This window comes from Crinia signifera, chromosome 3 (genome assembly GCF_055691185.1).
Source record: "Crinia signifera chromosome 3, ASM5569118v1, whole genome shotgun sequence".
Classification (NCBI taxonomy): domain Eukaryota; kingdom Metazoa; phylum Chordata; class Amphibia; order Anura; family Myobatrachidae; genus Crinia; species Crinia signifera.
In genome coordinates this window covers 233537357-233681535 of record NC_139219.1, presented here as the reverse complement: position 1 = coordinate 233681535, position 144179 = coordinate 233537357, and the positions used below count along the sequence as shown (strand labels likewise).

General features: G+C 42.9%; 3 protein-coding genes across 8 annotated transcripts; 1 reads left to right on the top strand and 2 right to left on the bottom strand.

The window, feature by feature from the left end:
- Window positions 1-28647: 28647 nt before the first annotated feature.
- Window positions 28648-31717, bottom strand: LOC146064320 (uncharacterized). Its single transcript, XM_083177659.1, has 2 exons — window positions 29319-31717; window positions 28648-29119 (listed from the first exon to the last, which is right to left on the bottom strand). Exons 1-2 carry the CDS (start codon window positions 29953-29955, stop codon window positions 28836-28838), a joined length of 921 nt encoding a protein of 306 aa, XP_083033785.1. The 5' UTR covers window positions 29956-31717; the 3' UTR covers window positions 28648-28835.
- Window positions 31221-141526, top strand: ATP11B (ATPase phospholipid transporting 11B (putative)). Of its 6 annotated transcripts, none has more exons than XM_083177656.1 (31): window positions 31221-31636; window positions 67519-67632; window positions 74613-74702; window positions 75237-75317; window positions 78079-78186; window positions 79039-79167; window positions 81643-81746; window positions 82294-82341; window positions 83402-83466; window positions 85449-85530; window positions 88527-88677; window positions 90237-90434; window positions 95601-95759; window positions 98122-98297; window positions 99079-99147; window positions 99366-99439; window positions 99517-99620; window positions 100212-100393; window positions 104596-104799; window positions 105738-105891; window positions 106288-106390; window positions 106495-106640; window positions 107305-107364; window positions 108150-108277; window positions 111726-111864; window positions 116731-116796; window positions 121374-121477; window positions 122396-122561; window positions 123604-123689; window positions 133851-133984; window positions 139657-141526. In XM_083177656.1, the coding sequence occupies exons 1-30, from the start codon at window positions 31586-31588 to the stop codon at window positions 133951-133953; spliced, it is 3444 nt and encodes a 1147-aa protein (XP_083033782.1). In that variant the 5' UTR covers window positions 31221-31585; the 3' UTR covers window positions 133954-133984; window positions 139657-141526. The 6 variants fall into 6 exon arrangements, with proteins under 6 accessions (XP_083033782.1, XP_083033783.1, XP_083033780.1 ...); XM_083177657.1 differs by lacking the exon at window positions 139657-141526 and adding an exon at window positions 127589-127711 and having other exon boundaries at window positions 133851-133988; XM_083177654.1 differs by lacking the exon at window positions 123604-123689 and having other exon boundaries at window positions 139657-141525.
- LOC146064317 (uncharacterized) lies at window positions 42536-45585 on the bottom strand. The gene is made up of 2 exons (XM_083177652.1): window positions 44969-45585; window positions 42536-44555 (listed from the first exon to the last, which is right to left on the bottom strand). Exons 1-2 carry the CDS (start codon window positions 45519-45521, stop codon window positions 43945-43947), a joined length of 1164 nt encoding a protein of 387 aa, XP_083033778.1. The 5' UTR covers window positions 45522-45585; the 3' UTR covers window positions 42536-43944.
- Window positions 141527-144179: the final 2653 nt, after the last annotated feature.

The following is a 144179-nucleotide window of genomic DNA, read 5'->3' as shown; positions in this document are numbered from 1 at the left end:
TGACATTTTGAGTATCTGCCTAAGGTTTGGAGCACTGAGGGTAAATTGAGTGCAGGCCCCTTTAATGCTTACAGCAGGGGCGGGATCAACCCAGCAGGATGATTGACAGCTTTGAAGAAAAGGTAGCTGTATTGGCTAACAGAGTGTGGGGTCAAGAGGTGAAGCAGGAAGAAGCATGTGGAAGAGAGAGAAAGAGAGAGCAGCAGCAGCATGGTGTCTGAGCTGAATGGAACTGAGGTGTGAAGAGAGTGACACAGAGAGAGTTCTAAATCTCCCCAGCTAATCTGCCAGCCGTCCCTGCTAGCAATAAAAGTGCAGGCTACTGAGTGGGACACAGTGGAAATAACTGCTAACAGCAGCAGCAGCAAGGTGCAAAGACACACAGAGCCCCATGTGCTCAGAGGAGACCCTGCAGAGCAAGACAGCATGCAGAGTGGAGGACACTGTAACAGCCTGTACCAGCAACATCCAATAAAGCGTGAGTCTGACTAGAACACCCCTGTGTAAAAGTGTGCTCCCCACTAGATCCAAGTTTGCACCACTCACCCCAACTCCAGTATTAACAGAGGAAAGAATCCACAGAGAACTCAGGCAAAAGATAGCTCCTGGCTATAGAAGTGTGTCCCTGTCAGACCCCCCAGCAGAGTATAACAGGACTGCCCTAAAAAGACTGTAACCTTTATAAAAGGATCTCTCAGTAGACTGTGATTGCAGAGACTTCATTTAACCCCTTCATGCTGGAAGCTGCTTTGAATGTGGGATTCAGCATTAACCAAGCCTTGTCTAAGGATTTGAGAACACCTAAATGAGTTGGCCTTGGACTGTTTTCAGTTAGCAAACCTATTGCAAGACTCTCAGCCACTGACCCCCAAATAAAGACTGTGCTTTACTGCTGACTGAGCCAACCTGAAGAGACTGTTACACATCATTTGATCTGCAGGATCATTACAAGGAATAGTGACTATTGAGTTGTATCTGGGTACCCAGTAGTAGGATGATATAGCAGAGTCTAGTTAATGTATACAGCTATTGCACATAATAGTAAGTGTATTGTGAAGAGAAGTTTGCATATATTGCAGGTAAACAGATTGTGTTACAAGAATTGAATTGTTCATCGGATTGGATATATTGTACTCTTCCACTAAAGATGTGTACAGAAGTGTGCAGTGCTTTGTTTGCTTGGTACCATAATTGCCGTTATTACTGAAGGTGATCATTTATACCCTCACCCAAGAGTCACAAAATAAACCGTTATAATTGTACCAACTTGTCCATTCATTGTGAGCAGAAAGACTCCTGACCGAATTGGAAAAGAAGAACTGAAGTAACCTCACAGTGTGAACTCCACCCACTTCAGGTAAACCCGGGCCACCACTGGCCTTGGGGGTGTCACATTTGGCGTCACGAACAGGATCGGACATGGAAGTGCATAAAGGCAACCCCACTGCAGATGACAAAGCCTTTAGGGAATTGTCTGTAACATTGGATGGACTCCTCAAAATGACTGCAGAGATGAGGAAGACCCTAGCCAACCAGAGAATAGAACAGACTGTATACAGAAACTGGGAATGGCGTTCAGTACGCAGAGTGAAGCACCAATCCAGATGGGACGTTACCCAGGAGATGGGAAGATGGGGGACTAATCAGTTTCATGCTCGAGGGAGGCCAATATGTTGGCAATGTAGACAAAGTGGTCATATTGAGAGGCATTGTCAACAGTCCTCAGGAAGACCATCACGAGGAGGACCACCCTGGGAAGGACGACCCAGAAATGCAGGCCCATCTGCAGTATTCCAGAGCCAAATGAGAGTGTCTGGGGTACATAATGCTGTGGCTGGTGAGCGAACCAACCCAAGAAGGATCTCTGGTCGTGTCGTGTGGTTCAGTGTACCACGTGGGTACGGGTTCATCAAGAGAACAGACACCAGACAAAGCGTGTATGTACATTTTACTGCCATTCAGAAAACCAACCGAAACTGGTTTCGGAGCCTGAGAAGTGGCGAAATGGTGGAATTTGAGTTGGCAAATGGAAAGAAAGGTATCAAGGCTGTACACGTGATCAGTCTAAATGGGGCTCAGGTGCAAGGCAACAGGCATGCTGCAGAGGGCAGCCAGCATTGGCGCTGTCCACCTTTCAGAGAGCATTCACGCTACTGCCAGCAAGATTACCATTACAGTAAAAGTAGAGAGGAACCAAGTGAAGTTCTGCTGGTTGAGGAAAGACCCCGGGGAGGTAACAAGATGCAACCGAAGCTGCAGGATGTAGTCAGATGGCAATTTCCCCCAGAACCAAGAGAACGGGAGGGCAGAAAAAGGATAGAGCACACTGGTTCCAGCACAGCCAACCCCAGACCAACAGATTCCAGTGCAACTCACCGAGAAAGAGCCATTGAAGCTGTGGGGCAACTAGTTGTGGCAGAGAGATCTAGAGCCTTGGAAACCAATAGCAAAGAGTCAGATGTATCAATGTCTGAGTGTAAGGCCCCGGAACAAACCCCTAGTGCAGCTAAGGAGAAGGTGACATGGCTCTTCCCAGAATTGCATGGGCCCGACGTTGAGTACCACACGATAAGCAAGGAGGAGGTCACCTTGTGGTTACAGCAGGCATCAAGAAAGAAAGAAAAAAGATCCAAAAGGAATTTCTACCAGCCAGAAGCACAAGGAATGTCTTGCCCGCCAGTTATGGGGATTGATGGTTCCCGTTGCCATTAGCTGTTGATGCGTGAGGACACGCACATGAAAAAGCGTGGGCGAATGTAGCACCCCAGTGGGTTGCTAATCACTATAAACTGACATTTTGAGTATCTGCCTAAGGTTTGGAGCACTGAGGGTAAATTGAGTGCAGGCCCCTTTAATGCTTACAGCAGGGGCGGGATCAACCCAGCAGGATGATTGACAGCTTTGAAGAAAAGGTAGCTGTATTGGCTAACAGAGTGTGGGGTCAAGAGGTGAAGCAGGAAGAAGCATGTGGAAGAGAGAGAAAGAGAGAGCAGCAGCAGCATGGTGTCTGAGCTGAATGGAACTGAGGTGTGAAGAGAGTGACACAGAGAGAGTTTTAAATCTCCCCAGCTAATCTGCCAGCCGTCCCTGCTAGCAATAAAAGTGCAGGCTACTGAGTGGGACACAGTGGAAATAACTGCTAACAGCAGCAGCAGCAAGGTGCAAAGACACACAGAGCCCCATGTGCTCAGAGGAGACCCTGCAGAGCAAGACAGCATGCAGAGTGGAGGACACTGTAACAGCCTGTACCAGCAACATCCAATAAAGCGTGAGTCTGACTAGAACACCCCTGTGTAAAAGTGTGCTCCCCACTAGATCCAAGTTTGCACCACTCACCCCAACTCCAGTATTAACAGAGGAAAGAATCCACAGAGAACTCAGGCAAAAGATAGCTCCTGGCTATAGAAGTGTGTCCCTGTCAGGCCCCCCAGCAGAGTATAACAGGACTGCCCTAAAAAGACTGTAACCTTTATAAAAGGATCTCTCAGTAGACTGTGATTGCAGAGACTTCATTTAACCCCTTCATGCTGGAAGCTGCTTTGAATGTGGGATTCAGCATTAACCAAGCCTTGTCTAAGGATTTGAGAACACCTAAATGAGTTGGCCTTGGACTGTTTTCAGTTAGCAAACCTATTGCAAGACTCTCAGCCACTGACCCCCAAATAAAGACTGTGCTTTACTGCTGACTGAGCCAACCTGAAGAGACTGTTACACATCATTTGATCTGCAGGATCATTACAAGGAATAGTGACTATTGAGTTGTATCTGGGTACCCAGTAGTAGGATGATATAGCAGAGTCTAGTTAATGTATACAGCTATTGCACATAATAGTAAGTGTATTGTGAAGAGAAGTTTGCATATATTGCAGGTAAACAGATTGTGTTACAAGAATTGAATTGTTCATCGGATTGGATATATTGTACTCTTCCACTAAAGATGTGTACAGAAGTGTGCAGTGCTTTGTTTGCTTGGTACCATAATTGCCGTTATTACTGAAGGTGATCATTTATACCCTCACCCAAGAGTCACAAAATAAACCGTTATAATTGTACCAACTTGTCCATTCATTGTGAGCAGAAAGACTCCTGACCGAATTGGAAAAGAAGAACTGAAGTAACCTCACAGTGTGAACTCCACCCACTTCAGGTAAACCCGGGCCACCACTGGCCTTGGGGGTGTCACATATATATCTCGCATATTCATGATTTAGGGTCTTGATGATTCTATTCAGTGTTTTTTTTTTAGTTGTTAGATGGAGAGGAGCAGAGAGCTGGCAGCCAGGGCTCTGCTACCTCCCTGACGCTGGCTCCGCCCACCACTCACAGTGAGCTCCGTGGCTGTGTCAGGAGCTCTTCCCGACAGGCAGCCAGCTTGGTCATGGTGACATATTGCCGGCCTGACAGCGATGCTTAACACTGGTGCATTGACAGGGTGACCACAAATAATAGAATACTATCAATTGATTTATACCAGCCTAAAGGGATTATTTTCTATTGTAATGTGTTAAAAAAAATTACCCTATGACTGGAAAGATCTGTTTATTACTGGAACTTGTACAGAGGCATGGTTTGAGCATTGCATCTTCTCAAGCAAGATATGTCAGATCGCCAACTGACCTGGGCTATGGCCTGGGGGGATGGACGCTGGGTCTGCTGAGCGCAAGGTCATAGGTTCGAGTACAGACCAGTGTCTATCCTGTTATTTTTTTTTATTCTTCTTTCTTTACATATATAAATATATATCTCGCATATTCATGATTTAGGGTCTTGATGATTCTATTCAGTGTTTTTTTTTTAGTTGTTAGATGGAGAGGAGCAGAGAGCTGGCAGCCAGGGCTCTGCTACCTCCCTGACGCTGGCTCCGCCCACCACTCACAGTGAGCTCCGTGGCTGTGTCAGGAGCTCTTCCCGACAGGCAGCCAGCTTGGTCATGGTGACATATTGCCTGCCTGACAGCGATGCTTAACACTGGTGCATTGACAGGGTGACCACAAATAATAGAATACTATCAATTGATTTATACCAGCCTAAAGGGATTATTTTCTATTGTAATGTGTTAAAAAAAATTACCCTATGACTGGAAAGATCTGTTTATCACTGGAACCATAGGCGAATCTAGAATTATGGTAATGGGTGGTCCCAAATCTAGACATAACAGCAGGGGGACCTTTGCGCGGCGTAGCCGCATGGCAAAAGGGGGCGTGGCCTCATTGGAAGGAGGCGTGGCATCACAAAAAGGGGTGTGGTATTACACTTTAGACCATACACAGTAATGCCCATTACACATTTTAGCAAACTCCGTAATACCCATTACACATAAAGCCACACGCCGTAATTCCAATTACACATAAGGCCACACACCATAATGCCCATTACACATTGTGGAACACATCATGATGCCCATTACATACTATATAACAAACCGTAATGCCCATTACATATTTTCCACATAAGTGCTGCTTACCTACGTGCTCATTGTGAGGGGGTTCTTGCTTGATGGCACTATAGTACCCATTGCACATGATGCCGCACACCATAGTACCCATTACACATGATGCCGCACACCATAGTACCCATTACACATGATGCCGTGCACCATAGTACCCATTACACATGATGCTGCACACATAATGTCCCTTACACATGATGCTGCACACATAATGCCCCTTACACATGATGCTGCACACCGTAATGCCCCTTACACATAAAGCCACACATTATGCGTAATGCCCACACATACCGCCACTTGTAGCGTCCCTTAAGCCATGCCCCCAAAAGTGCCACTTACTGTAAATTTTTATATGAGCCTTTGCTGCTGCTGCAGGGAGAGATGGAGAGCGGTGCAGCTGCTTCTATGGGGAGAGGAGCAGAGAGCAGCGCAGAGCACGCTCCCACTCCCCTCCTGGTGTCCCCTCTAGCCGAGTGGACATTTGAAATATTGTGCGCGCTGTTGTTGTGCGTGACGTCGGGGGAGCACGCCGGGCGCCGGCACCACATGACTAAAGGGGGGGGGGGTGGGCTGAGGTGAAAGCGGGGAGAAGAATTGGAGAGGAAGCTGCAGTTATTGACAGCTGGGCAGAGAGCAGGGGGCGGCCCGGCTGTATATGGTCCCAGGATCATGCAGGGACATTCCCAGGCTGGAATATGGTCCCAGGATCATGCAGGGACATTCCCAGGCTGACCCCTTATACACCAGCCTAGTCCCTGCATTTTCTAGTGTGAGGGGGAGAGACAACCACTCCCCTCTCCCTACCTCCCTTTAACCAACCAGCTATATCTTTGGAACCAACTGACCCATTTACATGAGACCAGTATCATATTGAAGAACTTTTGAGTTGGCTTCAAATGATTTTGGTCCCGTGAAACTGGGATGTTTGGTTCCAGAGAAATCTGCCCTCAAAGAACATAAACAGTCATGAAATTACATTTAAGAAATGAAAAAAAAAAAAAAAAACGGTTTAACCTCAATATCCCTGGAACCAATTAACCCATATGGATCCAGCCTGGTATCAGATGAAGGCCCAGCGATTTGGGTTCGACTGAGATCAACCTCGAGCTTCAGTGATGCCGAAGGGGGAACTGGCAGCCATTGAACTGGGTGGGGGTCGGAATTAGCGGGTCCCAAGTTAAACTATAGGGAAAACGTTCCAGGTTTGCCTGGCAGTATCTCCGGTTCCCAGAGGGCTAGAGACACGCGGCTGGGCTCGTTGGAAAGCCCCATCCCTCAGCTACAAAATGGGCTAATGGGTGGTCCTGTGCACCCCCGGACCACCCCCTAGATTCGCCTATGACTGGAACTTGTACAGAGGCATGGTTTGAGCATTGCATCTTCTCAAGCAAGATATGTCAGATCACCAACTGACCCGGGCTATGGCCTGGGGGGATGGACGCTGAGCGCAAGGTCATAGGTTTGAGTACAGACCAGTGTCTATCCTGTTATTTTTTTTTATTCTTCTTTCTTTACATATATAAATATATATCTCGCATATTCATGATTTAGGGTCTTGATGATTCTATTCAGTGTTTTTTTTTTAGTTGTTAGATGGAGAGGAGCAGAGAGCTGGCAGCCAGGGCTCTGCTACCTCCCTGACGCTGGCTCCGCCCACCACTCACAGTGAGCTCCGTGGCTGTGTCAGGAGCTCTTCCCGACAGGCAGCCAGCTTGGTCATGGTGACATATTGCCGGCCTGACAGCGATGCTTAACACTGGTGCATTGACAGGGTGACCACAAATAATAGAATACTATCAATTGATTTATACCAGCCTAAAGGGATTATTTTCTATTGTAATGTGTTAAAAAAAATTACCCTATGACTGGAAAGATCTGTTTATCACTGGAACTTGTACAGAGGCATGGTTTGAGCATTGCATCTTCTCAAGCAAGATATGTCAGATCACCAACTGACCCGGGCTATGGCCTGGGGGGATGGACGCTGAGCGCAAGGTCATAGGTTTGAGTACAGACCAGTGTCTATCCTGTTATTTTTTTTTATTCTTCTTTCTTTACATATATAAATATATATCTCGCATATTCATGATTTAGGGTCTTGATGATTCTATTCAGTGGTTTTTTTTTAGTTGTTAGATGGAGAGGAGCAGAGAGCTGGCAGCCAGGGCTCTGCTACCTCCCTGACGCTGGCTCCGCCCACCACTCACAGTGAGCTCCGTGGCTGTGTCAGGAGCTCTTCCCGACAGGCAGCCAGCTTGGTCATGGTGACATATTGCCTGCCTGACAGCGATGCTTAACACTGGTGCATTGACAGGGTGACCACAAATAATAGAATACTATCAATTGATTTATACCAGCCTAAAGGGATTATTTTCTATTGTAATGTGTTAAAAAAAATTACCCTATGACTGGAAAGATCTGTTTATCGCTGGAACTTGTACAAAGGCATGGTTTGAGCATTGCATCTTCTCAAGCAAGATATGTCAGATCACCAACTGACCTGGGCTATGGCCTGGGGGGATGGACGCTGGGTCTGCAGAGTGCAAGGTCATAGGTTTGAGTACAGACCAGTGTCTATCCTTGTTTTTTTTTTTCTTTTTCTTAACATATATAAATATATATCTCGCAATTTCATGATTAAAGGCCCCCATACATAGAGCCGACAGGACAAGTCGGACCCAATTCTCCTCCGAGCCGCCCGGCAGCTCCCTGGGAGTATCACATACGATTAGGACTTTGATGTGTCATTTTTTACATGTGATAAATCGCATGCGATTTATCACATGTAAAAAAAATGGGGCGGGGTGGCTGGGGAGGAAGCAGTGGGGCAGCAGCGTTACCAGATCAGTCGGGGCGGGCGGCGGTGACCATCAGTCTCCACTGTCCAGCGCTGTAGCGGGCGGGCAGCGGCGGCTATTACATCTTTAAAATAATGTGTCAAATGACTCTCCGGCTTTTGATTGGCTGAGATAGAGCACTCTCAGCCAATCAGCGGCCGCGGAGGGAGGCCACTGATTGGCTGAGCGTGCTCTATCTCAGCCAATCATTAGCCGGGCAGTCATTTGACATGTTATTTTAAAGTTGTAATTGCCGCCGCTGCCCGCCCGCTACATCGCTGGACAGTGGAGACTGATCTGGTAACGCTGCTGCCCCACTGCTTCCTCCCCAGCCGCCCACCCCCACTGCTCCTCACCGCTACGGCGCTGACTGTCACCGCCGCCCGCCCCGACTGATCTGACATCGTATGTCCCGCCGGTGCGACCCCTGGGGCCGGGTCCGATACGCACGGGACCACGCATCGGACCCGACCCCATGTCATGAAGAACCGATTTGGTCCGATTTTTCGGGCCGATTGATCGCAATCGGCTGAAATCGGTCCAAATTGGATCGATGTTTGCCCACCTTTAGTGTGTTGATGATTCTATTCAGTTTTTTTTTAGTTGAGCCCAGAGGAACACTCCTGGGCTAATTCTGAGCTGTGAGTAAAGCAGCAAAGAACATGTAAAGCTGGATACACACTGAACTATGTTGTGCTCGAACAACATACATATTAAGGGGCAATATAAGGAAGCCCCCTCTTTACCCCAAGGTTGGTGACCAAGACAAGAGGGCACCCACTTAAACTAGAGGAGAGGAGGTTTCCTACCATTATAAGGAAGGGGTTCTTTATGCTGAGGACAGTGAAGGTGCGGAACTCACTGTCAGGTGATGATGGCAGATACATTAAATATATTTAGGATCAGATTGGACAAGTACTTGATGGATAATAACATTCAGGGCTACAATCAGCAAGTTATGGTCTTGTGGTTGGATCAGCGGCTTAAATAAGGCCATATCCTACAAGCTAGTTATGCTGAAGACAGAACCAAAATGTACAATTCTGGGGGAAGTCACATCTAGGATTTAGCCCATTGAGTCTAGTTAAAGAGGTTGAACTTGATGGACACACATTTTTATTCGAACTTATCTACTATGTTACCACTGTACATGCTCCATGATAAAGGCATGATGTATTGGTACATCTATTATTTTACATCATGCCATTGTCTGCTGTGTTGTCCCTCTTGACGGGCAGAACATTAGAACAGACACGGTTTTATATTTTATGCATTGTTAATTCGATCTGGCCATCTACGTGGAATCTGCTGAAAATGTCACTCCAAGTGAGTGAGATTTGTAATATGTACAGAGATTTAGGTTTGATAGCAATGTGTACAAACGTAAATCCAAATTGCACTGTCAAAATAAAGCTGTCCAGCATGTGCTGGCTACATACAAACACAGTGTTAGCAGCCGCCATCCCGGATCCTCTCCTGTGGCTAACAGGTCCGGGACGGGTGGCGAGTGCAGTGCGCCGGGGGAGCGGCGGGGTCGTTGCAGAGCAACGCCCCGAGCTTCCGCCCTTTCACTTCCTCCTGCCGGGCGTCGGGGCGTTGCTCGGCAACGTTCCCGAACTTCCGCCCGGCAAGCGTTCCACGATGCGGCTGACGTCAGCGTCGGCAAAATTGAATAAATAGCCGGCATCTGCTGGGAACAGACGCCGGTTATAGCTCCTAGGACCCTGCATTGCTTTGTCCAAGAAGTGTTCCTGGTTCCTGATTCCCTTGACGTTGCTCCAGAGTTCCTGTCCCTGCTGCAGCTAAGTTCAAGTGGCTTGTTCTTCCTGCACACATCTTGCCTACTGTTATCCAGTACCATCTTGGGTATCTGCACTGTGGAGCTAGTCCCTTGCAGTGCAGGGAAGTTGGGAGAGAGATCGTGTTGTTTTTTGGTACCATCGGCTGAGCATTGTTGCTGTTATAATTTATCTTTCACCTTCATGCAGCAGGGGCCACTGCAGTCAAGACGTATGGGATAGTGTAGGTGTTCTGGAGGAGTAGCACTTTAAGTAAAACTTTCACGATACAGGCTCCTCCCTACTCTATCCCCCCCAGGACTCCAGTCTTAGAAAAAGTGCCGGAGGAGTAGGTCTCCTCGGACCTGTCTCCTGAGGGGGATTAGGTTTTTGTGGTGATATTCATTTATTTTTTGTCACTGAAGCTGAGGACAGGCAGACTCTACTGGACGGAGCCTGCCTGCTACGTGGATGCCTGGAGGGGTCTGGTTGACACTGCACGCAGTGTCCCTCCAGTACCCGACCACCGGGGCATCAGTTCCGGGGACCCGCCGCAGCTGCGTGCGGCTGGCGTTACGGGTCCACGGTCAGCGCCACACTCCAGGTCGGCGGCCGTACGTTAAAGGTGGCGGGGACCGGAGTAGCGCACCGGTTCATAGGAGAGCTGTTAGCCGCTGTATGCAGCGCGCTGGGGGAGCCTTCCGGTTGTGAGTATGAGCCGGCTTCTGTACAGGAGCCGCGCTATCTCTTAGTTAAAATTGCCGCGTTTGCTCCGTCTTCGCGCCGTAGCGGGGGGGCGGAGCTAGCGGTGACGTCAGACGCGAGCCTCAGTGTTAACTGGGCTGCCTGCAGAAGTTCTCCCTCTCACTCTCTCAGCTTGTCAGCGGTGGTGGCAGTGCCCGGACCCGGTTTTCTGCACCCCTGTTATTGCGCTCCTTCCCAGGACATCAGAGGCTGGTCTGTAAGTCAGCGGAGGGGATCACTCGCATACACACACATAATTGTTAGGGAAGAGGCTTCTCCCTTTCTTTCCCTTATCCCAGGGTTTGGTCTGTTAGGCTGGGTTCCTGGGTTTATTGGGGCTGTGTGTGTGTTTGTGGAGTGAGTATTGTTTGTCTCTGTGTTTGCTATTTTCTTTTGGAATGGCAGGAAGGTCGGCAGCCTCTAAGGCTGCTCAGAAGGTGTATACTTGCAAGAAGTGCAAGGAACACTTTACACAGCACATTAAGGGTGTTGCCTTGTGTAAGGTTTGTTATTCAGTTACAGCAGCCTGATAGGGCAGAGTCTTCTAGGGCTCAGCCAGCAGGTGATTTATTTCAATCTGTTTTGGCAGATTTAGCTGCTGAGTTATCTGCATCCCGTAAGGAAAGGGAGAGTTTGCAGTCTCAGATCAGCAAATTGTCTTCTTCAGAGCCGGCTTGGGCCAGGACTCTTATTCAGTCGGTAGACTCGTTAAGTCATGCTGTTGCTGGTCCTTCACAGCAGCAGGGTTTTCCAATGCCCCTTAAAAGAACCCTTGCGGCTGTTTATCAGTCAGAGGATTCTGATGAAGAGCAGTTGGAAGAAGGAGAGTTCCCTGTGGATCTGGACCCTGAGCCTCCTCTTCAGGAGTCGGGGGAGGATTCTCAGGGGGTGGAAGGCCTTATCAGGGCCGTAAAATCTATGCTTAACATTACGGAGGTGGAGGCTCTGGCTCAAACCTCTATTTTTGGTCGTACCACAAAGCAGGTGGTTAATTTTCCAGACTCAGCTGAACTAGATAGGCCGTTACTGGATATTTGGAAATCCCCATACAAGAAATTTCAATTGTCTAGGCGTATTAAATCTATGTACCCTTTTTCCGATTCTTCATGGGAGAACCCTCCGCCTGCTGATGTTTCTCTTTCTCGTCTCTCAAAGCGCACTACGCTACCAGTGCCAGGTGCCGTGACTTTGAAGGAAGCTCCGGATCGCCGTTTAGAGACTACGGTAAAATCCATTTACTCTATTTCGGGAGCACTTCTCAGACCAGCTTTGGCCTCGGCTTGGGTCAGCAAGGCTATGGAAAGTTGGGCCGGTGAGTTAGTTGAAGGAATTCAGTCCAACAGGCCCAGGTCGGAGCTTCTCCCTTTAGCGGAGTTTCTAAAGGATGCGTCCGCGTATTTAGGTGGGGCAGCCGCGGATATTACAGAGTTAGGGGCGAAAGTTTCTGCCCAGGCTGTTTTAGCCAGACGGTCTATCTGGTTGCGCTCATGGCATGCGGAGGCTGAAATAAAGAAGGCGGTGGAGGCATTACCCTTCACAGGGGACATGCTCTTTGGTCCTGAGCTGGATAGGCTTATCGCTCAGGCCACCGGTGGGAAGTCTGCTTTCCTTCCCTCTTCCGCTCCTCCGCCTAAACGGGTTTTTTCTGCTCCGTCCTTTCGGGCCTTTCGGGGTTCGTCCAGTTCAAGAAGAAGAGGCCGTGGGGGTTTCTCGTCCTTTCGAGGACATAGAGGTAGAGGAGGCAGGACTGCTTCCGCCTCCAATCCCGCTGTCGCCCGCCGAGCAGACCCCAAGCCCGACAAGCCTGTGGCATGACGGGCTCCCCGCCCATTTGGGGGATCCCACGGTGGGCGCAAGATTGTCTCTTTTTCTGCAAGCCTGGAAAACTCATTGCAGAGACAGTTGGGTGCTCCAGATTGTGGCTCTCGGCTACAAGTTGGAGTTTGTTTCCCACCCGCCAGAAAAATTCTTTACAATAGGGCTTCCTTTGTCTCCAGAGTCGCGGGAAGCTCTGACAGACTCTATTCAAAAGCTTCTGGTACAGGGGGTAGTGGTTCCGGTTCCCAAGGAACAGGAAGGGACGGGTTACTACTCCAGTGTGTTTGTAGTCCCGAAACCAGACGGTTCGGTTCGGCCGATCCTGAACCTAAAACATTTAAACAACTACGTCCAGTACCACAAGTTCAAAATGAAGTCCATTCATTCAGTAATAGCAAATTTGGAAAAGGGGGAATATCTTCTTTCTCTAGACATCAAGGATGCCTATTTACACATTCCCATTTGGGAACCACATCAGAGGTTTCTTCGTTTTGCAATTCGAAAGCTACATTTCCAGTTCAGGGCCCTTCCGTTCGGTCTGTCGTCCGCGCCAAGGGTATTCACCAAAGTTATGGCCTGCATGACATCAGTCCTTCGGACTCAGGGAGTGACGATAATTCCATATTTGGACGATCTTCTCTTGAAAGCTCCTTCTCCGGAGAAGCTGGAGAGGGATGCTTTGTTGACATGCCAATTCCTAGTTCAGAATGGATGGATTCTAAACTTCAAAAAGTCTCAACTACTACCGAAACAGAGACTTTTGTTCCTGGGTCTCATCTTTGACACCAGTTTGGAGAGAGTGTTTCTGCCAAGGGAGAAGGCGTTAACTCTTCAGAGGAGGGTCAGACAAGTTCTGCTCCCTCGCAGGGTATCTGTGCATCTGTGCACCAGACTACTGGGTCTGATGGTAGCTTCTTTCGAGGCTCTTCCCTATGGCAGATTCCACTCAAGAGCTTTTCAGTGGAGCATGTTGTCCCAATGGTCCGGGTCCCATCTACATCTGCACAGGACCATTGTTCTAAGCCAGGAGGCGCGAAGATCTCTCCACTGGTGGCTCATCATGGACAATTTGCTACAGGGACGCAGTTTCAGAACCTACACGTGGACTGTGGTCACGACAGACGCCAGCCTGCGGGGCTGGGGGGCCGTGACGCAGGGTCACACTTTCCAGGGTCGTTGGTCCGCCCAGGAGTCGAGTCTTTCGATCAATGTGCTGGAATTGAGAGCAATCAGGTGGGCCTTGTTTCAGGCTCACGACCTGCTTGTAGGAAAGATGGTGAGGATCCAGTCCGACTGTCACAGCCTCCCGGACCGCGGTGGTCACTTACCGGATCCGGGGGCGTGGGTGGTGCGGGCGCCCTCTCCGGGCTCAGCGGTGGCTGCGGCAGATCTGGGGCTGCGTGCGGGGCTGTCCGGGTCAGGGCACCGGAGTCCCAGCTCTCAGCAATGGTTTCCCGGCGGTGCCGAGGGAAACAGGAAGCAGGGCTCTGTCGGGCAGGCGGGTGCGCGCTCACTAGGGGCGCGCGCGCCGCTCTCATGCACTTTTAAAGGTACAGGCAGGAAATTAGGGGTTTTGCCTGCAGGGATAAAAGGAAGTCCCTGACAGGTAAACCCCGCCAGAGTATAGGCTCACACCTACTCCAGCGTTACTGTGCTTAAGTGCTTGTCTCCATTACTACTGTTATTGATCCGGCTTGTTACTGACGATTCTCCCGCTTAACCCCTTGTACTCCACTTGTGACATCTCCGTGTATGACCCCAGCTTGCTCTCGACTATCCCTCCGTCTCATCCCAGTGTACCGCAACCAGTGTATGACCCGGCTTGTCTTGGACCTCCTTTGCCTCTCCCCTGGGCTCCTAACTGACCGCATAGATACCGACCCGGCTAGACGACCGCTTCTCCATATCACCTACTCCCGGCCTTCAGCTCATAAAGGGAAACCTAATCAGAGGACCGCGACCGACGTGTCGAGTGCCGCAGAAGCCCAAATCCCAATTGGAGGGGTCACTGGCAGAAAACCCTCGGCACGGTTAGACTCCGCACCTCTGCATTAGGTCTAGCCAATTCCCGAGCTGAATAGGCGGGTAGTTCAGTAAAACTTGTGACACCGACAATGCGACGGCTGTCGCATACATAAACCGTCAGGGCGGAACCAGGAGTCGAGCAGCAATGAAGGAGGTTCGTCCCATTCTGGAATGGGCAGAGCTCTATGCACTCGATTTTTCAGCAATTTTCATTCCGGGGGTGGAAAATTGGGAAGCGGATTTCCTCAGCCGCCAGGTTTTCCATCCCGGGGAGTGGGCCCTCAACAAGGAGGTCTTCAGCATGATAACCAGGAGGTGGGGAACTCCTCAGATAGACCTCATGGCCTCCAAATTGAATCACCAACTTCCAGTGTACTGTGCCAGGTCTCTTGACCCTGCTGCAGTGGCGGTGGATGCTTTGGCAGTGCCGTGGGACTACGACCTCATCTATTTGTTCCCCCCGTTTCCCTTGATTCCAAGGGTACTCAAACGAGTGAAGCAGGAAGCCGCCACGGTCATTCTAGTGGCCCTGGATTGGCCAAGGAGATCGTGGTATTCAGTCCTTCAGAGCTTACTGATAGACAGGCCTTGGCGACTGCCTCTGAGGTCCGATCTGTTACAACAGGGTCCGTTCGTCTACCCAGACTTAGCTCGTCTTCGTTTGACGGCTTGGCTGTTGAGGCAGAGTTGCTCAAAAGAAGAGGTATGCCACAGTCGGTAATTCCTACAATGATCAGAGCAAGGAAGGAGGTTACTTCTTCTCATTATTATCGGATTTGGAGGGCATACGTGAGGTGGTGTGAATCTAGAGGTGCACCAAAGGCCGTATTTAATTTGGCCAGGTTCTTGGAATTCCTGCAGACAGGTTTGTCGGCTGGGTTGCGGTTGGCTTCTTTAAAAGTTCAGGTCGCGGCTCTCTCTGTTTTCTTTCACCGCCGTTTGGCCCTGATTCCGGAGGTTCAAACTTTTTTGAAGGGAGTGTTGCGTATCCAACCACCGTTTTCAGCTCCTACAGAGCCTTGGGATTTGTCCATTGTTTTGTCGTTTCTTAAATCTGACGTGTTTGAGCCGTTACAGTCTACAGATTTGAAATTTCTGACCTGGAAGACAGTCATGCTTTTGGCTTTGGCTTCGGCTCGTCGCGTTTCAGAGTTGGGGGCTTTGTCGTGCAAGCCACCTTTCCTGATTTTTCACAATGATAGGGCAGAGTTGCGTACTTCTAAAGGTTTTCTGCCTAAGGTGGTATCGTCTTTTCATGTAAATGAACCCATAGTGGTTCCAGTTCTCTCAGGGGAGGATTGTCTACTGGATGTAGTTCGGGCTCTGAGAATTTATGTTTCTCGTACGAAGTTTGTGCGAAAATCAGATTGTCTTTTTGTTTTGTACGATGCGGTCAAAAGGGGGTGGCCTGCATCGAAACAGACCTTGGCCAGGTGGATTTGTCTCACAATCCGTGAGGCATATCGTCATTGTAATCAGACGCTGCCGGGTACTGTCTCGGCTCATTCTACTAGGTCAGTGAGTACCTCTTGGGCTGTGGCCAGAGGGGTTCCTTTGACTTAGATTTGTAGAGCAGCCACCTGGGCCGGTGTGAACACTTTTGCACGTTTTTACAGATTTGACACTTTTGCTAGTACAGCAATGTCATTTGTGAAAGCGGTTTTGCAGGAGTCCCAGCGCTCTCCCGCCCGGGAGTAGTGCTTGGGTATTATCCCATACGTCTTGACTGCAGTGGCCCCTGCTGCATGAAGGTGAAATAAGGAATTTGGTACTCACCGATAATTCCCTTTCACCGAATCAGCAGGGGCCACTGCACGCCCTCCCGGGGCTAGTCCTCCTGCCATCCTGTTTTGGAGTCATTTTGATATTTTGGTTGGTTGAATGAGTTATAAGTGTTGGTTAAGTGGTGTCTAACTTAACCTTGGGCTTTTTCGGTTTTCTTTGTCCTTGCCGGAGGCTCCGGTCGCTCATCTCCTCTCGGACACAGTTTTTCTAAGACTGGAGTCCTGGGGGGGATAGAGTAGGGAGGAGCCTGTATCGTGAAAGTTTTACTTAAAGTGCTACTCCTCCAGAACACCTACACTATCCCATACGTCTTGACTGCAGTGGCCCCTGCTGATTCGGTGAAAGGGAATTATCGGTGAGTACCAAATTCCTTATTTATTCCATCATTTGTGCATTGTTGCCATTGTCGTTTATTATATACCATCAGTTGGGCATTGTTGCTGTTAACAATTACCTTATTACCATCTTCTCTGAATAGCAGCATTTACCATCATTTACGTTGTTATTACCACCGTGCATTATTGCATACTGTGTCCCATTTGAGGGGTTTTCTGGCCTACTTATTTTGGGAGTAGTTAGTCCTCCTATTGCCTTCTGGCCGTCTCCGTGGTTGTCCTTTCTCAAGACCTGGTGGCATCGGGGTTGGAGCTTACCTAACCAGCTCCTTCGAATGTGGCTGTTATAGGCGAAGCCTAGTTCTCGCACTGACCCACGGATTACGGTTCAGAGGCAACAGAGTTAGGGGGCAGGCTGGTGGATCTCCCTCTGGGTCTAACACACAGCAAATATTTACCCTGCATGCAAAAGCAATAAATGGATTTCCCCCCTAATATTGCAAGATGGCTTGTTCTAGATGTAAAATGACTTGCTATATTTTTCTGTGCTCCTGACGTCGGGATGTTTTGTTGCTAATCACACTCCTTCCAACATCCCCTAAGATTGGGTGTTTCAAAAAGGGCATTGCTTCACTCTAATGTTTCAAAATGTGTTTCCATATAAGAGATCTATCTGTATATATTTATCCTGCTTTAATGTTCTGCATTTTATAACAAGAACAGTGGCTTTATTCTAAAGGGCCCCCCTACACTAAGCCGATTTGGTCCGTTTCTGCCGGATTGGGCCATGAAATCAGACCAAAACGGCTGTGTGTGTCATGTCGTTGATTCCGATGCACAGTCCTGTGCACATTGGACACGGACCCTGTGGTTGCACTGGTGGGACATCAGATGTCTCGCAATCGGACCCATCAGTGGCACCCGCAATGTGTCGGGGGCGATCCTAGGTGTGTGCCAGCGGTAAAGTACCTAGCGTGGTCCGTCCGAGCAGCTTGTAGTGGCATTTTGCCTGGCGGTGGGGCGGGATGCGGCTGCTGAATATTTTAAGATGATTAGCAGAGAGAATTCTCTCAGCCAATCAGATGGGAGGCAGCTGATTGGCTGAGAGAATTCAAGTGAAGATGGGGAATGAACAGAAAGAATGGTTTTGCTGCACTTTTTTGAAGTGAATAAAATTCTAGATTTTAATAAACAACACACTTATATAAAATTTATTTACATGAATATAAGAAAAAAAGGTGCATATATAAAATTAATTTGTTACAAATGGTACTTTGAGTTTTCGCATACTGTGGGGCAGTAATTATAGCAGTATAGTCACCCGTCACTGGTTTTAAGGATTGAGTCCAATCTGTTATGGGACCAAAATGTTCAGGTTCTTTAACTGGATAGATTTTTCTCTCTTAGCACTTAGAGATTGTAAGGAGTCCTTTGCGGAAGTTAACGGCAAGGTGGCTTTCCTTTAGTGAGACGGCAGTAGGCTGTATGATGTCAGCAAGCTGAATATGCCTATCTCCTCCGATGCCAATGTTCCATAGGTATACTCCAATTTTTCAACAAATAAAGTGCAAGTGCGAGACTTAGCTGCAGGTCCTAGGACAGGTGACGTGGTGACCAAAAGGCAGTGGCTGCTTGCATCCTTAAACCAACGCGTTTCGCTGTGGTGTACACAGCTTTTTCAAGGTGTCTCACTTTGAAGATGGGGAATGGCTGGCTATGCGGACTAATTAGGATGCTAATTTGGACTGGAAACAAAGGGTGATATTTAATAGGATGAGAGATTCAGAAAGTGAGAGATTTGGTAAGAAATCTCCAGGTTTTTTTAAAGCGGCAATCATTTACACTTCTGCGAATGTCTGGCTTGGTGGATCAGAGAAGTCCAGTACCTTGAATTTCCCATTTCTAACCAGGGGACCAGCGAGTCAGCATATATTAACATGTTCAACTTCCCCAATTCCCTGATGGATCGCTGTTTGTATTTGAAGAACAAGGAATTGGGCCCGTGAATGCATATCTCGCTTTAGTCTCAGCCCTGGTAGAATTTTTTTTTGGCATGGGGTGTGAACATAAGGACGTCTATGAAGCCACAAATCCATAGCCTCTGATTGGTTCTTTTGGTCACACCCTCTTTCTGCTGCCATTCTGAATTTCAACACTCCTTTAGGGCTCATAAACATGATCATTGAAATAAGTTAAAAGCATAGTCCAAGCTCGGTTATGGGTCTTTGGTGTAATTAAGCATTAGAAGCACTTTTGTTAGAGCATGGCCAGGCTTCCCTGCAGCGCAGTGAGTAATACACTTAAATGATTGTTACTATATTATTTATATTATTAATAGCTCGTGTCTTACACAGCAGTAAACTCTCTGCAGGCCACGCTTGATACAAAGTGAATGCTTGGCAGTAAATGTGGATATACAATATCATTTGTTTATATTATTTTAAAAAATTATTTTACTATCGGCTGCAATATATGTTTTATATGCTTTAAGGCAGTGATTCTCAACCTCGGTCCTCAAGTACCCCCAACAGTGCACGTTTCCAGGTCACCCGGTAGGTGCACTCATTATTCACTGACACATTTAAAAAAACCACAGGTGGAGCTAATTATTTCACCTGTGATTCTGTGTGGAGATCTGGAAAACCTGCACTGTTGGGGGTCCTTGAGGACCGAGGTTGAGAACCAATGCTTTAAGAATATGAATTCATATCTTAAAAGTAATGTCTGTAATGTCTCCAGTTTATAGGCAGATAAGGATACAACTTAAACATAAATTGATAAACATAATGTCACATTAAATTTATTTTCAAGTTGTTCTTCACACAAATGAAACCTGTTCTTCTGGCTGATTGTTAGGGATTACTTGGCACAGTGTTTGGCTTTCTATGTACTGTATTGGGGCATTAACAACTGAATTTGCTTGGTGTTAATTTAGACAATTTTTGGTACTTGTGTAGTTTCACGGCACCCGATATATCGGATGCGATATCGGCCGATATATCGATGCGATCCAAAGCGATTTTTTTACCTGTTCATAACCCCACTATCCACTTAGCATGGAGTTGAGTTTATATAGTGTGGTGAGTGCAGTAATCCGCTTCCCCTCGCTGCGCTCGCCACACTATATAAAATCAACTCCATGAGTAAGGATAGTAGGGTTATGAACAGGTAAAAAATCGCATAGGATTGCATCAATATATCGGCTGATATTGCATCCGATATATCGGCCGATATTGCATCTGATATATCGGGCACCGTGAAACTATAAAAGTACCCAATTTTCAATCTAAAAAAATATGTTAGAAATAGTGTGTACATACATCGCCATGCAACAAGGTTGTAACTTAAGTATGCGGTACTGATAATCATATGACAAGTGAAGACATTGTGCAATGCTAGTTTTTAAGCTTGTTATGAGCAGGTGTAGTTGGAATACAGGGCCCGATTCACACCTGCTGACACGGCTGTGAATTCTTAGCATGTGCGTATTTTCCTATACTGCGAATGCTCCACGTTTGCACCAAATCTTTGTAACGAATGCCTTTGCAAACATGCACGCATGGCAGCCAATGAGAAATGTTGTGGATGGGTGTGGCTTCACAGTTCTGCAGAAGGGGGCGTGAGGGTGGGCGTGTAGTGGCTTGTGGCGGCACACATGCAAGTGGCGGTTTCTCACACATACACATTCATGTGCTCCTGCTTTAACACAAACCCTTTGCTCACCCCCACTGCACGGCTATAGTCCCCACGACACTGCGAATGGATGTTTTGAAAAACATCCATTCGCAGACATACGTGCGGGCCGGATATCATTCAATGGTCGCCGACCATCGATTGATTTCTGTGTTGCTCGCAAATCTAAGTCAGTCTCTACTTTGATCTGAAATGTCCTACTCAGAGAACTGGGTGAGCAGATGAAATCCAGTGATGTAAGCCGCCCTCCCCAGAAGCACATCCCTGGGCGCACTCAGCATTTTTGCCAGTACGCGAATGCCCCCCACCTGCAGGCACCACAAGACTAAAAGTGAGTCTCCTAAGGCGCCTGCATATAAGTCCTGCTCAGAGCTTCAACATCGTGCGAACACATGGGGAACGTTCGAATATAAGAATGAGGGGACAGTGTGCAACAATGGTACACTGAGCAAAGCACACCTCATCTATGTGTGCTCAAAAAAACCTGTATATTAGGGATAACCAGGCTTCTGTGTGAAAGGTTGATTATGGTAGGAACACTGCGCTTACCTATGTTTTATCAGTATGAGGCCTGGCGCTGCTCAGCCTTAGGGTGTCCCGGGCCCTTTTGGTTCAATGTTAATTTGCTGGGTGGGCGAAATCGCTGCCAGTGGGTGCACCAACTGGACACAACTGGGTCGACATTCGGGTAAAAAACCTGTGAAAACCCCCATGTCAACCTTTTGACTGTGGACCTAGACCATGTCGACCTAATGCTTGTGTTGACCTAATGACCTGTCGACCTAGACCCATGTCGACCTAATAGTGTCGACCCAATGCTTGTCGACCGACTTCTTGTAGACAAAATGATCCATACCCGGTAGGACAAAGCTCTTACCCCCTTTCACACAGCACATTTAACCCTGGAATTTACTGGGTCGACCCCCTTCACACAGAATTTTGCTGGATGGATGAAAGCACTGCCAGTGGGTGCACCAAGTACGTCTTTCTGTGTCCCTTTTGTGAGTAACTCTGATTCGCTATGCTTGCCATGCTTTGGGCACGGTGCCTCACTATGCTCGGCACACTATTTTATTCTCGCACCACGCCCTGGTGGATGTTAGGGCATTAAATACCGCCTGTCGGCACACGTCGGCTCAAAAAAAAAAAAACAGTCAAAAACCCCATGTCGACTTATTGACTGTCGACCTCCTAGACCATGACAAAGTAAAGCCATGTCGACCTAGACCTACGTCTACCTTTGTAAAGAGAAGTTACCAATATATCCCCTTAGCGCTGGTTGTGAATAAGGTTCTTTGCCTCTTATTGGTTGCCCAAAAGAAAAACAGAGAAAAAAGCACAATAGTGTATTACAGTTTCAAATGTAAAATAGCTTATTTAATATATGGTGATCTTTCTGACTCGTACCCTTTTGATATGTCTACTAACTTGAAGACATTAACGTTTCATAGGGGAGCGTCACGTCACTGATACGTCAGATGTGTATCTTGCCCATAGAAGAAAAAATACTGGATTGTGCAATACAGCTTTTTATTGTAAAAACATGGACATAAAATGAAACAAATAGCAAGGTGGACTCTCACCAGGTCGTGTGGTCCACACACAAAGATGTAGACTACAGCACAGATGTTAAATGTGGAGGGTCCCAGGCGTCCCTGATTGTCTCCCAGGTTCCAGTACCACCAAGCCGTTACCTCCAACCGCCAACGCGTTTAGAAACAAATCGGTTTCTTTATCAAGGCATATGGAGTCCATTACACAATACCTGTATTTATACCCCCATCAAACATTACCTATTGCCAGACATGGATTTTCTACCAGCTAGACATCCTATACTATCAGTAAGGAAGTGCACATGTTCCGTTTCACATCTTTTCCTGGACCCGCGGTAAAAAGCCGTTACTTCCGGGTTTCCGGCTAAGCTGAGACCGGAAGTTGCGTTTGCGTTCCATCTCGCGCCCTTCCGGTTCCGCAAAGCGTTCCATTTGCCGGGATCTTTTATCGGAAATATCAATTCCATCCTTTGAGTTATGTCAATGAGGTTAATTGCGTACCAAGTTCCGCTCCGCCATTTTGGAGATGGAATGTGAAAGTTAATTTCTCATTTAAGGTGTATTTTGTGGAAAAACAATATAAAACGATATAAAAGGGGAGGTATTAGTGTACAATTCATGAAATATATAAGATAAATAAAAATCCATTGAAAATGTTAAAAACATTAAGAAAGATAAAATCCCAATAACCAACTAGAATTGTTATAAAGTGCAGAAAGTGGAGTCTTATATTAAAAAATATAAGGTGCAAAAGACTAAAAAGAGGATTAATTACATGAACCATTTGAGCTCCAAATCTTTGTTCAAGCCATCTGGCAATGCTGAGCTGATGTCCCCTCCTCTCCTATTTAGTTCCACTTTTTTCAATATATAGAAATTTTTTATACAGGTTACATCACAGTTATGGACTAGTTTAAAATGGGAAGAAAGTGCATGTGCATCTAAGCCTTTTTTAATATTGCGGACATGCTCACCAATTCTTACTTTAAAAGCTCTACTAGTACGTCCTATATAGAATTTGGTACATGTACACTCTGACAGAATGGCATGTTAAAAACTCTTTGATTGTGTGTTTTTTCCATTAATGATTAGTTCAGTGATTTTGGAGCCGAAGGTATTTTTTACATTCTTACAACCAATACAGGCTCCGCATCTGTAGAAACTCACTGAACTAATGGTGGATTTTTTAGGGGAAATAGGATGAAGGCTTTTCACCAGTTTTGTTTTTATAATAGGCGCTCTTCTAAAAACACACTTTGGATTGGCAGGAATCTCTGCCTATGATGGGGTCTTTTTTTAGTATGTCCCAATGTTTACCGATTATTTTCTTTACTTCTTTATGTTGTGATGAGAAGTCGGTAGTAAAGGACCATTTGAAGTTGTCATTTCTTTTCCGCTGGTCATCTTTCTACGTCTACCTTTCCCCATGTCGACCTAATAGTGTTGACACAATGCTTGTCGACCATCACATTGTAGACCAAATGACCGTATCCTGTTCTACCTGGGGGTTTTCTGTCTGAAAGTGGTAATTGGTGACTAAAGATTGCCATATTTCCATTGAACCCAATTGTGGTAAATATACCATCTGTGTCATAGGTCACACCCCTGCTGCAGCACACAGTGGGGGAAATTTACTAAGATGTGTATTCTACTTCACATGCGATGTTGCTATGGGCAACCAATCGGATCCTGTCTACTATCTTCTAGAAGGTGTTACATAAATAAGAAGTAGAATACACATCTTAGTAAATTTCCCCCAGTAGGTGAGTTGGATGGTCAAATAATTTCTATTATTTGTCAATACGTACCCATCTTTTTAGCATATACAATATATTAAAAGCTATGTTTTAAAATTCACACATTACCATTTGTCAAAGTGTGCCCCAAAAACCTTGTTGTTCACCCTTCTCTCTTGTCACACAGTGACCTCCACCTTTTCAGTTGCAACGCTGAACCCCCCCCCTTTTTTTGGGAGCACCACCAACCACAGACCACCTCAGGATTTGCCAATGGTGGTAATTATGTTGGTCTAATCTATTAATTTTGGTACGTGAATACCAACCCATTTTCATTTTCCAGTGCCACTCCCGACCCATATTGTACCTAAAGGGATGTTCTAACATCCGCAGCCCAGCTCCGCCCCCCCTTTGCCTACATAATCATTGCATATGCTCTAACATATGCGATAATTATGGCAAAGGACAGCTCTTGCGTTAAGAGCTGTCCTTTGTGGTGGGAGACAGCGGGTCCCACCGGCTCCCCCCTCCCTCCCTTACCCGGCGCTGCTGCGCCAGGCTCTCCTCCTCACTGCACCTGGAAAAGGATAACAGTGCAGGGAGGAGGAGGTCACAGGTCCGGGCAACACAGCTCTGTGCTGCCCGAACACAGGTGAGAGGGGGTCAATGCGGGCGTCAGTGCAGGGTGGCGGTGGGTCAGTGTGGGGCGGGTCATGGTAGAAGCCCATAGGCTTCTATGGGGCATCGCCAGATTTTTCCCAAAATGCAGTAAAAACCCTGATAACGGGGGTTTTACCGCATTTTTAGTTTAGAGAATCTCCCCCATTGTACGCTCTTGACAAAGCAATGCACTGCGGCCCATACTTAAGTAAAAAAAAAAATCATAACTTCTTGTTGTGTCTCTCCACCTGCTATCAGGTATCCAGCAATTACCATGCTTACAACCATGACTGTATTGGGCTGCAGTCCGAAAGAGAATGTTTCCCAGCAGCCTCTGATTTTGTGTAATTTACAATACAAGCAATAGAGCAGCAATCTCTACTAGCCTCACAAGAATCTCGAGTCACCAGCAAACCCCTGCTCAAAGGCTCCTAGAATGGTCGGGTCCAGTGGTGGTTTTTACCTATGGGCTGCAGCCCCTCCAGGTAAAATCAGTAGTAGTGAAGCCAGATACAGTCATTAATACCCCTTTCACACAACAAATGCAGAGACAAACCCGGAATTACATTCCCGGGACAAGCAGGGACAACCCGGGTCGGTACCTTTCATGCCAAACCCATGTTGACCCTGCATTTCTATCAGAATATCATTGAAAATGGCCTTTTTTAGGCCCACATTACATTATTGATTATTACTAATTAAGACACAAAACATTTATAGTGTTTTAGCCTTTTTTTACTTGTGTAAAACAAATGAAAAGGCATATAAAAGTATAAAACTTTGCCTAATTCTAGGTACAAAAGTACAACATAAATATAATGGCACATTAGTACTAGAGATGTGCGGCGGCCACTTTTTCGGGTTTTGGATCTGGATCTCCCTTCGTGTTTTGGATCTGGATTGGTTTTGGCAAAACCACCCTTGTGGGTTTTGGTTTTGGATCTGGATTTTTATGAAAAAATGCTAAAAATGGCTAAAATAACAGAATTTGGGCCTGTTTTTGCCCCTAAAGTATTATTGACCTCAATAACATTAGTTTCCACTCATTTCTAGTCAATTTTGATCACTTCACAGCTTACAAAATTGTTTTCATTTACTGTAGTTGGGCCAAAAGGGTATACCGAGGTAGCTGGATGACTAAGCTAAGCGACAGCAGCCGGCATCACATACATGTGGACCTTACACTTCCAACCTGGCAGAGCGGCACTGCAGGGGCAGACAGGGTGGCAGTTTAATAAACTATCCCAAAAAAAGAGAAATGCTCCAAAGAGCAAATACAAAGAGGTATCGGCCTTGTCATGACTGGTGGTAGAAGCTTCAGCACTTCTATCAGGTTGCTGATCTCCCACTATTTCCTCCTCCATCATCCTCCAAAAATGTGTTTTTATTTTATTTATTACTTTTATTATTTTTCTTACTTTACACTGGACACAGCCTCTGGACACAGCTCTTGTACACTGGACACAGCCGTCACACTGGACACAGCCCCTGGACAATGGACACAGCCGTCACACTGGACACAGCCCCTGGACACAGCTCCTGTACACTGGACATAGCCTTCACACTGGACACTGCCCCTGGACACTGGACACAGCCCGTCACCCTGGACACAGCCCTGGACAGTGGACACAGCCTCTGGACACCACCCCGGGACACAGCTCCTGTACACTGGACACAGCCGTCACACTGGACACTGCACCTGGACACAGCCCCTGGACACAGCTCCTGTACACAGCTCCTGTATACTGGACACAACCCCTGTACACTGGACACAACCCCTGTACACAGCCCCTGTACACTGGACACAGCCCCTGTCACACTGGACACTGGATATATGTAGTCACACTGGACAATGGATATATGTCGTCACACTGGACACAGGATATATGTCGTCACACTGGACACAGGATATATGTCGTCACACTGGACACAGGATATATGTCGTCACACTGGACACAGGATATATGTCGTCACACTGGACACAGGATATATGTCGTCACACTGGACACTGGATATATGTCGTCACAGTGGACACAGGATATATGTCGTCACACTGGACAATGGATATATGTCACGCTGGACACAGGATATATGTCGTCACACTGGACACAGGATATATGTCGTCACACTGGACACAGGATATGTCGTCAGTCGTCACACAGGACAGGACACAGGATATATGTTGTGAGTGACTCGTGACACTGGACAATGGATAAGATATAGGCCGTCACACTGGACACAGCCCCTTGTATTACTGCAGCCCCTGTACACAGTGTACTACTCAGCAGCACTGCAGCCCCTGCGTGTGAGCACTGCAGCACTGAGTTAGTTAAATAAAAAAACAACACAGGGTTCAGGGCTAAATAAATCACAACACAGGGCTTAGGGCTAAATAAATCACAATAGGGCACAGGCCACAGGACAGCCCCTGGACAGTGGACACTGCAGCCCCTGCGTGTGAGCACTGCAGCACCTAGTTAGTTAAATCACACTACAGGGCTCAGGCCTATAAACAGTCACTGACTCTCAAGTCTACAACACAGGGCAGTGAGGGCACAGGGCAGGTCACGGAGCACAGCACAGGGCAGTGAGGGCACAGGGCAGGTCACGGAGCACAGGGCAGTGAGGGCACAGGGCAGGTCACGGAGCACAGCACAGGGCAGTGAGGGCACAGGGCAGGTCACGGAGCACAGCACAGGGCAGTGAGGGCACAGGGCAGGTCACGGAGCACAGCACGGAGCACATGGCACGGAGCACAGCACAGGGCAGGTCACGGAGCACATGGCACAGAGCACAGCACGGAGCACACGGAGCTTCCCAACCACCCTCTTCCCTCTCCAAGATTGGAGTGAAGATGGCGGGGCGCGCGTGCATCTTTTATAAGATCCCGCTCCCGCGAGAATCCGACAGCGCGATGATGACGTTCGGCCTCGTTATTGGTCCGGAATTCAGGCGGGAACTCCCGAGCCGGCTCGGATCCCCGATATTCGGATCTGTCGGATCTCGGGGATCCGGACCCGCTCATCTCTAATTAGTACACATATTTATTTGCAGTTTATATAGCGCAGCAGATTCCGTTGCGTTTCACAATAGTAGACAGTGATAAAACAAACTGAGGAACAGACAGACTTGGGGGTTAGAGGACCCTGCTGCAAGCTTACAATCTATAGGGATATAGGAGGGAAACACAAGGACAGGCATCAGTAATAGCATAGCAGTTCCACCAAGTTACAAGTCCAGAAGGGAAGCTATATAATACATAAGTGCCTCAGAGGGTTATGTGTGTAGAACTTAAATATGATAGGCTTGCCTGAAGAGGTGAGTTTTCAGGGAATGCTTGAAAGTTTGGAGGCTAGCGGAGAGTCTTATTGTGCGTGGAAGGGCATTCCATAGGATGGGAGCAGCCCGATGAAAGTTCTGTAATAGTGAATGGGAGCTAGTGATCCATTCAGAAGAGAGACGCAAATCTTCTGCAGAGCGGAGTGGTCGAGATGGGAGATATTTTGTGAGAAGTAGAGATATATGCTGGTGCAGTATGGTTAATAGCTTTATATGCTAGTAGAAGTGTTTTATATTGAATACGAGGGACTGGCAGAGTGGATCAGCAGACGATGAGCGTCTTGCAAGGAAGATCAGCCTCGCAGCAGCGTTTAAAATGTAGTGGGGAGAGTCTGTTCTTGGGAAGACCAGTTAGGAGACTATTGCAATAATCAATGCGGGATAAAATTAGGGCATGGATAAGAGATTTGGTAGTGTCTTGTGTGAGATAGGGTCGTATTTTGGATATGTTTTTTAGATGCATGTGGCATGATTTGGAGACAGATTGAATGTGGGGAACAAAGGACAGGTCAGAGTCGAGGGTGACCCCTAAGCAAGAAGCTTGTGGCATAGGGTTGATTGTCGAGTTGTCAACAGTGATGGACATATCAGGATGGTAACTGTTCTTAATTGGCGGGAATATAAGTAATTCTGTTTTGGAAATATTGAGTTTGAGTTATATCACATATCAAACATCCCCCCACCCCCACCCCCCATTACACATATCAAACATCCCCCCACCCCCGCCCCCATTACACATATCAAACATCCCCCCATTACACATATCAAACATCCCCCCACCCCCCATTATACATATCAAACATCCCCCCACCCATGCCCCCAACCCCTAAACATGAACATTTTGACCTTCTAAAACAGGCCATTATTTTTGTAAACTTTAGTGAAAAGTGCAAGGCAAACACCGACCACTGTAAACAACTAACCTGCTAAATGCACAGGCATATAAAGTGCAGCATATAAATAAAAAAATAACACCCTAAAAACCCAACCCCCCCCCCCCGCCCCCTAAAAACAGCCATAAAATTAAAAACTGCCTATTGCAATTGCCTGTATACAGGGTATTCAGGTGAGGGTGGTGGCGGGTTAGGAGGGTCTGGAATACGGGGGGTAGCTATGCTCAGGGGCAGTAGGGCCTTGGTTAGCTGGGTGCGTGTTGTTACCCACAAAGCGAAGCAGGATGTGTTCCAGGAACTGGAATTGATGGTCTTGGTAGCCCATTATCTGCGCTATGAAGGTCTGCTGCAGCTCTCTTTCTTCCTCTATGAAACGGAGTTGCTGGGCATCCTCCTGTCGCTGCATGTTGTTGTCCATATCGCGCAGTTCTTCACAGAGCACCCTGGTCATTTCCCATGCTGCGAGCTGGGGAACTGTAAAAGAGTAAAAGAAGGAGAAAAAGGCATAAGAAAAAGCAGTGGTGTGATCGTATGTGTCTGTGGGCTCCTCCCATCTACACTTGATACACTCTGCGACACCAAACTTTGCGGCGGATGGTTATGGTGGCGTAAAGTGCAGCATTATGGTGTATTGGAATGCAAGTGCTTAGGACATTAAAGCAAGGATACTCACTATTGGTGCGCATCACAGGGAGAGCTTTCTGGGGTGTCGCTTTGGGTGTTGCGGGCACATCACTCTCATGGATGGTGTCAGCATCTACACTGGTGCCGGATATGCTGTCATCTGCGTGGTTAATGGAGGAGTTTAAATCGGGTTCATCTGTGAGTAGGATCGGTGATGTTGGGCCAGATTGGGTTCTGTCCATCGACTGATTGACGTCATCATCAACCACTGTTGAGAGAGTGGCCAAGCTTAAGGATGACAGGCTGATGGGGTCACTCAGCGCAGTGTTTCCGAAACATTCTGTACACAGCTCATAAAAGATCCAATCTTTCATTGCAGCCCCGCTCTTATTCCGATTGCGGTCATGTATGCGGTTGAATTGTTTCTTCAGCCCCTTCAGCTTGTTCACCACTTGCTGCTGGCTGCGGACGAAGCCCCGAGAAGCCAGGACCTTGGCAATGTTGTGGTATATCTGGGCATCCTTCACAGTGCCTGTAATCTGGCGCCGGATCTCCTCTTCCCCTCTAATGCTTAATAGCTCCCTCACCTCATCGTTTGTCCAAGACATGGCAGCCACACTTGCAGGGGTTAAAACCCACTTTTGCCAACTTGCAGGGGTTAAAACGCACTTTTGCCCACAGCACATGCACTCTGTATCTCCCTGCACGCTGTATGCTGCCTCTGGGCGTGTCTGTGAGCGTCCAGCACAACAGGAAGTTGCCCTGCTAGCAAATCAGCGTTAGCTGACATCAGCAGAGGCAACACGGGAAGGAGGGACATGTCCCCGCACCTTTCACACCAGGCAGTAGTCCGGGAAGGACCCGGGAGCAAACCTGCTACCTAGCAGGGTTGGATTCCCAGCAAATTAGCCCGGTATTTTGTCCCGGGAACCTTTCACACCAGCGCTAGTACCGGGTTGTTCCCGGACTTAACCCGGGAATTTAGGCTGGTGTGAAAGGGGTATAAGACTGCACTGGCCTCACTGTGACTGGCAGTGACTTCCTATTGGAAGTCCGACCTGCCAGTCACCAAGGTAGTCCCATTGGGAGGTGGTCACTCTCTCTGGGCTGCCTCTCAGGTCCCGATGCCTGTCATCTGTAATATACAGGCACTGGCACCGTGATTCCCCTTTTAAGGGCTGTTGCTGAAGCAGGCCATAGAATCTGGCCGCATGCGCAGTACAGAGGTTTGTACTGTGCATGAGCCAGACCCGGTGCCTGTCATCATAGTACAGGCGTTGGGAACGCAGCGCCTGAGGCGAGGACCAGGAGGAGCAGCGACGGCGGCTGCAGCAGGGGGGTGCCTGCATTGTGGCCAGCGGCAGCCCCTCTCCTGCCAAAAGGTACAAGCTGCCACTGATGGGGTCCTAGGGCAACTACCCAGTAAGCAGGGCTTAAAGTGAGGGGGAACGGGGTGGAACTGAGTTCCACCACCTCAAATGGTGAGGTTGAACATTTTAACCTCCACATTGGCTCTGCACAGTAATTCTCACAGCAAAGCATTCTAGTCTGCAGGGGGATGCCAAATAACCTACCTCTGGCCCTGTCTCTAACCAATGGGGGGAGGAGAGGGGATGTAATTAGGTGGCATAGATAAATGAGTTCCCCCACCTCTGCATGACCACTTTATGCCCTGCCAGTAAGCCCATGTTTTACAACGGCCCTGATCCATCCCATGTGCTGAAGGTGACTGGCTACCAGTGTCTTTCCCCCTGTCATCCACCAATCACAGCAGCAGCAGACGAATAATTATAATAAAAAAAAAAAACAGGGAAAAAAAACCCAGTGGAAAACAATGAGGAAACATCGGGGGAGAAGCCTAGCGATGTTGAAGAAGCTTTGGATCCTCACCATTGCAGAATTGAAAATTGACCATCGGAATCATTTGACCGATGATTCCGATGAAACATCGAATGATTCCCACCCCTAGGAAGCAGCATTGCGCTACACCCAGCTAGTGTAGAAACATTTCTCTATTCACCGCGCCCTCCATGCCCCAGCAGCCAGCTATCAGCGAGCGCTCTCCCTGTGACTGTACCAGCTGCACCACGTCATCTACTCTAGTGTCGTCACCGAGATTGGGCGTAATCCGATCCTGCCCTGGTTCTCAAGCCGGGCGCGCTCCCGCTGTCTGTGCTGCTGGCGGGGGCGCGCATCACGAAGGGACCTGACACGGCCGGGGCCGGACTCACAGCGGGGGAGTCACCGCCAAACCGTCTCCTTCCCAGTGCGGCGGCCATGCCAGCGTAGGGAGAGAGCAGCCGCCGCCGCCCGGCTATGGATTCCTGGAGGGACTGCTTCCTGGTCCGCTGGGTCTGGCAGCAGCTGGTACGTAGCTCTTGTCATCATCTGCTCACCGCAGCACACCGACTGATCCTGGGCAGCATGGCAGGAAACACCGGGGACCTCTTTAGGCCTCAATCTCAGTTTGTTGAGAACTTTTCCCTCCCCTGTTTGTCCTTTATTCGCCTGCCCAATTGGCTGCTGGGCGGCGGGGGGGATGCTGCACGGTGTGCTACCTGACAGGGGAGAAAGATTTTGTGGAGTTGCACAACTTTGTGTAACAATGTGATATCTGCATGTTGTGATCCACATTGAGACTGTGATGTGCCCACATCATTTACAGTGCAGGGTATTAAACATATGATATAAGCAGTCAGCAGCAGAATGTAGCAGTTCCTATGAGACACCCCGAATATCTGCTGTTCCTGTCACTGCTTACACACATTGGGCTGTTGATTGGAAATGCTGTCCCCTCTTTTCTTTATATTTTCATATATTCATGCATATACTGTACACTCATATAATTGGCATATGCGTCTAATAATTATTTGACCACTTGTATAATTGGGTTATGTTTAAAACTATTATGAGGGTTTATAAAACAAAACTTACCATGTTTACTTTTTCTGTGTATGCCCTACCATCGATGTATGCTTTTTATATCATGGTTTTTAAGGATATACCAGACAGGTGTGATTTTGTGTGTTTTATTCGATGGTTTGATTATTTTTATTGTTTAATCACGGTTTCCAATTGTAAAGTGCAACGGAATATGATGTAATATAATTAAAGCAGAGGTGGATCTACGATTGGTGAAGCAGGTTCACTACACCAGGGCTCCTGAGGACTAAGGGGCCCACTGCTGCTCCTGTCACCCACTACCATGTTGCATATTTGTGAATTTAGGTTGGGGTGAATGAGGGGGCCCCTAATTATATTTTTGCACCTGGGCCCACAGCAAACAAAATCCGACACTGGTTTGGAGGGTTATATTTTTACACTTTGCCGGCTTTAAATTAGGTGATAAAATAGAGAGTGCTAAAGTACCAGCCAATCCTCTCCAAACTCTCATGTTACAGGCTGTGTTTGAAAATTGATAGGTAGGAGCTGATTGGTTGGTTGTTTATCACTCTCCATTTTTTTCACTTTTCAAGGCTTAGTACATCTTGCACTAAATTTGGTACTCCCGGCACCCTTCTGGTCCAGATAAAGTGTATCCATGCTGGGTACTCGCTGGCCCGGTATATTTATGGTCTACCCTAGTGTGTATCAGCTATATGTCTGTTAACAATGTTGTTCATAGACTTATTGCATCAGCTGTGTAGCACAGCTGATGGTTGATAAATCTGAAGAAATATTGTCACATTACACTCACTGCACAAGCTGATAATGATTGACAGCATGTCTGGCTGCGGTGTCAGTCACGTTTGATCTGGCAGTGTGTATGCAGAACACACTGATTGGACAGTATGCAGGCTATACAGTATCTTTGTGTGTGTGCAGCCTTAAATAGTTCTTCAGTCAATTTGATTTAACCATCTGTGTTGAGCCATGGCTAGACTGAAAACCTGGACTGTTGAGGTGCTTTGAGGACCATGCTTGGAAATCTCTGAATTATCTTGTATGCATAGGCTTATGTTTTGTTATTTGAATGCCATTATCTGTATAATGACATCTATGCTTTGTCTGATTTTGCCTGTTTCCTATTATGCAGTAGCTCCATAACAAGGGAGCAAAGTGTAATGTCACCTGATACTTCCTGCCCTTGGAGAATGTAAATTTGTACATTAATTGCATAATTCTGTTTTCCTGTGGGGTTTTTGTTTGTTTGTTTTAATTGTATATGGATTCCTCTTTTAAGCATTTTGCTTCCTTTTAAAGCCGTGTACACACGGCAGCGGTATGGGCTGATATCGCTGGCAGTATGGTTGCTGTTGACCATATTGCCAGTGATGGGAGTGTGCCCCGGTGATAAATCGCCGGGTGCGTGCTCCAGTTTTCAGCCCCGTTATAATCGCTGGTCGCAGGAGCTTGCAGCTGATTACCTCTGCGGCTCCGTCGGCAGAGGTTTCTTTTAATCAGCGACCATCTCTTGTCGCCGTTGAAAAGGAGACATTGAGCGATATATCGCCCCGTGTGTACACACCTTTAGACTCCATACTCTGCAGCATATAATATTCCCATACCTGACCACACAGTAACTTTTATTGATGTTATTGTTTTATTCATAATTATTATTATTTTTATTACCCGTTATTTATATAGCGCACACATATTCTGCAGTGCTTTACAGAGATTATCCCTGCCCCAGTGGAGCTTACAGTCTATATTCCCTACCACATGTACACGCACACACAAACATTCTAGGGTTAATTTTTGTTGGAAGCCAATTAGCCTACCAGTATATTTTTGGATTGTGGGAGGAAACCGGAGTACCCTGAGGAAACCCACGCAAGTACGGGGAGAATATACAAACTCTGCACAGTTAGAGCCGTGGTGGGGATCGAACCCATGACCTCAGTGCTATAATGTAATGTTTTAAGATTCCCTTGCACATATTAATAACCTATTGGATACGGCATACAGAGCATGTATTACTTGACATGAGAGAGATGAGAAAAGGTCTCTAAATAAATGTTGGTTAGGTAAAATTTGTACTAGAACCCCCCCCCCCCCCCCCCCCTTTCCCCAGGCTGCACCATTCAGTTAGAACTTCCCTGTAGGTCTGTCTGCAGATACATTGTATTCTGATGACCTCTTTAACCCTTTGAGTAAAACAACTAAAAATGCCAGTGTCGATTACATTTGTTATATAAATTCAAATAAAAATGTTGTAAAAAAATAATAATTTATATTTCCTATCTATGAACATTAAAGGTCATTATGATGAATAAAATGTTGCCATTTTTCACACCTATTTTGACATTCACTTGGCAGGATTATGGTCCAGTCAGAATGTAGCCATGCCTTGCCGACGATGCGTTTTCAATCCACCAACATAACGTATAGAATAATCTTTATATTCAGCGAGTTGCGTAGAAGTGGGCATATACTGTGAATCTAGATTTTGGACCTGGTTTGGCAAGTCATCCATCATCTTTGGAATGGATTAAAATTTACCTTTACAGTATCTGTAATCTTTAACCATATTTTTGGGTTGGATTCCAGTAGAAAACTACTAGTTGGAATGGGGTTGTGGCTGTGAGTTCCCTTATGTTCCGTTTAAATCGCCAGGAAATTCCCATAAAGTAGCTTGTAATAAATCCAAGGCACTGTAGCTACAGGTGACACCTGACATTAGTGACGTCACTTCCAATTCTCCTTTATTTTTGCTTATGGCTCTGTCTGTTTCTTTTCAGAGCATTGCTGGAAATTGATGGTGCATTTTAGTTTCAGGTAGAAAATATAATTCCCAGGTCAAGCATTTGGACTGAATTTGCTGAGTCAACCCAGGATCTTTTCTGTGTAAAAGGGTAAATCCTGGTTGGAAATCCTGGGACTTTGACCTGGTTTTTCGCTAGGGTTGAAATGATCAGAATTGTGTCCCAGGGAGATGAAATGACCATCTCCAAATGGTTGACCACCTGGGACAGGTAAACAACCTGTACTTCAAATGTTGGTTAAAAGCTGGGGTTTCACCAAATTTGTGTGTAAAAGTTATTATTAGTGTGCTTGCTTAACGGATTTATCTGCAAGTAAGCGTGTTTCAATGTAAGATTTTATCTTTACTGAAACGATTAAACATATTATTTATCAGACTTTATGCTCCCTCTGTCATACACATGACTGTAGATAAAGGCTCATTCCTATAGGCTTTTATGCACTGTAATGACAATAGGATTATGACTAAGTGCCTATGGTGTAGTAGGGTAGGAGCCAAAAGAGCAAGAGGATATGACTGCAGAAAACACAGGTTATTCTTGCAGCTTGGGAGGGAGGGGGGACGCAGTAATTGCTGAAATTGTAGAGCAGCAGTGAAAGATCCTCTCTGAAAACTGGAGATGTTTAGTGGTAATCCGTTTGCAGATCCCATAATATAACCTCTTAAATGAAAATTTTAAACACATTTGTATTTGGCCAAACTTATTTCTTGTCTTGTCCTACTGGGTAGCTTTGACTGTTATAGTACTGAACAGATGCATAATGTGTACAACACTTGCAGTAGAGATTCCATACCAGTGTGCTAGGACACATGTTATGATAACAAAATGAGAGTGCATTAATAATGGGTACAACTAAAGAATATCTCTGAGATGTTGGCAAAGGAGCCACAAAAAGTGAAATGTATTGTGCATTGTTACATCATATTCAGTTACATATAGATGTAGCCAACTCCGGATTTTGCTCTAGTCCTAATAGACTCAAATGACAGGTAAATGAGAGAACTGCAGTGTCTTCACCACCCCCTCTGTATGGAGGATGATATAGAAGAGAATTGAGGGGTCAGATTTAGACTTGATCCCTTTGAGTGCCAAAGGAAATTTGTCAGAATACAGCAGGTGTGACAGTTGCCAAGCAAACCTTTTTATTAACCCTTTGAGTGCCAACGTTGCTGTAAGTTTTATTTATATAGCGCACTTTCTCCAACAGGACTCAAGGCGCTTTGTGTGAGATCCTCAAAAGATCCGTTAAAAATTCCAGTGCCGCTCACAGTGAGTGTTCTTTTTTGGGGCACAATATTGAACTAGACTCCAATTACTTGATGTATTTATTTATACTAAAAGAACAGTCGCTGTGAGCGATGCTGCCTTTTATAGCCGATATTTTGAGCATTGCTCACAGTAACGTTGGCTTTCAGAGGGTTAATATATATTAATGTCAAACAGGGGAAAATATGTCCACTTCAGTGCTGTTAAAACTAAAATATCACAGTACCTCCCTGTTTCAGTAGAGAAATACCTAGGTGTGACTCAATTATTCCACACAGTACATTCTCACAAGGCGAGTGTGCAAACCTGTTTCACGTATATTTCTGCAGTGTGACATTTATCCCAGTCACACCACCAAATATGGCCACCTGCTCAAAAATGGTGAAAGAGGGCATGGTGAATTACTTTTACTCTTTACAAGGTTTATTTATGGTTTAATTATCACACAATTTATTACATTGTTTTATCATTGGTGTCCTGAAAAAATCTAGTGGCACCTGTGACATCATTAGTGTCGCCAAATACATATAAAGGTTGGTAATCGTGGTCACACACTACACTGTGCTGTTTGCGACTGCACATAAGTGACATTTGATGAGGACCATATTTGTAAGTGATCCTATGGAGAAATTGACATTGGTGGTGGTCTTTTCAATTTATGCTGCAATATCCAGAGATAGAATAATAACAAAATGTCTGCTCCCTCAGGAGTGGCATGCATCGTAAGGTGCAAGCAATCATGAGTGAATATGGTATTGACTTTCAAACTTGCTGTTGATGTATGTATAGTAAATGCAAAATGTATGTCTCAAAGTGAAGATGTTCCAGGATTCATGTGACTCTAAAGGTCCATACACATTGGGCGATTGTGCCCAGCGTGTATGGACAGCAATGATGGGGAAAATCACTGGACTGAAGACTGCTCAGTGCTTACACACTGAGCGATGTTTGCCTGTTTTAGCGATTTTTCCAGGGTGTGGACGACTTTCCATAGCAGGACGCTATGGAAAGCTGTCCACTCTGCCGCTCATCTGCTGGTAATATTAGCAGATGAGCGGCCAGGCCGGCGATGATGCAGGAGCGTGCATCGCTGCCCCGTACACACTGGGCAGCTTTTAAACTGAAAGCAGCTTAAAAGACAAAACTGCGCTGCTTTCATCTCAGTCACCCATTGTGTTTGAGCCTTTAGGGATTTGGTTGACTTGTCTGTAAACTATCACTGTCATGATCATTCTAGCACCCTGCCCCTAATCAGTGAGGAGGGCATATTTTTATTTTCAACTTCAAAATTTTGTATGAAATGTATCACTACAGTAGCTGTAACGATACATTATTTTTAAAATGTTGCCCAATAAAATATGCCCACCTTTACTGATTGGGGTGGAGTGTGTTCACATGTTTATTTATTTGCAGTTACTTATATAGCGCAGCATATTCCATTGCGCTCTACAGTTGGAAACAACCGTGATAAAACCAACTGGGTAGAAACAAACGGTACTTGTTTCCTAGCACGGCCACAATCGTTGGGATCGTGTACCTTTAAGTTAAGGTACACGATCCCAACGATGGACCCGATTTCCTTTGAAATCAGGTCCATTTAGCCGGCAAAGGTAAAAAATCGGGGGCATCGCGTCGGTCGGGACCATTAACATTGGTCCCGACGCGATGCCCCCGATTTTGCCATAGGCTTCAATGTTAAAATATTTTTTAACATTAAAATCGTGAGCATCGCGTCGGTCTTGTGCCATTATAATGGCACAAGATGAGATGGACTTGATTAAGTCCATCTCACATTGAAAAAAATGTGAAATGGGACAATATGACCCATTTCACATTATATATGGCCCTGTCGCCACCCCACGATAGACGCCAACCCGAAGCGTGGCGAGCGGCGGCGGTGCGCGTCCTCCGACCTTTTCATTCCCCTACTATCCATGTCGGCGTGGAGTTGAGAATATATAGTGTGGCAAGCGCAGCGAGCCCGAAGCGTGGCGAGCGGACAAGTATACCTGTGAAGTGATACGCGTCCCCTCGCGGGGCTCGCCATGCTTCGGGCTCAACTCCACGCCGGCGTGGATAGTAGGGGAATGAAAAGGTCGGAGGACGCGCACCGCCGCCCCTCGCGGGCTCGCTGCGCTCGCCACGCTTCGGGTTGGCGTCTATCGTGGGGTGGGGGGGTCTAGGGAATATTTTACATTGAATCCAATGTAAAATCGGGTCCCAGGGACCCTATTCACATTTGATTCAATCAAAAAATCGGGTCAGTCGCATCCACCCCGATGTAAATCGGTGTGGCCGTGCTAGGAAACAAGTACCAAACAAACAGACATAGAGGTAGGTGCTGGCCCTGCTCACAAGCTTACAATCTACATGTTGCATTTGCCACACCTGCAATGGTTTTTCCCATTGAGAGAGTTTGCTTTTGTGATCAACTGTGAATCGGGCCCTATAATGGGTGCAATGCTGTACTGCCCTGATAACCTGCTTTATAGAAGCTTGCACGGGGCTGATGTTTGAATCTGCACCTGTATACATTCCATTTGCCCTGTAGCCATAGTTGATATTCACATTTGTGTGTTAAAGATTGAGTTGTCAAAACTGTAAAAATGGGCGTTTTAGCTCTATACAGGTTTTGACTGGTATATCTTGTTGCATGAACACTTATCGGCCTACGTTCGGATTAGGGACAAATTATTTGTGGAAGGCAATATATCGTCCTATGATAACTTGATATTTACAGTGTTTCCCCGATAATTAGACCTACCCCGATAATAAGCCCTACCCCAGATTTTGAACGCTGGTCCAAAATAAGCCCTCCCCCGAAATTAAGCCCTATCAATTTCCCCATGTAATTTTATGTACCGGTATTTGATAAGTGTAGCCCCCGCTCGACCCCCGCTGACCCCCGCTGACCTCCGCTGCCCTCCTCTCGCTCACCTGCAACACCGCAGCTCCCATTCCCAGGGATGCATTGCGGTAGGCGCGGCGTGACGTCACGCCGCGCACATCGCGCCGCGCACATCACGCGGCTGCTGCTCACCACACAGCGCCGGCACAATACCGTTACAGTACGGTAATAATGCATTTAGAGAGATCCCCTTACACAACAGGTACGGTACGTACGTTACATTATGGATGACTGGGATGGCATTTTTTTAAAGGCGCAGTGGGGCATTTTTTTAAAGGCGCAGTTGGGCATGTAACATGTAAAATAAGCCCTCCCCCGAAAATAAGACCTATGGTCTTTTTTGAGGAAAAAAAAAAAAATAAGACAGTGTCTTATCGGGGAAACACGGTATATAGCAAATTATAAGACTTGTTAGTAGTTCTAAGCCATGGCTGATGTTTTTTTGTTTTAGCAATTTTAGCTAAATTATCTTAAACCCCCCCCCCCCCATACATATGTGATTTGGGCCCAATTTCACCTGATTTTGAAAGATCAGGCCAAGAAATTGTGTGCAATTGTTGCAAATCGCATGTCCCATGGGGATCAGCGTCGGAAGGGCTGCACATAAGAAGATTAGTCACATGTGTCGCTGTCAGCAGCACATCGCGAGTAATTTTTAGCACCTGCAATGTATCTCACACACTGCAGAGAGGGGAAACTCCAGCAGTGAGGTGCCCTGATTCCCTGGCGGGCAGGAGATAAAAAAAAACAACAAAAAAAAACAAAGAATGGGTCTACAACAATTAGGTCGACGAGCATTGGGTCGACACCACTTGGTCGACATGGATCTAGGTCACCATGACATTAGGTCAACACAAGCATTATGTCGACATGGACTAGGTCGACAGTCAAAATGTCGACATGGGGTTTTCCACTGTTTTTTGAGCTGACATGTGTCGACAGGCGGTATTTCATGCCCTACCATCCACTAGGGCATGGTGGGAGAATAAAATAGTGTGCCCGAAGCATTGCGAGCAAAGCGAGGGGATGCGGTGCACTTCAAACTGTGTCCATGTTGACATTCGGGTGAAAAACCCCATGTCGACCTAATGATTGCGTTGACCTAGACCCATGTTGACCTTGCTGCATGTCGCCCTAGTGGTGTCGACCTAGATGTTGTAGACCAAACGATCCACACCCAAAGAATGGGTGGCCGCGGATTCAATCAGCGGCTGCCCATTGTTTTGATTTAAAAAAAATGGAATTCTTTCCCCCTGCCTGCAGCTTCCCTGGAGTTTTGTAAACATTAAGTGCCAAATCATAAATGAGCCCTCCCGGAGAGCTGCCGCAGAAGCTCAGGGAAATTGGGTCTGCCTTTACTCTGTCCCCATCACTGGTAGTTGATGGTGTCTGTGTCTGGTGGTTTTGCAATCCTTAAGTATAAAGGTTGGCTTATACATTTGTCGTAGAATGCAGACTTTCTGATGCTGGAAAAATAGCGTGATATTTTAAAATGCCCTCACTTGTGAGATGTGCAGGCTTTTCTTCTGTCACATACAGTAATAGCAATTTCACAGTGAGAAAGCTGCATGTAAAATTGCTACTGTGAAAACAGCATTCTCATTTGTTAATTTTACAGTTTTGAATGGATGGAAAATTGTAGTCAAGAAACACAACTGAAACTAATCAGCATTTAGGTAGTTACAAGTAAGATATGGGCCATACACACTGGGATGCATGGTCCCGCACGTTGCTATCGCCTGGCTAAATCAGGGTTGCCGACCCTCCCAGAATTTGCGGAAGTCTCCCGAATATCGGGTCCTTCATCCCGGCCCCCGGAAGGGTGGGCAACCCTCCCGGAATCAGGGGGACCCCCACTGAGCCCCCCGATCGCGGCATTTACATCCCGCAATCCGCGGGTCTCAGGGGAGGGGGCGGAGCTAAAACGGCACAATCGTGTCGTTTTAGCCCCGCCCCCTCCATGGATAACAGTTTCGGCTACTTATCGTAATGGGGGCGGGGCTTAATGACGTCACAGTTAAGCCCCGCCCCAAAACGCGTAATGCAAGATTCCTCTCTGGGCTTCTCCCGGAGAGGATTTTTTTAAAGTCGGCAACCCTGGGCTAAATTTATACTGCATGCAGTATAAATCTAGTCATCGACAGTTTTCTCTCAATAGAAAACACTGACCATGGCCGATCGCTCAGCACACATCGCTGGTGCTGTGTGCTAAGCAATCTATTCTGAGCAATACTGGATTGCTCAACTCGCCCCTAATGGTGGGAGTTCTGGGAAACGGGGGCAGGTGGCTAAGGGAAAAACCAGACAATGTAAGAGCATGATGCACTATTAAAGGGGGGAACATGAGGAAATAAGATTTGGGGGTAACGATAATGGATTCGGTATGAAATCCTGACGGTCAAAATCCTGACTGTCATATTTCCGACAACCATATAATATATGTGTGTGTGTGTGTGTCAAAAGCTGTGTACACACGGGGGCGATTTCAGCATGTATCGCTGGCAATATGGTCGCTGAGCAAACACAAGTTATACCCCTTTCAGACAGAAAAAAAGACCCGGGAATTTCCCTGCTCTTGCCGTGTCGACCCGGGTTTTTCTTCTGTCTGAAAGGGTCAACATGGATCTAAAGTTCTGGGACTTCGACCCAGGTATTTACCTGGGTTTTTCCTGGGTCTGTATTCCAAAAACCCGGGTCGTCGGCTGTCTGAAAGGAAACGATCCGGGTTTTTGGGACTATTACACATTGTTAGGCACTGATTGGCTCTCCTGGTGGGGTGCTGGCTGATTGGTTGTGAGGATAGGCTTCTCTGATTGGCTGGAAGGGCATGGCCTCTGAGGTCATTAGGGAGCTGAAAAAAGGTTAGCATAGCCCACTGGTAGAAGCAAGAGGTGAGAGCTGCTGGCAGTGAGAGGGGAGGAGGATATCGGCAAACAGATGACTGGGACAGTCAAAGATGCCACAGTGTACTCAAACATTGCAAATATACTGACAGCCATGTGAGGTAACCTGTACCTTCCAGTATATAAAAACAATAAAACTTGTTTACAACATATCCTTGTGTCATGCCATGGTTAATGCAATGCAGTGAGCAGTCACCACCCACTTTTGATGACCTCATCTCTGTGTGCCTTTAAAACTGTCCTATTCTTATGACACACCGAGTTTTGCAGGAAAAATCCGGCTTCTGTGTGAAAGGGGTCGACACGGGAAATACCCGGATTTTTGCTCCTGTGTGAAAGGGCCTTGCTGTCTAGTTCTACCCGGGTTTTTGTATCCGGGAAATACCTGGGTTTTTGGAATTTTTCTGTCTGAAAGGGGTATAATTCATATTTTGTTGGTCTGTATGTTGACATAGGGAGACATAAAACCTGTATGATACCCCTTTCACACAGAAAAATCCCAAAAACCCAGGTATTTCCCGGATACAAAAACCCGGGTACAACTAGACAGCAAGGGGCTGACCCCCTTTCACACAGGAGCAAAAACCCGGGTATTTCCCGTGTCGACCCCTTTCACACAGAAGCCGGATTTTTCCTGCAAAACTCTGTGTGTCATAAGAAAAGGACAGTTTTAAAGGCACACAGAGATGAGATCATGAAAAGTGGGTGGTGACTGCTCACTGCATTGCATTAAACATGGCTGACAAGTTGCAGAACACCCTCTCTATTAACCTAAATACTATGACACAGTAGAAGTACAAGGACACATTGGTTGTATGTTTGAAAGAACTTGTTTTATTTTTCACAAAACATGTTTTATGCAGTTCACTTTAAATATAAAATGTTTTCAAATATAAATCTTTAGTGGTCATAAATACCCTTTCAACACTGAAACAACATTGAACTATTGCAACACGAGGTAGAATATGTATTTAGCATAGGTCTACTATCAGTGGTGGGTGAATAGGTTGTGCTGCCATCCAAGCTGATATTGTATAGGGGAGACACACACCTAGTCTGACTGTCCAGCAGCCACACCTTTTCATCCGGCACTGTATATATAGATAAACACTTGTATTTGCAATTTTTGGTACCTGTAGGGCACAGGTCTTCAACCTGTGGCCCTTCAGATGTTGTGGAACTACATGTCCCCGCATGCCCTGAGTTTTTTTGCCATCCTACTATAGGAAAAAATGTGGCAATGTATGGTGGGACATGTAGTTTCACAACATCTGGAGGGCCACAGGTTGAAGACCTGTGCTGTAGGGCAATTCGAAACACTCTGGCTCCTGCCGGGCAGTGAAAACCCGCACGGCCAGGAATCTGTGCCACACACAGCAGTTTACAATGATGGGATCCGGCTGAAACCAGGCGGCCTGGGTGAATGGTCACATCTGTGCCCATTATTAACTACGGTGTGTGGCACGGCTTCCTGGCCGTGCGGGGTTTCGCCATCCGACAGGAGTCGGAGTGTGTGAAATAGCCCTTAGTACACCCCAAAAAAATATAAATATATAAATATAAGCCCCAAACAGGGAATTTTTTTATTGCCTTAAAGATAAAGAAGAAGGCATACTGTGTACACATTATAGATTATGTTCAGTCACATATCTAGAGTATACTCTATTTGTACACATTTAAATAAAAAAAAAGTTTGAGAACTTTGATTCAGCTCCAAACTGAAGAACCAAATGAGCTTTTTTGAGGCTCATAAACTAAAGAACCATAATACTCTACTGTGTACATCAAAATGGAACACAGCATTTAACGGGCCTTGTAAGTGCCACTTTTTAAGCAAGAAAAATTGAACGAGCCCAGAAAAAAGATAAAAAGAACAACCATCTAGCAACATTACTACAAATGCCTGTAGGCAGTGCTGATTACAGTGCTAACAGGAGTGTTATGATTACTGGCATTCACTGAATCATCAGCATAATTTTTCACATTGCCATATTGCCTACTATATCCTGTGCCATTGACAGTATCATGCACTGTCTCCTGTGGACTGGTATTGGCATGTGGCCTACTTGGCTGTGTGGCATGTGAAAAATTATTGCCCATGTTTTCAGTATAACTACGCCCTTGGCCCTGCACAGTAGTTTGGCTTGAATTTGAAGGCATAAATGTATGGCCTCTGTGTGGTGGATTACAATAATCACCCTCAGCGTACGGACTACACAGCTTGTAAGGCTGCGGATTCTGTAATGTAGACACCATATTGGTAAGGAAGGTCATCTGTGCATCTCGATTTTCACGCGCTATGCGTTCGTGCAGACCCACCAACTGTGTGAGAAAGGAATCTTGCAACTGTCTCTCGTTGTCAAAGAAGCGCTGCAGTCGGGCATCCTCTTGAGTTTGAAATTCAAGATCGGACTCTCGGAGATGATCTACCAGGATTCTTGACATTGAGCGCGTAGCAAGCTCCATCTTTGACGGTTTTTTCTTCCTTGCAGGTACATCAAATACTAAAAATAAAGGAAAAATCATTACAATCCAATAGCGGCATGCCAGTGTATATATAGAGATATATATATATATATATATATATATATATATATATATATATATATATATATATATATATATATATATATATATATATATATAGAGAGAGAGAGAGAGAGAGAGCGAGAGAGACTACTACTACTGGTTCCCACAATACCCCTCTCCAGGGCACACCACACGTGTGCTGTAGTAGTGGGTGCGGGGTTGTTACCTGTGTTACAGTGGGACTACAGGTCCCAGCAAGCCTGCAACACATGCTGATACTTGGGAGAACCACAGGTACCAGCATGTGGGGCATTAAAGGCCTGCTGATACCTATAGCCCCCTGTACATCTATTAAAATAGATACACAAAAAATACTTGAAAAACTTACTGTTACGACGCAACGTTGGGGTCTCAGTCTGTGCAGGAGTGGGTGTCCCAGATGGAGTAATGGTGCTGGCTCCACTGTCCTCAACCTCAGCCTCTAATGGATCAATTGTGTCCTCCATGGCAGCAATAGGATCAGGGATGCTGTTGTCTATGCTGTCTTCCAACTCCATTATAGGTGGGCAAGATGGGCTGCATTCTGGAGTTATGCTCCGTGATGAAGCTGCACTGGATGATGATATGGCAACAGGGTTCACCAGGGCAGAATTGCCAAAGACCTCGTTACATTGGTCGAAGTAAACCCATTCCATCCTCCCAGCACCACTTTTCCTCCTGTTGTTGTCACAAACTTTGTTGTAGTACCTGCGCAGAGCTTTTAGTTTGTTGACCACCTGCTGCTGGGTACGCACAATGCCCCTTGAAGTGAGGACCTTGGCAATATTGGTGTAGACTACAGCGTCCTTCACTGTGCCAGTAATCTGTTTTCGGATTTCTTCCTCCCCTCTGACACTGAGCAGCTCACGGATCTCCTCATCTTTCCAGTGTGCCATGGCCATTTACTGCTGCGCTGCACGCCTCTGCCACGTGCGCTCAGCCAATCAGGGAACCTGTAAAGATCAGCCAATCAGCATGATTTTTCAATAGTCGGGAGAAAAACACGGGTCGGACCCTTTCACACAGCCGCAAACACGTGTCTGACACGGGAAAAACCCAGGTAAATACCTGGGTCGAAGTCCCGGAACTTTAGACCCGTGTTGACCCTTTCAGACAGAAGAAAAACCCGTGTCGACACGGCAAGAGCAGGGAAATTACCGGGTCTTTTTTTCTGTCTGAAAGGGGTATGAGTGTACCGCGTTGATGCGCATGGCACACTATTTTATTCTCCCTCCACACCCCAGTGGATGGTAGGGCATGAAATTCTGCCTGTCGGCACATGTCGCTGCGACATGGACAGTCAAACATAGTGCCGCGTCCCATCGCATGGCTCGCCACTATTATATTCCCCCTCCATGTCCACTGGGATGGTAAAGTATGAACAAGTTAAATGTCGGTATTTTGACCGACGGTCAATGGTTGTCGGTATTTTGACCGTCAGGATTTTGATTGTAGCTAAATTGACTGCATTCCACATTACTAAAGCTTCTAAATATAAAACCTTAATGTTGCCCATAGCAACCAATCAGATTTTGGGTACTTGTGTATTTTGGCGGCGCCCATCGCATCGCATACCATAACACATACGATGGTATGCGATGCGACGCGATATCGTACGATAGTGCACGATGGCATACAATTTTGAAATTGTATGCCATTGTACATGCCATACGATGCGATGCGATGCTATTAAACATTGTATAAGCACCCTAATGGGTGCTTATACAATGTTAAATGCACCCCCACGCCACCCCCCACTATAAACGTGAACCTGAAGCGTGGCGAGCGCAGCGGTACGCGTCCTACGACCTTTTCATACCCCCACTATCCACGTCGGTGTGGAGTTGAGAATAGAATAGTGTGGCGAGCGCAGCGAGCCACCGAGCCCGAAGCGTGGCGAGCGGACGCGGATACCTTCACAGGTAAACGCGTCCCCTCGCGGGCTTCACAGGTGTCCGCGTCGCCACGGACACCTGTGAAGCCCGCGAGGGGACGCGTATAACTGTGAAGGTATCCGCGTCCCCTCGCGGGGCTCGCCACGCTTCGGGCTCGGTGGCTCGCTGCGCTCGCCACACTATTCTATTCTCAACTCCATGCCGACGTGGATAGTGGGGGTATGAAAAGGTCGTAGGACGCGTAGCGCTGCGCTCGCCACGCTTCGGGTTCACGTTTATAGTGGGGGGTGGCGTGGGGGTGCATTTAACATTGTAAGCACCCATTTGGGTGCTCAAAAGCACCCTTTAGGGTGCTTATACGATTTTTGGTCGTATAGAAGGTGAAAATCGCGTCGCATCGCATGCCATCGGGTGCATGGCATGCGATGCGATCTGTTCGTCGTACGACGGACATCGGGGGCGCCGCCAAAATACACAAGTATCAGATTTTGTTTGTCATTTTTAGAATGCAAATGAGAATGATAGACATCTGGTTGCTATTGGCAACATCACCTCTTTTAATTTAATAAATTTACAGAATGGAAGAGATCAGATTGGTAAAATATTGACTTGAATGTCATGAGCTTAAAGACCGTATTATAGCCAAATAATTCACTTAATTATCACAGAGATGATGTCTACCATGGAAATAGCAGAGGGAACCGAACAGGTAACAGGGATTGTAGGGGAGGATTTTCTAGATGCAGAAACACTAACATAGTGGTTCATGTAGTAAGTACATTGGGAGATAACTGGAACAAATAATTTGTTAAAAGGAGAGCAAACCCTTTTTAGTGCTTTTTCCAGATAAAATATGGAATAGTACTTATTTTATTCAATATACAGTATGAACCTATTCTGTGGAGAAATTGTCTATCTCTGCAGTGGCACCTTTTGGGTTTTCTTAGTAACACTGCTGCCATAGCTTCTTACTAAGTAATTAAGAGCTGAGGTTTGCGTCGCTTGTCTAATAACACGTCGCACCATCTGTCCTACTTCCACTTCCAGATGTTCTGATGCATGCCTTCTAAATAACATATTTTTTTTCTCCTAAAGTTGAGATCTCACAACACTATGCTGACTTAACAGCCTGGCAGAGATCATCGGATGGGTGAATACATGTTGTGCTAAGACATAGGGCCAGATGTATCCAGCTTCAAAAAGTGATACAGTGGAGAGTGATAAACAACCAGCCAATCAGCTGCTTCCTGTCACTTTTCAAAACCAACCTGTAACATGGCAGGCAGGAGCTGATTGACTGGCTGGTTATCACTCCGCTTTATCACTTTTTGAAGCTTGATACATCTGGCCCTTAAGTAATTTTTTTGGGCTAGCTCCCCCCCCCCCCCCCCCCCCCCCCAAAAAAAAAAAATCTTTAGCTGTAATAAGGGGGACCTAGAGGATGATTTGGTTAAGCGTTACATTTTTTGTTTTCATCGTCAGTCATTGCTAATTTTTGCCTCTGCTGTTCTAGCACACAGTTAGGGGGGGAAGGGGTGGAACCTGTAATTGAGAGAGGATAGTTGTATAAAAGCTTCTAAAGAAGGTTGGAGGCAGATGCTAAGGTCCATACACGCTGGGCATAGTCATGCCAATCATCGCTGCGGGGGAAGCCGCTCAGTGCATACACACTGAGCAACTTTCCCCCTGCCCGATGCTGACGGAGGATGGCTTTGCATAGTGCAGAGCTATGCAAGGCCGTCCTGAAAGCCGCTCATCTGTTGGTATAACCAGCAGATGAACGGCTTTCCCGGCGATGATGCGAGCGCGCAGCAGCGCTCATCGCTGGGCCATACACACTGTGCGGCTTTGAGCTGAAAGCCGCTCAAACTGGGTGTTTTGAGCGACTTTCAGCTCAGTCGCCCAGTGTGTATGGGCCTTTAGAAAAAGGGCTGTAGTTGTTGTGAGATCTAGTTAATTTAAGTTGATGAGATGAGTACTCCCCTCTTTGAGTGAACATCCACCATCACACACATAAAGGCCCCCCATACACCTGAAAAACATTGCACCCAATCATACAATCTCCAATGGATTGTATGCAGATTGTGTGCACACAATCGTGCAATGCACAATCCCACGGGTTGGAGGATTGGTCCTCTGATCAGGCGTGCTGCACATCTGATCACTTGGGATTGGGAGCAGATTGCATGTGCTTTTAACCCCTTCACGACATTTGACGTATATATACGTCATGGTCGGGAAGTACTTCCCGACACATGACGTATATATACGTCATGACTTCTAACTGTCACTGCGTCTAGAGACGCAGTGACAGTTAGGTGATGTCTGCTACATCCCCCCTCGCCGCCCAGGGGGGGCAGGGGTGCCCCCCCCCGGTCGGCGATCGCTGTGATTGGCTGTTCAAATCTGAACAGCCATTCACAGCGTTTCCTGTGTTACCGGCGGCTAAGCCGCTCGGTAACACAGGGATTCACTGGTGGTCGGTGCTGTCAAGTACAGCACCGATCACCACCGATGTGCAGCCCCCCCTCGACCCCGCCGGGCACTCACCCGGCAGCAGCAGCAGCTCCCCCGGAGCGTCTGGAGCGCACGCAGCGCTGCCCTCCTCCCCCCTCCCCCCCGCAGCAGCAGCAGCAGCATCAAGCTGCAGAAAAAGTAAAAAAATGTACAGTATGCACTGAAAAAATATATTTTTATATATATATATATATATATATATATATATATATATATATATATATATATATATATACATATATATATATGTATATATATATGTGTGTGTGTGTATATATATATATATATATATATATATATATATATATATATATATATGTGTATATATATATATATATATATATATATATATATATATATATATATGTGTGTATATATATATATATATATGTGTGTGTGTATATACCCCACCGATCGCCAGCCCCCCCCCTCCCACCCGGCAGCCCCCCTCCCTCCCACCCACCCGGCTGCCGCAGCACCAGCACCCCTCCCACCCCCCCCGCCAGCCGCAGCGCCAGCCCCCCTCCCAAAGCTGGTGACTAAAATGGGGTCACTTGTGGGGGGGTTCCACTGTATTGGTGCTTCGGGGGTCTTGCTAATGCGACATAGCACCCACCATTCATTCCACCACCAAAAATCACTCCTTCCCTTCTGAGTCCTGCCATGCACCCAACTGGTATTTTTTGGTCACACGTGAGGCATTGCCGTACTCGGGAGAAATTGGGGCACAGATTTTGGGGTGCTTTGTCTCCTTCATTCCTTGTGAAAATAAAAAATTTTGAGCCAGAACTGCATTTTTCTGTAAAAAATTACATTTTTTTACACAAAAATGCAGATCTGGCTCAAAATTTTTCATTTTCACAAGGAATGAAGGAGACAAAGCACCCCAAAATCTGTGCCCCAATTTCTCCCGAGTACGGCAATGCCTCATGTGTGACCAAAAAATACCAGTTGGGTGCATGGCAGGACTCAGAAGGGAAGGAGTGATTTTTGGATTTTGCAGCACAGATTCTGGTTGAATGACCCCCGAAACACCCATACAGTGGAACCCCCCCACAAGTGACCCCATTTTGCAAACTACACCCTTCAGGGAATTCATCAAGGGGTATAGTGTACATTTCAAACCCCCCGGGGTTTCACCAATTTTGATACAACTGAGCTGTTAAAATGAAAAATTAATTTTTTTCATTTTCACTGCCCAGTTGTACCACAATTGGTGAAACCCCTGGGGGTTTGAAATGTACACTATACCCCTAGATGAATTCCCTGAAGGGTGTAGTTTGCAAAATGGGGTCACTTGTGGGGGGGTACCTAACTTTTAGCATCTTATGGTGCCTAGAAACCTACATGGTGCCTAAAAAATAATCTCATAAAAAGGAGGCTCCAAAATCAAGTAGGTGCTCCTTCTATTATGAAGCCTGTGGTTTGGTCACCGTGCACACTAGGGCCACATATAGGATATTTATGAAAACCAAAGAATTGGGGGAATCAATTTTTAGTCACATTTCTCTAGTAAAATCTACTGTGTTCCTTAGAAAAATGTATTAAAATTGCAAATCTGCAAAAAAAATGAAATTTTGAAATTTCACCTACACTTTCTTTTAATTCCTGCGAAACACCTAAAGGGTTAACAAACTTCCAAAATGCTGTTTTGAATACTGTGAGGGGTGCAGTTTTTGAAATGGCATCATTTATGGGGGTGTCTCACATACAAGTCACTCAAAGTCACATCATAACTGACCTGGTCCCTAAAAAAATCAGAGTTTGAAATTTTCTTGAAAATTTGAGAATTTGCTATTCATATTTTAAGCCTCCTAGTGTCCAAAAAAATGAAAATGAGGTTGAAATAATGATGGCAACATAAAGTAGACATATGGTCTATGTTAGTTATTCACTATTTTGAGTGGTAAGATTATTTGTCTCACAAGCAGAAAATTTAACATTTTGCAAATCGCAAAATTTTCCATTTTTTTACGACATTTTGTTATTTTTCACAAAAAAACACAGACTGTATCGACCCAAATTTACCACTAACTTGAAGTACAATGTGTCACGAGAAAACAATCTCAAAATCACTGGGATAAGTAAAAGCAAAAAAAAGTTATCCCCACTTAAGTGATACATGCCAGATTTGAAAAAAAGGGCTCTGTCAGGAAGGCAAAAACTGGCTCTGTCATGAAGGGGTTAAGCAATCTGTTATTTAGATGGCTCATAACTCAGTTTCAGTTTAAAGTCGGCAAGTGTGTATGGGCCACCGATGCCCGACTAGCGATGATGCTAGTGAGGTGGGCAGTCGGCTGGTTTTACCAGCACATCATCGCTAGGTGTGTACGGCCACCAGGCAGAAAGATGAGAGGCTTTCAGCCCGGCTGTCCGCCCCACTCCCTCCCCTGCTCCCCCGTTCGGCGCCTGCATACTCACCATTTCTGCCCGGCATCCGCCCTCTGCCTCTGTCCCTGCTGATCTGCCCAGCAGCCGCATCACAGGGATCCTTGCTCCACCGAACCCCTCCAGCCCGGCTTGCCACACCCCTCCAGCCCGGCTCAACATGCCCCCTGCCCTGCTCCATACGGAGCATTACACTGGCCACCAATGTTATACTGTTTAGGCTAGTAATATATGCATTGCTGGCACAGGCCAGCAATGTATATATTACTGGTACCACTGGCCACCAGTAAATATCTATTAGCCAGTGAATATACCCCTGGCGCCGTGCATGGAGTCCCTGGCGCCCTGCATGGAGCCTTTGGCAGAGAGCAAAAAAACCCTAGCAATGAGCATGTAGGTAAGTGGCACTTATGTGGCATATTGTGCAATGGGCATTACCGTGTGTGGCATAATGTATAATGGGTATTACGTTGTGCATAATCCCCTGTCCTACAAAGTCATGCACGCATTGTTCAATTTTTATTAGGTGTTGGATTGTTGTGGGGGCATAATTTTAATAAGGGTGCTATTATGTGGATCCTATTTGCCCATCCTGCGAACACTCACCCATCCCTGGCCATATTGCTGCCACTGCTGCCTCACGTGGATGCTGCATTCCGGAGATCTCTGTGACCAAGCTTTTAATCTGCCGTGCCTGGACCTCACTGCCGGCAGCCTCCTGCTCTGTTGCTCTGTGCATATCCATTTACTGCAGACCAAGCCGCATCCTTACGCCCGGAGACAGCTCAGCCCAGCCACACATCACTGTGGTAAAGGAATGGCCGTGGCCATCTTGCCCTGTAAGGGATTGTTTTATCAGGTGCCATTATCCACCCCCTGCGTGTATAAGCCTGGGGCTGCCTATCATATTTCTAAAAAAAAAAATAGGATGGGGTAGGGTGAGAGGGGTAGATTAGATTTTTTTTTTGCCATAGTTTACCTAACATAGTAATGTCCATATTCTATAGTTAACTCTGTTTTAGCTAAGGGACATTAATTTACCTCCTTTCTATAGTCTGCAGTAGTTAGTGGGGTAGAGGTAGTTTATCTTATGGGATCCAAGTACGCCTAAGTTGGGGGTGGGATGTACAGGGTGGGGGGTTGTGTGGTAGGTTTTTTTTTTTTTTTTTATATTATTATTATTATTGGATAGACATCATTTTTTTTCTTATTGCTGTTCTATGATTTGATGTGCTGCTATTCCACCTGACGTTAACGCAGGCTGTTTTTGTACACTTTAATGTGCAAATGATCCTCGACTAGATACCTCTATATACTTTTAACCTTTCCAAACTGAATGGCGCCTTCAGGTGGATGGACTAATAGCATCCTGATTTAGAGGTTTTCTGTGTATCTAATTGCAATATATGTCTTTGTTGTATAATAATAATGTGAGTTGTTGTATAACGTTGGGTGGCTGCATTTCACTTATAACATGCCTATCTATAATTTGTTTTTGCAAAAACTTAATAAAAATTACAATTTAAAAAAAGGGTGCTGTTATGTGGCCCACATTATTCTTTTCATAGGTGTGTGGGATAGGCCATAAATGTTAAGCTTGCAGGGGGAGCTGAACACCCTAACACCCACCCTGGCTGTGACATATGGGGCGGGGGGGGGGTGAGTTCCACCACCTATCCAGGACCAATTTAAGCACTGCTACCCACCAATACAAGCCGTAACGTAAGCAATGTATGTGTTATCTCCCTCACTGCCCCCCAATGTATATTTTTTTATGCCGGTTACATATACATTGCTGGCACAGGTGAATGGATTTCTCCCTACGTGCATGGCTACAAATGAAATCGTAGCCGTGCACATGGGCAGGATTTTTCCAGTCGGGGCAGTGTGGGGAGAGTGTTTACCTGATTGCTGGGCTCTGACTATATGCAGTCCAGCAATCCATTGTAATCAGGCCCCAAGAACAGAAATGCACTGAATAAAATGGCCGCTGCTCCCACCCTTGGGATTCAAACCCCGCCCATTATGTAAATAGTCATAATGAAAGATTTTCAGCAAAGTCGTTTGCCTCCTAAAAATCTCTTGCTCTTTGGAAAAATAGCTCATTGTGTACGCACTACTTTGCCAAAATCTGTAAAATATATGTTTCACCAAAGTCTTTTAAAATGAAAATCTTCTTGTGTGTATGGGCCTTAAGGTCCATACACACTGGGCGACCCAGCGATAATGTGGGAGCGCGCAGCAGCGCTCATCGCCGGGCCGTACACACTGGGCAGCATTGAGCTGAAAGCTGCTCAAACCTGCTGTTTTGAGCGACTTTCAGCTCAGTCGCCCAGCGGGCCTTTAAGGGAGAACAGAATCTTTTGGTACTTATGGTGTGTACAGTGATTTGCCATGAATCAAAGATATTTACTTCAGAAATTGCAATCACAAGTAAAATAGCATTGTATAAGATTGATATCATCCTAACCACATTTTTTTCCTTTAATCCAAAAGAATAGACAGGTTATGTGCACTAAAGCCTGGACATATTGGAAAAAAAAAACAGTTTTTTTTCTTCTTTCATATGTCATTTAGTTTTGATCCCGGTGATTGTAATTTAGTTGTTTTATTTATTATTTTTTTGGTTGTGTTTTTTTTTTACAATGACGAATGAATATCAAATTGTAGTCTAATATAGCTGTGGGAACCTTGGGGTGCTAAATTTCAGTTCCACATCTTGAATGGGGTTATTTTGGCTATTTCCCTTACTACGGGTTGTACAGGTATGCAAAACAAATCTTACATTGATGTGTTCTGTTTCCTCCGAGTTGTGTTGTGCGAAGATCATTTTTCCTTTGTGATATGGTTCACAAGGATCTTGTATTCAAACACTGCTTTGGTATTCTGGACAAAGAATTGCTATTTTAGCTTCAATTTCCCTAGTTCTGTTTTGTAACACAAAAATATGATCAGTGCCACGTGGCTGTTATCACACTGCCCTCTTGGCATTTCCAGATTCTATCATGAATGTCCTAGCAGCCGAACTTGGCTGGCATTTTCATTATTAAGGGAGTTCCATATATAAACATCTGTGTATATTACATTTTTTTTTTTTTTTTAACAAAAGATGATCAGACTATATCTGAAACTAATTAATTCTGTATGGAAACAGCGTGTTCTGACAGCACTTCTGCCTCTCGCCGGTAGTACAATTGGGCAGTAGCCAGGACTGGAAATGGCAAATGTGAGCAATTAAACAAAATGACAAATGAGTCACCATATTTATGGCAGCCTATGTTTTTGAGACCTCTTATAATTGAATTTTGTAGTTGGGACCAGACAGCATGTTTAAGTTCATGGTCTGCTCAATGTAGATGGTCCCTAAATATTTTTAAACTTAAATTACCCAATGTGTTCTAAAAACTAATTAGTTAATTATTTATTTTCATCAAATATATTTGATTTTTAGGGGTCATGTTTGTTGTTGAGTAGAGCTTACACAAAGCATTTATCCTAGTTAGGCATTAGAAGGAAACTGACAGTGCACAGTGAATACCTGTGTGTTTTGTTTTTTTACCTTTTTAATATAGAAAAATAGAATTTAGCGACAGGTAAGAACCTCTTGGCCCATTTGTCCGCCCTTCTTATTTGAAAATTTGGCAACTTCAAGCCTATTCGGTCTTTGTAAGCATATACTTATGCCTATCCCAAGCATGTTTAAATTACTGTCTTCGCCTCTACCACCTCTGATTGGAGGCTATTCTTATTCTCTACCCTTTCTATGAAGTAATTATTTTCCAAAAATTTCCTCTGAACATCCCTCCCTCCAGTTTCAGTGCTTGTTCTTATTTTATAATATTTCTCTTCCTTTTAAGAATGTCTCCCTCCTGTACCTTGTTAGACAATTTCAAATACAGTACACCAATAGTTTATCATGTACTCCCTTCTTTCCATTTCTGTGCTTCAAACTATACATGTTAAGATCTATTAGTCTTTCTGGATACGTTTTGTGATGCAGGTCATGCACGATTTTAGTTACCCTACTTTGTACACTCTCCAATGTATCCATATGCCTCCAGAACATGGAACAGGTATTCTAGAGGAGGCTGAACCAATGACCTATATAGTGCCATTATCACTTCTTTCTGATGCTGATTCCTCTCCATATGTAACCAAGCATCTGACTTGCCTTCCCCTTTGCTTTGTTACATTGCTTTTTTTGCCTTTAATACCCCTGTTACACCAGATGAATGACCCGGGATATTGGCGGTCCAGTCCGGGGTGGGGTGCAGTGTAAATGGGCTGAAAAAAAAAAAAACGGGGGTACTGTTCCCCGGGAATCTGACCCGGCAAATGTTCAGGGTCGGACACAGGGCTTATCCGGGGCTTGGGGCGGTGTAAATGGTCATTATCCAGGTAATTTGGTGGGGAGAAGGCCGCAAAGAGACTGGTGCTTCTGCGGCTCTGGCAGAGGATGTCATCTGCCGGAGACCCACACAGGGCGCATGGAGCATCGCAGCAGCAGCGTTACCAGGCTGTTTGTAGTCTGTACCCTACACTACAACAACAGTCTGTGCTGGAAGCACTCTCCCCAGTGTGTTTACAGCCTCATCTGCAGCAACACATGCTGGCTGTCACGCAGTGTGTCCCACATCATCACCCTCAGCCTGACTATTTGGCAGACCCCAAACCTGACCTGCACCATCATGTCCACTACAACCAACTGGTCTGATAAGGAGGTTCGTGAGCTCCTGCAAATCAGTTAAGCTTTTTCTTTTTGGCCGAACTAGCGGCTAAAGCGATGACATCGGTGATAGTGGAACATCTATGCCAATTGGATACTGATGCCCAAGAAAAGGAGGATGCTCGCATGGACAAATATTTGGAAGCTGAGAGGCAGACTCAGCAGGCATTTATGTCTCAATTGATGGCTATGCAAGAGAGACAAATGTCCTTTTTAGAACGTACATTTTCCGGTGCTTTCACACAGCCTGCACCGCTTCTCCACCAACCCCCTAACTACCCACCAAACCCATATGATCATTACAATAGAGGGGTCATCTTTAATCCAGGTACGTCTACTAACACTCAACCAAACCAACAGCCACCAGAATACAGAGGGCCCAATTTTAACTGTGGCACTAGTGCTGCTAGTAGTACAGTTAGCAACCCGCAAATCCTAGAGTCCCCAGAATTTTCCATGTACCGGAATTTGAGCTAAGGTTTTATCTTTTTAGTCTTAAAATATTGTTTAAAATATTGTTTCTTATTTGAAAAATCTTTCAAAAGGTTGCACTCTTATTCTTTTTAAAGGTTGCACTTTATTTCTTAATATTTGTGTGATTCCCTATAGGAGCAGTCACCATTTTATACAGTACCATTTTATAATGTGTCCTACGATGTTAAACTTTTTGGGCACAAAGTTTTACAATTGTTCTCTTTTCCCAGTTGGACTCTTCTACACATCTTTGTCTTTCATTATGAATAAAATCTATATAAAAAGATGTCAAATGTATGTACAGTTTTATGCATATTTTCAGCTTAATAAAGCAAACAACTGGAAGATTAATAACTGCTTTTTATTTTAAATCATTGAGGGAAGGTTTGCTGCAATGGTGGCCCTGATTCTTTCTGCGCTGTAATCATGGTCACCATCATAATCTGCTGCTTCAGGATTGCCCCCAGTGTCCTGCACATTCCACTCTGGAAGAAAGTGGTCCTTTTGTATTTCACAAATGTTATGTAGAATACAGCAGGTTGCTACTATGTGGGGCATCAATTGTAGGTCCACATCGTTCCTCTTCATCAGGCAGCGCCAACGTCCTTTTAAACGGCCAAAGGCGCTTTCCACTGCCATACGAGCAGATGTTAGGGTGTAGGTGATCTTTTCCGTGGACAACATTGTGTGTGTGTATCCCTTCATGAGCCAATGTAGTAGAGGGTATGCAGCATCCCCAATGATGTGTGTCGGGATCTCCATCTCATCTGTGAAAACTGATTTCTATAAAAAAAATAGAGATTGTCACTATTAATACAAAGGAGCCTTAAATGTATATTTAGGATAAGCAATATATTACGTCTAAACCACAGTAGAATAATTGCTTTGCCAAAAATACAGGTGATGGTAATCAGGCAGGCAAGTATGGTCCATCAGAGAAAAATAAATGTGTACAATATATTTGTACCTGTCTAGGGAACAGCCATCCCCCACGCTTGTCCTCAGCAATCTCATACAGCTGAGAGTTAGCAAACACTCTAGCAACATGTGCACGCCCAGGCCAGCCAATAAAGACATCTGTAAAACTAAAGGAAATAAAAGAAATATATATATTTTTAATTGTTATGGCTAAAATAATACATTTACAAAGGTTCCTAATAAGCAAACAGTAAATACCAGTATTACCAGTATTGGTGGTCTACAACAGCCTGAAGTATAACAGAATGCCACCCCTTCCTGTTTATAGTAGTCACGGGGAGCAATGATGGGGATATGGGTCCCATCTATAGCACCTGCACACTGCGGGTAACCACACCTCAGGAAGCCTTGGATGGTGTCATCAAGGAGCTGTCCTTCCTGCAAACAGATGAACCGCTGGTACAGGGTATCCACAAAGGCCTGTGTCACCTGGTAAATGATCTTGCAGACTGTGCCAATCCCAACTCCAAATAAACAGTAGAGTGTGCGGTACTCTCCAGGGGTAGCATACCACCAAACAGCAATGGCTAATCTCCGCATTGGGGTGATGGGCTGACGATAGTGGGTGGTCTGCATCGTCAGGACTGGTCCAAGTAGATCCAATATGTAATAGAAGGTAGTATGTGACATCCTGAAGTGGGCCATCCACTGCTCCTCCTTAAAAGATTCCATGGTCTGCATGAAAGCATCTCCGTGGCACCGGTCTCTGACCCAGATCCTGCGATCCCACATGGTCGTCAGCCCTTTAAAATGGAGTTAAGGCTAGATGATATCAGCACTCTCCTCCTGCACAAATATTGGCGTCGAGATCTAGACCTCTCAGCCCTCTCCTCCTCCAAGTCTGAAGCAGGTAGCACAGTGTAAGAAGCTGCTTCAAACTCTCTATTGCTGAAAAGTACAGCAGAAAGTGAATGCAGCGTCTGCAATGCTGGGAGCAGACCTCACCTCCTCCCTTTTCCCTTTCTTGTGACCTCCTCTCAAACAGCCCAAAATGGCCATTTTTAATGACACCAGCAAGGAAAGACAGGGCTGATCCAGATCAGTGTAGAAGGGCATTACACGGGAATAACCCGGATTGAAGTGCAGTGTAAATGGGGTCTGAGGCAGGGCATGCCCTGGCAATTTCCCGTGATCAATTTCCCAGGTCCTACCCGGAATTCTGGTGTAAAAGTGGGATCAGTCACTGGTAACATTTCCCGCTGTAGAATGCACTCAGTTTACTACAACTGTTTGTTTTCTATCCTGCATCCAGGTTCTTATCCATTCCACTGTTTTACACTCCAATCCCATAGCAGTCTATTGTGTGACAGTGTGAAATACCTTACTAATGTGTAGATATGCTACATCTATGGCTCCTCTGAACTATTATTTTAAATGATAAAAAAGAAATACTAGAGGGACAAAGTGGTTCTTATCTGCTGTCAAATTCTATATTTTTGTTTGTTTGCCAGACCCTGTAATACCATAATGTGTCCACACATCCCACTCAAAAATGGCGTGCAAAACTTTGCATTTGCCACTCCAAAAGTCTCCCATATGTCACCCAACGGAGCTCTCATACCTTCTCACATATCCCCTAGACCACTGCAAATACTTCTGAAACTCTAGCAAACCTTTGTAAAAATACTTCCCTGGAAATGGCAAAGGAAGGCAGAACACATTGTGCAGAATATGCTGCACCCCCTCCTACTGTATGTGCTGTGCGACCTGTCCACAGTTCTTATAATCTGCTTTCTAACAAAGAAGAACTTCGTACGGAGCTGGACTAGAGTTGACGTTTCAAAGTTTAAATCTAAATGTGGTCTCTGGCTGCTTTTCAGGTACACCATGGCTACTAAACTTATGTCATAATCTTTCTGACTTTTTTTTTTTTTTTTGGCTTATATTCCTTAAGCTCTCAGCCAGTGTAAAGGCAGATGTAGTTTCCTGGCTCCATGTATCCTGAGTGTGTTATGGACCGGTCATAGATACCCATTTGCTACACCAGGGAATGTAAATAAGCTGTTATTCCAAAAAAAAAGTGCAGCCTCTGTGTGTTATTGCAGCAGCCTCTGACCTGTGCATGCACATGTATAATAATATTTAAGAAAATAACTATGTATTACATCTTTAGTATTACGTTCCTGCCATTTGTCATTATCCATTTATATTATAATAACCACAGGGCAGCTGCTGCTTCTCTGTAGATGCACTCCTTGCATAAGTTCCAAATGTATGTTGGTTCTTTTATCATTATAATATAGTACATTAGTGTTCATTCTAGAACCCACCATCTTTTAAAACCCATGCAGTTCCTCTTCCCTGCCTGGGGTGTCTGTGTCTGCTATAGTGCTTCTAGCACAGTGTGGTCTGTATATCAGCACTTATATGCAAACCAGACCTGTGCTAGAAACACCACCGCAGACAGCGACACCCCAGGCAGGGAACTGAACTGCATGGGTTTTAAAAGATGGCGGGAGCTAGAATGAACACTAGTAAATACATTGTTTGGCCTAAAAACACTATTTCACAAAACATGGGTAGGTAGTTGCGGATTTGAAGAAGGAAATGTAATTTTGAGGTATTATTCTTATGTGTCAAATGCCTATTTCCCTATGGATTGCTAGCTTGAAAGTGGATCCATCGTAACTTCTCTGTTACTACCCTGGCTTATGGTGTTACGGTTTTGTTTCTAAATTTAAAGGGCAATGGAATACACTGGTATTATATAAGTAATTTCTAATTTTTCCCAATGGCTTCCAACTTGGCTCCAGAGAGATTAATATGAAATTCACTAGTTAGTTTTGGATCAGAAGCTATTCATACGTGAACTCTGATACCCTACCACTTTTTTCTATGAAGCCATTATGGTGGGTGCACCATATACTCTGCACCCACTGCAGCCATAAATGATGCTAAAATATTAAAATCTTACTTACAGTAAGATGATTACATTTGTTCTTGTGCAGAGCTTGACCTCAAATTTCTCCTTTTACAGCTATTACCACTCGAAACTGTTTAAATAACGTAACCCTAGATTTCTTCCTGTTAGTAGATGTGTACACAATGTACTGTAAGGTTACTTCATGTTTTCATAAAAGGAAATTGTAGCACAATTGCACAGTTTGAAATTGCCTCATTGTGAGCAGGGTCACTTTTAAAGCTGCACGGGGAGTAGCGTTGAGAAATGAGTGTCTTTTGTTGACTTACTACTGGTCGCCCCAAGATGCTGGGGGGGCACTGAGACGCTCAGTGAAGTAGCCTACCAAATTCTTCTTTAAAGTTTGTGTTTTATTAGTTTCACAGCAAAAAGCTAAATATGTTAGGCTGTGACTTTAACTGCAATGAATTAGTTTTGCTTACGTACAGATGAAGCACAGACGAACTTGACATGAGGAACAGCTGTGGCCTCTCACATCAATGCCCTTGTTACACATATTCAGACTCCCATGTGAGGTGCTTCCAGGTGTGGAGAGGAGGTAAATACCAAAGAGAGGAATTCAGCAGGGCATTGACGCAATGGCCCGTTGTGCACATATTGCTCATTCTCAGTAGTGCCAATATTGCAAGCCCTTGCACCCCATAAACACCTGTAATGCTGATAGGAATGTTGTCCCTTTCCAGGATGGTACATCGAGTCCATCTATTAGCTATCCCCCCCCTAAGAGACATCTGACAAACCTACCGTAATGTCTGCCTAGCCTGCTCATATAGAGGACCTAAAATAATGTGTCCACATCTTTACTTCCTTCTGCCAGGTAAAATTCAATTATTAATGCAGAGTTTCTAGTACAATGTTGATATGTTGGCCTAATTTTCCTCTCATCCACATCTACTTTACCCATTAAGCGCTTATCCCAATCTGTTTCCCGATGTGGTATGGCAATTCCATTCCCACGTGAAAGCTCACCAAGCCTGAGCCAACAAGCTTCTGTGCAGCTGTATTCTCAACAGGGTTGCAGTGTGCCCAAACTGTTCTTTTGACCACGCTTACACTAACCCTTGAACCCTCATCCTGACTGTCTTAGAGCAATAGGTTTTAAATGCACAATTTGTGTCTCAGCAATAGGGAAAACAAATCAAAAATGTATTTAAAAAAAATAACTAACATGTTATTATGGTGTACAATATCAGCATCCCAGGAAAAAAACCTGAAATGACCACAAGAATGAACTGCATAGCAAGTGTCTTACAGGTAGATCTAGTGTTCACGCTAGGCTGTTTTAGCATGGCTCTGCGCCCTGCCCAACTTTTAAAGGAGTAACCCGGCTAGAACAGCCTGCTTCCTGTCTGCGCCATTGCGCATGTGGAAGCCCAGCGCCGCCGTAGATGCCCGTGCTTCCCCGGCAATGACTTGCGGCGGTCGGGCCCGCCCCATTTGGTGATGTAACCGGTCAGGCCCACCCCCTTTGACGTCAGCGGCCCAAACCCACCCACAATGGTGAAGTCGGCGGGCCCGGTCTGCCCCCTTTTATGCTGCCACGTGCAGCACACCCTGCCAGGGTTTAAATGCTGGGGCATGGCTCCCGGAATTTTGGCCCGGGACCCATTCAAGCACTACACCCGTGTTGTTCCCGAAGCCATCCCGGGAATAAAGTCTGGTGTGAATGTGGTATTAGTATCTACTGTATTTTCGTTTTCCCTTTTGTACTTACATTTTGGCTCTTCAGTCAAGGAATATTAAATGGAAAGCGTTTGGGGTGGTCACGTGTAACTACTACAAGTGTACTTACTAACTACCCTCCCTTATATACTTCAGCACTTAATCTTTCCTATACACCTCTGCCCATAACTACTATACATGTGTTACCACACTGGTTGGATTGCTAGCAAAACTCCAGTCCGTGTTATGCATTACCTTATGCAGGCAGCCTTATAACACAATGGGCAAGATGTACTAAGCCTTGAAAGAGAGTGATAAACCAGCAACCAATCAGCTCAATTTTTCAAACACAGCCTGTAACATGAGAGTTTGGAGATGGTTGGCTGGTACTTTATCGCTCTCTATTTTATCACTTTTCAAGTTTAGCACATCTGGCCCCATGTCTGCAAGCAGAAAATGCAAGAAGTAGAAGGCAAATTTTAGTGGGTGGACTGAGTGTTTGTCTGTCTGCACCATATATCCACAGTCCCTTGTCCTACACACTTTGCACCTCTGACCCTGTTTTTGTGTCACCCAGTACTGTGTACATCCGATGTAATATTAACTTAAACTATGATAAGTCACATTTACCACAGTGACCTATAATAAACATGTACTTGTCATTGCTAATATTTTGTATTGCTCGGCTGATTACTTAGTGTATTGTGATACCCAAAATGTGATTCTCTGTCTCATTGTGTAAGGGTCCTAAACAATGTGCATATACACTGAGAGTTTTCTGCCCATGAACGTTGTGATGGAAATTGCTGGCTGTCAGTGCAAACACACTTTGCAATTTTTTTTTTATTTTTTTTCAGCTGGCCCAGCAAGGAACCACTTTCCATAGTAGAAAAAAGTATTCACTAGCCCTGTAATAAAGGGCAACCGATGTCGGTGTCTGTCTTTCAGTTTAATTTTTGTAGAGTCAGTGCCCTTCTTTCCAGCTCCACCCATTTTGCTGAATTTGCAAAAATGTGGGTAGTACCCAGTTCATATTCCAGAATGGGGCAGAGGTCGGGCATAGGCAAAATCCTAGGGCATTTAGTATGTTTAGGGGCATGCAGCAGAGGGAATGGGGCAGTGGTGGGCAGTAACAAAAATGGCCATCTTCATTGGAGGATAGCTGCTGTGCATGCCCAGGCACTGCAGCTCCTCCCATGGGTCTTTGGAGTCCAGCAGAAAGAGCTTGTACTGACTGGCTCCCTGCAGGCTTCAATATCTGCCGAGTCCAGGTCAGGTGAGTGCATAGTTACCTACCCTCCTGCATTTTGCAGGAGACTCCCTGAAATAGCAGCAATCTCCCTCTCTCCCTCATCAGTCTATCAATCTCCCTCATTTCACCTAGCCCACATTACACTTACATTTTTTTGGGAAAAAAGGAATGAGAGACAGATACATTTACATTAAATCATCAGCACCATTTCCCAGCACATTACCAAGTATAGTAGCTCTTACTAACTGCTTTGGGGCTCATCTACATTTGGATATTAGTCATTTTAAAAGATTCCTCTCAGATGTAGCAGTACACACCCGCGCTTCTAGGTGCCACATTCGCAATCTTTTTTCAAAATATCTCCATATATGGAAGTAGACACGCCCTTTGGGTGGAGAATGACACGCCCCCTAAATGGGGCACTGTGCAAAATTCTACTACCAACTATAATCTCACTGAAACTGTTTTTGAAAAGTAGGCAAGTATTGGGTGAGTGCTGTGCAGGGGAGCATTTGGCTGTATTAAAGTGTGGCATATGTGTAAGTGGCATTACTGTGTGACGTGTATAAGGACATTACTAATGTGCGCAATAATGTGTAAGGGGATTTACTGCATGGCATTATGTGTCAAAGGGCATGACCAATGTGTGGTATAATGTGTAAGGAGCATTAATGTGTGGCATTATATGTACATATAAGGTATGTATTATATGTACGTACTTATATGCAATATAAGGTGCACTACTGTGTAGCGTAACGTGTAAAAGGCTTTCTGTGCGGTGTAATGTGAATAAGGTCGGAAAGGTAAGTGCACAGTCAATAAAGCGTTCCCAATCACACCATGTGAAAAAAACGCAATAAAACAATACTGTTGCTTTAAGGAGAGTCTCAGCTCTCAAGTCGACGTATATATATCTGTGAACAGAACCTTGGCTTTATGCAGCCCATAAAGCAAGCATATTACCAAGGAAAAATACACCACAATTTAGTGCAGATGGTTTTGCAATTAGAGCAATTTCTAAGTTTTGAAAAGCACTCACAAGCAAACTGTATAATATAGCATTCAAAGGTGTCCCTCTGGCAAATCAGCAACTCCTCATTCCATAGTGTGGTACATAAAAAAAATCAAGAGAGAGCAGCGATAGTGCAGATCATTAGAACAAAACACCTTTTAATCTAAAATACACTCACATATAGAAGACAAGTAAAAACTTAAGTGGTATCCCAAAGGCAAAACTGGAACTTTATGCCGCCGATCCGTCCCTGGAGATGATGTGTATATTTCACTGACCCTCCGGAAAGGTCAGGCTCCGGAGACAGGGGGGAACATCCAGCCAGTCCAGCTCGGGGTCCACAAGTCCTAGTTAGCGCCAAACGCGCTTCGGTATGAACCTTTTTCAATGGCGTACCTAGAGTTTGTCCACAGGCGTATATTTATGTGCCTGATAATTGCGTCCATAAGCGGCACCTGCCGCTGCTCGCACATGCGCAATGCGATTTCCAAGATGGCGGTACGTTCCAAATACCCTGAAGTTCCAGGTTTTTGTGTTCCACCAATCCAAAAGTGCTTAATATAGCACACAGAGCAATCACTCCCTAATCGACTACTGATCTCAGTATAGTTATATCCACCTGTAATGTGGAAAACCTGTTTCTTTTTGTATTTTTTTATTTTTATTTTTTTTAGTTCTTATTATTACAGCAGAAAGATATGTGTAGCATTTGCTATAGAATACTATTCCTCTCCAGCAATCATTGTAGATACAGCGTACAGTGACACAGTACAATCATCGGGATCGATTCAATTTTCGGCACTGTGAATAGCCTCAGGAGGGAACTCCTGGAGCTATTCTAATCAGCGCACTGCGTAGTTGAAGGATGCCGGTACTTGCAGGTGTTAAGTTGTGGGTATTGTCATTTTGTGATTTAAGTGCCTCCCGCAATGCTTTTTTCTCCATTCTAGGTCACAAAACAGCATTGGCGCCCTAGTGTTGTTGGATTTCTGCTCACACCCTAAGAAGGTTGTGAGAAGAAATCCACTAGTCCGAATTAACAGAGTGCTAATTAGAATAGTTCTGGAAGCTCCCTCATGGCTTTATTTACAGAGCACTTTGGGAAAGATGTATCGCGCTTCAAAAAGTGAGTGATGAACAACCAATCAGCTCCTTAGTGCCATTTTTAAAAGACAGTGTTTGCAATGACAGTTATGGGACAATCAGCTGACTGTTTGGCACTCTCTATTTGATCACTTTTTGAAGCTTGATACATCTGGCTCTAAATTGAATCAACCACATTCAGACGGAAGATCCATGTCTAGCTGTTTAGGGTTCTCTCTATATCTACACACTAGTGACAAATTAGTGGAAAGGTTTACCTTAACAACTGTCTGTACTCGCCATGTTTCAGGCAAGGTGCCTTGCTCCCCTGCATTTGGTACAGGTTACTATTCCCAGTTGCGGGCCGCATGGATGGTAAATGATGAATAAGTAAAATAATTGTTAGCCTTTTGCATGTAGTCTATTTGGGGGATGCAGTTAAAATCCTGGCGGTCGGGATCCCGGCGTTCAGAATCCCGACGCCGGAATCCCGACCGCCGAAATGCAGACACATTCTCCCTCCTGGGGTGTTCACGACACCCCTGGAGGGAGAATAAATTAGTGTGCGAGTGTCCGAGGCACCGGGCCCGCTGTGTGGCGAGCGCAGCGAGCCCGCAAGGGGGGGCGATCCACGTCCCCCCTTGTCGGCATTTCGGCTGTCGGGATTCTGAACGCCGGGATCCCGACCGCCGGGATTCAATACTGAATCCCTATTTGGGGGTCGACCTATTGACTGTCTAGCTTTGTACTGTTGATCTATCAACCAGATTCTGGGCTTACACATCACAGTAGGTGTTTGTTTTTACTGTGCAAATTGATGTCTGCATATTTTCTTGAGCAGACGGAGAGCAGACTTTCCTTTTCATTACCATAGTGGTTGGGAATTGTTGAACTGTTATGGTCCATACACACTGGGCGACTATGCCCAGCGTGTATGGACAGCAATGATGGCGTTCATCGCTTGGGGGGAAAGCCGCTCAGTGCATACACACTGAGCGGCTTTCCCCCTGCCCGGCGCCGATGGAGGGGAGAGGGATGGCTTTGCATAGTGAAGAGCTATGCAAAGCTATCCTCAAAGCCCCTCATCTGCTGGTATTACCAGCAGATGAGTGGCTTTCCCAGCGATGATGCAGGAGCGAGCAGCAGCACTCACCGTTCATCGCTGGGGCACTGAATTTTCCAGTTTTAAATGATATGGCAGAAATGGCACAATTTTATTGGTCCCGGTGTGAATGTTGTTTTTAAGCATTTATTTGGGGGGATTCCACTGAAGTTTTTTGAAATAAGAGAAGAAAATAATTCAGAAGAGCTGGGCTATTCCCATGGTGGGGTTTTGGAATTCAATTGCAGAAACTAAAGTTGGGACATGGTGTATGAATTTGTGTGAGTATTTGCGAGACCCCCTCCCCCGTAGTGTATTCTTAATGTGTGACACTTGAATTATAACTGGATAGGTTTTATTGCACCCTTAGCAGGCCTACAGTATATACGAGCAGGAGAGTTTCATTATTTGTGGGCCTCATAGATACATATATAGAAGTAGAATGGGAGTGCAACAGGATTGGACCTTAACCAGCATAATTATCCATTAACATCAAGAATTGCATCAAGAATTACATCAAGAAAGCATTGAGACTGGGGCATATGAGACACCATGTATTGTCTGTATGTTCACCTACATTAATGTCTGCATATATTTTAGTAATGCATGATGTAAAATGGTGTAATGCAATTAAAAGTGATGTTTGCAAAGTGCTGCTGAAACTAAAACGTGGGAATCTTGTAACCACCAGCATCGCAAGTCTTCCCTCACATTCCGCTGCTTAGGTGACCACCGGAAAATGGGGGATACGGTATTTCTCCGTGTTAGCAGCTGCACATCTTTGGTCATTAACTTGTCCCTTTACAGTTACTGCTGGCATTACTTCTAAATTAATTAATTTATTACTAAATGTATTTAACAGTGTTTTATGTTCTCTTTCTACTTTAAAGATAGACCAACCGAATCATAGTGAAACGCGGACGGTTTATGTGGCAAACAGATTCCCTCAACATGGCCATTATGTTCCTCAAAAGTTTGCAGACAACAGAATAATCTCATCTAAGGTAAGGATGGCATTTATGTTGAAGGGTGGCCGTGTATATAATACCTCGTTTTCCAAATAATGTAGACTTAAACTAGAGAAAAGAACATTTCTGTTGATCCGTGTGTTCTGCTTGCATATAGAAGCATGGACTAGATAGCGTTCGTATTTGTAGAGATTGTCCGGTAATCCCTAAGCTTTAGATAGATGAGCGATGAGTCATCAGTGCGTAACTGCTCAATCCTCTATGTTAATCATTTTATTTTTAAGTCTACTTATCGCAGAAGAACGGCCTATATGCTTCTATGCAAAGGTTACCCTTTGTTCCAGAAATTCTCAAAGTAAGGGGATCGTTCATATTTTAGTTGACCAACAAGTAAAAAGTATGAGCTCCTTTTTTGTGTTTTGTAGAGGTGATGGTACTAGATCTTTTTTGTTTTCACTATATGCTAGACAATAATTCCTTAAGTATTTCAAGGACCGCTTTAGTATTTTATGTGACAGAACTTAAAACGGGCGTGCATAAGTGGTACAAGAATTTAGCAGAATGGTAAGGACCCCCCTTAAATTGTGTTGCTATGTTACTGGTCCCAAAGAACTAGCTAGATGATTATAATGATGCGGAAAGCATCTCTTGCATAATGTGACGGTCTGATGGACATGTTTAACCCTTTGAGTGCCAACATTGCTGTAAGCAATCCTCAAAATATCCGCTAAAAATGCCAGCATCGCTCACAACGACTGTTCTTTTAGTATAAATAAATACAAATCAAGTCAATTCATTGAAGTTTAGTTAAATATTGCACCCAAAACATCAATAAAACGGTCGCTGTGAGCGGCGTCAGCATTTTAACGGATATTTGGAGGATCTCTCTCAGCAACGTTGGCACTTAAATGGTTAAGCCCATCAGGTATTTAACCAAGCAAACATTTGCCCATTTTGAAAGTTGACTCCTGACTGCTATATAGGTAAGCACACATACCACAAGCACGCAGGCAACATCCATTGTGAGCTGAGAGCATAAAGTGGTTTCATTTAACCACCGGCAATGTAACTAGGTAACCTTTTGGGGCAGCCATGTAGCATTGTTATAATAAGAAATCTATAAATGAAGTACAAATGAGACATGAATTGTGAGTAAGTGAAAGCTGGACAAGTGTAAGTATAGGCTCTGTTACCTGTAATCTACCACAGTGATGGCACTCTCCCTGAATGTACGTAAGGGTTCCTTACTGTATAATTGCTCACAGGGTCCCTGGCTGATGGATGGAGTGTAGGAATGGTAGCGATATTGTGTACTTCACAGGTTTCCAAACTCTGTCAAGGATCCCTAACAATAAATATATTCAAGCACAGATCAGTGCTTATCCGTGGATATCCTTACAACCTGGACTGTTAGGGTAACTTCAGGACCAAGTTTGGGAATCACTGGTGTATGTATGGCAAGCAGTGAAACCTGGTGTTTCTATTTTCTGTATGAGGATGTAAGTTCCTATGCAATCCATTAGCATGTCTGTGAGCTGGGGTTAATTACTGTGGACTAATTGATCTGCCAGGCCTATTCAGTTAGAGCCCACATTCAGCCAGCAGGCTGCACTTAACAAAGATTTGTGTTCAAGCTAGAGGGAGACTAGAACACAAATCCGCATTAAGTGTCCTTGGTGCTTGTGCCGCGAGCAAGTTAACCCATAGCTCTGGGTACTTATCTCAGGTTGTATGTATAGATAATTTACTGCCCGAGTCTGCCGCTCTTTTACCTGCATACATAAATTACTGCTGCTAGTTGGCTCTGGCCCTTAGAATGTAAACCTGGAGTACAGCATTGGCCGGCAGAGAGATATAAAACAATAAAATATAAAAAATAAAAAATGCATTATTAAGCGTACAATTCATAAAACATATGCTGCTGACCAGTATCTGTTAAATTCAACTAATTCCCTATGCTCAAGAAGCAAATCCAGTCCTGGTTAGCTGGTGTGGCAATAATACTTTTCAGCAACCACGTGTCCATTCACCGATGACCATACATTATTAGTAAGCATGCAAAGCAGGAATTTAGTTACCGGTAGGTGCAAAAACTGTCCTTAGCAATTTTGTTTTTGTGGATCAAAGTAGACAGACCCAACTTTAAATTAGCACAATGCAAGGGTTAGTGCAATCTTAGTAAGCCAGAATTATTATTATTATAATTTTATTTATAAGGTGCCACAAGTGTTTCGCAGCGCCGTACAAAGGAACAGTACAGGGAGACAATACTTGGCATAACATTGAATAAATAACAGAAATAGAGTCCAAATAAAGAGCGCCACAGTTCAATACACATTACAGCTTAAATATAAGTAGTATGGATCCATAACAACGGAGTATAAGTATAACCATTAATTCTGGCTTACTAAGATTGCACTAACCCTTGCATTAAGACTGCTAATTTAAAGTTGGGTCTGTCTACTTTGATCCACAAAATCGGAATTGCTAAGGACAGTTTTTGCACCTACCGGTAACTAAATTCCTGCTTTGCATGCTTACTAATAATGTATGGTCATCGGTGACTGGACACGTGGTTGCTGAAAAGTATTATTGCCACACCAGCTAACCAGGACTGGATTTGCTTCTTAAGCGTAGGGAATTAGTTACATTTAACAGATACTGGTCAGCAGCATATGTTTTATGAATTGTATGCTTAATAACGCATTTTTTATTTGTTATGTTTTATTGTTTTATATATCTCTGCTGGCCGGTGGATTCTTTCTGTGCGTTTATGCAAATAAATAAATGAATTATTGATTTTAGAGAAGGGAGTAAATTTGTAAAGTTTTTGGTTGGTCCAAAAGCGCTGTTGAGGTGAGTTGAGTATCCCTTATAAACAGCAACAGGATGGATCTACACCAAGTTTTATTGCGCTCAGTTTATTCTATTTCTGTTGTACAGTATCACTTAGCAACACAGGCAATATTAGTAACTCGTTTATAATAAATGTGTATGCCACTTGAAAAGGCTGGCGTATACTGTTGTTTGCGTCTTAAGGATGCCACACACTTGTGGTGTTTGTGCCTGATCAGGGTCACTTCAGGCCAGTGTGACTTCCGATGTAAACAATGTCTACCCGGTGGCTGAATGCGTACTTCCATCGTTACGACTTAGCTGTGTAATTTCCGGTTGACCTGGCTTCCAGTCACCATCACTTCAGCCCTCGGCCACTTAAGCAGAAGGACATTGTATATTTCATGGACATAACGAATATGATGGGGATAAGTACATTGTTGAGGAGCATGACACGTTTTTTCAAAGATTTGCTTGTGTAAAATATTGATGCTATTATGTTCTTTCACTAAAAAGTATGATGAAACAGTGTGCTGGTTTCCTTCGGAGCTCCTGTGAGATGCTTTTTTTGGAACGGGTATGGTAATATTTGATTTCATTGCTTGGATTATGGTGATTGGGAAGTGTGTGCATGTTTCCTTTTGGCTATCTATCTATCGCCAAAAAGAGACATGCACACACTTCCCAATCAGCGTAATCCAAGTGTCCAGCACTAAAATTAAATGTGTGTGTGTGAGAAGAAATTGGACTTTATATAGTAGATAATTTTTCATACAAATCCTATGACACAAAGCAGCAAAGAAAACATGATTTTGCTTAAGCGATGTAGAAAAATGAAGAATTTCTGATTACATGGCTATTTTTACAATTTTGCTGCTGGTTTGACTGAAGCTCTAGGAAACAATAATATTGATTTCATTCCACAACTTCCTATTTCAGTCATTAGAAATGTCTACAGTTCTTTGTTGCTAGCTAATTAAACAGCTACAATAGATATGTGCTTTCTTAAAATGGTCTTGGGCTTCTGTTGGAAAAATCTGCATAAAGCTATTTAAAAAAAATCATAAATATTTAAAAAAATGAATCTACCTTCATATTAGTTACCTGGTGGTTATTAGATGATAAAAATACTTTTCCATATACATGTTTTTGTTATATTTTGAATGATTATATATTTGTTTATTAAATAAAATGTATTAACTTCAATTTATATATTGGCTGCAAATTAATTTGTGTTCTACCTAGGAAACACAGATGGTTCCTTTTTGATCTTTAACAAGTGATCATTATGTAGAGGTACCAAGTAGTCGTCGCAGGCCATGAATGATCTGGATCATACTCCTTGGCACAACCTATTCTTATTGAGGCCTATAAGGTGTTAAGAGCCACGCTTGCAGTTGCATGTGCACCAATCTTCAGTGTCCATTTTGAGATGGCTAACGGGGTAGCTGAGTGTGGGCCTGATTCAGACCTGAGGAAAGTGGGGGGAGAGGGGGTAGAGTTACCGCCTCGTGTGGGGGGCGCAGGAGATATGGGGTGCTCCGCCAAGCTGCAGTGTGGGTAGGGGGTAGTCAACCTCCTATATAATACAAAGAAGAAAAAGGGGGGTACACTGCGCTGAAATATTGGAATATAGTAAACAATAAAATATAATAAACAATGTGTGCCAATCGAATGTAAAAATATTGGTATTTATTTTTAAAAAAAAACATAAATAAAAACATGGGGTGTGACATAAAATAGAATTATGAATTTACCAGATGGAATAAGTGGGGGGGTGTTAAGAAATAGTCCAGTAGATACGGTACCGTATTTTTGTAGCCACTAGTAGGTGTATCCGTTCCTATATTGTCTCCTTGTGAGTAGTTAGGATGTATAGTGAACAAATGTCCAGAGTCACCCGCGGTAGGAGTAGGTGTGGAGTGTTAAACTCCTCTTTAGAATGGATGTCCTCCGTTCGGGTCTTTGTCCTGGATGGGTCCTTTGTAGGGTTCCCAATGGGTATCCGTGATGTTATAGGATATTTTCAAACAGGAGACTGGTCCGGATCAAGGCAATAAAAAGTGGCAAGGGTCCAAAACTGGATAGGGCACCCACTTGGTTCACCAACGCGTTTCGCCAAGAATTGGCTTTATCAAGGTGTGATTCAGACCTGATTGTTAATCTGGGAAGAAGCAGTGGGCTGGGAGGAGAAAGTAGTCTCCCAGTCAAAAAAAAAACGTTGCTTGCTAAAATGCGAGAGAATTGCAAATGAATCTCTAGTCACTTGCAAATCATGTCACAATTCCCAGAACATCAAACCGTTTTTACTGTCTGTGGGCAAGTCTGTCCCTTCCACACATGCAGATGACGCATACACACAGTTGTTCGATAATCGTCAGAATTGGGATTCGTTGATTTGGGTTTGACTCTGAATCAGGACCTGTGTCTTAATAGATTGCATTGTCCATTGACTTATATGTCCTCTCCTTCATGAGGAAATAGCATAGCAGTTGGTGGGTAACCTTGTTATCTAGGGAGTTTTTTCCACCTACTATTTTGCATGTTTTCTGTTCAATATGAATTTGATAAGCTATATCTCTATACTTATCTCTGTATACCTATTGCGAGTAGTGTTAACGGTAACATTATTTTTATATGATATATATACACAAATATTTTATTTTAGATAGTTTGTGGCGAGCATAGAACCCGGAAGTAGCACTGGCGCCGTGAAACTACACAAGTACCTTTTTACTCAAGCTAGCTGCTAACTCCACAGTCTGGCATTGCAGATAGAATAGATGGCACTAACATAAAAAGCACAAATGTAGATATAGGTGGTAGTATACGTCCCTTGCTTAGATGGAATGTTGACAAGGGGTCCAGCAATATATGGGGCAAAGAAAAAATAAATTGTGACACACATTGTATGTATAAATAAATAAAGCTAGTTGGCCCATGCTAATATTTTGCATGCAAATAAAATATGATTAATTTTATAGCGAGGTTGGTTGTAGTAGGATGAAAGAAGAACCGGTTCATCTGTAGCCTTTTTGAGTTGCAGAGCAAAACTGATCATCTTATCCGTGCCATATCGACGCATCTAGGGAAAGAACACTGGGGCAAAAAGGTCAAATTTTAACGTTGTTTATTAAATAAACAATTCAACATGCAATTCTAAGTTAAAAGTAGAATTTAATCTTTAAAATGCTACCTCAATTATCGATTTTTGGTTAAGTATGAAAAATATATATAACTACATGCAATTTCTCTGCATACTCTTGTAACTTTATACAAGGATAAAAAGGCCATTATACACTTAGGCGGCTTCTCGGCGGGAGAAGTCACATAAGATTTTCATTAGCAGGGTTGCATGCGATCCTTTCGCATATGATATCCATTAACCGCTGCTGGAGGCTGTCTGATCCGACAGATCCTTCGCGCAGCAGGTCCGACCTCAGACTCTGATCCGATGCACATGGGATCGCGGATCAGATCAGATGTGAAAACCCTGCTGTTTGCCCATTTTTCACCTGATTTCTCGGCCCGATCTGTCAGAATCTGTTGAAAAATGCCAAATCAGACAAGTGCATGGCCAGCTTTAACTTGCAATGTAGGCAAAAACAAGTTTATTAGTAGTTAACAGTCAGTTTTCAGTCAGCACTCTCAATTATCCCCAGTAAACATACAAGTACAAGACTTGTTTCGGCTCATGTGGAGCAGCACAATGGTTAGGCTCAAAGAGGAAATTTAAACTTAAACAGTGGACTTCAAAAACATTAGCTTACGAGAAGCGAGTTGGACATACAATAAATACAAATAACAGTAGATTAGCTCACATTAGAGTAAAACAAGTCTATAGCTCCCAGTCTGGAGCATACATAAATAAATGGAACCTGTACCAGAAGAGATGGAAAAAAGTCACCATGGGTTTGTAAGCTGCATCCTGATTACACTCTGCATGGCTCACTGGCTTAATGGGTACATAGGTCCTTTTATGTACATACACTACCCTTGCTGTAGGAATATGTATCTGAAGATTAATTTGCCCGTTTCCTGTGTTAATTTGTGTTTATATCCAAATGTTTAGGTTGAACAGACTATATTTCTCCCTCTGATCTTGTTTGATCTGTTATACACATGTCCATATTTCTATTGTCAATGTATAAAACTGTATCATGGATATTTTCTCTTTGCAGTACACCGTGTTAAATTTTGTTCCAAAAAACTTGTTTGAACAGTTCCGAAGAATTGCCAATTTCTATTTTCTCATCATATTTCTTGTTCAGGTATGTTATTTCTTCATCTTATACTGAGGAGTGTTCTTTATATTCACAGAATTATTCAGCATTGACATTTTATATAAGTTTGAGTTTTAGATCTGAGACCTCATCCCCCCCCTGTTTTAATTATTCTGACTGCAATTGCTTATACTATACAGACATCTTCCATTTTAATGTAAGTGTTCACATTTTGGGGTATTTGACAGAACAGGCAGTCATAGTGAAAATATTTATCAAATGGAAGAATCAAATGTTTTCGAGAAATAAAATACATTATTTTGATCCAGTAATGTCCGAAAGTCTTATTCAGCAGTGTTGGCTACCTGCAGGCTGAATATTTTAGTTTTGTCTTATTGCCATGGTCATGCAGGTGTTCTAGCCAGTTCAAATAAACACAGAATGGAAGCTGGTTTTTCTTGTGTTTTTTTTTCTTCTATTTTTATAAACTATATTGGTTTTGCTTATCTTAATGTTTTGAGCGAAAAAATGTGAGCAAGTCATCCTGTGTCTTTAACCCATGCATTGTTTGTATTGTTTCAGCTTATGATTGATACTCCAACAAGTCCAGTAACAAGCGGACTTCCGTTATTTTTTGTTATTACTGTAACAGCTATTAAACAGGTAAATCTATTTGTATCTGCAAATGTATGTTTCACAGTGTATCTTCTAAGTTCTTTAGAATTCTCACAAAATTGGTTTTACGTATGTTATTGTAAAGGAGTTTATAAATAGCAAGACTGGCTGTATTAAACATAAATAAGAAAGATGGACTGGAAGCTGGACAATATATAATAACATATAAACAGTAGAGCATGAGAAGAATAAAAGCAAAACTAACCCTTCCCTTAGAGGTTGCTATAGCTGTTTGTTTCACCTTTGCTATTACATGAAAACAATAAAAAAACATCATAGTTTAGCTATTTGGATTGGTCTAGCCGCAAAGGTATAAATCACAAATTGTGTACCCCTTTAGTGTGCATCAATAATTCATTAACACTTTGGGGCATGCTTCTACTGAACACTGAATAATGCAAGGTTTCTAGAGGAGAAAGTATGGCTCTGCGGTGCACTATATACAAATAAAATCTAACTTTTATTAGAAATTATGATAAAAAGTTGCTAAATATAAAAACAAACAAGAATGTGAAATAGATAATACAGTGTTATTTTTATTTAAAAAAAAAAAAAAAACACGTGGTGGGATCCCAGTGTGTTTATATAGGGATATCATTTTATTTCATCCATTGCATATGGACACCCTGAGACTTTGTCAGTGCATATACCAAACTACAACATGTGGATATAGAAGTTGATCTAATGTTACTAGTTAGAATTGTATCCAAATAGATTTATACTATATTACACCAATCTACAGTATGCCTGGATTAAAAGGCTGCCTGGTCCAAAAGTTATTAGGATAGTATCCTGTATTTACTTATATGGCTAGTACTGCCTTTAAAATAAATGTATAGCCTATACAGTCATAGAACAATCCATATGTTTATTGCAATAAATACCATTGTACTAAGCCCTATACCCTGTAGTGGGCAGGGACGAGGTGCACAGAACGTATTACAAAACAGATCAATCAAAATAAAGAAGGTCACAGAACACTGACTGGAAGCACCTGCACAAGGACAGCAAGCCAGCATGCACTTCGCAGTGAAGCTTCATTGGGGCCAACCCACCAGGGCGCCTGGAAGCTTTTTAAGTATACATCACTGTCCTCTCACCCAATCACCATCGTTCCAAGGAGAGAACGGAGTCCGCTCGCTTTTCACAGTATACATTTACCGAAGCATGTCTACGGGAGTCTGCCAACCGGGGCTTGCCTAATCAAATGCCAATCATCATGTACGCTGGTTAATTTAAATCATTATACAACGGGTACAGGGCAAAGTAAATGGATTCATAAAATTAAAATACTGTTTGTTAATTATAATATGCTTCCCGCAAGAGGGGGAAACAATATATAGGTGAAAGAAAATTGGCAGATCTTCCCATATATAAAATAACTACAGTGTATCTTAATGTTCTGTATGTGTGGATATCCAAAGTATATTTTATAGTACTTTGTAAAGATGTACATCATATCTTATAATAATCTCCTCCCTAAAGAGCGTATCTATATGTGAGGAAAGATATAAGCATGAATGATAAATAATACTATTCTGGCCACCTAGTGTATCTCATCTATTGGTGTAATATATTAAACAAATACTAACCCATAAAATCGTGAGATCAGATATACTATAGTTGGTATCCTAATCTTAAATTCAAACTACCTAAAAAGATTTATTAATAATTGTGGTACTCTTTACCTAGAAGGGCGGCCATCGCATGTACTAAAAAATCGCATGCGATGCGACCGACGCGATGACCGCGATTTCCCATAGGGAACAATGTTATGTTTCCCTATGGGAAATCGCGGTCAAATCGGGTCAATTGGGACATTTAACATTGTTCCCTATGGGAAATCGCGGTCAGCGCGTCAGTCGCATCACATGCGATTTTTTTGGTCGCATGCGATGCGACCAACGCAATTTTTTTTTCCCTTACGATGCCCACGATCAAAATCGTGGGCGCCCTTCTAGGTAAAGAGTACCATACTTGTGTAGAGGTCAAACTCTCCAGTCAGACATTGAGGTACTGAAGATAATCTTGTGGTCTATAGCAGTGGTTCCCAACCCTGGTCCTCAAGTACCCCCAACAGTGCACTTTTTCCAGGTCACCCAGCAGGTACACTCATTATTCAGACACATTTTAAAAGATCACAGGTGGAGCTAATTATGTCAATTGTGATTCTGTGTGGAGACCTGGAAAACGTGCACTGTTGTGGGGGTACTTGAGGACCAGGGTTGGGAACCACTGGCCTATAACACTCCTGTTAGGGATATACTTACAGAAATGGAGTCCTGTAAGCATATCACTATATAGAATATATACAAATAGACATTTTTCAAATTATTCTATTACCCTGATAAAACCTTTTTCCCCCGATGTTTTACAGGGCTGATTTTCACGATTAGAATACTGCTGATGGCGTGATACCATCAAAAAAATTATTTATTATGAACAACATAAAATATTACAATATATGTTAGGATGCACTGTGCATCTACTCCACTGATTTTTGTGTTGATTTAGAAATAAACTGTCTTTTGGAATAAAAAAATAAATTTAAAACATTTGTTTACTAGAGAACAGACTAATTGAAACTAAATTTTGCAGAACTAGACGTTGTTCATTGTCTTCTCATATGATTATTCATCTTGCTGTGTTCTTGACTTCCTTTATGGTTGGTCACAGAAACCACATACAAACTATAGTGTTAGATGCAAATAGACTCCTTCATGGATTACTTTTACTGTTGTGCTTGCAGGGCTATGAAGATTGGCTGCGCCACAAAGCAGACAATGAAGTCAATGGAGCTCCAGTTTACGTGGTCAGAAGTGGAGGCCTTGTTAAGACTAGATCGAAAAATATCCGGGTATGTATACGATATAAAATAAAATACTTAAATCACATTGTGACACTGTATTTTGAAAATATATAAATTGTAGTCTGCGCCAACTGAATTGTATCTTTTATATTTGGATTTGTTATTATATTAAGAAACAGCGCTTTATATGAGGATGGTATAATGTTTAGAAGAAGGATAAAGGTAAGACAAAGTAGATAACTAAATAAAGAAAAAGTAAATAAAATGCAGTACAATAATGTTTACAGCTCTTAATAGAGCTTTTTTGAGGAGGTGGAAGGTGACAATACCTTAGCAGATAACTGATTTGAAATGATTAAGTGCCCCCAAGGCATGAAACGCGTTCGAGAGAGATACGGAGACCGGAAGTTCTGAAGCGCCAGACTGGAAGTGCCCGCAGACACCGGATAGCACACAGAAGCCGCTGAAGTGAGAGCAGCGGCGTTCCCAGCAGGAGAGAAGACTACAACTACTCGCAAGTACAGCTAGGGTTATTTAGTTGTTTCCCCTGCATTACAGGAAAATTATCTGCTAAAGTATTGGCACTTTCCACCTCTGCAAAAAAGCTCTATTAGCTGTAAACATTATTGGTACTGCATTTTATTTTATTTACTTTTTCTTTTTAGTTTTTATTTATTTATTTATTTATTTACTGTCTCACCTTTTATCCTTCTTCTAAACATTATACCATCCTCATATAAAGCACTTTGTTTTTTAACATAATAACACTGTATTTTGAGATACAGAATGAAAGAGATGGGATCAAGAACACTATTTGCATCAGCATATTTCAAGCAGTTTGACAACACTTGGTTGTTTTTTTTTGCTATTATTTCTTGTTTTCTTTCTAATTGTTTTTAGGTAGGTGACATTGTCAGAGTTGCCAAAGATGAGACTTTTCCTGCTGATCTGGTGCTTCTCTCGTCAGACAGAGTGAATGGCTCGTGTCATGTAACTACTGCAAGTCTGGATGGGGAAACAAATCTCAAAGTACGTTGTCTTGTCTTGTACAGCTTCACTGGCTCCCTTCCTTTTTCCAGAGAGACCGGTTCTGCCAGTTTAAATGACCATATGTAACCAGTCTGTCTATATTGTTAGCAGTTTTCCTGAACTCTTCTGAATGACTATGTTAATGCACATTGTGAATTTCAGTTACAACTAACATTTGTTTTTTAAAGAATAAGGAACATTGAGTATTGGTATTATAAGAAACTGTAAAATGATTGCACTACACAATTACAAAGCAAAAATAATAAAAGTTAATATTCTCTCTCCATGTAGGTGTGTGTGTGTATGTATGTATGTATGTGTGTGTGTGTGTGTGTGTGTGTGTGTGTGTGTGTATATATATATATATATATATATATATATATATATATATATATATATATATATATATATGTGTGTGTATATAGATCTCATATATTAGCCCAGAACTGTCACTCTGTGAGTGTGTGTATAACGCTGGGCAGAGTTATACATGCCGTCACACAGTGACAGCACACCCTATAGCTGCAGCAGACCACCTGACATTAAAACTACAATGTCCATACATTATAACACACACGGTCGGTCAACCACCGGCCACACCACTTTAAAATATATGCTTAAGTGCCTACGGAACACACAGGGAGGCACCGTGGCATTATCACTGGAGTCAGGCTTTATATAGAACAGGGGCGTGCCTGGAGGTACCACACACGCTGGTGCCGCAACCCGTGGGTGGGAGCAGCACGGCCGCCAAAACGGGGGGAGAGGGACATGTGTGCTGCTGACTGCCTGTGTCCGTCAGCTGTGCGTGCCCCCGCCCAGGTATCTCTCTCCTGCCGCTGTTTCACTCAGTTGCTTAGGTTATTCCAGACCACAAACCTGTGCTCCCAGCACAGTGAGTACTGAGGGGGAATGCACACGCATTCCCCCTCCTATTGCCCCTGGGTGTTATACAAAACAGATTGCTGTGTGTGGCTTAATATGTCGTGCATAACGCTGTCGGGCTTATGTAATGTGCATTAGGGTGTCTTTTACAACATGTAATGGCCACTACGATGTCTGCACCCCCTCATCCGACCCCTCCCCACCCACCGCACAGTGGCCTCTCCCACATCCACAACACGCCCAAACCCTGTCCCGCACACCCTACGCCCACCCATCCAATACCACCCACATGCGCCCCCCGCACCTACAACTTCACCACACACCTGCACCCCACCCTCCCACACCACCACTAAACACCGTCCCCCACCTATGGCAACCCCTCACCTGCTACTCCTCCCGTGGAAGAACTGCACCCACACACTACACCCCCCCACCCAGACCACCTCAACCTACAACATCCCTGCACCTCCCCCACCTGCAGTACCCATGCACCCAGACCACCCAAGCTCCCGCAACTGCATTCACAGGTTAAGGGGTGCAGCCCCTTACGACGGTGTTGAATCACCTAGTATTTGGAATATGTTATACTATAAACAAACACCTACAAGTTAAGAGCACATGAGAAATCACTCTAGTAAAGGCAATTGTGAGAACAGTAAGCATATATGGACAGAAAAGAGCAGAATAATAAATGCATGGATGTGGTGGTAAAAGAAATTGTTTCTGGTCCCTGGGTTGAAAGTGACTAGGTCGACACCGAAGAATGATCGACATATCCTCGTTCGACACAAGCTAAAGGTTGATATGGACATGGTTGACCACAGGTTTTTCATTATTTAAAAAAACATAAAAAGGTTCATACTTTTACATCCAAGTGGGCATAGTGGAGCAGATGTATTAAGCTTGGTGAAGAATTCAAGTGGAAGGTGATTACGCACCAGCCAATCAACGCCTAACTGCCATTTTTCAAAGTTAGATGATTGCCTGGTGTGTAATCACCTTCTACTTTATCTGTTCACCAGGCTTAATACATCTGTCCCAGAGTTAGATAATGATAGTGTATCCAGCGCAGCCAGGCTGAGTGTCCAAAGCATGGCAAGCAGGGCGGCACACTTATATGGTGTGAAACTTATGTCAACCTCCAACTGGAACCCCCTTCACTAGATAGCAGAAGAATTTAGTCACTGTGCACCAACAGCACAGGGACCTTCAGCAGGGGAGTCCACACAAACCTGACCCATAGAGCTCTATAGAAATTCATATGTGGAGCCTTATGGGAGACGTCAGGACAGCGCTCCCTTTTCTGCTCTCTCAGCTTGAATAAGTATTTTGTAATGAGAATATTTAGGAATTTCTAGGCAAGAGAATATGATAGCTCCTCAAATTTGTTATATGTTGAATGTGGACATAACTGCAACATGTCTGATTTACTTCTGTTGCAGACATTGTGTATTTATGATATAAATCGATTCTAATACAGTAATGTGGTTTGAGATATATATTTTTATTATAAAGCAAGATTCTTGTCTGGTCGTATAAATGTCAAATGAATTGTATTGTGTTTATGTAATAATGTGTATCTTTTTTCAGACGCACTTTGCAGCTCCAGAAACAGCAGTATTACAGTCTGTTGCCAACCTGGACTCCTTAATTGCAGTCATAGAATGTCAGCAGCCAGAAGCAGACCTCTACAGGTAGCCATTTTCAGCCACTCGCATCCATTTTTTTCCCCTTTTCTAAAGATTCCAGCGCTAGTCTGTGCACATTAGGGGTGGTGTGCAGTCATTAGGTCGACCACTATTGGTCAACACATATAAAGGGTCGACATGCATATGATCAAAAGGTAGACACAAGCAATAGGTCAGCATGGCAATAGGTCACCAACTTGTTCATACTTTACCATCCCAGTAGGCATGGAGGGAGATTATAATCGTGTACCCGAAACATGGTGTATGCACCGGTAAACTTATATGGTGCCCATGTCGACATAGACACCAAAAAAAGAGGAAAACTCATGTCGACTGTTCCCACGTCGTAATTTTGCATGTTGACTTTTGACCATGTCAATCTAATTCATGTCAAACTTTTACACGTGTCAACGCAATAACTGTCGACCAATAGTGGTCAACCTAGACCGTGTCAACCTAATTACCCATACCCTTAGGGGTGCCTGTAGCTAGAACACCCACTGCTGCAAACAATATTTTTTATAATCAAATGGTCATGGTTTTTCTTTACTAGGTTTGTTGGAAGAATAACCTTGCAGGAGCACTCGGAAGACATTGTGAGGTAATTTGGGCTTGGCGTCCTCTTTCGCTTTAGTTTAAATATTTGACCATGCTCGGCGTAAGAACATGAGATCTTTAAGTGCAGACTATTATTAAAGAAGGCAAAATCACAAAGTTTCCAGATGATTATACCAACTAAGTAATACTAACATCTTAGAGTCTATGGCCATGTGGCCTTCCTGCCTAGCTGAGGTGATGTATGACTTTATTTAGCCATACAGTAGAAAGCTAATTGCAAAATTCCAGTTCTCCAAACATGAGCTACAAAAACCAGGAATAGTAATTTGATGGTATATTGGCTCATAAAAATAAAATTGTACTGTACACCCAAAAATCATATGTACAGTATAATACATGTCCTACATCATGTACTATGTTTTTGCTATATCAAACGACAGTGTAACATCTCATTAACCCAAAGGAAGGAGGAACTGCGCTATTATATATTCATTTCTAGTACAACATGAGTGAATACACATACCCAATAAAAACGTTTCAATAAAAAAAATATATAATATACAATTTATTTCTATAAATCAAAATAAAGAATAGGCGGCCACCTATAACAATTAATTATAAAAATCCATCACATTAATAATATGCAAATGGCATATACACACTAAAATAATCTATAAAATATGTAAGAAAAACTTTTGTAAAGCAGCTAAATTTAATTCAAATCTTGAGCAGAGCCACAAGATTTTGGATAAATTAGAAGTAAATGCTTGCCATATAGATTACTTTTCCATAAAAAGAATGTAATAGCCGGCCTGTACCCGTAGTGATGCCGGGCCACGGCACTCACAACGGGGAGTCTTTTTATAAATAAAGTAGCTCACCAAAGGACAGTTATATTATCCAATATATAATCCACAATAATACTGTACCAATTTACTAGCGGTCATTTATTCTTAATATGTTTCACATTAGTGATGTTACAGAGGAGCAATTGTTGAGGGTATTTGCCATTATTAAAAGCAAACTAAAAGAAAATCTAACGAGTTTAAATATGTCACTTTGACTTTTGTGTAAAATGCATGTTTTGTTGTTTTTAATTTAAGGCCTCTTGGACCAGAAAATCTGTTACTTCGTGGAGCGAGGCTAAAAAACACAAAGGAAATTTTTGGTATGTTTTTTTGGTCAAGACTGGCTGAAGATATATTAATAATGGCACATGCCATTTTCTTCTCGGGTTGGAGTTAGAGAGTGTTTGTTTCCTGTCAGTTGGGATTGTAGCAGATATAGGGGGGGGGTATTCAATCCCCGCCATTATTTTCGCCAGGGGAAATAGCGGCGGGTGCCTTTTCAATGTTGTCCTTTCCGACCGCATCGGAGGTAGCTTGTCGGAACGGACCCGACTTTAAAAGTACTTTGGCCCATTTTGCCGAAAACGGCCGTGGATTGTCAAGATCATGGCTGTATCTTGACAATCCATGGTTGTTTTTCGCAGATCAGCATGTGGACATTGAATCCCGCTTGCCGATGAACTGGCGAGCAGCCCGAAAACGGGCCATGGGGCCTACTGTCTGGATTTACCGACAGTCAGGACCTGGGATTGAATAGTGGGTATCCAATTACCCATGATTGTTTCACCTTTAAAGATATCCAAGTAGCTCCAGTGAGCCAACACATTTAGGTAGGCGAAACCAAACCACCAAGAGCAGCTCAGTTTTCATGCAAAAATGGGTCTGCGGCTGTCAAAAACACACACGTTTCCCTGAACGTATGTACACGGGAAATCACGAAAAATAAATATAGATCTATCTATATATTAGCCAATCATTGTAAAAAAAAATTGCACGTTATTGGATATCCCCACAATCTGCACAATTTACAGCAGATTCAAGGAAAACGAATATTGAAAGCTAGTCTTTAAATTGCAGCCATGGGTCTGATGGTTTCTGTCACCTATCCCATTGATTTGTTTTGAGTCTCTTTCCTTATTATTTCATATCTACATTTACTTCAAGTTCCTTGCTTTTATTTGGACCAAGCTGATGACTGAGGCTGTGTCCTGAGGAAAGGACAATTGCTAGCACCCATATTATGTAATAATTGTGAAAACAGTGGGTGTCCCTATCTTCAGAATTCTATTGTCCACGAAGATTTGTGTGTTGTCAGTGCCTTTAGACAATAGATTTGCTGGTTAGATTCAATTATATCAAAGTGCACAGACATGATGATATTTTTAACAGTTCCTTATATAGTGCAACTAATTCTGTTGTGCTTTACATATAGAAACAGTGATACAACAACCTGGGTATTTACAAACAAAAAGGTAGGAGGGCCCTGCTCACAAGGTTAAAATCTGTTCATATCCGAGCGATCTTGGGGCTATTTAATCTTTCCCCTTATTCCGATTTTTGGAATAAGGGGATTGCACTATTCAATCTCGGGTGTTTTCGCCAGGGAAACGGCCAGGATTCATGGCTGCAGGCTCTGCTCTTTCAAAAGCCGAATTTGCATTCGTGGAAATGGACACACAATTTTCTGATTAGATTCTTTTTCCGTGGGAAAAAGTTGTGGATTTGCGGATCCATGTCTTATTTTTGGATGGTTTTCGAAAAACGTAAAAAAAAGGAAAAAGAATAGGTGGAATGCGAAATACCATCTATTCTTTGCGGAAACGTATGCTTTTTCGATGAAATATCGACATTGAATACCCTCCTTTGACTATCTACACTTACAATTTTGACTGTGCTTTTGGCCTATGGCCAAACTCATTGTACTCATATGCATAGTCAAAATGGTCTTGTCTGCAGAGTCTGTCACTACTTGCAATACCAATCTTGCAGGGCCATGCATCGATATTGCATGCAGGGTTGACCCTGTGCAATTTTGGCTAAATTACTATACCATACCTCTCAACTGTCCCGCTTATTATGGGAACGTCCCGATATTTTGGGACATTCCCGCGTCCCTCCCGCCGCCGGCAGTGTCCCACGGGGGGGGGGGGGGGGTGGGTGGGGGGTGGCGGCAGTTGGGATTTTGACTGTCACAATCATAAGCCGAAATCACACCATCTGAACACTGCTTTAGACAATAGATCCCGAGCTACACTTGCTTTTCTGATGTTTAATTGTTCTTACTTTTGCATTTATTTTATAGGAGTGGCCGTATACACAGGGATGGAGGCAAAAATGGCATTAAATTACAAGAGTAAATCACAAAAACGTTCTGCTGTGGAGAAGTATGACTCTCTTACATGACATTTTCAAGTAGAGATAGGAGCAAGCAAAAACTGATGACAACCTAGTGATAATGAAAATAGCTGTCTTTTTTTTCACATTAAATGCATTGATTTTGTGTAAAGAAATCCTTTCTGGCTGGAATTACAGTAGTATTCTTATTTATATGGCACCTAAAGGGCTGTTTCACACAGTACGGTTCCTGCCGCACGGTGAAATCCCGTACGGTCAGGGAGCCGCGCCGCACTCAGAATTTTATAATGGCAGGGATGGCCACAGCCCGGCAGCCGTCCCTTCCAGTGGGGGGATCCGGCTGCAGCCGTGCGGCCGGGCCGTGGCCGTCCCGTGTGAATGGACACAATAGTGTCCATTCACAACTGCTGAGTGCGGCACGGCTCCCTGGCCGTACGGGATTTCACCGTGCGGCAGGAACCGTACTGTGTGAAACAGCCCAAAGGGTTCCGTTGCATGTTAACAATATACATAAACAAATAAGCAGAACTTTAAAAAAAGAAAAACAAAAGTTGCTTGCAGTAGCGTAATTTTAAATATGCGTGAGATAGACCTATGATTATCTAAATTAGACCTATCCTTACAAAGAACCAAGGATCAAGGTTACCTAAAGGTTAAAAAAAAGGTTCTTCTCTGCTGTCAGTCTGTTTGTGAGACAATGCTGGACATGCAGATCTGCACACGCTCCACCTTTCTACAAAATTGCAAAAGGGCTTTCAAGAGTAACTTCTTCATTAAACCCAGCCATCTCTCATACTAACCCTCTCTTTAATGCTCACCGTTTACCTCATCTGTGTCACACCCGTTTGTCTGAATGTAAGGTCTCATGAGCAGGCCCTCTCCACTAATTGGCTGCCTCAGTGGTCATATTACTTAAGCAGCAGAGTGGCAGCAACCAAGAATTAGTGGTTGTTGTGGGAAGCATGGAGTAGTTGATAGTATAAGTAAGAGAAGGAAAGCCAATTAGTGGAGAGGGCCTGCTCATGAGACCTTACATTCAGACAAACGGGTGTGACACAGATGAGGTAAACGGTGAGCATTAAAGAGAGGGTTAGTATGAGAGATGGCTGGGTTTAATGAAGAAGTTACTCTTGAAAGCCCTTTTGCAATTTTGTAGAAAGGTGGAGCGTGTGATAGGCAGAGAATGGAGGTGAGAGTGGGAAGAAATTACAATTGGGAGCAGAGGCGCTTTAAGAGAGGGGAAGGCAGCATCCTCCATCCCCCTTCTCCCGGCCAGCGCCGCTCAAGTGCACAGCGCAGTGGAGTCTGAACACTAGAGGGCTCAAACTCTACTGCGCATGTGCAGAACTCCAAAAAGGAACTGCAGCGGACATATTTTTCTGTGATTCAGGCAGCATTGCTGTCTTCATCATGAAACTTCAAAGGGGTTAGTATTGAGACTGGGTTCAGTGTGTGTGGTGTGGGGCCCCCCTGGGACTCAGGGGCCTACGTGCACCTAATTGGGAGTAATGGGTGAGGACTTTGTAATGATGTGAGACTCTGGATTTTAAAAGGGAGCCAGTGTAGAGCTGTATGTTCGGAAAGTAATATGCTGTGTACACACGGTCTGATTTCCTTTTCGATGTTGACGATATAGTCAACATCGGATCGGAATTGGATGCAAATCGCAAGGGTTTTAACCCTTGCGATCCCGATCCGATCTGATGCACGTTCACGTATTGGAAGCCAGAAAGTCTTGGCTGCCTTGTCTATATAGTGCAGATCTGCACTATATAGTCAAGATAGAATGCAAATCGGGATGTGCCTTCAGATACTATCCACAATCCTATCTGATCGGATCGTGGATAGGATCTTAAGGCACATCTGACCGTGTGTACACACCATAAGAGGGGTTGGGCAGCAGCGTAAAGGACACATTGGGGAAAATACATTAGAAGGTATTTTAAAGAATGATGGCAGATGTGTCCTACTTTTTAATTCCCCATTCTTGTTTTTAAACCAATGACTGCTCCCTCTACATTTAAACCTCCGTAGGCAATACGGATGCTTAGCATGTATAGTTGTTATCCCATGTTCTGCTTTATAAAAAACGCAATATCAATAAGTACCCATGTGGTGATCACTTTATTATTTATTTATTAACCGTTTCTTATATAGCGCATACATATTCCGCAGTGCTTTACAGAGAATAGTTGAACATTCACACTTTAATGAACATCTAATAAATGCCATTTTTGTTGTTGACAATATGTTCACATGTACAGTATGTGGTGTTTCCATTGCTTGCCAGAGTTGCAGGCATGTTATAATTTAAATTAAACCCCTAACAAAAAAAGAAAAGCATTCTTGTAGGTGCACTGAAGATTCTTCTGTGGGATGTATGTTATAAATTAAGGCTGGCCATACACTTGTGCAACCTCTCTGAGGGGAGAAGTCGCACGCGACTTTCCTGCCTGACATACAGTATATCTCCTGCAGGCTGTATGACTATTGTGCAAAGGTCCACGCATCGCATTGGACCTGATCATATGCGATTTGGACACTTTCCATGTGTTTTAGTGTTTGGGCAGCTTTAATGTAGATCGGTTAGACATTTACTTGATTTTATTATTCTATTGGAATATGTAATCTGATTTATTAGTTTTGAGGTGTCTTTCAAACCTGTGAACATGTGTTTGTTCTGCATAGTAGCAAAATCGTTTTTACAGGTATTAGGGCAGATGTATTAAGCCTGGCGAAGAGATAAACTGGAGATAAAATGGAAGGAGATAACGCAGCAGCCAATAAGCTGGGTTTGAAATATGACAGTTGGGAGTTGATTGGCTGGTGCGTTTTCTCCTTCCACTTTATCTCCAGTTTATCTCTTCCCCAGGCTTAATACATCTGCCCCATTGTTTGCTAGACTTGACTGTATAAGAAACATGACCCTCCAGGTCTCCACCCTCTTGCACTGTTTCATAGTCTCTTTAAGTAAACCCTAATACACAACCTTTCAGTCTTTTCAGCAGTTGGTTTGTCCTTACAGGTCCATGAACACTTTCCTGCTTATGTATTTGATCATTCTTCTGTTTGAGGCAATTCTTAGCACGATCTTGAAGTACGCATGGCAAGCCGAAGCAAAATGGGACGAGCCATGGTACAACCAGAAAACCGAACATGACCGAAATAGTAGTAAGGTTTGTATAAATGTGGAAATGTCACAAAATATCCCTTGCAAATGGTTGTTAATGTTTTGCATTTGGCTACAAATTTCTTCAATTTGCAATAATTCTTTTTTGTTAAGATGCCTTGTACAAGTTGTCTAATAGTGCAAGAGCTATAGTATATTTACTATAGTGCGGGTTTTTATACATGGAGATGCTACCCATAGCAACCAATAAGATTCTATCTAGCACGGTGGTACTCAAGCTTTTTTACTCTAACTGATTTTTTTCACGGCACCCCTAGGCAAAAAATCAGAAAACAATATAAATTTGTGTTTATATCTCATCCTTACAAGTTATTCCTGCCCATTACCACATAACGGACCCTGTTTGGCCACAATTACATTGTGCATAAATAAGTGGAATTGGTTCATGGACTACCAACCAACCACACCCCAGGGTGCCACAGCACACAGGGGGTTATTTTGGTTCACTCTTTCTGACAAATTCCTTCTTGGATGGACAAAACCATGTGCACTGCAGTGGGGGGGGGGGCAGATGTTACTTGTGCAGAGAGAATTAGATTTGGGTGGGGTATTACTTCAAAGTGAGATCTATATTGCAGTGTAAAAATAAAGCAGCCAGTATTTACCCTGCACAGAAACAAAATACCTCACCCAAATATAATTCTGTCTGCACATTTTACATCTGCCCCCCTGCAGTGCACATAGTTTTGTCCGCCTAAGAAGGAATTTGTCAGAAAGAGTGAGCCAAAATAACCCCCACAGTTTGGGAGCCACTTCTAGAACAGTGGTTCTCAAACTCTGTCTTCAGGACCCCAAACAGTTCACATTTTTGAGGTCACCCAGCTGTTGCACAGGTGCACTCATTACTCACTTGACACATTTTAAAATTTTCACAGGTGCAACTAATTATTTTACTTGATTCTGTGTTGAGAACTGAAAAACATGCAGTGTGTGGGGTCTTGAGGACTGAGTTTGAGAACCTGTGTTCTAGAATTTGCTACATATAGAAGTAGAATCTGATGTGTTGCTACGGACATCTCAACTTATGCCAACCCAGACAGACCCTTAAATGTAACCATTAGTTTCTGTTTAAATTCAGAGCAGTAATACATTATTTCCCTCTGCCTTAAAGAAATGCTTTATCTTTGTATAAATTGCAAATTGACATTGTGGCTGCTGCCATGCACACAGCAATTTGGACTATCAGTATTCATCATTTCAGAGGAACATAGCCTGCAGTCTGAGGTCTTAATATCATCAGCAGGCCCAATCAATATCTGATTGGGATTAGTTCATGGAACTATGACTGCTGGAATATCCAATATGCACACAGACCATGACACACTCCAGTCAGGTGGAGGTGGGGATGGCCAGTTGTGTATATGCAGGGTTCCTTTTAAAATAGTATCCTCATATTGCCAACACACTATGGATTTATTTGGTTAACGTCTGCATGTAATTTCAGTCTATTTTATGCTGTACTGAATCTGTGCAGAACAGTAATCAGACATTTCCATGCATATCTTAAAGTTTTGCGCTAATACAAATGTTTTTCTTTTCTGCCAGATTTTGAAATTCATTTCTGATTTCCTGGCATTCTTGGTCCTGTATAATTTTATCATCCCTATTTCGCTTTATGTGACGGTGGAGATGCAAAAATTCCTTGGTTCATTTTTTATTGGTTGGGACCTTGATCTATATCATGAAGAAAGTAATCAAAGAGCACAGGTCAACACCTCTGACCTGAATGAAGAACTTGGACAGGTAAAATATTGGTGCTGCTGTTGAAAATTGTGTACTACAAATAACACATGCAGTAGTTTACCGTATACCAGACAAGACCACACTGTGGCCCTCCAACTGTTGTGAAACTACACATCCCAGCATGCCTTACTATAGTTTTAGCATTCCCTAATAGCAAAACTGTGGCTAGGCATGATGGGACTTGTAGTTTCACAACAGCTGGAGGGCCATAGTTTGGCCATGCCTGCCCTATGCAGTGGGGCAAAAAAGTATTTGGACAGCCATCAATTGTGCAAGTTAACCCACTTAAAAGAGGTCTGTAATTTCCATCATTGGTACACTTCAACTGTGAATGACGTAATGTGGGGGGGAAAAACAGGAAATCACATTGTATGATTGCTAAACAATTTATTTGTTTATTCTTGTGGAAAATAAATATTTGGATGCCTACCAACCAGCAAGGTTTCTGGCTCACAGACCTGTTACTTCTTCTTAAGAAGCTCTTCTATCCTACACTCATTACCTGTTTTAATGGCACCTGTTTGAACTGGTTATCTGTATAAAAGACACCTGTCCACACCCTCAAACAGACTGCAACCTCTCCACCATGGCCAAGACCAGAGAGCTGTGTAAGGACACCAGGGACAAATTGTAGAGCTGCACAAGGCTGGGATGAGCTACTCGACAATATGCAAGCAGCTTAGAGGTAGATTTATGAAGCAGTGATAAGGGAGGAGAAGTGATACAGTGCCTGGTAATTTATCAGCGGCCAATCAGCTCCTATTTAAACCCAGCCTGTAACCGAACAGTCAGGAGCTGATTGGCCGGTGATAAAGTACCAGGCACTGCTTCATAAATCTACCCCTTAGTGAGTAGAGATCAACTGTTGGAGCAGTTTTTAAAAATGGAAGAAAGACAAGATCACTGACAATCTCCCTGGACCTGGGGCTCCATGCAAGATCTCACCTCGTGGGGTACCAATGATCTTGAGAATGGGGATGAATCAGCCCAGAACTACAGAAGGTCCCCCTGTTTAAGTCAGCACATGTTCAGGCCCGTCTAAAGTCTGCCAGTGACCATCTAGATGATCCATAGGAGGATTGAGAGAATTTCATGAGGAGTGAAGAGAGCAGAATGGAACTTTTTGGTATAAACTCCACTCGCCTTGTTTGGAGGGAGAAGAATGATGAGTGATCCCAAAAACACCATACCCACTATGAAACATGGAGGTGGAAACATCATGCTTTGGGGGTGCTTTTCTGCAAAGGGGACAGGACACCTGATCTGTATTAACGAGAGGCTGAATGGGGCCATGTATCCTGAGATTTTGGCAAAAAACCTTCCCTCAGTAAGAGCATTGACGAGGGAACTTGGCTGGGTCTTCCAGGATGACAATGAGTCACATGGAAAACACACCGCCTGGGCAACTAAGGAGTGGTTCCAGAAGAAGCATTTCAAGGTCCTGGAATGGCCTAGCTAGTCTCCAGACCTCAACCCAATCAAAAATCTTTGGAGGGAGTTGAAAGTCTGTGCTGCCCGGTGACAGCCCCAAAACATTACCGCTCTAGAGAAGATCTGCATGGAAGAGTGGGCCAAAACACCTGCTACAGTGTGTGCAAACCTGGTCAAGAACTACTGGAAACATTTGACCTATGTAATTACCAACCGAGGTTATATTACAAAGTATCGAGTTTAACTGTTTTGATTGTCCAAATATTTATTTTCTGCAAGAATATACAAATTGTTTAAAAATCATACAATGTGATTTCTGATTTTTATTTTCCACATTCTGTCTCTCACAGCTGAAGTGTTCCTATGATGGTCAACTTGCACAATCTGTGGCTGTGTATGTATGTATATATGTGTGTGTATATATATATATATTTATATATATATGCCTTTTCCTCCACTTTTCAAAAAATCTGGTGCATTATGCCTTGCTTGTTGTTTGATGCTGCTTAGTTCATCAGATGTGTTATTACCTTTTTATAAGCGTCTCTAGTCCTGGTTCCACTATTGATGTTTTGCTTATGTAATACTCCATGAATCAACTTGATTTTCTATTCATTTACAAGCCTGCCACCTTCTAGCCTCCGCACTGTCAGAAAGAATAAAATGTAATAGTATTGGCCCCAGGAGCAGGAACATCTTACACTGTTGGTAACATTTATTGCTGATGTTACAGACAGATTCAGCTTGTCGTCATTTTCTCAATTCAGGTTTCTTCCTTTTCTGCGCCATGCATTTCCTGGTTTGTCACCTTCCTTTTCTCTTACAAATATGTATTTGTGCCAATATAAATAAAATCGTGGATAGAGCTAGCATGAGCTAAACTTTACAGAGGTTTCTTCTAAAGCTACATGTGCACAATTCTTATTGATCAACATGATCTGCTACTTTGCTATACATTTGGTGATACTATGGCAGGTATTCAATGCTGTTTGCGAGTGGTGACAGTGAGCAGGGCTTCCTGCTCGCTGTCACCACTCACCCTGACAGTATTCAACACACCCTCCGCATACGCCATTTCCCCCTCGCTCCGTTTTTTGAGCGAGGGAGAATTGGCGTATGCGGCTCAAGAAGCAGCAAGACTCGCGACTAAAAACAGTGAGTTTTCTGCAGTAGCCGCGGGTCTCGCTGTTTTGGGGAATTCTCGCCGTCCTGTAACGGCGAGGATTTCCCCAGACCAATGAATAGAGCGAGCGGCCGGTGCGGGGGTTAAACAGCGAGGATCGCTGGTTTTCTGCAATCCTCGCTGTTTAACCCCCTCGCCGCCCGCTCGCTGCAGCATTGAATACCCCCCTATGATTATCTTTGTCAGAATACCCATACCTTCACATTCATTTGTAGTTGATGGTTAGGACAATGACGACTCAGATTTGAGGACTTTGCTGGTTGAGAGGATTATCTTTATATGAAATGGTGTAGAAACTTAAGGGGATATTCAATCTCCGGCGAGCACCTCCCATCGGGGAGATGCCCGCCGGGCCCTATTCAATGCTGTCTTCCCCGACAGCATTGAGCAGGGTATCTCGGCAGAACGAGCCCGACATCACAAGCCGTCGGGCTCGTTCTGCCGAGAACAGCCGGGAAGTGACGAGCTGCCGGCTGCAGCTCGCCTCTTCCCGGCCGCAACTCGCGGCCACGCCCCCTTTTCGCTCCCCGGCAGGCGGGACATTGCATCCCGCGTGTGTGTTCTCGGTCGAGCTGACCGAGAACGGGACTGGGTCACGGCGGTCGAGCAAGCTCGACTGCCGTGACCCTGACATTGAATACCCCCCTTAGTGGTTTAACCACCAAATTTTAAAACCCTGTTCATTTGTAGGTTTGCTGTCAGAAAGAAGAAGCATAAAATAGTGTCTGTACATTTCACTGACTTAACTGCATTTATAAATACTTTTTATTTTGAACAGCTGGGAGACTCTTGCATTGTTTTATTTAAAATCTGATTCCTATCCATAATTATTTATTTATTAATTAACAGTTTCTTATATAGCGCACGCATATTCTGCAGCGCTTTACAGAGAATATTTGAACATTCACATCAGTCTCTGCCCCAGTGGAGCTTACAATCTATATTCCCTACCACATGTACATGCACACACAGACATTCTAGGGTTAATTTGTTGGGAGCCAATTAGCCTACCAGTATCTATTTTTTTAATGTGGGAGGAAACCGGAGTATCCAGAGGAAACCCACACAAGTACAGGGAGAATATACAAACTCTGCACAGTTAAGGCCATGGTGGGAATCAAACCCATGACGTCAGTGCTGTGAGGCAGTAATCCTAACCATTACACCATCCATACTGTAGCCTCATAATGAAGCCAGAGCAGATAGGAGATATGAGAGTTGGGGTAAACTATTTTTTTGTATCAACAGTAGCTCTGTCTGACCAGTTTTGGCAGCTGCTTGGACTAACAGAGTGGTGGAAAAGTGCACAAGAACACCTGTTGGAAGCTTTACAATCAGGCGTACTTTAGGCAGATATATTACTTTTGCTAGGTCAGCCTATAAAAGCCTAAAACTAATTTGGACAGACCAGTATGGCTATTATGCCATCTGAAGATGCCTCTTCAGACTATATATCGGATGCAAAATGTCTCCTGTATATAATGCACTACGCCATGTAGGTGGTTAAAATTATTTTATGGAAAATGATCTTTTTGCTAGCTGTTGCTTCAGATGGAGGGATCTGAGAGATGATGGCAATGTCTGGTTTCCTTAATTCATTTTCCATTAGGATAAGGTGATTTTGTGTGCTAAATCTTTCTACATAAAGTAATATCAATATCTTCACATAATTGCAGGTTAGAGTAAGGTTCTATGCACCACTGTTACTGAGAATGTCCTTCTCTGAGGTCTTCTTTTTGGAAATCCTCAAAGAGTAGTGAACCTGACGTAACTGATTTTTCTCTATATCAGTGGTTCTCAACCTCGGTCCTCAGGACCCCCGCACGATTTCCAGGTCACTCATTATTCACTGACACATTTTAAAAGATCACAGGTGGAGCTAATTATTTCACCTGTGATTCTTTGTGGAGACCTGGAAAACTTGCACTGTTTGGGGGTCTTGAGGACCGAGGGTGAGAACTACTGCTCTAGATCCATTTGGGGCAGGGCTCTGTGTTCCCAACCTTTTTTTTTTGTTGGTCGTTTTGAATGTTTATGGCCTTGCTTAACTTTAATTGAGAACCTATTGGCTAAGTAGATTAAGTGGGATGTAGTGGGGATTAGTCTAGTTTCTAAACAAATTCAGTCTGGCGATGTGTTCACTTTAAAAACAGGCTTCCTCTACACCCCAAGGTAACACTGGGGCAGATGTATTAAGCCTTAACAAGAGATAAATGCAAGGGTGATAAGCAGAGATAAACATCCAGCCAATCAGCTCCTTGCTGACTTTTTTCATACACAGCCTGTAACATGGCAGTTAGCAGGTGATTGGCTGGATGTTTATCTCTCCTTATCACCCTTGGATTTATATTTTGTTAAAGCTTAATACATCTGCCCCAGTGTCCCTTAGATGGGTTCTGAAATTTATTTAGTATCAAGTGCCCTTATTACCGTTTTCTATGTGCTTTTTTGTTTTCTTGTTCTCCTTTAAAACAACAGAAGGATCTTTCTCTGACCGGATTAACAGGGCAACTTTTCTGATGACTTTATTTTCTAACCATTCCTTCTCACAGGTAGAGTATCTATTTACAGACAAAACTGGCACACTGACTGAAAATGAGATGCAGTTTAGAGAATGTTCAGTAAATGGCATTAAATACCAAGAGATCAACGGAAAACTTGTGCCAGAAGGAGTGACTCTGGATTTCCCCGATGGCTCCCCTACAAGCTTGGTAAGACTAGGATTTCTCATACATGTTCTGTGTTGCAAACTCTAAAATAGGCTCTTTGTCAGTGTACATAATACCGGTAACATTCAAAATGGAATATGTTCAACTGTTCTGTACTACAAAATCAGATTTCTGGTCTATAGAGTTTGCTTCATACCAAATGAGCTACTATTTCACTACATTCCAATACCAATGTACAGAAATAAAGCATACAGATGGAGCCACATTCATTAGTGCGACTCTCGGCGCCCTTAACCAGTCACGGCGCTAGTGAGGCACGCATGTGTGAGACACTCTTGCACCCTTTTGTGGCAATAGACGCGCGAGCGTGTGAGATGCTTGTGCGTCCCTGTCCCAGGGATTGGCACACCGACACTGATCATCTCGGCTCGCTGGTGCTACATATGAGCGTGGCTACATCTGTAAGTGTTACAGTTTGAATTAGACTTGAAAATGATCAGTCTTTTGTTGTATTTTATTAAGATAAAATCTGGTTTCATATGTTTCAATGTGTATGCTGGTATGGAAGATGCTTTTATACCAGTCACACATTTAGTCTTGTGTTCTGATTGCTTACTGTGATGTACTTCACCTTTTTGCACAACTGCACAATATCCCCACATTTATATGTTTTGCTTTGGAAGTCCTGAATGTCCAGATTTATATCTGCTTTCTTGGTTTTGATCTCAATAGTGTAGTCCAGGGGTAGCCAACCGGTCAGAGGTAAAGAGCCGAAAAATATCGTCGGTCAAGCCAAAGAGCCAACATCATACGCACGCCAAAAAGGGGCGTGATCGGGGAGTGGTCAGGGGCGTGGTCATATGACACAAGGGGAGTGGCCACATGACAAAACTTTATGCCCCCCACAGTGCTAAACATCATATGCCCCCCACAGTGCCACACATCATATGCCCCCCACAGTGCCAAACATCATATGCCCCCACAGTTAAGAAGCTGGGCCCTCCAGCACAGGTGTTTCCCACAGTGCAACACCTATGCTGGAGGGCCCAGCTTCCTAACTAAAGAGCCCACCTAGAAGGCCAGGAGGGCCCAACAAACAAATGAGCCACGAGCTAAGAGGGCCCGACTAATGCGCCCACAGGCCGGAAGGGCCTGAATGTGCCCACGGGCCTAGTGCCCGACACCCGGTGGTCTAGGGTGGATGGGGGGTCGGAGGCCAAAGGCCCCTACCTGGTGTTGGGAGAGGCCGCTGGGGGGTGCTTCGTCAGCTCTTTTGCTTCCCACCTCCGCTGGCTCTCCGGGAGCCATCTTCTTTCTTTCTTACAGAAGGCGCCGGAGATCTTCTGTCTTGATCCTGGAGTCTTCTGGCCTCTTCAGCGACGCCGGAACTCTTCTCCCCGCCGCCGTCTTCTGCGCCGTCTTCAGGAGCGCTCCGCCGGCGTGGAGATGACTTTTCGCCCTCCCGCAGGCGTCTGATGTCAGTCGAAAACGGCGCGGCAAGCGCTCATTGGCTCGCCGCGGCCGTTTCCTATTGGCCGCCGATGCTGCGTTTTGAATTGGCAGCCGAATTGGTGCCAAATTCAAAACCCCGCTTCGCCGATGTGACGGGAGCCGCACATTACAGCGTGGCGAGCCGCGGGTTGGCCACCGCTGGTGTAGTCATTTAGATGTGTTTCCCGGTGGATGGTATAGGAATCCAGGTAAAATTCCATTATTCGCATCCCAACAACACCCAGTGAGTTCTAACACCCGAGCAGTCCCCTTCCTCAGTCTAACACACCCTTGCACCCCCCCCCAGCCAAGTAGGTGCCTACAGTCATCCTGACCCTAGCCCCAACTCTAGTACTTACCGCCTGCATTCTGACCATGGTGATGGCAGTGTCGGCAATCGCTGAGAATCCTATAGACCAGGGGTTCCCAATCTTTTTTGAATCACGGCACCCTAGAGTATCAGAATTTTTTCATGGCACCCCTAGGCCAAAAAAATTACATTTAGATTGGGTTTATATGCAATTCTTAGGGTCAGTTATGTGGTAAAGGGCAGGATTTGCTTCTGTTTGTACACATTTTATGATTGGCAGCCACCAGCACTGGTTTTGCTCATTAATAACTAACCATTAAAAATTTGAGTTGGTCCTGGACCACCAACCCAGGGCACCCCTGCATGTGTCCCGAGGCACCCCAGGGAGCCACGGCACACAGTTTGGGAACCACTGCTATAGACAGACAGTAATGTGGACGGGTTGCTTGTGGTTTTTTTTCCATATTTCGTTTGAGGGTGTTTAATGACCCGGCATTGTGAAAAAAGGTTCATCTTATAATAGTCCAATGGTCACTTCAGTATTTCAAATACAGTACATTCAATTTTAAAGAGTATTTAAAAATATTTCTAACCTTTTAACAGACTGGGGAAGAAGAGCTTTTCTTGAAAGCAGTTTCCCTCTGCCACACAGTTCAAATAAGTTATGATCAACCAGATGGCATTGGTGATGGTCTGCGATACTCAAATGGGATATCCTCTCAGTTGGAATACTATGCATCCTCACCTGATGAAAAAGCCTTAGTTGAAGCCTCCAGAAGGTAAGCATACATATATGGTCTTCCCCACAAACATGAAAACTGGTGCACTGCTGTCTTCTGACCACCTTCCTAGTAGAATATTTCTCACTGCAGAAGTGTTTCCAAAAACTTTTTAGAATGCTGCAAGTGTGTAGGACTTATTCTAGCCAATATACTGGACACGTTTTTTTTCCTAGTTACATGCAAATGCCTTTTCCAAGGGTAGTATGGTTTTGCCATGCCTCACTGTACTGAGGTCTTGGATGGATTCCCACCAAGACCCTACACTGCATGGAGTCTGTGTGTTCTTCCCATGTTAAAGATGGTTAAGATAATAATAAAATAAAATTAAAATGTACAGTGTTTCACAAGACAATGCCACTGGTTTAGCTCCTTTATTTTTTATCTTATACTGGATTTTAATCAAATGGAATTTAATATGATGAACAGTGTCACAAAGCTTAAGATGTAAAACAAATTTCAAACCTACTGTACAACTGCTGACTACTTAATAGGGAAATTTAGTATTATGGGTGCTATAAAAAACACTAAAACTTCAAGAGTGTAGGGTCAGTACTAGAGTGGTTTAATCAGAGATTTGTGCCTACACATCTCTAGGAAGAACATGATTATTAACCAGCACTTGGCTGAAGCCAGGAAAAAAAAGTTAATTTTTTTTAAGCCAGGCACTGTAAATTGAGCTTGGTTAATGTAACACCCATGTCGTGTTTTTTTTTTTGTTTTTTTATGTATACATATTCTGTTAATTTTGTATTTGACTTTCAATGTGTTTTTCTTTTAGAATGGGCGTGGCCTTTTCTGGAATCAGTGGAGAAATTATGGAAATCAAAATACTTGGGAAAATGGAGAGGTAGCAATGTTTTTTATTTTATTTACAACTATAACTGTGTCCAAATATTAAATGAAATGAATTAACATTAAACTAATCCTGTATTACTATATATTAACAGCCAATCTGGCTTGTGGTCTGGACTATTTAATTTGAATTTGTTTTTATGACAAGCTATGATAGGACATTGATGGTGAATGAAGCTTGTCTCAGCCTAGCCTACACTTATGTATTTAAAGGTACAAACTTCTTCATGTTCTGGAGTTTGATGCAAATCGTCGTCGGATGAGTGTCATTGTGCAGGGTCCTTCAGGTAAGGTGATAATCTTGATGTCTTACCTAAAGTTATTTGTTCTCACTTCTATAATCGACTGAACTCTATATTTCTAGGAGACAAGATACTTTTCACCAAAGGAGCAGATTCTGCTATACTTCCAAATGCCAGAAGTGGGGAAATAGATAGAACAAGGCTGCATGTAGATGAATTTGCCATGGTAAGTATATTATTGTTGATCTAGCCTTTCTATTCTTATCATGGATATATCGGCATAGGCTAAGAAACTGGTTCCAAGTCTCCATTACATTGTTTCTTTTGCAGTAGTGGTATAATTCACAGACAGTCGGGATTCTGACGGTCGTTTCTCTGATATTGGAATCCCGACGGTCAGTAGCCCGACATTCGGAATCCTGACACAAATAGGCTATTTTCTCTCCTGGGGGGTCTACGACCCCCATAGAGGGAGAATAGAATAGGTGGCGAGTGCAACCATCCTGCAAGGGGCTTGAATGCGCTCACCCCCTGTTGGGCTCCTGACCGTCGGGATTCTGATGTCGGAGAAACAACAGTCAGAATCCCAGCTGTCGGTAACTTAATATCATATCCTAATTCTCCATCATACTATCATCTGCTTGTGTTTTATATCGTACTTCTGTCTGATACAAAATAAAATGAATATGTTTATAAGTAAGTGTATAGTGTCACATATTATTCTCACTGTTTACTGTGTATTTGTTCATGTGGAGCATTGTTATTCAACAGAGACCATAATAATACTCCATGTTATTTCATCTTATTACTCCACTAGAAAGGGCTGCGGACATTGTGTATGGCCTATAGGAAATTCTCAGCAGAAGAGTACTTAGAAATTGATCAGCGACTGCATGAAGCCCGGACTGCATTACAGCACAGGGAAGAGCGTCTGGCTGATACTTTTAATATGATTGAGAAAGAGCTGGAGCTGCTGGGAGCAACTGCCGTTGAAGACAAGTAAAAACCATGCAAAGTATTTTCCTGATGCCTGAGTATACAGCTACGCTAATTCTGGCTCAAAGCTTTCCATACATTACCGCAATACCACCTTCTGTAAACATTACTGCAACTTGGAAACGCTTGTGTTTCTTACTCCGTGTTACTAAGGTGCCCATACACTATGCGATTTCTCTCCTTGGAGAAGTCAAATCCAATCCCCCTTCAGCCACCTGGTATGCTCTCATGGATATTGGGATTGCATATGATACTTCTGCATTCGATTCCTTCTCTGAGGGGGTACGACCTGGAGATTTTACTCGCAGCATGTATGATCTCCAGCTCCGATCCAATCCGTGCGGGACCGTGCATCGGATTGGATGTCACACACATGCTCTTTGGGCCAATTTCACTCAATTTCTCATCCCAATCTGTCAGAATCAGGTGAAATTGGGCCCAAATCAATCGTATAGTGCAGTGGTTGCTAACCTTGCCACTCCCGCTGTTGTTGAACTACACATCCCAGCATGCCCTGCATCAATTTTAACATCGCCATATAGTAAAATTGATGCAGGGCATGCCGGGATGTGTAGTTAAACAAAAGCTGGAGTGTCAAGGTTAGTCATCACTGGTATAGTGTATGGGGGCCTTTAGTGTATTTAGGTGTAATAATCTATACTAATAACATTTCCTAGAAATAGCATCGACATTACACACACATGTTGTTCTAGCTTCTCCCAATCTATACTCCCCATCAGATTTACACTCTAGTGCAGTGATGGCTAACCTTGACACGCCAGCTGTTGTTGAACTACACATCCCAGCATGCCCTGCTACAGTTTTATTATTTGGCCATGCTTGAACTGATGCAGGGCATGCTGGGATGTGTAGTTCTAACCAGAGTAGAAAGAAGTGTGAGGCCCAGATGAATAACCGCAAGACAACAAGTACATTAGAGACTCTGGTCTATTTGAGAATGTTTTCTGAAGGGAGTAGTACACACCATTTTAGGAAATGTTCACTTTCTTGAAAATGTCTTGCACAGAATTGCCTTAATTTTGAAGAATAAGAATAGACTGTTGAGTTTCACATGAAAGTTCTCTCTTTCTGGCCATTTTGAGGGTATAATCGGTCCCACAAATGTGATGGCAAACAAGATGAGGTGCTCAAAAAACCCTTCACCAGCGCATACCTTATGGGTGTTACTTCCCTGTTTAATTGCTATCAGGAAGAATTACTTCTGAGGTCCATCCACATCATAAATCCATATGTAAAAGCAGATACATATCATAGCGTATTACAGTTTTAATGAAGAGTAAAATATCCCTATTACAATCAGTGTCTTAAACATAATAATATCCAATCACAGTTTAAAAAACAAGTGCACACAAAAACTGAGAAGTAACCCCTGTGTGAGGGGCAGCTGTAAGGCTTTTTACCGCAGATGTTGGAACTGCCTAATGAAAGAACTGTTCAGATGCGCTTGTTGGAATCACACCGAACAGCAGCCCGGGCAGGCCGCAATCTGGTACGATTCCAAACAGGTAAAATGGCTCACAGGTGTCACCACAGGCAGGGGAATGCTGACGCGTTTCAACCAGTAACTGTTCTAGTTCAAGGCTCCTTCCATGTGTGTGTGCATCCTAATCTAAAGTGTAATTTTCTACCTACAGGCCGGTCACCCACCCCACAGCAGACAGCTCTCCCGTAAGTATATGGCATCTCCGTGGAGACCATCTCAGTCCGGGGGTTCAGGGCACACTTTCTGTGCACGTCCAGGCATTTGCATGTTACCGCGTCGCGTAGGCGATGCATATCAACTTCACTGGTACTATATCCGGAAGTTTATGTGTATAGATACTTCACTGGTTATGTGTCCGGAAATGTATATACCATAGTGATGCGCATCACTATGGTTACAGAAGAAACTGGCGTTCTGGTATATAAATTTACGGACACATGACCAGTGACTTATCTATACACATGAACTTCCGGATATAGTACCAGTGAAGTTGATATGCGTCGCCTAGGTGACGCGGTAACATGCAAATGCCTGGACGTGCCCAGGAAGTATGTCCTGAACCCCCGGACTAAGACAGTCTCCACGGAGATGCCATATACTTCCGGGAGAGCTGTCTGCTGTGGGGCGGGGACAATGACCGGCCTGTAGGTAGAAAATGATGCTTTAGATTAGGATGCACACACACACACGGAAGGAGCCTTGAAATAGATCAGTTACTGGTTGAAACGCGTTGGCGTTCACCTTCCTGTGGTGACACCTGTGAGCCGTTTTACCTGTTTTTAATCGTACCAGATTGCGGGCTGCTGCTCTGTGCGATCCCAACAAGCGCATCTGAACAGTTCTTTCATTAGGCAGTTCCAACATCTGCGGTAAAAAGCCTTACAGCTGCCCCTCACAAAGGGGTTACTTCTCAGTTTTTGTGTGCACTTGTTTTTTAAACTGAGATTGGATATTATTATGTTTTAGACACTGATTGTGATAGGGATATTTCACTCTTCATTAAAACTGTAATACGCTATGATATGTATCTGCTTTTACATATGGATTTTTTGATGTGGATGGACCTCTAAACATCTTTACTATGGAAACCATTTCAAAAGTTTCTCAGAAGTAATCCTTCTTGATAGCAATTAAACAGGGAAGTAACACCCATAAGGTATGCGCTGGTGAAGGGTTTTTTGAGCACCTCATCTAGGCCCTTATTCTGGTTGGTGCGGTAATATCCGCGTGCGTTCGTGCCGCCGATGTTTTGTGTCTGCGCATGTGCAGAGGCGTCTCTGCGCATGTGCGAGCGGGGCGTACGGCCAAATCCCGCATGAAATGGGAACACTCCGAACAGGGGGTGGAGAGGGGCGTGAAGGGCTATTTGGGCTCATTACCATATGCATACGCCCCGCGTTTCATGGGCGTTCCCATGCAAACGCTGGGCGTACGTATGGTAATGCGGCCGTGACGCACGTGTAGGGGGCGGACATATGACATCGCCGGATGTCAGCTGCCCGCCCAGATCCCTGCTTTTGCACGGAAAAATGTCCGTGTGGTCTGAGGTTGCGGGAGCTGGTGGACCACTCGGTCCTGCATTCGATGGTCTGCGACCATCGAATGATGGGGGAGGTTCCCTGAGATGGAGGAGGCGTATTCCATGAAAAATACACGTGCGGTCCGTTCGGCCAGCTTCTTACCGTGTACGGACGGAGTTGGCGATCCGTATGGAAGGCGGGGTTTTGCACGCACTGGTCCTGGCCGCATATTCGGATCCGGCCGCACCGATCAGAATAAGGGCCCTAGTTTGGTAATACTTATTCTGAGAGTGTTTGAGAACACTGTCTGCTTGAAAACCCACCCCAGCAGCTGTATCTACGCAGAATCAAGATTTCCCCACCTTTTTCCCTCCAAAAATGTGATGCTCCAGATACTCCACTAGCTCAAAGAAAAGACAGTTTTATAGCTTCTCTAACGAGCAAACCCATTTTCAGCTGTTCTAACATTATTGGACAAGGGTTTTCTAATCATCCACTAGTCTGCTAATGCGATAAGCAAACACAATATTCCATTTGAACACTGGAATGATGGTTGCTGGAAATGGGCCTCTATACACCTATGTAAATATTCCTTTAAAAACCAGACATTTGCAGCTAGTATAGTCATTTGCCACATTAACAATTTATACAGTGTATTTATGATTAATGTTATCTTTATTGGAGAAAAGAAAAAGTGTTTTTTTTTTGTTTGTTTTTTTTAAAAAGGACATTTGTAAGTGACCCCAAACTTTCAAAATAGAATCCTAACACACCACGTCACAATGCATTACTGACACATTGTGTAACATGAAAGCTGACTCCGGACTGACTGGCTTGCAGCAGTCTTCCAGGTTCTGTCTTTTTTTCCACACTGTACATCACTGCACGATGCTTACTTAATGATATTGAGTAATGGAAAATTCATTTCTAATAGCATAGTGTTCCCCATCATTATTTAATTGCCAAATTAGCTTAAAATTAAAAGCAAGAATGTGTTTGTCGATCAGTTATGGAAATCTACTTTGTGTATAGTTGTAAATAGACATTACCTGCACCCACTGACCTAAAATATAGAAGACCTCTATGGTATATTTGTGCGCCAATTACCTCATTACATCTTTTATTTATTATAGTCTTGTAATGATTTTTTCTTTTTCATTGCCTGTGTTTGTGTGTGTTAGACTTCAGGACAAGGTCCAGGAGACGATTGAGGCACTCCAGGTTGCTGGAATAAAAATCTGGGTTCTTACAGGAGACAAACACGAGACTGCTGTCAGTGTCAGCTTATCTTGTGGACATTTCCACAGAACTATGAATATTCTTGAACTTGTACAGCAAAAGTCAGACCATGAATGTGCTGAGCAGCTGATGCAGCTTGCTAGACGGTAAGCAAACAGCATGTGGGATACAATATATCATTGTCTACGCACTTGATTCTTCCTTTTACTAATACAATTGTGTAATAGTAGCAACATGTCTTCTTCTAGAGTTATGCAAATGGGGGTTTGACCCTGAAAGCGCTTCCAATTTTTGCAAGCGACTACCTCCACAAAATCTCCCCTGCTAGTGGGAGATGAAGACAGAAACCAGAAAGTGAAATGTGGAGGGCGCTACTGAGATTTCCACCACCTTGTCAAGTGCTCAAATTAGGCAGATAGACAATTTACCATTATTAATGACAATTTATTAAAAATATAGAGGCACTAGAGGACTCACACGGATCTTACCCTATTCTGGTGCTATATCCTCCACCTCTTCAGAAGTGCCCTGCCTCTTTTATAAGGGCCTTCAAATAAAAGGTTCTACGTCATCGGATTTCTCCGATTATTTTAAATCAAAGAAAGTCTGATATTGGTCTTAGACCTTAGCATACCGCCCATTCTTGTGTACCCCTGAAGAAGTCTCTTCGGAGACGAAACGCGTTGGGTCTATCATATGCGGTTCCAAAGATCAAAAAAAAAAAAAAAATTATCAATATTTTATCTATATTTTTAATATATTGTCATTAATAATGGTAAATTGTCTATCTGCCTAATTTGAGCACTTGACAAGGTGGTGGAAATCTCAGTAGCGCCCTTCTTCTAGAGTTGTTTATATTAAACGCCATGTTAGACTATTATAATTTCTGTCTTTTTGTGTTCTTCCTGTACGGTTTGTTTATCTTTGAACACACTCACAATAAAAATGTAAGAAAATATGAACCTGTTTTTTTTTTTTTTTTTTCTCCTGCCTTCATATACTAGTCGGGTAATGTCTTAATTTTAGGTGCGCACTTAATGTATTTTTCTTGTATTGTGACACACAAATATGTTGTCTTGTGTAGGCTGCAAGATGATCATGTGATTCAGCATGGGCTGGTTGTGGATGGAGCCAGCCTTTCTCTAGCTCTCAGGGGTCATGAAAAGCTTTTCATGGATGTGTGTAAAAGCTGCGCAGCCGTGCTGTGTTGTCGAATGGCACCATTACAAAAAGCAAAGGTATGAAGGCAGACAATTGTGAAGAGATTGCTGCGATGGGATCTTGTCAGCTGTGCCCCATGTTGTGTCTATTTTGAGGTCCAAAAGTCTACCACACTTGTACAGTTTAACCGAACCATACTTTTTTTTTTTTTAGTCTGTAGCGGCTGAAACAGGGCTGTACAATGCTGTAGTGTATGATTTTTATAGTAGTGCTGTGGGGACATGTACTCTTGCATTACTTATAAGTGACAGGCAGATCCCTCCATCCTGGCTGCACCCACAGCGACAGCCGCCAGTATCATAGGCGGGTCAGCGCTGACTCATCTCATGTCTAGCTGTGACCATGCTCAATTTATCCATGGTCATGCCCACTCTGCCTGTGACCACACTTCTTATACCTTTTTTTTTTTCCAGGTGGTGAGATTAATAAAAATTTCTCCAGAAAAACCCATCACGCTTGCCATTGGCGATGGGGCAAATGATGTAAGCATGATACAAGAAGCTCATGTAGGCATAGGTGAGTTGTGGTTTGTTTTGTTTGCACTGTTTATCTTCTTAGGAATATTTGGAAGTTATTTCTCACTCCTGTTCTGTTTCCCTCTGGTATTATTATTTTTTTAGGAATCATGGGAAAAGAAGGGAGACAAGCTGTGAGGAACAGCGACTATGCAATTGCGAGGTTTAAATTCCTCTCAAAACTGCTTTTGGTGCATGGTCACTATTACTACATTAGAATAGCTACTCTTGTACAGTACTTTTTTTATAAGGTATGTCTATAGTTTCATTTTTAATTGACTTATTTAATATGTTTTAGTATAATAAGTAACAAATGAAAAATGTGTTTATAATTGTGCAACAAAAAGCAGACAGTGGTGTGGAACTTAAATAACTATATCCTAAATAGAGGTAATTTAAAATGAATAAGAATTCTGCATAATTTATTTTCTTCTGTCCGCTAAAGCTGAGGTTCTCTTAAAGTTACCAGCAGATGGGCAAGGGTTCTTCTTGTAATATGAAGGGTTACAGCAAAAAATACCTTTTTTTTGTGTCCTATCAAACAAAGCTCTTCAGAAAGTCCTAGAGGAAGTGGGTGATGAGAAGAGATAAGACGGAAGGAAAAATTTCACAATCTTAAGGCCAGATTTGAGCAGATGCTGGGCATCACCATAGCAATAAGCATGCCCATTTTAAACCTAGAAGATCTGTCATTAGCTGGGTACCTAGACAGATTTTGCCTGCTTGAGGAACTATTAATTCAACTGAAAGGCATAATGGGGCGCAAAAGCTCTCCAGTGTTTATGTTGCTAGAAGATAATGTCTCTGTAGTTGCTCTACACAATGTATAGCAGCATTTGCTCGAACAGTTTAAAAATATACCTACGTAATTTTATATTCAAATTTTTAATATTGTCCTTTTTGTTTCTCTTACAGAATGTGTGTTTTATCACACCGCAATTTTTGTATCAATTCATTTGTTTATTTTCACAACAAGTAAGTTTAACATGATATCTTTTTCAGTTATTATTATTACACACTTTTCACCTTTACTACTTAAGGCGGTATTCAATGCGGGGGTTGAGGGGGGGGTTGTACGGCGTTTTTGCCGTCCAGCCCCCTTGCCGGATGCTCCACGTATTCTATGTTCATGGGGAAATCCTTGCTCTCAGGGCGGTGAGGGTTCCCCGGGAATAGCGAGGTTCGCCGCAAATGCAGGGAGCCCACTGCAGTCAGAAATCTCAGCACACATCTATTCAATATGGCCATTTTCGACCTCTTTGAAGCCCTGCAGATTCCACTTTTTGAAATGTCTAATCTGCGTTGTCAATAATGGCCTCGATTTGACAGTCCAGCAGCCATTTTTTGACACAATCCACATGGACTCCGCAATCCACGTGTATTCCGACTGGCGGAATGTTTCTATCAGTCGGAGATGGAATTCAGACTGTTGAATGATCTTTGAGTTGTCCAATATTCTAACAGTCGGAACATTGAATAGCCATCTAGTATGTAATTTGTAACTATCTTGTATAAGCCGTCTGTTTACAATTGCTTGAATTTATATGGCAATTCAATTCGGTCTTCTGAAATGACCAGTAAACTGCAGTCTTTGCAAATACATTTAATTTGAAAGCTGCTGTATCACAACTGTTCTCGATTCCTGTTTTTAAATGTATGTATGCATGCATGCTGCCGTTGATGCTTAAATACTGCTGAAATCTATATACACGGCATTTGTTTTGTCACTGAAACTGAATCCTGTTCTGTTTGTTTTTCAGACACTGTATGACAGTGTGTACCTGACTTTGTACAATATTTGTTTCACTTCCTTGCCTGTCCTGATGTACAGTCTGTTTGAGCAACATGTGCATCCACATGTGTTACACACCAAACCTAGTCTCTATAGGTCAGTATTATGTTGTTTCTAAACAAGGTATTTTATTTCCTTTCCCAGTTTTATGTTACATACAGATTTGTTACTGGTCAATGTTTGGACTTTTTTTTTTCTGTATTGTAGGAATTATCAAATCTGTCAGCTCATTTTAAAAGCAAAGCAAGGTTGGCGTTTTCAACAAAACAGAGCTTGCCAAATTACATACATTTTCTTTAAAATTGCAATAATGCTACATTTCTAAGACAAAGGCTTGTTTCCCCTTTAAATAAATTGTTAATACTGTACAAGACTAGCAGGGCCTGTTGTGTGTTTTTTGCAGGGTTCCTAACATGTATTTATATGAAGGGTAAAAGTCAAAAGGGGTCTCCAATTTTGTGCAGCAATTTACCGCAGGTCGTTGTAACCCCGGGGGCTATCCAATAAGTCGCAGCTCACAGGCTAAACAAAAACCTTGAAATCTGCTCTGTTTCTGCAAAAACTAGGCTTCAAACCATAAAAATACACAGGTTTCATTGAACCTGTGTGTGTGTTTGTGATTTTTGTACAGGTGATCTAATAGGATACAATTAATAGCTAAGTAACCTTAAACAGGCTAGTAGTATATAGAGCGCAATCGCACAAGGTAATTTCAAGGATATTTAGTTATTTCCTAAAACATATATATGGTATGCTGACATTGTAAAATGAATTAAATTAAAAACCGACCATGTTTAAAATTCAGTAGCTGATTTGCACCTTGTAAACTATAATACAGTCTGATGGTATATAGATGGGTTCGAAAAGGCATATAATATGTATGGCAATGCTTTGGCTTGACCTCCTTTGAGATGATAACAAAGATATTCTCACCGCTTACAATAATTATTCTGGCCAATAATGTCACAGGATTAACCCCTTCCCGACATATGACGTATATATACGTCATATGTCGGTTGGGGGTGAATCAAGCCAGCTCACGGAGTGAGCTGGCTTGATAGAGAGCAGGTAATGGCTGTATATTACAGCCATGTCCCTGCTCTCACGGCCACGAGCGGCGAGTTCGCCGATCGCGGCCGTTTAACCCTTTAAGCACCGCGGGCAAAGCGCCCGCAGTGCTTAAATAGCTGATCGGAGGGGGGGCGCCCCCCTCCGGCGCCGATCGGGGCCCCCCGCAGCGCGATCGGAGGGTGCCGATCGGTTGCCATGGTAGCCAGGGGTCTAATGTAGACCCCTGTGCTGTCCGTGTATTCATACCTATTACATCCTGCCTCAGGCAGGATGTAATAGGAAGTGAAAAAAATCACTACGTTCAGCCATAGAGCTCTATGGCTGAACCTAGTACAGGCGATCGCGCCCCCTAGTGGTCAAGTACACTAGGGGGCCTTGTAGTAAAAGTAAAAAAAAAAAAAAAATAAAGTTTAAAAATAAAAAAAAAATAATAAAATATTAAAAGTTCAAATCACCCCCCTTTCCCCATTTCCCAAATAAAAATAAATAAATAATAAAAAAAATAAACATATTTGGTATCGCCGCGTTCCTAAAAGTCCGATCTATTAAAATATAACATTAGTTATCCCGCACGGTTAAAGGCGTAAACGGAAAATAATCCCCAACGCCAAAACTACGCTTTTTGGTCGCATCGCCTACCCAAAAAAAAATAGCTAAAAGAGATCAGAAAGTCGCCCATATCCCATAATGGTATTAATTAAAAAGTACACTTCAGCCCGCAAAAAATGAGCCCTCACCCAGGTCCGTAGGTGGAAAAATAAAAAAGTTATAAGCCGCAGAACATGGCGACGCGACGCAAATTCGAAAAACCGTAACATTTTCTATTTTTTTTTTTAGTGGTAAAATGTAACGAAAACTATATAAGTTTGGTATCACCGGAATCGTAACGACCCATAGAATAAAGATAACCCATCATTTTAAACGAACTATGAACTCCAAAAAAACCGTAACCAGCGCAAAATTGTGGAATTGCGTTTTTTTTTTTTTTTTACCCCACATTGAATTATTTCCTGATTCCCCAGAATATTATACGGTATAGTAAATGGTACCATTAGAAAGTACAACTTGTCCCGCAAAAAAAAAGCCCTCATGTGTCTATATAGCCGGAAAATTAAAAAAGTTACGCTTATTTGAACACAAGGAGGAAAAAAAAAAAAAAATTACCTTAAAAGGCAATGTCGGGAAGGGGTTAATGTCCAGCAGTTTCCTGGTAGGGTATACAAATGGGCAGAATTAGAGAAAATACCTGTAGATTGTTGTGCAGGCTCCAGCCTCCAAGATAGCAACTGGGACGCTTGATTTGAGGCTCCACATAGACCGATGTAGTGACCATTGTCAATTGTTGTACAAGGACTGTGAAATGCTTGTAAACAGCAGGCAGCTCAATGACTTTTAGGGAGAGCTGTAGTGGCAATGGAGCGGCTTAATACCCGAGACCGCGGCAATGCAGAAGAATGGATGAAATCACTACAGTAAAGGTGCCCACACACTAGAACGATTTTTGGGCCGATTTCCGATAAATCGGCCGATATTTCATCCGATGTTTACCGATAATCGGTCGAAAATCGGCCAATTTTGGTCCGATGCGCACTCTCGTGGATCTTTAGCTGAATCTTCTGATCTTACGTGCTGCACAAAAGATCAGAAGATTTAACAAAAGATCCATAGGAACGCACACGTGATCTTAAGAAAAATCTTTGGTAAAGCTGTGCCCTTGCCTGAAATCTTTTGTCTAGGACAGAAAAAAAGATTTCAAGGCTAATTTATGCGCACATCTTACGATCGCAGATCTTTCTAGTGTGTGAGCACCTTAACTCATTACCGGATACAGCGGTCAAATGAGAGCTGTAATAATGGCAGAACTGCAGCTCAATCACAGTTTTTATGGTCGTGTGGTATACACCTCTCCATACCTTGTAACCCAATTACTGTTATCTGGTGCTAATTTAGCTTTTTTGTAGGGAAATAGGCACACATTTTTCACTTTTTCATTTCCAGAAACAATTTTTTGCGATAAATCTGTTTTTGCTAAGTTTCAAATTGAATGTGAATTGCGGTAATGCGCATACCTGCAAAGAGCCTGGTTTTTTTTTTGTTTGTTTGTTTGTTTTTGTGGCAGAAAAGCTGTGAAAGCCATGCAAACAAGCAATTGCGTTACATTACCACAATGTTGCATCTAATTGAATTTGTCCTAAAGTAAGACAATAATAAGCAAAACATTTCTGACTTGTTCTGATCAGCTTAATAAGCCAAAGGGGTAAAAAGGTTAGCATTCCACTGAAATAACTAGCACATGTAGGATGGTTGCTTTTAATAGTCGCTGTATAAGGAAATCATTTGTAATATGTACTCAAGCACCTCTGTAAACATTGAGATGTTATTAAGCTCATTATAACATTTCAATGTCATTAAGCAATATTTGTGACTTTGAAAATTGATTTTGTTCTCTCCAAAATTTTATGCATTTCCACAGAGACATTAGCAAAAACGCGTTACTTGGTTTTAAGCCATTTCTTTACTGGACCCTTCTGGGCTTTGCTCATGCCTTCATCTTCTTTTTCGGGTCATACTTTTTGATGGGTGAAGATACATCTCTTCTTGGAAATGGCCAGGTATGTATTCTGTCCCCCATACCCTTGGGAGCCTTACCATAGTTTCAGAGTAATACACAAGCTTGAATAAACCACTGTATGTATTGTCCATTGTTATATTTCTGAAGCCACATAATGGGCAGTATTCAATGCTCCCGATTCACCGTATTCAATGTTCACTGTTCGTCGAAAGCGAACAGTGAATGCCGGCCAGTTCTCCGTTTCATGCTCGCTGCAATTCGCTGGTGAATTTCAATGGGGTTTTCACTGGGACTCGCCAAGAGTGTATTTTAAAAGATCACTTTCCAGTTCACCATAAAAAGATGTTGAATGCAAAACTGTGAATCATGGCGAAAATCATGCTGAAAGACGTTCTCCATCCTAGCATTGAATACACTCTTGGTTAAAATTCGCTGTCAGGGGCAGAGAGCCCCTGCAGCATTGAATAGGGTGAGAAGGAGGGCTGGCAGCAAATGCAGGATGGGTGGGTACAATCGCACAAGACTGTTTTAATGAAGACACTGAGTACATACAGGATTGGCCCCCTGTTTATAAATGTGAGACCGTTGTACTATGTACTAATCAGGGGTGTGCTACCATTGACAAATATCATATGTTACACAAGGAGGGAAAGAAAAAGATTTGTCGCGATATGGTCCACCAAAGAATGAACTGACGTCCTAAAATCGAACTTTTATTAGTTTAATACTAAAACAAGCGAAAGGTAAAACACAATTATACATACATGGGAAGGAAGGTACATATTAAAACATATTAAAACATGCACGTGCAAGTGTGCCTAGAGTAATAATTATGTTTTTAAGGTAAAGTCAGCCTTCAGAGACAAACGCTCTGTATTTCACTATATTTTTTGCAGGAAGCTGCTTAATGTAGTGGTTAAATACTCTGTATCCTCTGGCAGCAAATGCTCCAATCCTCCAAAACCCTGTGAATGTGCAGCGAATTCTAAACAGGATTCGCTGCACATCGCGTAATTTATCATTGAATACTGCCCAATGTATTTGCTATTAACATTTACCGTAGTTAATATTGGTAACTTCTGCTTATTTATTTCTATATTAAACTACATACGTTTACTTTGTATAACTTGAAGTTTAATGTTCTTTATCCAGAAATTTTAAGTCCCCACCTTCGGATTTAGATACATCATTGTATACGTCCAGGTTTTAACATACATGAATTATTGATTAGCATTGGTAGTTCTGGCAGAGTTAATTTTTCATTCTACAAAATACACTTTTGGGCTCAAATTATAAGCTGTTATTGCTGCATATAACGATATTCACCTTTGAGTTATCTAAGGGTGTTTTTAAGCTTATATGTTTGTTATGTTATACTTTGCTGGAAGATCTAGTAACACTTCATACTGCAAGTTACTTATTATATCCTGAAGGCTAGCTATGTAAATCTAGTAAAGATTATGGGTGGTATGCAATGTTCCGCCGCTATTCCCTATGGGGGGAAATAACGGCGGGTCCCTATTCAATGCGGTCTTTAACAACAGCATTGAAGAGTATTTACGGCAGAACAAGCCCAACTTTAGAAGCTGTCGGGCCCGTTCTGCCAATAATGGCTGTGGATTGTCGCAATTTTGGCCGCAGTTTAACAATCCATGACCGTTTACGCGGCAACACCCCCTTTTTGCCGATTTGCTGTCAGGCAAAACGTAAACGGGCCTGGATCACGGCTGTCGGGAGGGATCGACAGCCATGATCCGGTATTGCATACCTCCCCTATATAGCCACTAGAAATATGCACTGCATGGATGAAGTAGGAAACACTGCATGTACCAGCTCTTGCATTTTCTGCATCTGTTGAAATCTTTTTCCATCTTTTTAGTATGCTATCTTTACAGGGGATGTGTCCCTATTTATACTCAGAATTCTATATATGAAATTCAACATTTCTGTGAAATATTTGAAATATTTCCCATTAATACTTGGGAAAATGAAGTCCCTGTGTGGCAGAGGTTTGCTAAATGTAATGGGCTTTGTTGTCTGCCTGGCTAAATATCAAGAGCCTGTTAGTGCCATCTTCTATAGTGACACCTTAATACCCCTATCACACTGCCACAATTATACCGGGTTTTTGCATCTGATCACGCAGAAACTGGGATATTGGGCTAATTCAGTTCTGAATTCAGGACAAATTTGTTCTCAACATGGGCAAAAACATGTGCACTGCACGCGGGGCAGATGTAACATGCAGACAGAGATAGATTTTGGTGGGGTGTGTTCAAACTAAATCTAAATGAGTGTAAAAAAAAGCAGCCATTATTTACCCTGCACAGAAACAAAATAACTCTCACAAATGTAACATTTTCTGCACATGTTACATCTGCCCCACCTGCAGTGCACATGGTTTTTCCCATTTTGAGAACAAATTTGTCCAGGTATGAATTAGGCCCATTCTGAAGTGGGAAAGCACCCAGTTGAAATAAGCCAGGTAGCTTTGTAGTTGCACAAAGAAAGAAATACAGTGCTGATGCACACTCCACAATATTAAGCTCTGCTATCTAATATCCGATAGAGAGCAGACAAGAAGGGTAACCAGCACTGGTTTAGTTTCTCAAATAATTTGAAGCAAAATGACGGTTTCTTTCAAACAATAAAATGTAATAAGACAATAAAAAAACATACATATTAAAAAATATCCATATGAAAAAAATATGGGTAATGGGTGAGTATAAGAGCAATGTTGACCCTTGTGACACTATTCTGATACTCCTATATCCAGGATAAGTTAACTGGGAGGCGAGTCTCTATTATAAGCAGCGATATATTACCAGGTGGCCGGTTTCCAAAAAGAGAAATGATAGTAGCAGATGAATTTTGGTTGGTAGTCCCGGTATACCTGGGTGTAGAATGCTGCTGGTCCAATCCCGTATAATGATGGTATGTAGGATGACCAGGTAGAGGTGTTAAGTCCCGTATCCAGTATATGCTGTTATTTTGTAATCTTCCTGAGTAATTGGTGTCAAGGGTAGGTCAGTTCTCTAGGAAAGGTCTCCCAGCTTCATAGAGAAATTAAGCCAGTGCTGGTTACCCTTCTTGTTTCACATTTTTTGGGGACTGACAATCCCATAACCAGCCGAAGTTAGAAGCACACCTTAAATACTATATATTTTTCGATAGAGAGCAGGCTTGCACACAACCTGGCACCTGTTTAACATAGGAAGAGCTGGTCAGCTCGGCAGTGAATTCACCCCTCCGGCAAGAAGTCTGGTTGGTCCACCGTTCTGAAAGGGGTCTCAGCCCAGTCACATAAGGGAAGGTGTATACAAAATTCCTAGTGTGATCTGACTTAGTGATGTAATGGGTAATCTCATAATATGAAAGATATTAATGTTGAATACCCCTCATTACAACTTGTGTATTACCACTTGCAAATAAATGTATCATTACCAGGACCAGGTATGGTGTGGGGGGTGGGCTCCGCTTACTCAAATTTGTCCCTTCCAGAAAAGTTAATAATGAAAATTATTATGCCTGATATTTGAATCCTTGCTTTAACGTGCGAGTTGGATTCTACTCACATTGGTTTGTTCTACGTATTGCAAATAGTGACCCTCCCTTTGTCATATGTTCATCTCTGTGCTGTACTCTTGCTTTATTTCTTTGCTCTACTTTTCTTTCTCCTCATTTCCATGCTGTGCATGCCATCAGATATTGAAGCCTAACAGGCAACTGGTAAGAGTATCCCGGGACAGTAGCAGTGTTGTCTAGTGGTAACAGTGTTACTAACCACAGTTTCCCACGTCACTGCTGACTGTCATGTTAGTAGTTAGCGCTCTTTGTAATGATTGTGGTGTGACCCATCGTGCACATATATATGGATGACCTTTTTGGGATAAAGAGAAATAGTAATACCTCTTTTCTACTAGCAAATTCTACCCAGGTTTTTTGCGCAGGGACACGCACAGACCTAGGTTCCGTGTTCAACACTGGATTCAGATAGGAATTTTTTTTTTTGATATATATATATATATATATATATAACTGAATGAAAGGAAGGAACTCCTCTGAGAAGCTTGTACAGCACAAGTACTGAGCTGGGAATGGGAGCACTAAATGCATATTGATAAAGGTGCGCACACACGGGCAAAGAATTGCTGGCAATATGGTCGCTGAGTGACCATATTGCCAGCGATTGGAGTGTGCACCGACGATTAATCGCCGGGTGCTCGCTCCAGTTTTCAGCCCCCTAATGGTCACTGGTCGGAGGAGCCGACTTCCCCTACCTTTTCTCCCGGCAATGTCATTTTCATCAGCGACCATCTCTGGTCGCTGATGAAAATTGAACACTGAGCAATGTGATTGCTGAGCTATATATTGCCAGCGATCATATTGCTCCGTGTGTACACAGCTTTAGAGGCATATATGTTAGGCTTCAGTTGAGTAGGAAAATACTTTGAGACAAGAGAAGAAACATGTTGGTGTACATTAATATGTTTGTAGTGGTATGATCTATAACTTTCAGTAAGATATTGGTCGTCGATGTAAGGACTGAAGTGCAGAACGCAGTAGATATATATTTGTGTATGGAAAGAATCTGCAGGACAAAGGACAGTTTATAATTTCCCATGACACGAGTTGTGTATATCGGTGGTCATACCCAGTCATAACTTTACTTATCTCTTGAAACCTTTATAACCCGTTAGAATTGTTCAATGATCTGCTGCAGAGACCAGGAATAGTGGCAGATGGCAAAAGAAACATTAACTACATAGTTACATAATCCCACAGAACCTGCGTAGGCTGTTCAGAAGTATTTAAGAACTGATGTATACTCTCTGCAGATGTTTATTTTTGCACACATATGCTTCTGTGTTAATAATGTAATACTTTATCATGCCTTTTATTCTAGATGTTTGGGAACTGGACATTTGGAACCCTGGTGTTTACTGTAATGGTTTTAACAGTTACATTGAAGGTAGGTTATTATTGTTTTCTTGAATATTCTGGCATATGCTGTTCTACTTGGAATGCAGTAGCTTCTGATTAGCACAATGGTATGAAAAACAATCCAAGACATCATTATTTTATTTGTGGCGTTCACTTCAGTTCATGATGACCTCAAATAACTCCCTAAAATTCCTCATGGAACATCTGACTGACAGCTGATGCTATCTGCATATTGATATTTTCTTTATAATAATATGCGACTCGTCTGATCATTTGTAGACTTGTTCTGCACTAAAGGAAGTTTAGTGATTTTCTTTAGTCTACTGCACTTTGTGTAAGATGCTGATGTTGTATAGATTGGACCAATGGTAGGACTTTAGGGGGGAGTATTCAATCCTGGATTCCGACCGTTGGAACATCTCGACAGTCGGAATCCTGTCTCTTTTCACCGGTTTCCCACACTAATTCCGCTGAAATCGGCGAAAAAGGCCTTGAATTCTCCAATCCACGGCCATTTCCAACAAAAGATCGGACTTTTTTAAACTGCCTTATTTCTTTATTGACAGTTTGTTATATAGCGGACACATATTCCGCAGCGCTGTACAGAGTATAGTTGAACATTCACATCAGTCCCTGCCCCAGTGGAGCTTACAATCTATATTCCCTACCACATGTACACACACACACAGACATTCTAGGGTTAATTTTTTGTTGGGAGCCAATTAGCCTACTAGTATATTTATGGATTGTGGGAGGAAACCGGAGTACCCGGAGGAAACCCACGCAAGTACGTGGAGAATATACAAACTCTGCACAGTTAGAGCCATGGTGGAGATCGAGCCCATGACCTCAGCGCTGTGAGGCAGTAATGCTAACCATTACACCATCCGTACTGCCCCAATCATCATTAACGACAGCAGATCCAGCATTGAATAGGCTACTACCGATATTTCACATATTGAATACCCCCGTAGGACTGATGACGTTTTTCCACACTTCCACATTACACTATGTTAGTAGTACCACTGGATTGATATGTACAATATCCTTAGCTAAGTCATGCCTGTTCATGTTTGGTGGTAAAATTGCACTGTATGCATATAAAAATGTATTTATACAGTTATTTTTATAACCACAGTTATCATATGTAACATGCAAATATGACCACTCTACTCATCTCCCAATTTCTACATAGTAAACATTACAGATTAATATAATATGTACATGTATGTGTGTATATATTTGTGTGTGTATATATGTATGCTTTGAACAGGTGTGTTTGTAATTGCTTCACTTATAAAAGCATAGTCTGCTGTGAGCTTTAGACCAGATAGCATGCCTGGAATGTAACACTAATGTGATAGCTATGGTTATAGTAATAATTTTGAGCAATAGTGTAAAGGCCCCCATACACTAGGGCGACTTGTCCTTAGGACAAGTCGCCCCCGACTTCCCCCTGAGCTTCCCCGGCTGCTCCCCGGGGGAGCTTGATTAGATTGGCACTTGATGTGCCATTTTTTACATGTGATAAATCGTCTCGATTTATCACATGTAAAAAACCCGGGGAGCAGGGGGGGGGCGCTACAGAGCAGGGCTGCTGGTGGGAGCAGGGGACACTGCGGACGCTGCGGGGGACACAGGCAGCATAGAGCCGGGAGCTGTCAGTGCTAGAAAAAAAAGCCTATACAATGAATGGGCAGCCTGTGATTGGCTGAGCGCTCTCTCAGCCAATTGCTGACTGGCTGAGAGAGCGCTCAGCCAATCACAGGCCGCCCATTCATTGTATGGGCTTTTTTTATTCAATACTGACAGCTCCCACCGGCTCCCCCTGCCCGGCTCTATGCCGCCTGTGTCCCCCGCAGCGTCCCCAGCCCCCCCTGCTCCCTCTACCGCCTCGCCGCCCCACTAGGTCCCAAGTCGGGTGGTCGGACGTGCAGCAGGTCCGACCACCCGGCGCAGATCCGATGCGCACGGGACCGCGCATCGGATCTGAGGGGACATCAAAACTAGCCGATTTTGGTCCGATTTCGGCCAGATCCGACTGATCTGGCTGAAATCTGACCAAAATCGGCTAGTGTATGGGGGCCTTAAGACCTGCAGAAAAGTGTGGTCCCGTGAAGGGGACTGCAGCCTTAAATGCATTGATCAATACATAAACTAAATCTCCACTGTTTATTATTCTTAATTAATTGGTTGAGTGCAGAGCTCCTATGATTTACATATACAGTGGCGGAAGTCCGTCCGAGACGCCCGGAGGCAAGATGAATGTTGGTGCCCCCTAACACCTCTCACTAGCCACCTCAGTGCACTCTTTGACCCCACCCTGAAGAACTCATTCTTCTTTCACTAAAGCCACATATACACTAGGCAAGGGGCTTCTGAGAAAGTTCAAAATATTGTCTAGTGTGTACGCTTAATACAATAAACTTTGTTGTATAACAACCATTGATGCCTTCTTGACATCCAGGTCTATTTGGCTACAGTATATAGCCAAATGACCTGCATGTTTAGCAGGCCCTAGCGATATCATTCAGTATGTACTCACAATATAGGCAGCCCTAGGCAGTGGCTGATATGGTTAACTGTATCGGCCGTGGCCAGTGTCAGCTAGTGAATATGGCGCTTTACTCATCCCTCACTGTAACTATCCTCTTCACTCACTCCCCCGCTCACTTAACCTCCACCCCCCCCCCCCCCAGTCCATCTCAGAGAATTCTATACTCCCATATCTGTCAACAACACAGTTCTCCCCTCTCCTTTACTGTCATTCTCATTCTCTCCAGCCCCATCAATGACCACCCCACAGCATTACCGCATCCCATTCCCCACAGCACTTCACCATCACTTTCAATCTCCATTTCACAGCACTTCCTCCCAATAACCCATATACAGTTACATTTAGAGCACTCCCCTTCCAACATCAACCCTTCACTATCCCCCCACCACCTTTAATGTCCATTTTTCACTAACCCCCCTCAATCAGCACCTTCAAAGTCCACACTTAATAAACCCCCAGCACCTTAAATGCTCACCCTTGGTAGCAAAATCACTTGTTGATTTCTTTTGTTTGGTCCTCTACTGCTGTTCCTATGTGGCTTTACTTGAATGAGAGCAGCTTTCTCCCCTGCGGTGCAGCATGCAGCCAAACTCTCATACTGTATCTCACTGCTACAGCAGCTGGTGGTGGCTCCGATTGTAAAGTAAATAGAGAGCAGCAGCTGCTGTAACTTCTGACTGCTTCCTGCCCTCAGCTGTAGTTCTTCCTGTCCCTGCAGAGTGCAGCCAGTCCCACTCTCCACAGCCACGGATCCTTCATCCCCCACATATATAGGCAGGACCTGGCCCTGTACCACTTAAGTGCAAAGGCTGCCACTGCTGCCCCTTCCCTCTTACCCTGTGGGGATAGCAGGGACCTACGTGGGTGTGTTGTGCTACTGTATGTGCGCACATACAGCTGCTTCTTCTGCAGGACTCGGCCTCTTCCCGATCTCTGACTTCCATGCTGCTGCATTTGGTTTGCAGGCTGACATGGCTGGAGTGAAAGCCGCGCAGGGGACCAGACTGGAGCGTGCACGCAGGTGGGCTCAGCTGACAGGGAGGAGGGAACAAGAAAAAACCAGGGGAAGAAAGGTATCCTTCCCCTCCGTCACATCTGGCTTCTGTGGGGCAGGGGAGGACGCAGATATATCGAACACCCACTCCCACCACACGTGTGTGAGGTGATGCTGCTTCAGCTGACATTAACCCCCCTCTCCTCCGCGTGTAACAGGTTCTGCTGCTGTATATAGACTTTAGGAGGACAGGGAATGCCCCCCCAGCAGCCTCCCTGGTTGTATGCACTGGAGCATTGGGACGCCGCTGTAATAATGTAGATGCAGCCAGACAGGAGGAGAGACGTGTGCGCAGTGCGCACTGGGCTGCTATAAACGAGCCGTGTGTGTCTCCCCCTGGCTCATTTACAGCAGCAATGGGGAGTACAATGGAGTCAGCGCCCCCTTCTAGCCAGGAGCCCGGCGGCAAATGACTCCATTGCCTCCTGGAGTTCCGTCACTGTACATATATATAATAAAATATTAGGGTGGTCCTTAATGGCAAAATAAAGTTTAAAAAATGTTGGTCCGACCCTCTCAAAATCTTCCTTTTTGGTGTAAAAAAGTGTTCAAATTTCATTCAAATAGTTGATATTTAGGGGTTGCTAAGGGACCTGTAATCTAGCGGATAGTCTTTGCCGGGGCTATACACACTGAGTGATCAGTGCTCCATTTTTAAGTGATCTATTCAGATTGCTTAAGAATGGGGTGATAATCGCCCCGTGTTTATGCCCCTTAACTGTCACATGTAATCATCTATAGACTATCTCTAAGCCCACTCGAAGCAAAAGCTTTGAAAGCAGAAATATGCAGATTAACTCATTGTTTCGGTTACACACAGACACTATCATAATATATATATAAAAATTTGGTTTGCTATTTATCCATTTAACAAATCTGCATTCATGTTTGTTCTCTAACTAATCTGTTCTGCAATTTTATATATCTAATTTTATATATTCGGAAACCTTGCATTTGTTATAAAACAGTAAAAATGTAATTTATTTGTTTTCAGATGGCTCTTGAAACACAGTTCTGGACATGGATAAATCACTTTGTTACCTGGGGTTCCATTGCATTTTATTTTATATTTTCACTGTTTTATGGTGGAATCATCTGGTAAGAACATATCTGTAACTTAATGTAATGATTCTCACCATACATTACCCTGTATTTTAACTGCCGTAGTAAGTAGGTTGTCGGTGATAGTATAATTTGTAATTGCTGCTGTAAAGAAATACATGTATTTTTGGCTGTATTCCATTATAGTTTGTGGGCATTCCCAAATTTCAATGTTTTCAAATACCTCCCTAACCCCGAAGCACAGTGAATAAAAAGTGGCTTGTGTATGCACTGAATAGTTTGCTGGTCACTTTAATCTACATGCCTTCCCTAACATTTTGGAAGATGCCATGTTTTCTGGAGGCTCACTGTGCAAATGTGGAAGTATTGCAATGTCCACAGCATTAAAACCACCACTTTTTTTTTTATGAGTGAGGGCCACACAGCAATGAACAACACTTAAATATACAAAACAATATATAATAATGTTGCTTTACAAAATGACATCACATTCTTTTACAACTCTGCAAAACCATAATGACCTGTCTGCACCAAACCCCTCTTAATAGCTGGAGAAGACCATGTTTCCTCCACAATCATTTGCGCTATTTGAGGCTAAGGTTTCCCAAACTCAATACTCCAGGTACCCTAACGGGCTAGGTTTTAAGGATGCATGTGCTTGAGTGCAGATGGATAATTTAAATTAACTTTTAAAGCTTATGCTAAGAAACTGGACAGTAAGGGAGCTTTGAAGACCAAATTTGGGGAGCAGGAACCATTCCATAGAGGTTTAGGCCTTTGTGGGCATAGCTAACACCCTATGTTGGTGTGTCGTCAACATTTTGGTATGTAGTATAAGTGGGTTTTCCTTAACATGTATAACGTGTAAATACAGCTTATGTTTTGCTGCGACAGCTGCATTTCCTAGTTATATTTAAGTGCTGAAATGGTAATAAGACTTTTCTCCCCATACAGGCCATTTTTGCATACACAGGACATGTACTTTGTATTTGTACAGCTGCTTTCCAGTGGATCTGCATGGTTTGCTGTTATCATCATCATCACAACGTGTCTTTTTCTGGATGTCGTAAAGAAAGTGATATACAGACACCTTTACCCTACAAGTACAGAGAAGTCACAGGTATCCAGAACTGTACATGGCCACAAGACAGTCTTTGCAGAGAGGTTATAATAATGGATAAAACGATTTGTCTAGTTACAAAGCCAAATCCAATATTCTATTGTCTACTCTAGAGTATTCAATATAATGTGTTCTGCTCAGCCAGTTTTAGTATCATAGACTGTTGTGGTGAGTGGTTGACCTACTGCCATGTAAAAAGCTGTAGACCATAGCCCAAGGACTGGTTGCAAGAGGATTGCACTTGTATATAGTAAGTGTTCTTAAGTAAAGGCAACAGTGTTCTGTTCCATTTCGAAGTGCCTACCTTCATTATTATTATTATTGGGTGAACTATACACATTTTTATAGTTCATTATGTGTTTAGTAATTGCACTATGCATATAAACATATGATATTGCAATAAAGTTTTTTTATCTTCACCAGTTTTACCATAGTTCTATATATTCAAGCCATTTCTGTATATTGAAGTGCATATGCATTTTTTTTTAAGTATATTGTTGTAATTCCAAAGCTGGTCCATATCAGTTTTTCAGACCTGCATAGTAAGTGTCAGGTAACCTGTAATTAAACAAAATAAACTTTTTAAGTGTACACGCACAACTTACACTTTGCCTGTTTTGATTTTTCTTCTTCAAGATCATGCTTTCTGTATATATGTAGAGGCTTTAGTAAAATATAGTGTATCTTATAAAGCTGGCCAGGAGTCTGAACTTGTGGAAAAAAGTTTGCAGACGTCATCACGTGAAGCGCCTGTGGTATTGAGTAGGGTGCTTGGCCTGCTGTTTGAGGTGGTCAGAAGTTGACTACAATTTGTTGGTCAGCAAATACGCAAGGCTGCAATAATTCTGCATTGCACTATTTAACTAGAATTTTAAAATGATTTCATCTGTTTGTTTTGCTGTATGTAACTATGTGAGATTGCGATTATTTCTTATGTATTTATTGCTAAGTGCAGTTAAAATGTGTTTAGAAATGTCTCCCCTGTATGAAATGACTGTTATTGATGTGTCGTGTGTTGCATACCTTTTCTGTCCACTTGTAGATGTATCCCAACAGAGTTACTTTAAGTGATGAATTCATCGCCCTGCAGCCTCTGTCACGGGCAAGGAATCAGCTGAGCAAAATTAGGTAGAGTAGGAGGGGAGGCTCCTCATCCACTTCTTGTTGCATGCTGAGGCTCTTCTAACCAGCACATACTGTACAGTGTCGGAGCAAGGCATGAGTACGATAATGTACTGCCAGCTGTTTTTTTGCAATTTGTTTTATTTATTTTGCCCAGGCCAAAGAGCCCTGCAACAAAAGTGCATGTTTGTTAAAAAAAAAAAAAAAAAAAACAACCCTAGCATGACACTGCTAACTGACCTGTGCTTCTGTGTTTGTTTCCTCAGCATGGATTGAGGGCTTACTGACAAAGGGGAAACGCATCACTAACAGTGGCGGCTATGTTAGGGGGGGGCATGCAATCTGATTCCAGGCTGCAGGAACATGTTTTATGTACTTTATTTTTTAAGAACTGCTTATTTCTTTGCAGAACATGCTGAGGCTGCCTAGTTTGGTTTAGCTATGGATATTATCTGTAGTTGCTGTAAATTTATGCTTATTTGTACTGTCCATTCTCACAATTAAGACACAGATTTGAAAAGTAGATGTGGGAATTGACCCATTACCGAAATCTAAGATCTTTGTATGTAGAATAAATTTCCCTTTCACATACAGCAGTTTTACGATTTATAACTGGTGAGGAATTGAGTGTGCTATTCTGTAATTCAATATATTGTTCTAAAGAAAACAGACAATGTAATCGAATCGCAAAATATGATTATTAACGCTTATATTCTTACATGAGCACATCTACCCCCAAAATTTTCATGGGCAGTGGTATATATTAACCCTGTGTGTGCCAAGGGAATTTGTCAAAATAAGTGTGAAAATTGCCAAGCAAACCTTTTTATTCAGCATGATGTAATGTAATGTTTGCTTTTATATAGGAAATATAATCATTTTTTTACACAACATTCTTTGTTTGAATTGATATAACAAATGTGAGAAATGCTGACCTTTTTAGTGGATACTTTGTACCTGACAGAACCTGGCCAGACACAGCCCATTGTATTATTCATAGTTTTCATCCCAGCTAAACAGAACACTTTCCTTAATTCTATACACAATAATACAAAATGTTGATACATGATGCTGCTACAGTAAATCAATCTTGGAGTTTCCAATACTAATTGTTTTTTTTTTTTATAAATCTTGATGTTTTGAATATTTGCCACCCCACTACAGTAAATGAGTATGCTATATGTACCACATATACAGATAGAGCCAGGCTCATCGAGTCTGCTCCCGGCATGCCAGCCACCACCCCACGCCACCGAATGTGCGTCAGAGACACTCTTGTAGCCCATTCCCAGCAATGGACGTGCAAGATACTCGCACATTCATGTGGGCTAGCTCGCCAGCTACGGGAACAAAAAGACGAGGGATGAAAGCATCATGGATGGAAAGAATGCACCTTGTGTGTTCAGCCATATAAAAAAAATGCAGTAAGAAGTCTTTAACCCTCATTGCAAGATGTATTGACCAGCTAATACCTGTATATATGCATAAGAAAATACATGATTATGATTAGTATGTCTTCCATTTGGTGTAGTTGCTCATATTCCCTTAGTGCTAGGTGTACATAAACTTGCATCCTTTTAATCATCTGAAAAATCCTGTAACTAGGAATCACTTGGCTTTGCCATGTGTTTTATAGGAGGATTACGTTTAATAGAAATGACATTTTAGTGAGAATGTGGGAAGGATGGCTTGTGTTTCCACAATAAAATTGAACACGGGCTGGGAGCTGTCAATAAATTAGGTAACTTGACAAATTGGGTTAATATAAATATATATCTTTTCTTGTTTTTTTTTAATATCACTGTACACTGGATACTATTACATAGTTAGGTTTACATTTTTCAACATACTCCTATAGCTATTAGAAAATGAAAATGGCAATATTCATCCATCTGGAAATAGTGAAAACCCTTTTGAGACAGGTTATCACTTGCAGCCAAATGTCTAACTTCTGTGTGTATCATTTGGATTGTGAAGCTTAGCAATCCTTTTAATTCATGGAGGCGTGAATGGTGAAGCACACATCACAGTAAAGCTAAAATTGTGTCTTAAGCTATAATTTTGCTGTCAAATATATAATCTGTAATAAACATGAAGCGCTTAGTGCACATTTGATCAAATTGGGAATTCCCATCTACCAAGATAAAGTGCCCTCAATTGGATAGCTACTTACACTAACTATTTCTACACCCAGGTACATATATACCTCTGGGAGTTATATTTTTTATTTACTTTTATTTATTATATCCTAAATCACATTAATTAAAAACAGAAGAAATAAGGGAGGTGCTGGGACAAAGTAAAATAGTTTCAAAGTGTTAAACAGAAAAAGAGAAATTCCTTTGACTCCTACAGTATCTATTTTTAATGACTTGGGCTGAGTCATTAGACCATCCCATAGAACAGGGCTGGGCAACACCGGCCCTCCAGATGTTAATGAACTACACATCCCAGGATGCTTTGCATCCGTTTTGCTATGTGGCCATGCTGAAACTATTACTATCCCCAGCCTTCATGCCCTATACCTACATTAGTGTTTTGGGCTCCGCGGCTGTTGTGAAATATCAGTCCCAGCATGCTCAGGGGCTCATACTGCACAACACCTAAAAAGCCACAAGTTTGATATTATATATGGATATTTGTAGTATTATAAAATATTACTTTTTCCACAGGAAATCCATTTTTTTTGTGAAAGGTCAATCAATGTGAATGTTTATTTTGTTTATATCCAGATTACTATTATTCTTCAGCCAATATTTACTCATTGAAGCATGCAGTGCAATTCTAGCAATTGCTCTCATTACATTTTATAATTCCCAAATGAATCCATGGCCCCTGCTAGGCCTAAATATTAGTGAACCTAAGGTCGCCATTTTGAATGTTTTGATATCAAGAAGCACATAGATTGCAGTAGCTGATATACACTGTGTAATTTGGCTTGGAATCATATTACAATACACAGAGTTGTCTTCCTTTGTCCCCTGCTCCTTCATAACAGTCATCACCAGTACATCTAATAACATTGCAGATTTAAACAATGGCCCTTTTCCTCCCTACATAAGCATTGCATTGCTACTATAGGGCATCTCTTACATGTGCCTTTTATCCCAGTCACTATTCACCAATAAGTGACTCTCACTATGGTGTGTGGGTTTTACTGTAGTGAAGTGGTTCATTGCTTCCCTAGCCCAAATGTAGTGTGGGTGGTGCACCTATGTGCCTGCATTTTACAGTTATTCCCAAGTTCAGTAATGATTAGTAATTTAGATAATAATGGAAGAAAATATAAAAATAAGAAGTGGGATGTTCACATTTTTCAGTTCCCAGCACTTCCAATATCAGATCCACTATGGGATCATGATGAACACTTTCCACCGCAGAACTTATTCAGATAAACTTATTGAATTAACCGATTTGCCTTCAGTCCAATAATGGTAATGAATAAAGAGGTCTCTACAACCGGTTTCTCCTATGCATTCACTTACATTTAGGACTGCTTTGCTGTGGATTCATTTTCTTACTCCTACTTGGACCTAAGTGGATGTGCAATCTCTCCCATGTATTTCCGATCATGTTTTTATGTTACTAGACATTTACTCAGTGAAACTTAATCTGCTTGTTTTTTTTTTTCTAATTGTTTTAGCTTTTAGAAGTGGAGTACGCTTTAATAGCCAATGAATATGAAGTTAATTTGTAATTCATGCAAACCTAACCAAACAAATGTATTTGAATGAACCTGTATTAATGCATTCAGCATTGGTCTTCAGTGTCAGTGGTGAATGATAGATATACATTTGTTCTCGGCGAAACTGCAGGTGTTCTTTTTAAATGTTGTATGAACTTTCTGAGCACGATGCGCCAATGGTTGTAATTTTACTGGATTTGTTACTTTTCTGTCCCTCTAGATGGAAGAGGATAAGGGTTCAGTCAGCTCAGCATTTGACTTTGCTGAAAGCGAGCACAGAGTGTCGGACAATAGGCAATTGCTAGCTGATGCGTCAAACCAGCAGAGCACTTGAGCAGACTAGGTAGTACTACCACAACTACAATGTGATTCGTAGCCACCTGTGTGTGCAGCGGACTTGATGAAGTGGTGGCATGTGGAGCTCTGTGTCAGCTACATCTTCTCACTGTAGGAAACATTACTGACCTGTTGTGAATTCATTCATTTGTGGAACTGTGCTTTAACCCACATTGTGTGCTTTTACATCTATAACTAGATACGGCATGCCAAACTAACCTTATTCCTTTTACAAGTTATAGTACCTGTGTTTAAAGGATTGAATAATATCAACATTCTTTTTCGTTTAAATGCATTATTCTGCAATTAACTTTTTATTTCGGCAGCCAGTTAGTAAATTAGATCCATTATTTCTTGTCACTGTTGGGAATAGAACATGCAAGCTGATCAGCATATGGTTTACATTACATCCAAGGTGTTTCTTTTTATTATTATCCCTTCCTATTTTGGATGTGCATCTTCTTTGTAACATTCTTCTTTTCAGAGTCTGTGTGTTTACAAGGAAAATAGGATGTGTTTGTACTGGATGCGTTTCAACTTATTCCTTATCTGGAAACACAGTATTAAAATTGTATTCTTAAATCCATTTTGTTGTGTATCCTACAAGTAGCGAGGGCTTGCCAGCGAATACATATGTGTCCCCTACACCTAGCCTCAATAGGCAATGCGGCAATTAAGCTTCACCAAGCACTTTAGCCGTACATTTCCTTTACCAGACACTCTGTCCTGCAACTTTAACGGCACTAGAATTAATTTGGTACTTGTGTCGTTTCACTGCGGTACTGCCCGCGTATCGCATCGTATGCAAATCGCATCATATGCAAATTGTATGCAATTTGCATCCGATGCGATTTAGCAAACCTCCACTATCCATGTCAGCCCGAAACGTGGCAAGCGCAGCAAGGGGATGTGGTACGCGTCCTTCCTACCTGTTCATACCCCCACTATCCACATCGGATTGGATTTTATAAGGTGTGGCGAGCCACCGAGCACAAGGCGTGGTGTGCGGACGCGGAAAACGAGCCCGGACCATGGCGTGCGGACGCAGAATACACGTCAAGTAATCCGCGGGGCTCACTGCACTCTCCACGATTTGAGCTCGGTTTCTGCGTCCCCTCACGGGGCGTCCTGCACAGTGGATAGTGGGAGTATGAACAGGTCGGGAGGACGTGTACCACTTCCCCTCACGAGGCATGCTGCGCTCGCTACACTTCGGGCTGAAGTGGATAGTGGGGTGGGGGGGGGTGCTAAATCGCATGCTATTTGCATACAATGCGATCCGTGGGCAGTGCCGCTGTGAAACTAAACAAGTACCATTCATTTTAATTATGCACAAAGTTGCAGCTGAAGCACAATGGAATTTGACTTAAACAAAAGTTGCGGCCGCTGCATTGTAGGACTTTGCATACGGATTTACTAAATTGAACATAGTGGGCCTAATTCAGCTGTGATTGGAGGTGAGGCACATAGAGGTGAGATGTTCAGTACTTTTGGGCATGTGCCAGACCTGTCCATTGGAAGACTGATATTTTCTGGCCTCTTTGTAGTAACTGTGGTGGTCAGCTTGCTTGACCCCATTGGATGCAGCACAGATCACTAAGGCACTTCTTACAGTTTATCAGATGCCTCCTGTTGTATTAAATTACTACTGCATCTCTACTGCTTACATGGATTGCACCTCTGATCCCATCTGAATCAGGCCCATTGTGTAAAAAGAAGACCCACATCAGTGCAGCATAAAGCTAATCATCACTTGCACATAATTCTAGGATTTACTAAGGCTTGGATGGAGATAAAGTCCCAGCCAATCAGCTCCTAACTGCCATGTCACATGCTGTTTGAAAAAAATGAATGTATGGGGCTGGTTGAATGATACTTTTATCTTAATACATAGTTTAGCAAATCTACTCCTCGTTTATAGAACAAGTTTGATTTTTAAATTCACAAATAATCTCTATAAAGGCCCATACACACTTGACGATTTTCACCTGAAAATCGATTAATGTGTATGGGGCAGCTACCCCCGACTAGCGATGATGCGTGCTCCCGCATCATCACTAGGAAGGTCTTTCATCTGCTGGTTTTACCAGCAGATCCAGCGATGATGGATGGTTTTCCATCCATCATCGCTGTGTGTGTGCGCTGCTGGGCTGAATGATTAACCACTTTCAGCCCGTGGTATGCCCCGCACCACCCCCCGCCCGTTATACTTACCCTCCTGGACTTGTCCTCGCTGCCCCACCCACTCCCCTCGTCTGGCTGGCTGCTGCTGCTTCGGCTGGCTGGTAAAGAGCCCCGGTCCCCCGCCTGTCTCACACTGCCTACTGGCTAATAACTAAGTCATTGGTGGCAGTAATATATAGATTGCACATGCCAGCAATATATATATATTACTGGCACCAATGACAATCGTAAGCCAGTAAACTATAGAATCTATATATTACTCCCCAGCCAAATGTATATTTTGTTATGGCGGAAACATATACATTGCTGTCACAAGTGAATGGATTTCTCCGTACATGCACAGCTGCAAATTAAATTTTGCCGTGCACATGGGTGGGATTTTGCCCGGTCAGGGTGGCGAAGGTGTAGGTTACCTGATCGCTGGGATCCGAATATATGCAGCCCAGCAATCAGTTCTGAATCATGCACCAACAACAGGAATGCACTGAATAAAATGGCCCCTGCTCCCACCCTTGTAATTCAAACCCAGCCCATTATGTAAATTGCCTTTTATATGAAAGAGTTTCAGCAAAGTCTTTCACTTCGTGAAAATCACTTGCTCTTTGGGAAAATAGCTCAGTGTGTACGCACTTATTTGGGGAAAGATATATCTATCAGAGATTTTGGGAAATTAAAATATTCTAGTGTGTATGGGCCTTAAACCTGATCCAATTTATTTCTGTCTCTACTCTTTGTACACCTATCTGATGGGACAATAATAAATTTCAGTGCATGGGAACTTGGCCTTAAGAGTTGTTAATTACGTAGATTTATTTTTGTCTTAAGAAAAAATGGTACTTGTTTCCTAGCACGGCACCCATCGCATACCATTGCATGCCTTAATTAGTGATATGCAATGGGACCCCATGTACAATTAAATCATCGTTTTGATCGCATCGATGGCATCGCATGCTATCTGGTCGCATGCGATGCAATCGATGGGATCAAAACAATGTAATAAGATTAAAATCGTGGGCGCCGTGCTAGGAAACAAGTACCGAAAAAATGCATATGAGGTGTTATTGATAAGTCTAATAAACAAAACTTTTTTTTTTGTTTTTTTTTAAGATATTGCTCAGAAGGGCTTTTCTTAATGATATATTTTTTTGAAAAGAGTAGTGTACAGATGGAGCACCCTTAATTCTTGCAGGGGCTGGCATCGCGCACGTCCCCTTACTACGGAGCTCCCCGCCACTCGATCCCCGTCTCCCCTAAGCATAGACGGGCCGGGTTGGCGTTTCCCGCACGCGTGTATGTGGGACACTTGCGCATCCCAGTCAGATGGAGTGCCATCTCACCAGCCAGGCAATCTGGCGAGCCGAGGCGCTCCATCTGTATGTGCTCCATGTCTGCTGAACATGCAGGTCAAAATGTAGCCAACGACTCATATGTTCAGCAGGGTGTATTCATAGGTGTTTTCTGTTTTGGAGAAAATTGAACCCCTTCAGTGGTGGGTTTTTTTTTTGGGAGCGCTCCCCACTGGGCGAGTTTTTTATGGGGAGCGCTCCCTTAAAAAAAAAAAATAAACACCACTACCTCCCCAGGTCCGGGCAGCACTGCTGCACTGTCAATCAGCGGCTGCCCGGACCTGCGCCCCCCCGTGCCGCGTCCCTGTCCATGGCAGCCTGCTTGTCATAAGCCGGCATCGGGGACTTAAATAAGAAACCCGGAGGAGGGAGGAGGCGGCGCCGCAGAGGGGAGGGAGACGGGCAGCAAGAAGCTGCCTGAGATCAGTGAGTGAACTCAGCAGCGCTGCCCGGCTCCAAACAGTGGCAATCCCGAGCATTTTCCGGGCTTGCCAGACTGGGCACTGAGGCACAGCCCTGGAAAATTCTCGGGATTGCCACTGAAGGGGTTAATTAAAAAAATAGGCACATGTCAATGTACAGTTTCGTACCCGATTTGTACCCAGATGCCAAGATTATGGAGAGCTCTTCAGTTTAACTAAGAGAGGTGATAAACACCTGCACCTGTCCATTTCGACAGCAAAGGGTAATATATGAACACTTGCAGCTATTGGATTGCTATATTGTAAATGGCAGCACCGATAATGACACATGGAAAATTGGGAAAAAAAATCGCTCCTATTATTATTATTATTATTATTATAATTTTATTTATAAGGCTCCACAAGTGTTTCGCAGCGCCGTACAAAGGAACAATACAGGAAGACAAAGCTTGGCATAACATTGAATAAATAACAAAAATACAGTACAAATAAAGAGCGCCACAGATCAATACACATTACAGCTTAAATGTAAGTAGTGAGGACTCAATCAACATACAACTAGAGGCTTGAGGCCACTGATGGAGATGAGTATGCAGACGAAGATGGTCACTGAGTGTTGGAGTATAGGAGAGCTGTGAGTGAAATGTGAAGAGTAGAGGGCTTTGACAACAGGAGGGAAGAGGGCCCTACTCGGAGGAGCTTACAATCTAGTAGTAAGGGGAGACAGACAGATTACAAGAGGTGCACGCGAGTGGGTGGTGGTTAGATAGCAGGATGTAAAAAGGCAAGGGGTCGGAGAACCAGCTGGTTTATGCAGTGGAAGGGTATGCTTTGATGAATAGGTCTATCTAGAAGTTCTAAAACTCCTGAAACAACATTTCGGTGCAATTGTATCATTTAATACATTTTTGAACTTGTCAGAGCAATTCACTTGAAAAATGACATACGTATACTGTATATTGGCTAAGTTTTGCAATATAAACCTCTCCAAGTGCATGAACATTCATCAATGGTTCTGCACTGTGTCCTGACATTTGTTCCTTCAAATAAAGAATTCCCCTGCTTTTTTTTACCCATTCAAGGGTTAGTGCACAAAAAAATGGGAATTTGCTCAAAGTGCAAGTTTTGAAATAACAAAGGCTTCATGTTTTGTTTTTTTTGTAAGGGGGGGGGGGCGGGGGAGTTGATATTACCTTGAACACATTTTTTCCATATGTGCGAAAAACACATAAGTTCCACAACCTCTAAGCCTCTAACCCTGGGGTAGCCAATTCCAGTCATCGAGAGCTACCAACAGTTAATGTTTTCCAGATCTCCTCACAGAATCACAAGTTAAGTCATTGGCTCCACCTGTGGATCTTTTAAAATGTTTCAGAGAGTAATGAGTGCACCTGTGCAGCAGCTAGGTTGTCTAGAAAATGTGAACTGTTGGTAGCTCTCGAGGACTGGAGTTGGCTACCACTGCTCTAACCTATGTATTTTCGAGATTGGGGGAAAAAAAGGCTTCTTATTGTGGATTTGGTTTCACCTGAGTCCCCAATAAATGCTGGCACCAGGGCTTATTGTATAGTGGCTAACATGATACCACCCTTGACTAATATTTTAAATGCACAGATTTAATTTTTTTTGTAGTAACAATTTTGTCTAATTGTTAGTGCAGAGAGCAACCATGGTTTATGCCTGGACATTAATGTATAGTATTTTAAACAGGAAAAAAAGTTTGTATTGTGTATAATTTTTTTGTGTTGTTTTATGTAGCGAGATCTGTTTTCTCTTAAAGCATTTGTTGCTGTGCCTTGTTAATTACGTCTACTTCTCTTAATTTAATTAAATAAAATAGAAAGTATTAATGACCGAAATCTGACTGTTTGATAAGTCCAGCATATATTCCCTCTTGAACTGAATAGTGAATGAACGCACTTGGCTGACAGCATGTTTGCTACTGCACTATCAATGCACAAAGGTCTGTCTTTTCTGTTGGCTGTTCTGTGTCGTACGAATGAAGAAAATAACATGACGGATTATTGTAAGGGATGCTAACGTGTTGTTACTTGCCAGCTGTAGTATTTTTTTCCTTTTAACATCTCTTGATCATCTATTTTCCTGTAACCAAATGCCACAAATGTTTCTCTAATCGGTAAATGTTTAAATACACTTGTAACCACTAACCGCTGTTATATTTCTATCTCCTCAGCTTACTGAGACAGGATCAGGTATCAGCTGCTTGGACTCAATGTGCTGCTACACAGGCGGGGAGACAGCATGCGTGTCTGCTCGAAGACTGTTGGAACGAGTGATGGGGCGATGCACTGCGCCACGGGTCACCAGGTGTGAAACCTCTCTAAATAGCCTTTGCTGCCAACGGGTCTCCTATAAACTGGAAAACGATGAACCTGCAGCTTTAGATGAATAGGGGAAATCTCTCTAATCTCTCCCGTATTGCTCATAGGCATTCAGCGCAAGAAGGAGCAATGTGTTCATGAACTTTTCTTACTCCTCATTTCCAATGTCTTCTGTACATTTTTATATAATGCTTCTATGTGGTGTGCGTCTTGGAATTGTCTGGCTTTTTTTTTTCTTTTCGCTTGGATCTTGTCTGCATATTTCAATATCGGGGGCATTTCCTTGTATGGTCATCTGGTTTCTGGGACTTTCATTTCACATTAGGGGCTTTGGTTCTTACATGGATACACACAAGGTTTTTCTTGAGGGAGTTGTGGGTACAGTATGGAAAGTGTCCCAAAATAAAATCTGTTCATTTCTACAGTAAAGGGACAGTGATCGTAGCAAATAAAATAGATCTCTATATTGAAATCCCAAATGCAGATGATTTCATCTGGAGAATCTCTTTTGTGTATCAGCCTCTGTTTACAGTCCATATCCCATTCAGTGCTCACACTTACAGATAATGCTGATGATTGGGGTTAATCATTTATTCCTTTTTCTTTCATTAAATGTGATATTCACATAAGAAAAAAAAGAAAACCCAGATTTTAGAAGTCAGTTGGGTTATGCCATACCTTTTGGCATTATTTTAAATCGATTCAATGTTGAAGGCGCATAATGCACATTGCACAGTATCGCTGCTCCAATTCGCATTGACTATTTCTCAGCAAGTGCTGCTGTAAAGTGTAGACCTACACACTGTAGTGGAAACCATTTCTCTGCTGAACCAATGAGCATTCAGGTAGTCCATTCCGCTAGGCGCTGGTGTGTCATCACTCTCGCATTGGGCGTTTTATCTCGTTAGTGAATTGGTAGGCGACACTCATATGGTTTGGTTCAGCCCACATACTGCTATTGTCTGTCAGCAACACTCCAATTTTTTTATGTTAATGTGTGTTTCCAATTGGCAATATGCAAACTGTTTTTATATTTAGCGCATAAATAGTAAGGTATAGAATGCCTATTTTTTATTTTAAATGACTGTGTAGCTCAGAGCATCAACAAGAGTAAATATTTATAACCGTTATAAACAAATTGTATTATTTTTTTTAGTATTCTTACCCAATTATCCCCATTTTCATAAATAAACTCATCTTGACAAAATCACAAATGCTGTTTTGTTTAACCAAATGGAAAAGCTGCGTCTGACAATAATTTCTATCTTTTGCTTATTTGCTTGTTAATCTCGTCTGTACTTTAATTGGGGTTTCTTAATCAAATCGAAATCTTTCCTTTTCTATGACCTATGAAGTATTGAACCTACAGAGTTGTTATTCTCACCTTGCACATCCTCCAGTGATGGCACTTATGTTGGGCTTGTGTTTTGTTCCCAGTATCCAGAGATGTAGCAGTTTGTGATTGGTGGTAGTAAACCTATCCCATCACATATATAAATTTAAACTTTTTTTATGCTCCTATTTAAGGCAAAGTATGCCTCTGGCCTCAGCTATGTCACTATGGACTAGGTTTTCTGAGATTATTAATGCCAAATGTAAATAAGCAAAAAAATAATGCAGAAGCTGTATAGTTTTGCACATAATATTATTGCCATTTTAAATGTTGGGATCAAAACTGCTGTGCACCTTCTGCTTCCAAATTGGGGGCTACTTGTGCACTAAGATGTATTGGTCAGATTAGCTGCTGTACCAATGGGTGACCACCCTGAAGGTAATAATCAACAGTAAATCTAATGGTGGTACTGCGCTCTATCTTATAGTGGTATTCATGCAAGTGATGAAGGACCAAGTTGTGCGGATTGCGCTATGTTCTAATCTTGAGATGTATGAGGTCAAGTCAGGGGTGAAAAATAGCAACGATGATATGTTTCACACACTTTACTTAGATATGGTATTTGGAAATTAATACATTTAATTACAATGCATATTTTTCTTCATTTTATCGTTTTCTTTTTTCTTTATTTTTAAATTACACCATATATGCATGCATTGTATTTAAATGTATTAATTTCCAAATACTGTATCATCATTGCTATTTTTCAACCTTGACTTGACCGTAAACATCTCAAGATTAGAACATAGCGCAATAAACACAACTTTGTCATTCATCACTCGCATGAATACCACTGTTAGAGCCACCATTATGTTTAGTTCTGCTTCCAAAAGCTTCCACTTAGTGATGTGAATTGATTAACTGTAGTGTCATGAATAGCGGTCTCAGGCACAACATTGCTGCCTCCATTGTATGTAGGTGAGGGGTACACCGCAAAGGAATTTTTTGAATTCCCACGTTGATTTTTTACCTACTGTAATGCGTGCTTCATCTTTCTGCTCATTTACATGAAATGCTATCGCATATAGGAAGCAGAAAAATGCAGAAACACATAGACTAAAAGAAAAAAAAAGTGTTCCTGATGACGGATCAAATTCACAGTGGCATGTAAGCCACATTAGCCAGCTGCATTTCGGTGCTCATTATTTGACCAGAAGAGAAATACATTTTTTCTTTGAAAATTAGTTGTTGTGTAGGTTAATAATTTGAAACTTAGACTGTTATAGAATGACAACTCTGTGGGTTGCGGGTTTTCTATCCATTCAGTGCGCCACAACTGAACCACTTTGAATTTCTTTTATTGTCATTTTCCACCATCCTTTTACTTGGGAAGATCATGGTAACATTGTTATTAAGTGCATGTAACTTAATGGTCTGTAAAATGCCGAAGGGATTGTGCTTTGCTTTCTGCTCTCTTAGAACGGTGCTGTAAGGCAAATCAATAATGTGGTGGCTTTATGCATTTCTTGCAGGAAAAAAGTATTTCTCTGGTTCACCACAATTGAGTAAATCAATGTCTTTCATTGTACTGATTGCTACTGACAACTGGTGTTGGGAGTCTGTCCTATAAAAATAAAATAGTCGCTATAATTAACTCTATCATACGAGACAATTTATCTGTGTGTATGTGCTCTGCATCATCTAAAGTCAGCCAAGATGGAGAAATTGGTGTGATAAATTTAATTCCACCCAGAATGCCAGTTAGAACTTTTTTCAATTAGGGTTTTTTTTTTTTTTTTTTATGAAGTATGCAGCACATTGTAAAATTTACAGCGGGATAATTTTGTCATGTATGATTTGTACTTTGGGTATTAAATTGCACAGGTGCCGTCTGTTTGATGGAATGTTCTAATATGTTCAAAATCCTTTTAAGGTTAAATTACCCAGGCACTGTACCTAAATAGTATGGACTCCTTTATCTCTGCTAAGGGATCCCATAATACATTTGTCCTCATAGAAGGACCCAATGTGCAGAATAGGCTGCACATGTCAAAAAAAATGTGGCTTATGTAGTAAAAAAATGCAAGTCCCAGATCACGAACAGTTGTGTTGATACATTTAACTATTGTTACTCTGGCATATGGCCCAACATCACTCTGCTTTGGCTTGTTCATTGCCCTAGTGTCAAAAGGTACCGTGGATTGGTAATTTAATTTTAAATGGACTATGTATATATTGGAATGGTCCCATTATATTTCCATTTGGTTATGAGTGCATTTGGTCATTTCCTATGAAAGTGTTTTGAAAGAGCAGTTAGGTCCCCATTTTTCCTTTGGATCTGTGCAACATTTCCAGATACATTCTAAATAAAGGGTAGACCACTAATATAGGGAGTTACTGCTTGTAGATATCACATGCCTTTTACTTGCCAGCGACCCTCTGATAGCATCCCACATCACCACATGTCATTGCCAAAGGGCTTTCTATACTTCCAAACAAGTGTATAATGCCACTCCCCAACACTGACTAAAGCACAGATGCTTCTTCAACTAGAGATTGTTCTTCTTTCTGGTAATCATAGGAGGTGATGCAATGTGTTGGGTAACTTTGTGCTTCTACCAACATTCATGTAGACTACCTATTCCGCATTGCATGCTATGACTATATAGCTCACTATACTAGCTGAAAACCTTTTCTAGCTTCCAGTGGGAGAAACAAATTCATTTATTGCAGATTCCTAGATACTTACTAGCAGTTTACAAAAAAAAACCTTGTTTCTGATGTTTATGTATATGAAGTTAAGACACCGTTCATGTAGTTTCCCAGGTTATATACAACAAATCAAATCATTTTATTGTCACTGTTACATTAAAAGAAATGCAGTGAAATTCTATAAAAGAAAAAAAAAGAGGAAATACTCACACATCACATACTCTGATTCAGACTTGAGACAACAGAAGGAAAAAACTGTTACACAGCCGACTAGTACGGCAACCTAGACATCTATATCGTTTTCCAGAAGGTAATAAATAGAGAAAAGAGAATGACAAGGGTGGCTAGGATCTAAAATTATTTTATTAGCCTTAATTTTACTCCTTTTAGAAAAAATGTCTGCCATTCTAGGCAAGGGTCGGCCAATAATTTTTTTTGCAGCCTAGACTGCTCTAAGGAACCACGGTCAGAACACTTGGAATTCCCATACCATACTGTGATAGCATAGGTTAATAGACTCTCGATTACACAGCAGTAGAAACTCACGAGTATTGGCCTAGATAACCCTGCTGCCCTAAGTCTCCGCAGAAAAAAAGGTGTCGCTGAGCCTTTCTAACCACTATGGTAGTGTGCGCAGACCATGTCAGATCCTCCGTAAACTAGAGCAGTGCTGTCACTGCTGGTACATGCAAGTGAAGATTAAATCGTTCCCCAAGTGCTTGTCACTGTCCTCTTCCTCCACCCTATGGTACTGTAGGGAATACCTGCTTAGTCCTAGAGCTGGAATATTAGTTTGCTCATTGTATTAAATAATCCATCTATCCCCAATACTATATTTTTGATGTCACATGAGCAAATCAAGATTGTTCTATTTATCTACTTAGCAGTTCATTAATCCCAAATGAAATGTTTTCCCTACATGTCTGCTTTCAATTAAATAGCCGGTATATCAACCACTATAGGTCAACAGGCAATAGGTTGATATGAGTTTTTCATGATTTTTTTAAAACGGACTTGTTCATACATGCTATTATAGTGTGCATAAAGGCAGAATATAGTAGTGAGGCACTGTGCCGGAAGCATGGCGAGCGCAGCAATACCCTTATACACTTATACGTGTCCATGTGGACCTGAAAATGTGACAACCTCACATCAACCTTTTTCATGCGTCGACCTCTAGTGGTTGACCTTGACACTGCCGACCTAATGACCCATACCTGAAATAGCTGAGGCAGACTTCCCGCCTACAGAATATGTAGCTTTCATTAGTGCTCATCTTGGCTGACTGCGCATTCCCACTACTTGTCACTTATTACAGCTTGCCAGTCCAAGAAGTTGCTTTTCCGGAACATCCTTTGAAAATGTATACATGAATAATAGAAACTTCTCATTTAGCCCCCATTTCACAATATCACAGTGGTGCGTATGTATAATGTGCGATAGCAATTTGTTTCTCTCTACTTTTACATTTTATTTATAATACACATTATGTACATTATTGTCATATCCATGAGTCTCTTAACCAGTGAGGAAGGCTAGGGCAAACCTCATATTTCTATGGATGTAAGTGAGAGCCTTCTCTTTTGCCCATGTGTTTCTTTTTGTTGCTCTAGATCTTGGAGTGAAATGGATCCCTACTATTCAAACGACAGAAGCATCTTGACCCTTTCGGCCATGGATTCATCTACGTGCTAAGGGCAGGCCTTATTGGTATAACTGTCCTGCTAATTTGCCAGTACATTGCCTTATTCTAAATATTTATTGCACCTGAATGTATTGGCTAAAATCCTCAAATAATGTTGACTTTCAAATAAGGGCCAAGACATTGCAATTGAGCTTCCCATCTAAAACCTGAATAGGTGTTGCACATTAGGATGAGAAGAGAGCGGGTTGTACGATTTTTAGGTTTGTCATTTATTCAGCAATGACCTCCAAAACTTTCATTGATGACAATTGACTTTAAATATTTTCGTTTTACTTCCACTAATGAGCAGTCATCGTTCATGTGCTGCAGGAAAATCTACAGATTTTATTTTTTTTACTTTTTAATGGTACTGTTATTTATTCAATTAATTTGGACCTCATTTAATTATTGGTACAGTAGCAATGAAGAAATGCTGTTGATTACTTGGCTATCGGAAAGTAATTTTTGAAGAATTTGAGTTTTTGAACCCTTGAGTATGGAAATTACTTCCGTGTTGGTAACAACATTGAAGTAGTTATGTTCATGAAGTGGGATTCATACAAACTGTCCCATAAAAATGTGTTCCATCCATATGTCCTAAGGTTATTTCTTTGGCATAAACTGGCTGTGCTTCCCTTTTTAAATAACTTTTTTATGATTTTACTGTTTGTGTGACAATGGCACTGGCTAAATACCAAATCTCTAATTTCTTGAAGACCAATAGAACAGTTGTTTCAGAAGAAATTTGTAATGGTTGAATGTATTGAACAAATTTCACTTTAAATTACAAGATAGTAAGGTTTTTAAATGGAATTTTTTATTAATGGATTTTTTTTTTACATTTTTTTTATAAATTTTTAATAGCTTTTTTTTTTTTACATTTTTAAATGGATCTTTTATTGTGTTTTGGAAGTCCATACTTGATAGACCAAAGGGAGATATACAGTACTTCCAGCAGTATAGCAGACCAGAAATGTTACCCAGCATAGATTAGCAGACAGCAGCCTTTCTCAATAGCTAATGCAGGATTATTCTAAAAATTGTTCCAGAAGTATTATTTAACACATGTTGAGTAATATTGTTTATCCAGAAGATTTACCACTGTTTGCTGCATATTATTTTATTAAAATGTTTACAGACTAATGAAATATATACTGTCTACCATTTACCAAGACTTTGGGTGCATCTATTTAATTCATTCTGCAGCCTCTTAATTTTAAGAATCGGAGCTGTAACAGGCTGACAAGACAATAAGCCACTGGAAGGTATGCAGTTCAAATGTTCATTTTTTAATTTGTTCCATATTTATTAGAGTTCTGACCATCACTCCAGCTTGAAAAACAGGCTATGAGGAAGTTTGTTCTAAAAATAAAAAGGTGTAGTTAAATGGAATTGATGAGTTGTTCAGGGTAAGTGGTAAAGATAAACTAGCTGTTCAGAGTCTGGAAGCCTTACGACTGGTGACAGACGGCATCACAGGGAGCAGGTATGTTGAGTTTCTATGATTCAAATATATACAGTACTCTTATGTGGAGTGCAAGATTCAAGTGAATTTTGATGCGAAGGACACTTTCTCTTATACAAAAGAATAAGTTGGTACCAAGGATATTTAACAATTTTTTAGCATCAGTTCATCAAAGTCTAAATCTTACAGAGACGCACTTAGACATTTGTTTGAGAGCCATGGTTAATACTAGGCAAAACGGTTACTGTGCTACAGCCCGACATGATAAAAAGTAGAGAAGAAACATCTAGAGTAGGTGTTCAGGTAAACAATGGGCGGTATTCAATGAGCCTGATTCGCCATGTTTTTATGGCGAATTTGTGCTGTTTGGCGAATTTCTGACTAAAACGGTGAATCACCCTATTCAATGACCACATGGCGAATACATTTCAAGGTTTTTTTCACCATGATTCACCGAGTAGCAATCGCTATCTTTTTATGGTGAAGTGGAATGTGAACTTTTAAAATAAAGTGTTTTGTTTTTTACATTTGGTGTCAAAAAATCAGGAATTTTATTCTGAGGAGGGGCATGCTATTTTTATTCATGTGCTGTAAGCACATGAATATATATTTCATTTAAAAAAATTATATATATATATTTTTTTTACACAGCATCCAGCAGGGGGCGCCGGAGCAGAGCCGCTCATTACATATTCATATATTCACTGCACCCGATCGTTACGATCGTGTGTAGTGAATATACGCTCCCCTGCTGGCACCCCCGGGGGGCAGCCTGTGCTGCCTGGCACCCGGGGAGCCCACCTACCCCCCACAAAGTTCTGGGGCAGGCAGAGAGACTACCATCTCTCTGCCTGGCACCGTCCTCAGGCTCCCTGCGGCAATTGCCGCAGGAGCTCATATTCGCCAGTCAGGGGCAGCGAGCCCCTGACACGTTGAATACCGGAGCCCGCCGGCTCCGGAACGTGGCGAATGTGCAGCGAATCCTAAAAAGGATTCGCTGCATCTCGCAGGTATTCTCATTGAATACCGCCCAGTGTATTTAACTCCACTACTCTTTCTGTTAAGGACATAACAGTGTCATTAAAGGATGGTACTGGTCACAAAGAAGCATTCTAAAGTACATCATATAACTAGGTTTTGTTACTTTTTTGGCAACCGCTCTCTACAAAAGATGTCCAGAGTACCAAGGGCATGTACAAATAGAGTAGAGTGGGCAAAAAAAAATGAGTACTCCCTGCTGCCCTGAATTGGCCAATTTACTAAGAATGGCAGAAAGTTTTTGAGTCTTCTTCCAAAAAAAATCTGCTGACCATGTTAAGTACTGGTCCTTCATTGGCTGGTAATACAGTAAAACTATTATCAAAACAAAAATAAAGCTACACACATAATTATTACAAAGTTCAGAGAATGTTATATGGTATTTATCCTTCCATGTACTAGCGTTCTCATCCCCATTTGAGTCTCTAACGTTTTATAAGCTTTATCAGTTTATAGTTTGAATAAACTGCCTTTACTTCAAAATGAAAGTTTTTTTTTTTTTCTTGCAGGGACTTTTGCCTTTTTAGTGGGGTATTCAATGCTGCCCAATATTTCCGATAGTTGAAAATATCATCCAGGAGCTAGTCATTCTCGGATGTTTTCTGCATTGCTGGAAACAGCTGCTAAATTGTCAAATTAGTGTCTGTTTCTGACCAAAAAGACAAATTGAATAGGTCGAAAGAAATTTCAGCCTATTCTTGCCGAAAACAGATGATATTTTAGACGATTGGATATATATCGTCTGGCATTAAATAACCCCTCATTATTCTTTATTTGTTTCTCCCATGAAGACAAGTCTTAATTTTTTTTATATCAGTTCTTCAGCTCATCACTTTTGAGCCATTTAGAAGCTGTAGCCTATTGTAGAATCAAGATAAATGAGAATGTCACTTGTGGTATTGAAATAAATCAGATAGACTACTGGTTTATGCTGGAACTAAAAATAGAAAGTGCGCCCGCGTTCAACAAAAATGTAAGAGAACAATGTGTTGGCTGCTGCACATAAATCCAGAAAATTATATAATATCTCAAGGTTTCTAATCTAAGAATTGAAGAACATAATAAAACATTCAATATTAGTAAAACGTATATATCACCTACAGTATATAAATATTGTGACTCAAAGAAAAGAATATAAATAAAAAATACATTTGGCTCTGAATTACTCATATTGAGATTTCAGGACTTCCACATATAAATTATTAATGTTTTAGTTCGTCTCAAAATGCCTGTATCATCTGTAGAGGCAATATTTGATGTATTTCTGTATACAATGCTTAAAAGTTGTGTTTTGTTGTATTTCAGCTAAATTGTAGCAGTGCTCAATGCTACCAAATGCCGGTTCTGAGCCATTCACACTGCAAAGTAAACGGTTCAGAACCGTGTAGGATCCTTCTTTTAAACTGTTTAGAAATACTGGTTTTCTAGAACCGGTAAATTCAATCTGGAGCGTTCACACTGCAGCTATAACCGTTTCAAAATGTTTTAAAAACGGCACTATACCGTGTTATGCTGCGGTGTGAAAGGGGTATCAAACTTACAGGCATATATTGGCCTTTAAACAGTAACTCATTACAGTTATTCAGAACATACTGGCACAACTCTGAAATAGTTTTCCTTATAAATTACTAGCTGGGTGTTCCCATAATAACATTCATTCTGTCAAATAAAACCTAGAAATGTAATCAACACACCAACATAGGACTTTTTTGTTTCCTTTTATACCTCCCTCTACAATTCGTTTGCACTGTCAAACTCACCCCTTATAAACCTGAAAACTTGCATATGCCTCTTGTGATCACCCTCTCTCAAGTGGCCTTGTTTAACTTGGAAATTGCCACAAAGCAGTGTTTTTTAAGCTCTTATTTTTATATTTTTTATTTACAATGCGGTCACTAATTTGACACAACTTGGTCTTCATATGAGCCCAGATTATTGTCTTTCTTAAA

What these genes read in the sequence shown, in the direction of transcription:
- ATP11B (XM_083177653.1), top strand. Translation starts at nt 31,586, where the DNA reads ATGGATTCCTGGAGGGACTGCTTCCTGGTCCGCTGGGTCTGGCAGCAG. An exon ending in GCAACTGCCGTTGAAGACAA is followed by an intron (nt 100,394 to 104,595) that starts GTAAAAACCATG and finishes TGTGTGTGTTAG; the next exon opens with ACTTCAGGACAAGGTCCAGG. An exon ending in CACCATTACAAAAAGCAAAG is followed by an intron (nt 105,892 to 106,287) that starts GTATGAAGGCAG and finishes TTTTTTTTCCAG; the next exon opens with GTGGTGAGATTAATAAAAAT.
- LOC146064317 (XM_083177652.1), bottom strand. Translation starts at nt 45,521, where the DNA reads ATGGCCATGGCACACTGGAAAGATGAGGAGATCCGTGAGCTGCTCAGT. An exon ending in CCCAACGTTGCGTCGTAACA is followed by an intron (nt 44,556 to 44,968) that starts GTAAGTTTTTCA and finishes CTTTATTTTTAG; the next exon opens with TATTTGATGTACCTGCAAGG.
- LOC146064320 (XM_083177659.1), bottom strand. Translation starts at nt 29,955, where the DNA reads ATGTGCTGTGGGCAAAAGTGCGTTTTAACCCCTGCAAGTTGGCAAAAG. An exon ending in CCCTGTGATGCGCACCAATA is followed by an intron (nt 29,120 to 29,318) that starts GTGAGTATCCTT and finishes ACTCTTTTACAG; the next exon opens with TTCCCCAGCTCGCAGCATGG.